Source organism: Emydura macquarii, unplaced genomic scaffold (assembly GCF_026122565.2).
Source record: "Emydura macquarii macquarii isolate MOO-44397 ecotype Brisbane River unplaced genomic scaffold, CSIRO-AGI_Emac_v2 contig_3220, whole genome shotgun sequence".
NCBI classification, from domain to species: domain Eukaryota; kingdom Metazoa; phylum Chordata; order Testudines; family Chelidae; genus Emydura; species Emydura macquarii.
Genome location: NW_027133357.1, coordinates 1,844,639 through 1,987,612, shown reverse-complemented (window position 1 = coordinate 1,987,612; position 142,974 = coordinate 1,844,639). Strand labels below are relative to the sequence as shown.

At 50.8% G+C, this 142,974-nt stretch overlaps 2 protein-coding genes across 2 annotated transcripts; one reads left to right on the top strand and one right to left on the bottom strand.

Moving 5' to 3' along the window:
* The first annotated feature begins 25,046 nt into the window (after positions 1-25,046).
* MYOG (myogenin) lies at positions 25,047-34,977 on the top strand. Its single transcript, XM_067531600.1, has 3 exons — positions 25,047-25,526; positions 30,701-30,782; positions 34,103-34,977. The coding sequence occupies exons 1-3, from the start codon at positions 25,047-25,049 to the stop codon at positions 34,228-34,230; spliced, it is 690 nt and encodes a 229-aa protein (XP_067387701.1). The 3' UTR covers positions 34,231-34,977.
* Positions 34,978-37,291: 2,314 nt separating this feature from the next.
* On the bottom strand, positions 37,292-125,116 carry PPFIA4 (PTPRF interacting protein alpha 4). The gene is made up of 30 exons (XM_067531530.1): positions 124,762-125,116; positions 96,377-96,478; positions 92,681-92,845; positions 90,408-90,482; positions 87,930-88,031; positions 87,031-87,252; positions 86,267-86,413; positions 85,865-85,999; positions 85,430-85,513; positions 81,711-81,842; positions 80,734-80,796; positions 79,045-79,136; positions 73,086-73,227; positions 71,803-72,008; positions 70,619-70,859; positions 69,730-69,765; positions 64,873-65,006; positions 63,653-63,819; positions 62,630-62,723; positions 62,101-62,182; positions 60,168-60,368; positions 57,997-58,059; positions 56,838-56,864; positions 53,736-53,911; positions 52,891-52,988; positions 50,615-50,790; positions 50,088-50,156; positions 44,839-45,016; positions 42,167-42,261; positions 37,292-38,844 (listed from the first exon to the last, which is right to left on the bottom strand). The coding sequence occupies exons 1-29, from the start codon at positions 124,996-124,998 to the stop codon at positions 42,203-42,205; spliced, it is 3,705 nt and encodes a 1,234-aa protein (XP_067387631.1). The 5' UTR covers positions 124,999-125,116; the 3' UTR covers positions 37,292-38,844; positions 42,167-42,202.
* Between the last annotated feature and the right edge of the window lie 17,858 nt (positions 125,117-142,974).

Genomic DNA, 142,974 nt, shown 5'->3' with positions numbered 1-142,974 from the left:
AAAGGGTGAGGGAGTGGGGGGTGGGAGCAGCCAACTTCAAGGGAGCAGGTGAGGAGCCGGGAGTGACGGGGACTCCCCAGCGCTGCGCCCTGACAGAAATGCCAGGGGGCTGCCAAGAGGGCAGGACTCCGCCCTGCAAAACACAGGCCACGCCACTGTCGCTTGGCCAGGATTACGGGTCAGACACAGGTTTGCCGCCACTTGACCGGGCCTGACACCACATGCAGAAACACACAACAGCTGAGCATTTGAACATGACTCAGTGTGTTTGTAATGCTCGGTGCCATGAGATACAGAGCCTGGCTCCCATCCCGGAGCTCTGTTATCCCCCCATAGACCCAGGGCTTGGAGCAAGGAAGGAACGAATTTAAACGTCTAGGGAAGAGGCAAGGCTCCGGGCGAAGGAGAGGGCGTGGTTGCCCGCACCCTGTGGGATGAAGAGAGGGGGTGGGTGGAGGACGGGGCACGGCTGGTTGTTGCCATTGGAGCTGGTCAGGGCAAATCTCTGGTCACTAAAGTCAGATCTCAGCAGGTTCTCCTGGCTTCTTTCTGCTGGCGCCTCCCCTCACCCCCAGTGCCAAGGGCTCTGCTCATTTGTCTATTGTGGGTGTATCTTGGGGGGGGGAACTTTGCTCCCCCCAACTTTGAGGCTTGATTTCATCCCCAGAAAGCTCCCCCTTTTGATCACCCGACCTCTCAACTCCCAAATGCTGTTACTGTCACCGACTTCTCTGTCTCCCCTTCCCCGCCCCCAGCTGACAAACCACTGCTTAACCCTTGTGTACCCAGCATGAGATATCCCCAGCGGCCAAACCCTCTGCCTTCCAACGGGCATGTGCCCAACAAAAAGCCAATACCTCCCTGGCCCAGCGCCCATCTCCACGCTGCTACCCACCCCATCCCCCCCCAGCCAGCTGCTGGACTCTCGACAAGCCCCCGCCTCTTCTCATTCGCTCAGGGCTTGGCACGTTGAGGTCTGGGCTCAGCGAGGGCCTGTCCGAGCTCTTGTTGACGTCAGGGGATGTTGGAGTGGCCTGCACGCATGGCACTTGTCCAGGACTTAGCATGGGGACGACTCTGCCTTGGAAGCTTTGCAGGGTCTTGCACTCAAGTTGTCCTGTTCCCCGGTTCCTTCACCAACTCCCTGTGCCGGGTTAGCACTTCCGCCTTACACGCTTGCAGGCCAGCCTCTCGCCCAGTCCCACGATAATAGTCTCCAGCGCTTCTTCCTTTAACTGTAGGTCCTTGGATCCCCTCTCTCACACCCATCTCCTAACGTCCGTCAGAGGGGCACACAATGCCGAGCCCTGCTGGACTCCCATCTCCCATCGCCGGCCCTTATATTGCCTTGCTGTCCAAACAGCTGTCTCCCCGAGGAATCTAACAGCCGCCATGTGCCTGTGGTTCATGAATCCCTCGCATTCAGGGCTCTTCCTCCCAATACCCACCTGCTGCCCAGTTCTGACAGCCAGACTCTCCTCCGATGCTAGAAAATGACCCATTGTTGACAATCGGTATCACCACTGGGCCCCTCTTCAACTGTTGTTGACAACAGCTTGGCTGCTAGCTCAACACCTGCTCAGAAAGCTTGCTAGAGATGGGCTCCAGCGTGCTGTCTGGAACGGGGGCTCGGCCCAGCCTGCACTGTTCTGCAGGGAACATATGCTCAGTTCTAATGGGTCTTTGATGGCTCCTGCTAGGTTTGGGGTTGTCTGCTGACACAGGTGCATGTGCTTAGGATCATAGAATCATAGGTTGGAAGGGACTGCAAAGATCATCTAGTCTAACCCCACGCCAAGGTGCAGGACTTGTGTCTAAACCATCCAAGACAGATGGCTATCTATCTCGAAAACCTCCAGTGAAGGAGCTTCCAGAACCTCCCTAGGCAGTGGTCCATTGTCCTACTGTTCTTACAGCTAGGAAGTTTTTCCTGAGATTTAATCTAAATCTGCTGTGCTGTAGTTTGAACCCATTGCCTCTTGTCCTGCCCTCTGTGGCAAGAGAGAGAAACTTGTCTCCATCTTTTTTTATGGCAGCCCTTCAAGTATTTGAAGACCACTATCATGTCCCCCCTTATCTCCTCTTTTCCAAACTAAACATATCCAGTTCCTTCTGCCTTTGCTCATATGACTCGCATTCCATCCTTTCGATCATCTTTATTACTCGCCTCTGGATCCTTTCCTGTTTCTCTACGTACTTCCTATACAGCTGTGATGAAAACTGGACACAGTATCCAGCTGAGGCCTAACCAGTGCCAAGGAGAGCAGTACTATCACCTCCTGTGACTTGCCTCTGTTAATGCGATTTAAAATTGCATTTGCTTTTTTTGCAACAGCATCACACTGATGAGTCACATTGAGGTTGTGATCCGCCACAACGCCCACATCCTTCTCAACAAGTGCTGCTGCCAAGCCAGTTATCCTTCATTCTGCATTTGGTTTTTCTTCCCTGCGTGTAGCATCTTACATTTGTCTCCATTTAATTTCATGTTGTTGTCTATAGCCCGTTCTCCAATTTATCAAGTTCCCTCTGAGTCTTAGCTCTAGCTTCCAAAGTGTTGGCAAACCCCCTGAAATAAATGAATCTCACAGTCATGTCAGGCCATTTTTTCTGATAGGCAGCCTACATCTTCCTTCATTGCTTTCCATCCCAATCAGGCCATCAGCATCTCTACGGAAATCGCTCTGGATTGGCTCTGGTGGAAATGTTGTCTGAATGTGGCCACGGGTGTCATTTGGCTTCTTGCACCAACGTACAGAGGCACAATGAAACTTTGTACCACAAATGGCAGAGGCTTTCCAATTTGCAAAGTCTCTTGCTCCACCATGAGGTGTCATTGCAGAAAGCAAAGCTGAGTGATGTGTCTTATCGGAGAATTGTCTTTGTTGGTGTCATGCACTTTGCTGAATATTTGGAGCTTGCATAGGCCCCTCTTCTCTCGCTTGGCCAGATCACACTTTCAATTCTTTCCCATAGTGCAGGAGTCCAAAAAGAGCCATGTCTGCCCTTAAAGCTTGCATAATAGTGTTCTCTTTGCATAGTAGTGCATGATTGTTGCTTCACCATTGAGACTCATAGACTCTAAGGTCAGAAGGGAGCAATATGCTCATCTAGTCTGACCTCCTGCACAACGCACGCCACAGAACCTCACCCATCCACTCCGGTAATAGATCCCTGACCCATGACTGAGTTATTAAAATCCTCAAATCATGGTTTAAAGACTTTAAGGTACAGAGAATCCACCAGCAAATGAGCTGTGCCCCATGCTACAGAGATAGGCAAAAAAACCCCAGAGCCTTTGCCAATCTGCCCTGAGTGAAAATTCCTTCCCGACCCCAAATATGGTGATCAGCTAAACCCTGAGCGTGTGGGCAAGACTCACCAGCCAGACACTCAAGAAAAAATTCTCTTTAATAACTCAGAACCTCCCCATCTAACATCCCTTCACAGGCCATTGGCATATTTACCACCAGTAGTCAAAGATCAGTCAATTGCCAAACTAGGCTGTCTCATCATACCATGGATGTCTCACGCTTTGTCTAACGATCTCAAGTGGTTTATGTCCTGGTGGAGCAGCCATGGGTCTGGGCAAAAGTAGACCTCAGTTCTAGTTCTGGTACCACCACTCACCTGTTGTGTGACCCTGGGCATGTCATTCTGCCTCCTTGATTAAAAACAAAGCTAATATTGTATACCATTGTCCAGGACTTTGAGAGCCTTGGATGCTAATTACTACTGACATCCCAATGTCTTTGTTACTCCTGGGGGAGTGGATGTTAAAGGTCCCCTTCTGTGCTACCATATAGAAGACAGGTGCTGTTAGACCCCTCAGCTGTAGCCACTCATGCTTTATAGCTCTGAAGGTCACCGGTTCAATCCCCAGTGTTAACCAAAATGGCAGCCATCACATCTTGACTCACTAGCAGGCAGTTTACACCCCTGTATTTTGTGGCAAACTATTAGAAGGGTTCTTTTTGACATTGTGTGTATGTCATCTTTTGGCATACACTCTCAGGCCCTGCTGTGTGATTAATAGCAATAATCTCTTTTTGCTGCCTTTGGAGGAGAAATTGTTTGTTTAATGAATTGATTTCCCAAGCCACCATAACTCAGGTGCAATTCATGCATGGAGGTTTAACAACAACATGTCTCTCATTTTGGCCGGATATGCTAATATGCTTCCGCTGACTCATATGAAATAGAAATAGAGGCTAACACAAATACAACAAACTCTCCTTGAACCAACAAGTTCCATGAGGAATTTGGAAGGCCCTGACACGAAATGCTTTCGCACATGCATGACATTATGCACATGAGTGGGTCCCTTGACTCCAACAGGGCGTCTTGGCTGCCTGAAGTTACTGACACGCTTAAGGGTTTGACGGATCAGGGACTCAGCCTGAAGCATTGTTGTGCTGCTCGTGTGCCTTAGAGCAGTGACCAGCAGATGGCAACAAGGCAGCTTCTTCTTTGCTGTGTGAGCCACTTGTGCTACACCACAGCTGTGTAGTAACTAGCACAGCCTCAGTGCTTGGCCTGGATGTGTCCTTATGTTAGCCTAAGTTAACTGGTTCTGTATAGGGGATCATCTGGGTTTTTTCTGGCCCCATGTAGGCCAATGGGAAAGCAGCTTCCTTGAAGGGGAGGGGGTGTTTCGTTCCAGGTATTCTGATATTAGACATGGGATTCTCCAACCAGGTTTTTTTGTGTGCAGATGACTTCGCCAGAGACAGATACTGTCATGGACACACTTTCCCACCCAGCATCTCGCTCTGCCTACCACTGGGCTCTCACCATGCATTCTGTGTCACCCGAGGGTGTGGGGGGTCTGTGAGCCACAGTTTGAGAATCCCTGAGCTAGGGAATAAGAATCCCTGACACTTATTTAGTGCTTTGTATCAGGAGACCACAAAGTGCTGGAGGTCGGTATCGTTATGCCCATTTTACAGATGGGGAAACCGAGGCACAGAGCGAGAAAGTGATTTGCCCAAAGTCACCCAGCAGGCCAGTGGCAGAGCTTGAAATGGATCTATCTCCCAGGACAGTTCTCTATCCACTAGGTCAGTGCTTCCAAGCAAGTAGGTTGTAACCCCCCCAGGTCAGAAGGCATTGACAATTTTATTCCCACCGAAAGCAAAGAAAAATCTCATTCTCCCACCTCTTCACCCTTCAAGTTCCAGTGGTCTCTGCCAGCCGCTGCCATACAAATAGAATCACAGAAGATGAGGATTGGAAGGGACCTCAGGAGGTCATCTAGACCAACCCCCCCCCAAAGCAGGACCAACCCCAATTAAATCATCCCATATGAGATATCGGCTTAGCATTGTTATCAGTGATACACTATTTACCCAAGGCTCTTCTGCTCCCCAGCTCCACAGCCACCTGCCTGACACGGCGTTTGGCAGTGGGGGCTCCCCATGTTTCCCAGCAGCCTCTCTGGTGGGAATCTTGAGAGCCAGAACATCTCAGGTTCCTTGTTACCCGGGCTACCCAGCAGTCCACCTGGACATCTCCCAGGTAGTCTGTCACCTGCCAGGCAGGCAGCCAGCAAGCCAAAACACTTTATTCCCACTCCCTAGAAAGGAAATTTTCTGGAAATCCCTTCTGGGGGAAGTTGGGGGAGGAATCGTGTTTTTGAATTTTTGTCACAATTCAGACCAAAAACATTTCAAAGCCATGTACCATTTTGCAGGAAGAGATTTCAATTTCCCAGCCGGCAATACCCCTGACAGATGAGTAGGTTACTCTGCCTCATCTGCCATCTGCTATTGAACAGCAGCCTCTGAATCTCACTGGCTTTTCTGACCCTGCAGATGCTTTTTGTTATAAAACAGTTTCTTTTGCAGTAGGCCTGGTCAGGGAGTGGGGGACAATGCACCACCTGGAGCTCTTTTGCTGCCGGGGTGTTTCTGGACGTCATTATGTTCTCTCTCTCTCAGCACACAAACATCAGCAGCAGCATCCTGGACATCCTCCAGACTCAGAGATCTGGCATGCTGCGGGGTTTTTTTTGGTATCTCTCCACCTTACGCGTGGTTATGACGCAAGACCCTGGTGCAAATATCAGATTGGTCGGTTGCTGGGCACGTTCTCTTTGCATTCTAACATTCTCTCCCATTTGCAGTGGGGGTCGCTGTTTGACATCTTCAGGTCCCATGGGCATGGTGATTTAAATGGGCCTGTGTGGATGGGAGGATAGACAGATATCCGCCTCTCCTCCGCACACCCCTCTTCCCCTGAGGCTCCCGCCGCTTGCGCTCTGTGCCCCTCCCCAGAGCCCAGCTTATTTATTATGCACCATGCAGGTTCCCAGGCTGCTGAGGAGCTGGTATCTGCTATTCAGCTTCCCAGGTTCAATAAATTAGCAAAAACTTCTGGCGGAAGCCCACGTAGACCTCAACCATCTCTTTCCGGGGAGGCCATTGACTGTTTTGCCCTGGGGCCCAGAATTGCTGTTGGAGGGTCTGGACGTCCCTTGCCTTCATTTCTTCTATTCTCGTTTCCTGGTGTATAGCTCTCATGTCAGCCAGCATTTGTGTGAACCCATTTGGGAAGTTTGTGAGACATCCGCTGGAATACCTGACAACAGTGCATGGGTGCCACCCACCTCTGTATTTTCCAAATAGCCCCATGGCCAAGATCAGCCCCTGACAAAGCTCAGCACAGGCCATGCTGCGGTGATGGGGAAGTGCTCTGAAGAACTTGCCCTTGATGATTAAAGTCAATGTTTTTCCAGCCCATGGGCTGATACGGTTAAGGCATGTCAGTATCATAGACAATGGTACGACACAGCCAGCATCACATTGAGCCACCTTCGACTGCTCTAACACAAGGAAACAGGTACCCATTTTACAGCTGGTTGAACTGTAGGCAGTGTTTAGCGTGAGAGTGAGCAAGACACAAATCCACAACCTTCAGGACTGTGGTCAAGAGCCTTAACCACTCAGCCACTGCATCTTGAGCCCTGGCAGGGGGACACAGGCATCAGAGAAGAGGCATCAGCCCTCAGGTTAGCTCCCCACCACACAGGCGCTGACAGTAAATAAATCAACTTCCATCTGAGGATCACACCCTGTCCCCATCACAAACCTGGCCAAGGCAGGAACCTGGGTGTTCCTGACCTCCAGACCTGAGTATTGTAACACACTATACCTGGGAACGCTCCAGCTGGTACAAAACAGAGCAACCCACCTGCCCAGCAACACAAGCTACAGTGAACTCATCACCCCAGTGCTCCACTTCGCACCAACGCCCTGCCCAATGCAGAGTTCAGTGCAAGGTCTCTGCCCTGGTATTCAAATTCCTCCAGAGGACAGGCCCTCGCTTCATGAGAGACACCTCTCTCATTGCAGTCATCAGCTCACATCAGCTACTACCCCTGGGAGCCATGACACAGCCAACAAACAGGAAGTGATGTGAGTGCAAGACACGGAATTTCTATGAGACCCAGACCCAGATTGTGCAGCTGACCTCCCAGAACGACCATGGGCCCTGCTGCTTTGAGAACTATGGGGAACACACTATTTGGGCTTGGCTTTCACTCACTAACGCCAACAAACCCATGAACGAACACACAGATACACACGCACACACGACCATAATTCACACCCAGAATACACAGATCACGTGTCCTAGTTACTCGCAGTTCCTAACTGCAGGGAAGGAACTGCATGACAGCATTCCTGGTTCTGCTCTTTAATCATTAGCAGGTACCCAGCGGCCACCGCACAAGAACCTGGAGGGAAAGACAGACAACCCTCGCTGATCTGCCGGTGGGATTTTAACCAGTGGCTCCCAGAGGCCCCCTCCCGGACCTCACTGTCCTAGGGAAAGGAAAGAGCTTCCCACCAAAGCATTGCCAAGACACAGGCAGGGTGCAAGCCTGGCGGGAGGGGTTACATGGCAGTTGCCCCAGATCCCAGCTTCCCAATTCCACGCACGCTTGGGACATTGCCTCTTGGGGGGTGAAGTGGTCTCTGAAGGAGAGGCAGGCGCTGCTGCGGCGGCCCCAGTCTCTGCTGAACACCTGTTCCCATCACTACAGGCCGAATCTCTACTGAGCAGGCATGTCGGAAATCCTGTGTTTCGGAGCATAGGGAGAGGGGCTGCGCCACATTCCAGGGCATGGGTGCGGGGGTGGGGGGGGGGCAGGCATCTCGGCACAACAGCTGCTCCCAAATATGTTACAACTTGTCATTGTCAGAGCAGCAGGAATAGATGTCGGGCTGCCTGGAAAGCAGAGAGGACCGGGGGGTCTGGAGCAGGCAGAGGGGTGTGGCCTCTGAGGGGAGAGGACCTGAGTCCCTGAGGGAAGCTGGAGGGGCCTGGGTCACTAGAGGGGGCTGGGTATCTGGGCAAGGGGGCCCCTGAGTCCCTGAGGGGAGCAGAAGGAAGCTGGGTATCTGGGGAGGGAGCATGGGTCCTTGAGGAGCAGGGGCTCCCTGAATTGTTCCCTAGAGCACCTTTTCTAGTGCTTTGCCGAGGGTTATCTTAATTGTCCCAAACTCAGAGGCTTCCACGGGGCTGCTGTTTCCTCCATTCGATTCATCCCATGTCCAGAAATTCATCAGTTTGACATTCAGTTTAACTGCCTCTTTCCTGAATCCTATACTACTGCTCGTGGTTACAGCCCCACTGCCACCCTCCCCAATCCCTCTCCATTCGTGGGGCTCGCCCCCCTTGGGCTGTGATCCCCCTTAGCCAATGACCTTCTCACCCTGCTGCACGACAGTGTAGACAAGAGTCCATTGTCTACACGGGAAAGGTGCACCAGTTTAACAGGAGCGAAGCCTACACCAGAAATGCTACCGCAGCCCAGCTGTGGTGCTGCAGTGTAGAAACTTACTACAGCGACGGAAGCGGTTCTTCCATCACTGTAGAAAATCCACCCCTGCGAGAGGCAGTAATGGTGTCCACACTGGGGCTTAGCTCAACTTATCTACATCGCACAGGGTATGACATTTGTCACAGCCCTGAGCAGTGTCGTTAAGCTGACCTAATTGTTGCATGTATGGTGACATAGAGCTATAGAGAGAGGAGCTGCTACCTGTCTGCGCCCACTGCCCCATAAAAATCACACCACTGGTCTCTATCATTGTATTAATTCATTGCCGATATAACACATGGCAAACTCATATCTAATTTGTTGTGTGCCAAGACAAAGAGCTCTCTGCCATTGTGCAGAGGCAGTGTTGTCTAGTGGACAGAGCATTAGACTGGGACTCAGTAGAGCTGGATTCTATTCCCATCTCTGCTGCTGGGTGACCTTGGGCAAATCGCTTCCCCTTGTTTGTGCCTCAGTTTACCCATGTGTAAAATGGGGATGATACTGACCTCCTTTGTAAAGCACTTTGAGATCTAATGATGAACAGTGCTGTTTAAGAGCTAGGTATTAATTATTACTATGGTGGGATTTAACTTACTGGATGTCCCACTGCCAGGCCAAGCTCCACATGACTAAACTTTATCTTCTCTCAATAAAACAGAAACGTGGGTTTCTGCCCATGAAAACTTATGCCCAAATCAATTTGTTAGTCTTTGAGGTGCCACAGAACTCTCGTTGTTTTGCTGGAACCAGACTAACACGGCTACCCCTCTGGGACGTCTCTCAGTGCCTTTCCTTCTCCCTCACTGTGACTGATGCCAGCATCCTCCCCATGACTCATGCTCTGGGTCTCCATTTCCTCTTCAGCGCCTCTCCTCCTTCTCCCCCAACAGCCACATTTCCCCCAAATCCTGATGCTTCCTTGTCTACATCTCCCAAATCTGCCTATTCCTCACTCCTCTGCAGCTCAGAGCCAGGTCCGCACCTTGGCCAGCTCTCCCCTAGCTGTGTGCAAAGTTTTTCTGCCAGTCTTCCTGTACTCCTCGCTTCCAAGAAGAGTGTGAAATAGAACCAGCCCTAGCCCTCCACCTCTGCAGCTCCCCGCAACTCAATACCATGCCGTTCTCTTGTCATTCCCCTTTGGGTGTGATCTTCTAGCCAGTGTTCAGTCCATCCAGACCAAAATGAACCTGAAAGTCCCTTCCCAATCTGAACCACTATGAGTTCTTATGAGAAAACCAAACCAAGGGCAGGTCTACACTTAAAACGCTGCAGCTGGGCTTCATTGAAGACGCAACCAATGCCAATGGGAGAGCTCCTCTTGTCGGCGTAGGTAATCCACCTCCCCAAGAGGCAGTAGCTAGGTCAACGGGCAAATTCTCTCATTGACTTAGAGCTGTGTACACCAGGGTTTAGGTCGACTGAACTGCATCGCTTGGGATGTGGATTTTTCATTTCGGTGAGTGACGTAGTGAATCAGCCTAATTCCCTGCTGTCGGCCTGCCCCGAGTGTTTGGAAGAATCAGGAAAGTTGCATCTTTCTCTCTTGGAAGGGTGCCCTGTATTTTGGAGAGGATAACGTTGATGGTTATTGTATTGGCCGCCAGAACCCCTGCCCTGGAGAGCTCGTAAGCCAAGAAGCTCCAGCATAGGAAGAATAGAAGGAGTTTTTTTCCCCATGTCCACTGAGACCTTAGAACAGACAACACTAGCCATTCTGGCTAAGAGACGGGGTGTGGTCCAGATACTGTCTTGTAGCTGAAGGAAGGAGAGCTCTGGCAATGGAATGAGGAAGATGATACAACCCTCCTCCTTAGGGAAAGATCTGTCTGAAGGGGAACTCTATCTGAGCCCTGAGTCTCCACTATTTATCTCCTAATTCAATTTATAAACCATATTTCAAGCGGATCCCATCAGTGGCAGAGCCAGGTTTTGCAACGAGGGGGAGGGATGATGTCTAAAGCACCATTGAAGTCAAAACTCCTATTGAGCTCAATGGGGCCTATGGATTTCACACATTGTGCTTTGCAAATCATGCCCTCTGGTGGCCAGGGGTGAGTCCAGACAGCAAACATCTTCTGGGAAGAGTTTGAAATTACCTACCTAAAAGACTCCAAACTTGTCCCACTGAGGTATATTCCGGAGCCAAATACAAGCTAATCCAGCAGGGACTATCAAGCAGCATCCAAAGAAGAGGGTGAACTGCCCCAAAGGTAGAAGAATTCCCTGCAACTCAACCCCCTGCAGCTCAGACACAGGTAAATAGGTTAGGCTGAATACCTCTCTGTATTCTCTTCCCAACACATTGGTAGCTTTGCTGGCAGGAATCTGTGCTAGGAGCCTCTGGACTCACTCCCTGGCTCTTAGACCCATTGGTAGGTTATGCTCTTTCTTTTTGCACTGCAGCATTGTGTATTTGTTACTCCACATATTACCTTTTGCTGCAGTTCGATCTGTCTCGTTACCCACAAGGGGATCACAGATGAAAGAAGCCACAGCCCCTCGGTCTAAAAGCAAAGCGGCTCAGCTGGTTCTCCGATAGGTCTGTTTTAAACGTTTGAGGTTTTCAGACAGTACAAAAGGAAGGATCCAAAACGAAGTGACATCTCTGAAGGAGTCAATCCCTTTGGGATCCCTTCTCAGCCCTGTATCAGAGCCATGGCAATCGGAATCATGCCCATGTTAGGAGAAGCTGCTTGCAGGCTGCTCCTTGGCTGGGAGAAGCGAGATTTCCTATTATAACATAGAGCACTTTGGAGAATCTCTGCAGCCCACTTTGTCTTTCTCAGTCGAAACACAAAAGTGACTTTGAATCCTGTTCTTGGACGCAGCCTCAAAGGCTTATGTCTCAGGAACAGACCCAGGGGACCAAGGGCAAATGTCTGATCTCTGCGGTTTTTCTCAATGGACTGGTATTTTTAGACTGGGCTCAGCCCTGATTTGCGTCTAATTTTCCTCCCTGGCTGTGAATGTGTGAGCAGCCCCTGCCAGGGCCTTTCAGCTTCACTCCTCCTTTTAACACAGTAAGGTCACCCTGTGACGGATCGGAACACGTTCGCCTCTTACCCAAACACACAGTGTCTCCTTTGTGTTGTTACCAGCAGTGACCATCCATCACAGTCTAACCGGACAGCAGGCAGCAGAGCCTTAATCCCCCAGCCAGCTCAGAGCTGCCAGGCTCCACAGGAATGAGCCTCGGCCCTCACTTTGGTCTCAAGGTGCAAAAAGAGGCTACGGGGGGGGGAGCTGTGTGCTCCCCCCTGCCCTCGCCCTGCTCAGATCTTGGCTTATCAGACACCAGAGTATCCCCATGACCAAGAGTGAAAGCTAGCTAAGGCTAGATGGCCCCACCCAGAGGTGCAGGTGCTCCACAGTCTTACACTCCTAGGTTATTTCTACTCCTAGCTATACATGTAGCTACATGCCACGGCAAAAAGCTCTGGCAACAGAGAAAGGCTCCAGTTGCAGGGAGACAGGCAGGATACTACACTGCAAAAATAGCAGTGCAGACATGGGAGGCACTGCTTGGGCATGTAGAGAGCTGTGCAGGGTACCTACCGGGGTGTCCAGGCTTGTAGGACACTCTGCTTTGCTCACCTAAGCTGTACCTCACTGTCTACACTGCTGTTTATCCCCTGTGCTAGCCGGGCGTGCAGTGTTTGTACTCTACATGCTCCCACAAGGGTAGACGTGCCCCTGATGTGTTACAGCCACAGCAGAGCAACTATTAGAGATTTCCGTTCAGAGATCAAACCAAAAAAATAGAAAACAAAACCAAAATTCAGTTTGGTTAGAACTCATCAACAGGAAAACGGGAGTTTTGGATCACGCAAAACATTTTGTTCAAACCAAAATGAATATTTTTGTTGCTGGGGTTTTTCGTTTTGTTTCTAGTTCTTTTTAGGTGTTTTTGCACTCTCTCTCTCCCTCTCTCTCTGTGTGAGAGAGAAGCTAGATTTCTAAACGAAACACAGTTTCAAAACAAAAAGTCAAAGCTTTGTTTCAAAATGGCAAAAAAACAAACAAACCATTTTGACTTAAAAAAAACAAACGTTTCCATTTCTTTTTTTTTTTCCTGCCAAAACTACTTGTCAAATCCAACCTGGATTTGTGACTAGTTTGGTGCCCCCCACAAATGCATTTTTTTCAGCAAATTTACTATTTACCAAAAAGATTTGGCCCAGCTCTAGTTACAGGTCCCATTCCCCCTCCGTATCCCCCGGCGTTGATCCCCAGAGGATACAAGTCTGTTATGGCACCAGCTAACTAGCTTGGCTCCTTAGCTGTACCCACTCACGCTTTTGCTCTGGAAGTCCCTGGTTCAGTCTCTGGTGCTGACTAAGCTGGCGGCTGACACAAAAGGCCTGCTGGGGTTTAGTGCTGACAGCACCACTGTGTACGGCAGAGCCGTGGTCACCACTCCTACCCTAGCATGTGTTCTCTCTCCACTCGTGGCTGAATGAGCTGGGCACCTCAGGGAGAGCCCCTAAGCCCTGCCTGCCCCACTTCATCAGCTCTAATGGCCAGCTCAGAGCCCTGAACTGTCCTTGCCAGAGAGGCACGGAGCAGGGGGGTCAGTCTCGCTGCACAGCTCTAGGATACTGGACTGGAATCATCAGTGGTGTGAGTGCAATGGAGTCTGTAGAGCTCCTCCAGCAAATACCGGCTTGCTGCCCTCAGAGCTGGCAGCCCTCATTGCACCGAAGGGAGGCGTTCAGAGAAAAGCAACAGAAACAATCGGAGAAACCCAGAAATGAGAGCTGGCAAAGGCATCTGCTGAATGAGCTAAGGCAGCCAGGGGAGCTCTCCTTCCCAAAAGGGCTTGGCCAGGGCAGTCGCTGTACGGGGTGGAGAGGGGCGCACAGTTCTTTAAAGGTTGTAATAGCAGTTGTTCTGGAGCACACTCTCCTGCCCCTGGCCCCATCCTACCTATCTTAGCACTCAAAGGCAGAATGCCACTAGTGACTACCACTGCATCCCCATGCCCCTCCAGCCCGCCAATGGAAGTGTTGCTGCACATGTAGCCTCTAAAATGAGGCTCTGAATCTGTGCACGACTGGACTACCCTGGCCAGCAGCCCCCACTCTTTGGGCAGCATTGATCTCCTGCAGGCTCCCTGCAGAGGGGAGCGAGTGACCGTTTTGCACCACCTCAGTTTCCCCATCCCCAGAATATCCAGCCTGTATTTGAGGGCTGAGTCTGCCCTGAGACCTCTGCTATTCACTCTGCAAAGGTGTAAATCCCCCCACCTCCCGTTGTTCTAAACAGAGTCATACCCTACATGTTTGGTACAAAGGAGTCTTTGGTCTCACAGGAGTTGAAGAATCGTTTCACTGCTGCATTGCTCCCTCTGCGGCTTGGTTGATGCAAATAGAGCCAAGATTAACACTAATCTCTTCGCTGACGTGGGGAGTCCTCAGCAGACATAGCAATGCCATAGCTGGCTCCCGCTTTTCTCTCCCCTCTCAGGAGGGGCTGGGGCCAAAGCACAAGCCGGCACATAGTACCAGGGGGGCAATAGCCATTTGGCTCCAGTGGCCAGGCAAAAGCCAGAGATTTCGCTCAGTGATCCTGCCTCCAGCCCATAATTTCAGGTAGAGCTAGAGCAGAGCTTCTAGAAAGACACATCCAATCTTGATTGAAAAGCTCCAAGTGATGGAGAATCCCTCACATCCCTTTCTAAGTTGTTCCTGTTCATGATGTGTTAATGACCCTGTTAAAACTGTGTGTGTCAATTATCTTCAGTCTGAAAATAGCCATCAGATCTTGTTTTATAATGTTTACGGCCAGAAGACACCATTGATCATTTAGTCTGACCTCTTGTATAGCACAAGCCATTGGATTTCTCTGAATTAATTCCTGTGTGAACTAGTGCAGATCTTTAGAAAAACATCCTGTCTTGATTGTAAAATTGCCAGGGATGGAGAAACCACCACAATCCATGGTAAATTGTTCCAATAGTTAATTGCTTCAACTGTTAAAAATGTATCCCTTATTTCCAGTCTGAATTTGGCTAGCTTCAATTCCAGCCATTAGATCCTGTTATATTTTTGTCTGCTAGACTGAAAAGCTATTTCTTATCAAATATTTATTCCATGTAGGTATTTATAGGCTGTGAGCAAGACACCCCTTCATCTTCGCTTTGTGAAAACTTAACAGATCAAGCTCCTGGAGTCAGTCACTATAAGGCATTATCATAGACTCACCATCCCAGAGCACCTCCTCATGGCGAGACCTGGTGTTGCAGCCCCTTTGGCCTTTCCTCCTCTGGACTTTGGTGGTCTGTGTGGTGACTTGGACCTCTGGCCCAGTCACACTGAGACCCCCAACCCTTCCAGGGTAACAATGTCCAAACTCAAAGGAATGAAAGCTCTTTCACTTTTCCCAGGCTCAATCCCCACAGATGCTTTGCCCCTCTCCTAGGTGCTGCAGAGTCCTTCCTCACTTTACCACAGAGCGTTAGGTCCAAGAGCTTTCTCTCAGGAAGCCCAGCTCCTCCTACACCACTGACCCTCCAGGTTCTTCCCTGGAGTCTCTCTTCTCCCAGGTCTGCTTTAGGGGTCTCCTTTTCCCCAGCTGCCCTCTCCCTTCTGGGACAGTCCCAGGATACAAGCCCCTTCCTTCAGGCCCTTCTATGATTCCTTTCCCAGAGAAAGGAAACTCTTAACTACCGCTCTCTTGGGTCTCCTCTCCCTGTGGACCTGCAGTCCTTCCTTAGAGCAACCACCCCATCTGGTTCTCTCCTGCTGGATCTAATCCTTAATGATCTGTCTCCCCAGGTGCCACAGAATGTGCTAACTGGGTTCTGCAGTGTCCTTAGCCCTATCACTGCCAGTGTGGGGTTTATGTACCCCATCAAAGGCATGTTTTCCAGTCCTTTAATCATTTTCATGGCTCTTCTCAGAACCCTCTCCAATTTATCAACATCCTTCTTGAATCAAAAGTGGACACTGTATCCCAACAGCAGTCACACCAGTGCCAAATACAGAGGTAATACTACCTCCCTACTCCTGCCCAAGATTTCCTTGTTTATGAATTCAGGAATCGTATTAGTCCTTTTGGCCACAGCATCACACTGGGAGTCACGTTCAGCTGATTATCCACCATGACCCACCGTTCTTTTTCTGAATCACTTACTTCCCAGGATAGAATCTATCACAGTGTAATTATGGCCTGCATACCATGTTCCTGCATGTACGACTTTACATTTGGCTGTATTGAAATACATACTGCTTGCTTGCACCCAACTTACCAAGCAATCAAGATGTCTTTGAATCAGTGACCAGTTCTGTTCATTTTACCACTCCCCCAATCGTTCTGTCATCTGCAAACTTTATCAGGGATGATTTTGTTTTCTGCCAGGTAACTGATAAAAGTGTTCAGTAGCGTAAGATCAAGAACTAATCATTGTGGGACCCCATTAGAAACACACCTACTGAATGATGATTCACCATTTACAATTATGTTTTGAGCTCTATCAGTTAACCAGTTTTTAATCCATGTAATGTGTGCCGTGGTAATTTTGTCTCATTCTAGTTTCTTAATCAAAATATTGTACCAAGTAAGATGCCTTACAGACATCTAAGTATATCACCTTTACCTACCAAATATGTAATCTCATTAAAAAAATCAGATTAGTTTGGCAGGACCTATTTTCCATAAACTCATGTTGATAGGCATTAATTATATTACCCTGCTTTAATTCTATGCTGAGTCCTGTATCAGCAATTCTATTGGCTGAGAGGCCTCCAATTACCTGGTTCGTCCCATTTCAACAGCAGGTTCACATGGCTGTAATGTAGCCATGGAGGGAAAATTCTATGCGCATAGAATGGACTTCCATCTTGAACGGTCCCTTGAAAATCTTCCTTCATCAAGAGTCAGTGTGGGAGGATTTACGCTTTTTAAATCTATCAGAATTGCATCTTACAACCTCTTTCACGGCTGACCTCATGCTCTATTTCATTCAAGCTCAGCTCTATACACCTTCTGTAGAAGTGTACTTTCTTCTGCACATTGGACACGACTCCACCACTACAGTCATCTTGTTCTCAGCTGGCACGAGATTGCAACTTGCCAGGATTGTCCAGGTATCTCCTCATTTGTGACAAAATCAAACCAACAGATGTTAAGAGTATGCCATAACTTTTGACATTGAAAACTGTTTAGTCTTCTCTCCTCAGCTGTTTTTAAACAGCCATGATTCTGCTGCATATTATAAGGTTGTCATCACTACTGCATTGAACACTCATATCTCTGTTGTCACACAGACATACCACTGCCCAAACAAAAACCTCTGAAGATGCTGAAATGCCACTGACGCAAGACCAATCTGACGTGTGACTTCTTCGGATATGGGACTTCCCACTGTCAGCCAACAACGCAGAGAGATAAAACTTTTCACCCAGTCGATGTCATTACCACTCCCTGAAGCATGAGCAGGTCCTTTGTTTCCATTTCACTGGAGACATCCATCACTTTAGTTTTATCACCATCGATCTTAGGTCTGATAGATTCTGCAGATTTTTGTAGGTCATCCTGCATTAGCTGTAGTTGGCAGTAATCTCTCCAAGTAAGGCAATATCATCCACATACTTGAGATTTGCTAAAGAAGAATCTTTAAAATTTCACACCTCCTACTTTGGCCTTCATCAACTTTGTCATCAGATAGCCTATTAGAACATTAAATAATGTAGATGAAAGAACATATCCCTGGCATACTCCAGATTCTACTGAAAACCAGTCTTGTAATACAACTGTTGACTCTCACACAACTACATTTACCACAGTAAAGTTCCTCCACTCGTCATACTAAATTCTTAGGCATCCCTGTGATGAAGTGGGAAAATCCAGTTGTGAGGGCATTGACACCTAGCAATCAATGACCCAGGGGGACAGGGACTTCCCCGCCTCTCCTTAGGGAAGCTGAACAACAATTCCCCAGCTTGAGAACAAAGGACTGGGAGGTGTGAGGTGGGGGATAAAAATTGGCTGCTGGAAGGAGTTGGGGCTCTCACCTGGTCCTGGTGTCCAAGGAGGTCAGATGCAGAGACAGACAGAGCTTGAACCAAGGGATTCATTACAACTTGGCTGGGCTATGGGCTAACCAGAATGGATGATGCTTTAACCTTCATTTCTCTATACTATCCTAAGGACTTCCTATGCTGTGTTCCAGTTAATGAATAAACTTGACTGTTTTGACAATGCTGTATGGGCGTCACTGCAAATGCTTGGCGTTCATTAATCCCTGAAGAGTGAATAAGTCTCCATCAGGGGTCTGTCTCAGTTGGATTTGCTGAACGGAGCTCACAGTGTAAAGCGGAAGTGCTGCAGGCCTAGAGGTCCAGTCTAAGGAGGTGGGGATGGCTCCTGGTTTATCCTGGAGGAACAATGAGACCCTTACGGGGTGTGGCAAACTGAAAGGGTTCCTCCTAGACACCATTCCAAAGCTGGGGCCATAGCACCGATCCTGTGGGTCCATGACAACCCCATACTGGCATAGCAGTATCCACAGTGCTGATAGATGGGCTGAGTCAAAAGCAGCTGCATAGTCTATAAACAGAATGTTAACTTCCTATCGTCGCTCTAGTCATTTTCAAATACTATTCGGCAAGGCATATATAGCATGGATTGTAGATCAATCTGTATGGGAACCACATTGGTTGTCTCCCATTTTAGGGTCGAGATGATGTTTCAACTGGTTCAGTAAAAATGATCGTAAACACATTCTCTGGGACTGACGCTGCTTCCCTTATCAGTTTTCTATAATTCCTAGTTCTGATTTATGATAATTGCTACCAACTTCCACTTTTTTCTATTTGTTATGTATCTATCTATATTGATATCAATATAAATATTGTACCTGTTTTCATTTTTTCTTTAAGCCAGGTTGATTTTTTTTCTTCTCCAGTATAGCCTTCTTTCTCAATTGTGGGCATCAATTTTGGGCATCTAGTAAAATGTTCTTAAACAGTTCCCAGTTATCATTCACATTGTTCTGATTACATTCCTTCTTCTAGCTGATTTGGCTCATAATTGTGTTCAGCTGTGTGAAACTGGCCCTTTTAAAACACCGTATATATAGATATCTATAACTGGTTTGGACTTTATTCTCTTTGCACATAGCAATTCTGAGCAAATCAAAATCACTTGTACCTAAGCTACCATACATTTTTAGTTCTTTGTTCAATTTGTCATTATCTGTCAAGATGAGGTCTAATATAGAATTCCCCTCTGTCGGATGCAACATTTTGCGAGTTAGAAAATGGTCATCTATAATTTTTAGAAATCTGAGGATGTTTTAGTTCCCGCAGTATTATATCTCTAGCATATGTCACTTAGCAAGTCCCCATGATCACACTGCTCTTTCCCCCTACACATTATAGATAGGAGCTTAAAGTGTCTGTTATCCTGTTCTCTGGCATGATTAGTGGTTTGTGGCAGACACCAACTAGTTCCCTATCTTGTGCTTTTATTCGTTAGAACATTGATCCATAAATATAAAAATTATTTGCTTCAGTGACTTAGAAACAGGTAATGCCATTTTTCACAGAATTTTTGCCACTTTTGCCCACTTGACCCTTCCTAAAGGGGTTATAACCATTGATTTTAACATTCCAGTCATGTGAATCATCCCACTGAGTTTCAGTAATACCAGCTAGAATGAATTTATGTTCATAAATGAGCAAGTCCAATTGCTCTTGTTTATTATCTAGGCTCCTAGCATTGGTGTATAGGCAATTAAAGAATTTCTTTTCTTCATGTCCTTTTATTCTTCAATTAATATTATTCCCAACATCTCAACTTTGTGCTGAGTGCTCATTTGCTTGATTTTCTTACCAGTCAGGCTGAACAGCCATCTACAGGTGTGTCCCATGCACTTCTCCATTTCATTCGACCAGCTGGATCCTCAGAGATATCATCCACAATTTCCATTCTGATGACCTGGTACCAACTGGAAACCTCTCGCTGTATGGAAAGTCCACTGGTCCTCTTCTCTCTGGTGGTCACAGCTTGCCCATATTCATCTGTCTCCAGCTGTGTAGAATGCCACCTTATCCTCTTGTCTTTGGTAGATATGAACTACCAAGCCTCCTCTCTTATTTCTTCTCTCTCAGATTCCTTGGTGGCCAGTTCCTTTCTGACTTGAATCTGGGATAGTGACACTTCCCAAATCTGGTTGTCCAAGAAGTCTTCAGCTTCTTTGTTTTGTCTTTGTCGGCTCAGTTAAAGAGCCTTCTAGAAATCTTCTCCCCATGTAGGATCTTAAGTCACCTTTTAATTTTCCCTTTGATAAAGCAAATAAATTGAGCTTCTTTAATCTCTTGCTACAAGGCAGGTTTTCCAGACCTTGAATCATTCTTATAAATCTTTTCTGAAGGCTCTCCAATTTTTCAATACCCTTTTTTAAAGTGTGGACACCAAAATTGGACACAGTATTCTAGTAATGGTCTCCACAATACAGCATATAGTTAATACCATTTTCTTACTCCTACTTGATAGTCATCTGCTTATACATCCAGGGATCATATTAGCTCTCTTAACCACAGCATTGCACTGGGAGCTTACATTCAGCTGGTTTCCACCATGATCCCTTAAGTTCTCAGAATCACTGCGTTCCAGATGACAGTTCCCCATCCTATAAGTGTGATCTACAGGATCTGTTCCTAGATGCATGACCTTGCATGTGGCAATATTAGGAGGCATATTGTTCAGATGAGCCCAGTTTACCAAAGAATCCAGGTTGTTCTGTATTACTGACCTGTCCTTGTCATTATTTACCACTCCATAAATTTACCAATATTTTTATATTTTCTTCCAGACCGTTGGTAGAGAATAGCATTGGGCCAAGAACAAATCCTTGTGGTACCCCACTAGAATACCCCCATTGGATGATGATTCTCTCTTTACAGTTACTTTTTGAGATCTATCGGTTAGCCAGGTTTTAGTCAATTTAATATGTACTGCATTGATTTTTATAGTGATCATTTTTAAAATCAGAATGTTAGTAGAATGTTTTGTGGAACACAGACATATGCCTTACAGAAGTCTAAATATATTATGGCAACACAATTTTTTTTCAACCAAACTTGTAATCGCATAAAAAAGAAACCAATATCAAACTAGTTTGACAAGACCTATTTTCTATAAAACCATGTAGATTAACATTAATTATGCTGCCATCCATTAATTATTTTAGTGATTGCAACTCATATCAACCATTCCATGATTTTTCCTGGGATCAATCTCAGGCTAACGTGGATCCTGATCCTCTGGAACTTCCCCAGTATTCCACGATTTATTAAAAATCCACATCAGTGGTCCAAAGAACTCCTTGGCCGATTCTTATCAATATCAATGGCTCAGAGAGCTCCAATTCTTCTATTACATTTGAGTGCAAGTTATCTGGCCTTGCAGATTAAAATTGTTTAACTTCAGTAGATACTGATAAGCATCCTCCCTAGTTACTGTTGGAATGGAGAGTATTTCATTATCCCTGCAAGCTGTGAATATATCATCAGTTCCTTTCCAAACAAAGAACAGAAATACTTACAGAACACATCTGCCTTTTCTTGTTTATTTCTGTCCATTATATCACTTCTATGGACCTACACCATTGCTAGGATTTCTTTTGTTCCTGATATATTTAAAGAGTTCCTGTCCTTAACCTTACCACGCCATAGATATTTTTCACTGATGCCAGAGTAAATGGAGTATGAAGTCCATGCTTTGTGTCACTATTGTTCTTCCAACAGTTTTATTGTTTGTATCACTATTTGCCATGAAACCTCAGATGATAGGATACTTCACACTTCCTTAGCAGACTGAGGTTTAGCCCTCACAGCAAGGGGGATTGGATTACGAATCTCCCAGACACAGGGCCTGCAGTTTTCAGCCCCTTATCCAAAGGCCTTTGTGTTTCTGCCAGTTCTCCATACCATTGTGAGCAAAGTTTTAAAGGCTCCCGCCCAGAGCAATTGTCATCAGGGAGTCATGCCGGCAGGGGACTTGGTTTGGGTCAGACAGGACACAAATGGACTGCGGCCACTGGGGCAGTGAGCCTGGAGAGGGATCAAACAAAATTGTTCTGAATGTTGTAGGATGCTCCAGTATTTTGGAAGGGAAGGCACAGAGGATAACGGACTTGGTGGTAGGGCTGGGGATGGGGTTAGCACACTTCAGAGGTCAGAAGAACACACTCATGGAGTTGGACCTGGGCAGAAAGTTGCACTTTCAGGCCAATGGAATTCTTTGGTGGCTTTTGTGCCTATCTGGTCATGGGAAATCTCATCTGCTGATGGGGAGTATCTGGACTGGGAAGAGTTACAATCCCATGGGTAACGTCCTCCAGCTCTTGACTCTGCCTTCTTTTAGAAGTTGAATGGGTGCCAGTGCTCCAGCGATGATTGCAGATCAATGGGGGACATTGGAAAGGGGCCAGTCCTTAAAGACAAACTGTTGGCAGGTTTGATTTCTGACTGAACCAGCCACAGATTCTAAATATGCTAGAGGTCTGCCTGAAGTCAATGAGGGTTTAAGCATGCGGGTGAAGAAACTGCAAGTTCCTCCCACTGGGAGGGGGATTTTGGGAAGGAAAATATTATCACATTTTGCCCTTCCCTTTGCTGACATTCTTTCCACTGACCAATCCCTCCACTGGTATTTGGCCTGGAGCACGAGAATGGCTCTCCCTCAATGGGAGGAGATGGTTGGAAGTTTCTTGTGCTCCTAATGCAAAAAAAAAGAACTCTGAACTAAAGACAAAGATGGATGGATGTGGTCTTGTGGTCAGAGCAGGGGGCTAGGAGTTAGCATGAGGTTTAAATCCTGGCACTGCCATTTGCACACGGTGTAACCCTGGGCAAGGCAGTTTCCCAGTGACTCAGTTTCCCAATTTGCAAATTCGGAACACACGGGGGGAGTAGGAAAGCTCCATTAGTTAATATCTGCCAAGTTGTTTGAGATGGCAGAGGAGGGGGAATTGTTAGCATCAATAAGCTGCTCATCTCTGGTGAAGCGGATGGCTTACCGTTGTAAACATCCAGCGCAAAATCTCTACCCTCCTTGGAACAATCATCAGCTTTGCCTTTCATCCTTCCTACGGGATACACTGAGCACCATGCCCTGGGTGTGGGACTAGATTCCCAAAAGAGCTCTGAACCCAGCATGCTGAGCTCTTTGGAAAATCTATCCTTAATGCTGGATTCCTGGCTGCTCTGCATGGTCACTGACTGGGGTGTTATATTATGTTTGTACAGCTCCTAGCACAGTGAGGCCCAACTTTGTTGTGGCCTTTAGGTGCTACCACAATACAAATGTTCAATAATAAACCTTCGGACACTAGTGAATCTCTATCACCTTGGGGACTAGCCAGTTTTCTAGGGTTTCTGCTAGGAGCAATATAATGGAGAGTTTGGGGACCACTGGAGGAAGGGCCGGATGAGTATGGGGATGGCTAGATGTGGATGGATGTGTATGGAGATGGATGGATGGGTGTGTATGGGCAGGGATGGATGGATGGATGGATGGGTAGCAGTGACAGAGAGGGAAGGAGAAGAGGAAGAGCAGCAGAGAGGGTAATAGCCTAGGACCATGAAAGGTGATGATCTGAGAGGGAGTTGGGCCACTGAGCGATCAGAGAGTGCAGTGTTGGGTACAAACCAAAAGCTTGGTTGCACACCTACATTCCTGCCACACCTTCTGGCTGCACTGGGATTTCTGGGTGTGTGAGGCATGCAGGACCCAGGCCCAAAGTCAAGAGACCAACCCAACTGGTGAGTGGGTGAGCTGGCGTGAATAGCTGGAGTGTCAGACACCCAGTGAGTCAGAGAAAGAGCAGGCAAAACACCGTGGGAGGGACTGAGGGTGGGGACAGGATGAGGGGGAAAGTGACAGGCAGAGACTGGTGGGCTGAGGGGCGTAGTGAGCAATGCCTCAGAGTGGGCAATATGATAGGCAAGTGGGTGAGAGGACGGGCAGCGTGGGGAAGGGCAGGAGCAGAGCAGGTGTGGGAGAGATATAGTGGGGAAGGGCAGAGCACAGAGGGGGGCAGAGCAGGGTGGGCGGGAGGAGCAGAGTGTGTGAGGCTCAAGGCAGAGTGGGGCCTGATGGGAGGGGCAGGGTGGGGTGGGATGTGAGCGGAGGGGCAAAGCAGGGCATGAGGGAAGGGACAGAGTGTGGGAGGGGGAGCAGAGTGGGGTGGGAATGATGGGATAGAGTGGGGCGGGAGGGGAGGAGCATGGTGAGGTGTGAGGGGAGGGGCAGAGTGTGTGAGGTGTCAAGGCAGAGTGTGTGAGTATTAGGGGGTAGGGTGGGGTAGGATGGGAATGGAGGGGCAAGGCAGGGCATGTGGGAGGGGACAGAGTGTGGGGGAGGGGCATAGCAGGGTGTGAGGGGTGGGGCATAGCAGGGTGGGGCATGGTGGGGCAGGGTGTGAGGGGAGGGGCACGATGGGGTGTGAGGGGAGGGGCAGAGCAGGGCATGAGGCTCAAGGCAGAGGGGGACAGGGTGTGAGGGGAGGGGTAGAGCAGGACAGGGTGTGAGGGGAAGGGCAGAGCAGGACAGGGTGTGAGGGGAAGGGCAGAGCAGGACAAGGTGTGAGAGGAGAGGCAGCCCAACCCTGCGGTGCAGGGCAGAGTGGGCAGAGCTCGATGTGAGAGGGACACGTGGAGGGCCTGCGCCTCTGTCAGGGCTGGGAGCCGAGCCGGCCTTTCTCCCCAGTGAAGGCTGGGCCTCACGCTGCTCCTTCGTAGCCCTCGGCCAGGCTGTGAGGTGCTGGCTCTGGCCCTGGCTGGGAGCAGTAACTGAAGGCAGCAGATGATGCAGGAATGCAGTGTGGAGCTGCCAGCCCCGGGAGCAGCCTGACCATCAATAGCGCTGTAAAGAGCAGAAACGAGAAGGACTCAAACGAGGCCGTTGTTTGCGAGGTGGCCGAGCCGCTGTCCAACACATGCCAGCTCCCCCGGCCCCCCCCCAGCCGCAGTGCAGGCCCGGGCAGCCTAATCCCCGCAGGGAGAGCACATGAAATCAGATGGACAAGTTTTGATGTGAGGCAGCAGCTTAGAGCAGGCTCAGGTTTCCTTTAGGTTTTTCTATATTTATCTCTGTGATTTAATGCCAGCGCCAGGGTTTAAATGCCACCAAACAGTTGGTGTTGGGAGACAGAGCAGCCGCTGCTCAGCCGCACGCTCCGAGGAGGCTGCTCCCTGCCAGCCGCTTGCCCATGGAGCTCTTTGAGACCAACCCTTACTTCTTTCCCGACCAGAGATTTTACGATGGCGAAAACTATTTGAGCTCTCGCTTGCAGGGCTACGAGCAGGGGGTGTACCAGGAACGGCCCGGCCTGGGGCTGTGCGCTGAGGGCAGGACGGGGCTGGAGGAGAAGGGCTCGCCTCTGCCTGAGCATTGCCCCGGCCAGTGTCTGCCCTGGGCGTGCAAGATCTGCAAGAGGAAAACGGTCTCCATCGACCGGCGCCGCGCCGCCACCCTGCGGGAGAAGCGGAGGTTAAAAAAGGTGAACGAGGCCTTCGAGGCCCTGAAACGGAGCACGTTACTGAACCCCAACCAGAGGCTGCCCAAGGTGGAGATCCTGCGCAGCGCCATTCAGTACATCGAGCGCCTGCAGAGCCTGCTTAGCACCCTCAACCAGCAGGAGCGGGAGCAGAGAGACCTGCGTTACCGCAGCACCGCCTCCCAGCCAGGGGTAAGTGCCCATTGCCCCACCTAGCGAGCCATAGCTATCCCCCGCCCCTAGGGAGACCACAGCTTCCATCGCCAGCTCCCAGTCCTAGGGAGATCATGGGTTCCATACCCAGCCTTCACCTGTAGGGAGAGGGAGCAGAACAACCAGGACTTCCCCGCCATAGAGAGTGCATTTACACACACATACACCTGCCTCCCCGTCCAGGGGAAGGTAGACTAGCGGAGCTGACAATGGAGGCTGTGACATCTGAAAATGGGCCAGCAAAAGTAGCTGATTAAGGGGCATACGAAGCCCAGTCAAGAAAGTGGGTGACAATCCCCTGGTCAGTGGGAGCAGCCACGTGGGCACAGGGGTGCAAAGCTCTTCAACGTGAAATGTCTGCCCTCTTTGCCATGCCTTGTAATCCCTTCCACGCTAACACACCAGGCTCTTCCTTAGGCCAAGCTTAGTTATAACTCGTGGCTTCTGATGATGCCAACAAGCAAACCAAGAGGAATCTTGAAATGACCCTCGCTGCTCGGGCAAGCGCCTAACTTTCTCCTTTCACAAAGACTTAGTGTGTAACAAGACACAACTCCTGCAAGAAAGCATTGCCCAGGAAAGACTCAATATACTGGAAAAGGATTGGGATATTCCTGCAGGTGGACGTATCAGGGCAGATTCACCAATATGCTCTTGCTGCTTTGCTCTAATGTGGTGAAACAGCCTTGCACCCAAATTAAGTGTTCGGGAGAATCAGGTACATGCTGTATATATTGGATCATAATATTTGGGCAATAAATGCTCTAGGCAATACAAAAAGTTAACTCCCTGTGCTAGTCTCATAGAAAGGGCATGCTCAGAGCAAATGTCTGCAGATCCTTAGGGCACATGGGATTGGCACATGTAACTATCTTCACAGTGGATGGCACTTGAGAGGCAAGCCTCCATGCGTGTGCAAAGGAGAAAGCAAAAGGATGTGGGTGTGTCTGGAAATGAGGCCACCTGTTTAGCACGTTTGTTTTATTCCGTGTGCCCATCCAGGTACCGCTCCAGGGCATCTGAGCCCAACCCTGAGTCTCAGAACCAGAACTGCCAACTGTACGTGTTCAAAACTTGTGAGGCAGGTCTAGAGCTGGGTGAAATATATTTTTCAAGTTTAATTTTTTTTTTTACACTTTTCAATTCTCCTTAAAAAATTGGTGAAAATTTATTTTCAATTTGACCCAAACCCGTTTTTAAAAAATGTTTTGGAATTGCCAGGGAGCTGAAAAACCCATTATTTGCCCAGCTCAAGTCAGTACCCACCAAAATAATGAGATTGTCTTTAAAATGATAGGATTTTAAAAAGATAATACATGCTGGGTTCTTTTTATTTGCCCTCTGGTTTCTCATCTGTTAGAGTTACACTCCTGAGAAGCTCTTCTCTGTAACCCCCTGGGGCTAAAAACTTACTTTTTTAAATAAAAGGACAGCTGAGATTCCCAGGTATTCACTTGACCTCAGGAGCTGGAGATTTAAGAAAAATACTTTGAGTATCATGGGTTTCATGATAAACATGTCAGAGCTGTCAATACGGCAAAATTTCAGTGACGTTTTTAGCACATTTTAGGAATCATGAAGGACTGCAATGCATTCTGGGCTCAATCCTGTGAGATGCTCAGCACCCTTCATTCCTACTGCAGTCAACAGGAGCTGAGGGTGTTCAGGACCTCATTGGAGGAGCCCTTTACTTGCACTATTTTGCTGCCTATGATCTATGGATCACTGTTCCCAAGGCGCAGATCTGAATGTGAAATGTTTTTTCTCTCATTTCACTACATTTCTTTCACTTTAATGACCAGAATTAAGAAAAAGCTCCACAAGCAAACAGCCAGATGAGGCTATAGGAATGAAGTCTTGAAAACTGGAAAGTATGCTGAATTGGGATTGATTTATATGAATTTCTCCTACCCTGTTGGTACCTATGGAAATGAATCAATGCAAACTGGTTACCAAAACAACCCGGGCCAGTCAATTGCTATGTTAAAGCACCAGAACTACTACCTCTTCTTTAACCCATTTTATCCTCTTTATCTCTTCTCCGCCTCTCACCTCCTCAGTAGGACTGATCAAAAATGTTTACTTTAAATGTTTAATGTAAAATCTAACATTTTTGTGAAAAATTCATTTCCATAAATTTTTCTATTTTTGGACAAGAGTCAAAATGAAAAATTCACATTGTTTTGTTATGAACTGACAGTTTGCATTTTGTTTTGTTTTTTCCCTCCATATTTTTCTTTTCTCTCCCTTTTTCATGGGGGAAAAAAAAATAACAAAAACAAGGAAATGAAAAGCTAAACAAAATGGACATATTCATTAAACATGAAACAGACCTGAAGAAGAGTTCTGTGTAGCTTGAAAGCTTGCCTCTTTCCACCAACAGAAGTTGGTCCAATAAAAGCTATTACTTCACATATCTTTTCTCTCTGAAACAAAACAAACATTTTAATTTCAATTCATTTAGCTGAAAAATATTTTTTTTTAAATCCATAGAAAAGTTTGAATTTTTTTCCTGGAAAATACTTACCATTTTTCAACCACATCATGCTTGGGGGTTACCGTACTGGAAAATTGGAACAATGTAAATCACCTCAGAAAAACAAAATGCAAGGGAAAGTGAATTCTGATTCACTAATCCCCTTGATTCTGTTGAACAATAACTTCTTTCCAAATGCAATAATGGTGATATCTTCATTGATGTAAATACATTGCGAGACAAGAACAAAAGTAGCTTTTACCTCCAGATAGCTAGATGAGAGCAACCCTATACCCCCTCTTCCATTCCTGGGTTTTACTGCAACTTGCTTCATCGAAGTGAAAACTACAGTGTCCTATCTACACCAGGATTTTACATTGAGATCGCTCTCTTAAGTTAGTTATCTCAACAGAAAAACACACCTCTTTTTTGCAGTGAAGACATAGCATCTCACAACCTGAGGTGCTAGATCAGTCTGTATAAATCCCAGTGATTTTGCGCACTAAGAGATGTCATTTCCATTCCTTCCTTTAATGTGTGAGAAGAGACCAGAGGTATGTCTTCACTAGAGTCTTTTTACCTGGAGTTAAATAATTGCCAGTTAACTCAAGGTACGTAACATATAAAGGCTGATGTGGATACTCCCCATACATTGGTGCCAGGCAACATTTGATCTTCACCCTAGGCCAGTGTTTCTCAACCTTTTCAGATAGGTAACCCCTTATTTAAAGTAAAATATGTGCGACCTCCTTACCTTTACAGTGCAAGTAAGAGTAAATCATGTGGCAATGCTGTGCCTATATAATGTATTTACATGGGACCCTCCAGTGGGTGTCAGACAATACTTGACCTTGAAGCATCAGCAGGTGCTGGCAGGCAGGGAGCAAGATTTTCTTTGCTTAGAGATTTTAATAACATTTTCTATGCCTCCCCCCCAGCTAAGTGCCTTTCGTTACCCCCCGCCCCGGGGGTCATGACCCACCGGCAGAGAAGCAACCGTAGGCTAATCCCTGTAGTGTTTGTCACCTTAATCAAACATGTAGTCAGTCCATACCAGCCTTTACAACTGTGTTAAGTACCATAAGTCAGTTAGAACTCAGTTAACTCCAGGTAAAAAACTCGAGTGAAGACAAGCCCAAAGGGGGCTAAGGAGTGGGGGTTGTTGTTTTACTACCAATGATTGCAGGGTAGACCTACCCAATGCATCTTCTGTGTCCCCCCCTTCCTCCTTCCCATAGCATCTAGGAGTCTAGGTGATAGGACGGCTTGTGTGCAACAAGTGTTTGCCAGGAGGAGGAGTAACAATTCCAACCTGGAATTCTGATCTGTGAGCAATGACAGAGGATGTGGAGGGGACAGTTGTGACTGTCCAACTTCAACTGGCTCGTTACCTGGTACCCCAAGCTGTGGTCCTGATTTGAGCAAGGGCTTGGACTAGATGAACTCCTTGGGGACCCTTCCAACCCTAATATTCTATGACTCAGAGAGGAGGTGAGAGGAGCCATTACCAACTGAGAGGCCACATGGCAGAGTTCAGGTGTGACCGAGGCAAGGTTAGAGCACAGACACAGCTGCAAGAGTTTGCTAGGTATCCAAGGCAAGGCTGCGAGGCAGCTGAATTGAGCAGCACCATGCAAGCAGGACAGGAGAAGCCACGGCACTGGGCACTAAACTCAATCATGCCCCAGTGAGAGTGCTCAGTCCCTCACCTTTCCCGTCATTTGCTCTTGCTTCCTTCTCAGTTTCTGCCATATTTAACATCTCATTTCACGCATCTGCCGCCCCACCCAGCCAAGTTGCTTTTCCCATCTCACATGTCTTCTCAGGAGCTTTCCCCCAGCTGTTTTTCCCACCAGTGCCCCTGTTTCTTCTCACACTGTATTCACGCTTGTTAAACTTTCCCTTTGCTCCCTTCTCTTTGGTGCATCTGCTGGGAGCGGGAGTGGGGGGTGTCTCTGCCTCCTCGCTAGGAGAGAAATTCCCCACTCCAATCTTGTTATCATTTGATCCTATACAGATGTGTAAAAAGACTCACCGGAGTTAAAGGCTCCATTGTCCCTCTCAGTGGCTGATCCTGCTGGGGTCCAACTTATGGTCCCTTTCTTTCTTGAATGTCAGGAATGTAGATTCTGCCATGATGAGCTCTGGGGGAGAAAATATTCCCAAGAATCGAGCTAGGCCATCATGGGATCTGTTAAGGTAAAACAATACCCTCATCCTGCTCAGACACTCTCAGCTCCCATAAGCACAAAACAGCCATTTAGTATCTGATGATCTAAGCGGCCCACACATGAGATCTTGACACCCTCTCCAGGGTCCAGCCCCTGCCAGTGGGTCTCACAGAATCCACCTGGGGAGCGTTGCTTGGATCCTTAATTAATATTTAAAACTTCGGACGCCTCACTCTGAGCAGGTCGGAGACAGAGGGGAATGGTAGTGTGTTTCCACATGGACTGAGTGCGCCTTTTAAAACAGGTTTGCTTTTCTCACTGGGATTGAGGGAGACAGAGATCTTGAGGGAGCTTAGATAGACCCATCTGGGCCAACTGAGTGGTGCATTTCAGAGCACAACTGGGAGATGACCCCGGGTGCTGGCCCAGTCAGATTCTGACCCAGTGTGAGGGTAGAGCCCTTGGCATGAGTAACCCTAACAGTCATTGTTTCCTCCTAATTACAGGTGGCCAGTGAGTGTGGGTCCAACAGCGCCTCCTGCAGCCCAGAGTGGAGCACCCAGCTGGAGTTCAGCAGTAACCCCGGGGGTAAGCAGAGCACATACCCCAGACTGGCTTCTTTGCCCCAATGCTTCTGGGCTGAAGGACAAAAAGCTGCAGAGTTCAGCTCAGAGAAGCATCCACAGAACTGGGTGTTTATCCAAATAATCTGCGCTTTGGGCACACAGATCCCTCAAGAAGGCTTTATGTCCTCCCTATTCCCCCCACCTCTGCACATAGCCTCCCCTCTTCTCAACAGGCCCAGTCTCCCCTCTACCTTGTCTTTTGGGTGGGCCCAGAGCTTTCATCCCCGTGTTATTGTTTTTAAGGGGTGTCCAGATGGTCCTTCCAGATATCCAGGAGGCTGGTGGCTGCCCAGCTAACCCTCAGATCCCTATGGCAGTATCTTCTGAGTCAGGGGCAGCTGCTAACCTCCCCCCCTTTTGGTGCAGCAGTGGGACCCAGAGACCGTCCCTTTCACGGCCAATAGGTTGCATACCCAATGGCTCTTTTCCCTACAGCCTCTTAAAGGGTTCTACAAGCTATGCCCCCCTGAACAGAATGGCCCAGATGGCAGCATTTCAAGTGCTGCTGGGGCAAAGCAGGAAGATTGGCTGCCACCTCCCAGTATGTGTTGCTGTGGGGATTTAGAGAGGGCGTGGGCATGGTGGGGACACTGGAGGGCATAGCAGCCTACTGGACTATCTCCTCTGGAAGCCACCACAGATAGGGTGGGAGGAACAGAGAAGTGTTGGGGGACTGGGGGGAACATCCTCAAGTGGAAGGAGGGAACTCAGGGGTCACGGTGGTTCTTAGTCAAATTTTCCCAGACACCAGAGGAATTTCCCTCTAGAGTTGATTTCAGGGAAGGGAACAGAGTTGCTTGGTTCCTATTTTCTCATCCTTCAGGCTTTTGTTATTCTGAGAGATGAGACGCCCAATGCTCCTAAATTGATGAGCTCCTTTCTCCCTCAGTGTTCAGGAGACTCCAGGATTTACTTCTGTTCTGGAGGGATATTGCCTGCCAGAGCTAGCCGGTTCTTCTGCTGCCTCTTCCGTGATTTGAGAATCAGGATCAGAAGCTGCTGCACACACTGCCTAGAATAATACTGGCCTTTCTTCTGCACCGCAGAAGGATTTAGACATTGCAAACTCATGGCAGCCCTCATGTTCCCTTGCCCCACTAAGGGTACATCTACACAGCAAAACAAAACAAAAAAACCCCAAGACAAAAAACCCAACAACAACAACCCCGCAGCAGTGAGACTCAGAGCTCTGGTCCACTAACTGGAGCCTGGGCTCTGAGACCTTCCCCCTGAGCCTGAATGTCTACACTGCTATTTTTAATCCTGCAGCACGAACCCATCTTAGTTGACCCGAGCTCTGAGACTCGCTGCTGCAGCTTTTTTTTTTTTTTTTTTTTTTTACTGTGAGACGTACCCTAAGCCTCTTTCAACATCACTGCTTTGCAGGTTTCCCCTTCCTGGGCACATCAGGCTATTTTCACCCCAGATGTAACAGCGGCATTTGCCTGAGCTGAATCTCATCCTTTCCTAGAGGGTTTTATAGTGTTTAAGACCAGATCTAGTCCGAACTCGTGCATAACGCAAGCCATCACATTTCACCTGGATAGTCCTATACTGAGACTCAATTTAGACTAAAGCATTTCAGTCCTCAGGAGACTAAACTGTGTGCTATAGGCAGGGAACAGGAGAGATGGGAGTGCTACCAACCCACGAGGCCTCAATCATGGCACGGAACTGATTAGATGAGAGAGGCTCAGATGATCCCTGTTATTTTCTATCCATGTTTCCTGTTTCACCATCACGCCGGGTTATTCTGACTTCACTGATTCACTGATTCAGGCTAGGAGCAACACAGGTTTAAGATGCAGGCTGTACGGTGGAGGGTCTTACTTGCAGTTGGCAATGGAGAGAGCAACTGCTCAGCTGGGTCTGGTTTCTCCTTGGGTCCAGCTGCTAAATCATATCATCTAGAAATACATTCAGTGCTGGGGCGGGCTGGAAAATGCTTGCTTTGTTCCTTGGGAAATGTTAACTTTTTGTTGAAAACAAACAAAAAAAGTTCTGAAAACTGAAGAATTTTCAACAAAAAAAACCATTTTCTGCTGAAAATTTTCAGTTTGTTTTTTTTTTTGTTTTTTCCAACAAAATATTGTAAATTTTCCCCAAGAACATTTTCATTTAATCAAAAACCCAATTTACTGTTGGAAAGAAGTTCTGATGGAAAATTTTCAACCAGCCCTATGCTGTGCTTCCCAGAGGCATTTTCCCATGTCAGCAAGTGCTGATATTTCCCCAGCTTTGTAGTGCGATGGAGCGTGGGAAGAGAGATGAGGGGAAGTAATTGCTAACAAGAGGGGAGACAATAGGAATTTAGAAACTGCCAAACTGATCAGACCAAGGGTCCAGCTACTCCAGTATCCTGTTTCCAACACTGGCCACTGCCAGTGCTGAATCTTTAGAGGGAGAAACCTGCACTAGCAGTTACAGGATAATCTGCCCTCATGGACAGCTTCCTCCTGACCCCATAGTTAGAGGTCAGCTTATGCTAACCTTATTAGCGGTATAAATGTCTTTCTTTTCTGAATCCTACTGCTCTCTTGGAATCAGTGAGATCATGTGGCAGTGAGTTCTGCAGGGCACCCGTGCAATGTGAGGAGTTCCTTTTAGCAGTTTGTAATTTGTTGCTTTTCAGTTTCACTGAGCATCCCCTTGTTCTTGTGTAACTTCTTGTGAATAGAAGTTCTTATTTTGTACTTTCCTCGTGTCCCCTCTTATTCATCTCCTCTCAGAGGTAAACTGTCCTAGTCTTTTCAGTGTTTTCCAGGTCTCTAATCATGCCCATGACCCAACTCTATTAAGATGTGGCGCACATGTCCTGATGAGTGTGTTTTCCCATCTCTGACATTTCACCACTTACCCTAGAAGGGCCCTTGCATGTGGGAACAGAAAGTGCTTATGGTGTCAGCTACAGCTGGGTATTTCTCTTTCCCCTCTGGATTGGTCAGGGCTCAGGAGAGGAATCCCAGAGGCAACAATTATCACCTCTCCTGGCAGGTCAGTGAAGCTGGGCGAGTTTCACTCACTGAACACCCCCCTATCTGAGTGAATGACATGAGCGCCACACCCTAAGCGCTGGTCTTCCATGACCTACTAGAAACACTTTGGCGACCAAGGTAAAGGCTTTGTGGACAGCACACTGGTCCTGAACAGATTAGGTCCTTCTCTTGCAGCTGCAACAGCTACTGGGATCCTGGTCGTTCCACGGGGTCCCCCTCAGTCATCTTGATTGGCAGTCTGGTCCCTAAGTCACCTTCCTATGGTTTCTTCTCTTGCTCTCTGTAGATCACTTGTTAAATGAGTTAAATGAATCCTCTGAAGACCGCAATCTTCACTCCCTGTCCTCGATTGTCGAAAGCATCGCGGTGGAGGATGTGGCCGTCACGTTCCAAAATGAGCGGGTCCAAAACTGAGGCTGGCAGAAGCCTGTGGGGCTTTTCAGAGTCTTCCCCAGCTGGTAATAAGGTGGAAATATGACACCAGAACTCTTCAAACACTGGAAAATGTATTTACCAGTCCAAAGTCATAGACGGTAACCAGCAAAGCCACTCATCCAATTCCCTAATCATTGCAGAGTGTTTCCACTTGGTCGGCTAAGAGACGAAGGATAAACCAGCTGTTTAAACTGAACCCTAAATTAATACACAAGTTAGTGACCTGATTTTCAAGGGTGCTGATTCCCCACTTCAATAGGAGTTATGGGTTCTCGGCCTCTGGAAAAAAAAAAAAAAAAAAGGCTAGAATCGACTGATCAAAGCATTTTGACGATTTATTGTAACTGCTACTTAAAGGCGGGGGCAGACGCGACACAACTTCCGTGTAATAAGGAAGGATTCCAGCGTGCGGTTTGTGTTTCGTTCCCTGTTTGTGGAAGTTTGTTTCTTTGGGGGCCAATGTTTGTGTGTGGTTTGTTTTTTTTAACAAGATGCTGTTTGACCAACTTCATTTGCCAGCTGGCGTTTTGTAGGTGCGGGAGCTGTCATAGGGGGTCTTTTCTACTGAGCGCTGTGTGGAGTTGCTGGGGTGGTTTTTTTTTTATTGTTATTTTTGCTAACTTATTTGGATTTTTTAAAAAATAAATAATTAAAGGCATTCTCGTTTGAAATGGTTTCTGGGCCTCTATGTTGCCTGCGGGCTGCTCTCGCTCTTTTAGGCATGGTTCTCTGTGAGAGACTGGCTGCTTCTTGCCAGACTTGTGGATCTGCTTCAATTAGGAGACCTGGAAGCAAACACAGCCCTTTACTAAACACAGAGGAGATGAGGCTGCAAGAGCTCCAGTGCTAATTTCAATAGGAGCTGGACGAGGCACTAATTTAGATCAATGCTACACAGGAGAAATTCCCCTTCTAGTCTCTCATGGAACGCCCAGCAGTTTGGTACCATAAGCTTCCCTTACAACTGATAGTCACAACACATCTTCAACATGCTTTCCAAGTATAAGCTGTTTGGGGCAAGGACTGACCTGTCGTCCTGTGTTTGTACAGCACCTAGCACAAAATGGGGGCATGGGCCATGACTGGGACTCATAGGTGCTACCGCAACACAAAAAGTAATAATAAATCAACACTCCTGTGAACTAAGTAAGGCACAGAGTGGTAAAGTAACTGGGTCACAGAGAAACAGTCAGAACTCAGTTCTGGGGTTAGTATTCAGGCAGTCCATGGATGCTAATCCCATGCTCAGACAACTGGACCACGGTCCCTCCTTTAATCTGCCTGGTTCCCATCCCACTTAGCTCCAAGACCTCAAATGCCAGAGTCCCTGTGGTGGAAGGGGATGAATAATCCTTCCACCTGCCATATGAAGCTCATTGCAGAGGAAAAGTAGGGGATTTTCCTGCCTCCAGAGCAGTGCAAGTCCCTGCTGCCCCTTAGAACGTGGATCTCCCCTGTGCAGCACCTTGTGCTAGACACTGGCTGGAGCAGAAAGCTCCAGATAGGTCATCTGCTTCAATTCCAAAATTCATAGGTTTTTAAGGCCAGAACAGGTCATTGTGATCATCTCATCTGACCTCCTGCATAACACAGGCCAGGGCATTTCACCCTGTGATTCCTGCATTGAAACCGAGTGTTTGAACAAGATCAAATCATTTACAAGATGGGAAAAGCACCACACCTCCTGGAAAGTTGTTCCACCAATTAATTACTCTCACTGCTAAAAAACTGCACCTTATTTCTAGTCTGAATTTATCTAGCTTCAACTTCCAACCATGGAATCATGGCATAATCAAGCTTTGTCTGCTATTATAAAGTGTTTTCTAGTGCCAGAAATCTTCTCCCCACATAGGTACTTTTCAAACATGATCAAATTGCCTCTTAACCTTCTCTCGAATAAATGTGTTCCAAGCTGAATCATTCTGCAGCTCTCTTCTGAACCCTCTCATTTGTTTCCTTTTTGGAGCACGGTCAACAGCACTAAAACGTGACAACTTGACAATGAAAAGTTACGATACTGCTTCACACACAACACAACCTCAGTGTTGCTCCTGGAGAGAGACAATAGGAACTGGGAACTTCACAGTGCATGACCCACCCCTAACAACAATTGCCTTTTTCTCTACAATACCAAATCAAGACTCCTGTTCATACAGTCCTTCGTTATGGCCTCCGAGCTACATTAATAAGAGTAATTGCCGCTGGCTGACATCACACTGTGCCGCCTTTCTGGTTCGTTTCCAGTTGTACAATCGCAATTAAAGAAGCTAACAGTGCATACAGGGGGTTCCTACAATTAGGTCCCTGCAGTTCAGACAAATATTGCCCACTCCCAAAAGAGCTATACAATGAGGTGCTGGCATCCTAAAGAGGGCACAGCTGAGGAAGCATTGTGTGTGAGACTGTACCAGCCATAGCCCTGCAAAATGTCCAGATTTGCAGGTTGTTTGCTCTTGTCACCCCAATATTCTTTGCAAGGGTTGGTGAGGAGGCTCAACTCAGCATTGCCTGGTTTGTTCATGTTCGAGTCTGGGGCTTTGAAGTTCCATGTCCCAGAAGGATACGGGGGAGCAGAGGGCCCTGTTACGCAGCACTGACCTTAACTCCCCCTTAAAGAAGATTTTTGGAAGCAAACACGAGGAAGCATCAATAGTCAGAATAATCGTTCTGGGGAGTAGATTCCGGAGAGCGGTACCATCACGGCAGAGATCCAAGAGCAGGGCAGAGAAGACGTTGGTGGGGATGAGGTATGGAATCATCCTGCAAAACTAGCGGCAGTGATGCAAGGGAGCTCTTCTTGTGCCTGCAAGGCAGATTTCCTCAGCCTAACCTGCCCATGATCCCAGCCCGGATGGTTTCATTCCAGGACACGCTCGTCAGCCTCCTGTTGGCAGAAGACAGTTACTGACGACATTAGAACTACCACCTTTATTGAATGGCTCTTCTCAATGACCCCCAGGGAAGTTGAGGCTGAACGGCGGTGGTCTTGTAATGGCTCCCAATGGGCATGGTTACAGATGAGAACAAAGCACAAGGCAGCGTTGCTTTAAAACCCTGTTTATTGGAACACACATACATCCTTTCTTGACCCACTTTCAGGGTTTGGAATCCATGCAGTACCAATAATATGACAAAGGAAATAGGGTATTGATATAAAGGGGTCACTTACTCTTCAAATTAAAAAAATATTTAATACTGTATTAGGCAAGTAATACACCAAAGGACATCGCAACTGTACAGTCTCTCTGATATTGCACTTCCAAACAGCACATGAGTAGTATAGGTCATTCCAGCCATCTATAAATACCACACCGGAAACAGGGGCCACACAACGCAAAAGGGGCATGAGGCGACAAACAGATCCTACCCTACAAGGAAGAAATGGAAAGAGTTAAGAGCCTCCTGGATCAGTTGCTACCTAACTTCAAGGGGGGGGGGACAGTGGGAGCTCCCTGTGCACCCACAGCTGGGGCAGGTGTGGTCATTTTCTGGGCATCCAAGGGAGAAGGGGGATCATCAGCTGTTTGCACTTCTAACCTGTCACATGCAGTTCAAGCGCGTATGTGGCTGGAGAGGCGGACATGGGGGACAACTCCCGGCCTCCCCCTCGCAGACCATTGCAGATCCGCTTGGGTGCCTCGAATTCTCAGAGTGCTCTCAGCCTCAGCTCAGTTGACGTGCACACAGATAGGCACACGGCTCCAGAAAATGCTGCCTAACCCGACCTAGTCATTAAGCTCACCTCTCTGTGACGGGCATCCCCATCCTTGCACTGACAGACCCCCTCACACCCATCCACCAAGGGGCAGCCCTACCCTCTGCACCAGCACAGACCCCTCAGCCCTCCGAGGGACATCCCCCTTTCTGTACCAACACAAACCCCTCAGCCCCCCTCTGCACCAGCAGAGGCCCCTCAGCCCCCTGAGATGCAGCCCCCGTCTGCACCAGCATAGATCCCCCACCCTACAGGTAGCACAGTGGCTTGGCGCTGAAGCTCCATGTCCTCCCCAGCCCACGGCCCGTCCTGGCAGAAGTTCCTTGCCATGAGGCCCTGCACCGTGGCTCAGAGAACAGGGGGATAGAGCAGTCGACCCGCTGAACTCTTGCTCTCTCGTCCTCCTGCCGGAGGGCTCCCTGGCTCCCTGCGGTGAGGGGACGCAGGCGCGGCTGCCCTCCGCTACATCAGCGAAACAAAATGTACAGAGACACAAAGTGGACAAATATTGCAGATCGACTTCAAGGCATCTCCGCCCCTCACGCTCGGCCGGGACCTGCTGACAGGAACACGGCGCAGCCAGCTGACCACGCCTGCAGCAGAGAGGTGCCCCGTACCTCTCTTGGAGGAGTCTATGTCCGTGAGTCAGGTCAGGGGGAAGGATGGCTGCAAAGCCACAGATGTTACCAGGACCTAGGGGCACCTAAGAGGGGACCGGGAGGGGCAGGGTTGTGTACAAACAGAAGGGGGAGAGCATCCTTTTCGGTCCACGTGGCCGGGAGCGTCTGTTCTTTGGCGCGGAGGAGCAGGTGTGGTCTGAATTCTGGCCTAGTCCCGGAAGGCAGCCAGCCTGTAGCCGTACAGGTAGTGGGAATGTGCTGCAAGACAAAGCACGAGAGACCCCGTGAGCGCTATGGGACGTGACACGGAGCTGCAGCAGCTTAAACTTGCCTGTGAGCAGCTGGGGCTTGCCTTGTAGCAGGCATGAGCCAGGGCAGGGAGTTAGCCACCCCACTGGCTTATCTTTCAGGCACTTCTATAGCCTCCCTTACCACTAGGTCTGAGCACACCTCACAATCTTTACCATATTTACCCTCACATTCTACTGGGAGGCGGGGCAGGGCTATTACCCCATTGGACATGGTGACTGAGACACAGAGAGGCTAAGTAATTTGCCCAAGGTCACACAGGGAGTCCGTGGCAGAGGCAGGAATTGAACCTGGGTGTCTGGCTAGCATCATAACCACTGGGCTGCTCTTCCTCCATTCCAGTGGGGCCCTCCACCAATAGGAGGTAGAGGCAGCTCCAGGACAGAGACCAGGCCAGCTGTTTGTGCAATGCCAGAAGGTTGGGCTTGTCAGGGACAATCCCCTGGGGGATCTTGGGGACAGGGACCGGATCTGCCTAGGTCTCTGGACAGTCCCTAGCACAGAAGGACCCTGATCTGTAGGCACCACTGCAGAACAGATAATAACAATTAATAATAACCAGCTGGGAGGGCAACAGAAGCATCCACTAGGGGGTGCAGTGTTTCCATCAGCCAGAGCTGCCCCTGTTGTATAATGCATCCTAGAGCAGAATCCGGGGGGTCTGGGGTCCTCACAGGCTCTCTCCAGGAGAATACGGCCCCAAAGCCCTGTGAGCCACCCCCGTTCGCTGACTGGTAGCACACCTCCATGATCCCAAACGAGAGAGTTCTGAGTCCGCCAGAGAGGGAGGGAGTACCTGAGCCAGCTTCCCTCGCCCCTGCTCTGCCCCTCCCCACTCACCAGCTCTCAGTAAAGATGCCCTGGAATAACTCAGCAAGTGAGTGAGCAGAGGGGAGCGGGGCACGGTAGACATGGTGCATGGTAGACATGCAGGTTAGAGTTATTGCCCTGGGGGCAGACCGGTCACCAAAGCCTATGTACCCGATGCAGGTTCAGTGCTGGCTCAGTCCTGGGCCCTGCACCATCCTCAATGGCCCTCCACGTCATGGCACCACCCTGCCCTCCAGGACCTCATGCTGAACCTCGTCCCCCCCAGGCTGAAGGAGCCATGGGCAGCCATCTGTCTGCATGGCCTCACGTCAGGTATCGGCCCCTCTGTCCTCTTCACCCCCAGGTAGGCTCCCCCAGGCCCTTGTGCTCCGGTTCCATGTACAGTGCCCACTCTAGCCCCTTTCAGCCAGCCCTGCAAAGCATGGTCACCTGCTCATTAATGAAGTCACATGCAGCCGGTTAGTGTCTTGCCAAGGTTAAAGTGCTGTGGAGGGGGAAGTGCTGATGAACAGAACTGCTGCATGGTGGATCGATGCCAGCACTCCGTGCATGAAGGCACAGGAAGACAAAGTCACATAGTAAGGACATTGCCAGGAACAGAGCCCGAGAGCCCTGACTTTAAGCTCTGGGATGAACCCTGAACGTCTGCTTCCAGTTACTGTCAAATCCCCCTGGCGCCTAGGATGGAATGCGGCCTCCTTTGACATGCAGGCCAGACCCTGGGCTGGGGTAGAACAGCCCAGCCCATTGCTTGCAGTGGAGCTGATTTACATCAGCAGATGCCGTGCGGTAGAGGATTATTAAACACCTTTCCCGCTAGTACTGTGGCCCGCCTCTGCACGCACCGTGGGGCTGTATCTGATGTCGTCTCTGTGTCCATCCACAGCAGAGCAGAAGAGGATCTTCAGTTAGAATTAAATGTTCAGAAAGGAGCATCCCATTAAAACTGACTGCAGAGATACTGGTCTCTCCTGTCAGCCAAGAGCCCTCCCCAGTCATAGAATCATAGAATCACAGAAGATTAGAGTTGGAAGGGACCTCAGGAGGTCATCTGGTCCAACCCCTGCTCAAAACAAGACTAGCCTCAGCTAAATCATCCCAGCCAGGGCTTTGTTTCAAGCCAGGCCCTAAAAACCTCTAAGGATGGAGGTTCCATCATCTCCCTAGGTAACCCATTCCAGTGCTTCACCACCCTCCTAGGGAAAAACTTTTCCTAATATCCAACCTAGACCTCCCCCCTGCAACTTGAGACCATTGCTCCTTGTTCTGTCATCTACTACCACCGAGAACAGCCTAGCTCCATCCTCCCTGGAACCCCCTTGCAGGTAGTTAACGGCTGCTATCAAATCCCTCCTCATTCTTCTCCTTTGCAGACTAAACAAGCCCAGTTCCCTCAGCCTCTCCTCATAAGTCCTGTGTTCCAGCCCCCTAATAATTTTTGTTGCCCTCTCCTGGACTCTCTCCAACTCGTTCACATCCTTTTTTAGTAGGGGCCCAAAACTGGACACAATACTCCAAATGCGGTCTCACCAGCACCAGATACAGGGGAATAATCACTTCCCTCGATCTGCTGGCAATGCTCCTACTAATACAGCCCAATATGCCATTAGCCTTCTTGGCAACCAGAGCACCCTGCTGACTGTAACGCCCAGTCATCTCTTTATTCCCTAGCGCAGTCTAAACACAAGACTGAGACCAGATGGGTGAGGGAATATCTTCTGTTGGACCTGCGTCTGTGGGTGGAAAGTACAAGCATCACTGAGCTCTCCCTCGGGTCTGCAATCGCCCACGGAGGAGTGTCAAAGGGAGGCCAGGTCTGGACACTAACCTGCCCCATGCAAACTCACTAACGAGCAGGAGCCAGCGCTTCGTGGCGCTCTCTGAAAGGCGCTAGCAATAGAAGCAACAGACCCCTCCAGGCCTGAAGACGAGCTCTGTGAAGCCTGGAAGCGTGTCTCTCTCACCAGCAGAAGTTGGGCCAATACAAGGTATTTCCTCGCCCACCTCGTCTCTCTGGAAACAATACGGCCGCAACGCCACCACAAATACTGGGCTGTGAGCTCACTGGGCCAGGGGCTGCCTTCGCAGTATTTGTTTCTACAGGGCCTAGTGCCCTGAGGGATCCCTGACTGGGGTCCTTTCGCACTGCAGTAATAAGGAGAGGCTGTTTACTTCTGAAGCTCCAAAGGAAAGTCCTTGGGAAAGGAGGACACCTGCTGACGTGCTAATGATCTCATCCCCTCTGGAACCGGCTGTAAACTGGGAGATCTTTCCCAGGGAGAGAGGCAGAGCGGAGGACAGGAGCAGTGGTGCCAGGGAGAGGAGTCCAGCAGTAGAAAGCTGCACTGGGTCTCTCCTTGGGCTCGTCCATTCGACCTCCCAGCAGCTGTTCGGATTATTGCCATTTCAGCTACTATACCTTGGTCTTCCTTAAACTTACCCACGGTCTGGGCTGATTCCCATTGGAGACTGACCCTCAGCAGGAATACGTTCGAACTGTGGAGGTCTCCAATCTTTGTGGCCCAGATGCACCAACTGCAAGCCGTTCAGAGTAAAACACAAAGCATGCGATTAGGGACCTCGTGGTGGCCTCACCTAGCTTGGAATTAACCCTCAACTGCCCGCTGATGTGGCTCTGGCTGGGCTGTTATTCAGAAGGGACAGGAGTTAGTTGTTTGGACTTGGAAGAGCTGCATTACTTCGGTTAATAAGCCTAAATTAGTGGCTGGTGCTGTAAAGCAGGGTCCGTGCGTTGCTGTCACGCAATGAGAATGAGAGTTACCCAGCGATGAGGCCAGATGCAGGCTAATTTGGTTCAACCTGTATTTGGAAGGGGGCTAGAGGAAGGAATAGGTTACACCAGCTCAGATTCCCTTTAGGCTTCCCTAGGCTTGTTTAGACTCTTCTCTGAATCTGACTCAGGATGTTTGAGGTATTCCCCTTCCTGGGACATCATCAGGTTTTCACCTTTGCGAAGTCTGCCCCTGCAGAATGCTTCTCTTGGACTTTCTGCCTCCTGCAGTGTGCATCCCAGGGCCACCAACTCTCCTGATCTTAGCCTGAGTCTCCCACTATTTGGTGTTTTTCTTAAAGCCCCAGCTCCTGGAGTCCTGTGATTAGGTAAGAGTCTCTGCAACTCTTAAGTAAGATTCTGGCCCACGTGGTTGGAGGAGAAAAGCTTGGATGTGCGAGCTGAGCACAGCCCAAAGGTTTAGAAACCACAAGTCAAAGACAAGGAGCCTAACATCCATTTTTTTTTATTTCAAACTTGTGACTTTTAAGCCAAACTCACAATTTTTGGGGCCTGACTCACAATTTTTGAACAGCTGGGAATGGCAACATGGGAACCCTGCTCAGAAGACGGGACTCAGGGTCTGTCTAGATGTCAGTCACAGGCTATGACTGCAGCGCGAGTGGGTGTACCTACGCGAACTTTGACCAAGCTAGCTCAGATCCTTGGAGCCATGGCGCCGCGGCTGTGAGAGCTGCAGCATGGGCCAGCCCCATAATTACCCAGGGTTCCAGCCAGGTTTGTACAGCGCACACTGAAGCACGCACTGCCATGGCTTCTCTGCCGTTGGTACTGGAGCTAGCTACGTCAAAACTAGCTTCGTACGTCTGTGGGAGCTGCAGTGGCATCTTGTGACTGCAGTCTAGCCATGCCCTAAGAGTAACCACTGGAGAATGGATCTTTGCTCGCCTGCACTAAGCTTCTGGTTGAGCACAGCTTCGAAATTCAGAGGAGAGAATGGAGTTAGGATGGGCACCAGGCCTCTGGTACCATCCCTCTCAGTTCTGTCACCCGAAATTTATGGGCTGGATGCCGGAATCCATGGCCTGTGTGCTGCGGGAGGTCAGCCTAGGTGATCAGAATGGCTCTTTCTGGCCTGGCTGTCTAGGAATCGATGAAACACTGCTGATGCAGGCTGGGGAAACGGCTACTGCCCTAGAGCAAATGGTCCTTCGTGCTATCCAGGGCCTGAGCATCCACAGCAGGAATGCTGATGCTGAACTGAAAACGGGTAAATCATAGCAAAGTAGAATGAACAGAAAATGAGTTCAGGAGAAGTACCACACTGTACTCCCGGGATAGCAGCTAGGCTAAATAATACATTAGAGCTTTGATCACAGCTCAGATACTTTGCTCTCTAGCTCAGCCAGGCATCCAGGAGACTGGTGACTTATGTTCTGATATGATGGCGATGAGCATTGCAGAGAGACCTGTAATAGACAGACGGATAGGGAACTTCGTGTTTCCCCTCCTAGTTACCCTTTCATTAAGAAGCTCAGAGAGGCAATTGAAAGGCCCCCAATTCACTGCCCACCCCCCTCCGGCACCCTCCATAATGGATGCTGATGTGCAGTCGTCATTTGGCTTTGCTGCAATCTCCTCATCCTCCTTGATTGCCCCCTTTTCTCCTGTATGTGGCCCCGGGGCCTCCTAGTTCTCATGCATCTGAAGGATTTATTCTTTCTGTATCTCAGGCTAGTCTCCAAATTTAGCCCAACTATTACTAGTTCCCCTCTCAGACTCACTTGGGCTGGATTTCCATGTGATGGAGGACAGCTTTCACCCTGGATAATCACTGGGGCAATCGCTGCTGGCTCACACCCTCACACCATGTATCTCTCTTGCCGATCTTCAGCTTGCGACCCTCTGAGCATCTAGTAAGCACTGCTGAGACACCTCCATGCTGGTGGATTCTAACAGCCTCATTTCCACCCTGCCAGTCGCAATCAGCTTCTGTCTTTGCCTTTTAAGAATCTGCCCCCCGTCCCCCGGGACAAAGCAACAGTGTCTGATCTCAGGGCTTCCACTGCAGGCTGCCCAAAAACCAAGTGACTAAAGGGAACTTGTCCTGCTTTGTCTGCCCATGAGGGCGTCAAGGAGAGATTGAAAGACAGGACCGTAGGATGCAAGGCAGACATCCCCATCCCTAGCTGAGGCCATCCCTTCCTCTCACAAAGAGCCAGGGGGGCTAGGCACTGCACCAGCCCCGAGCACAGCATGCAAATGCTAGCTGCTCCAGGGGACAGCAGATGCCAGTCTGAGAGGTGTCTGCTGTGCAGAGGAGCCTCTGGAGAGCAGGGGTTGGAGGGGCCGTGTCCTACCTTCTGGTGGCATTTTCTTCAGCGGGGCTGAGGGGGGCGGCAAGGGCACCAAGGCGGTCGCTCGGAATCCAGCAGGAAGCGTCTCGGCTGAGCTGCTGAGCATGTTGATGCTGTGAACGTCTCGAGGGCGAAACCGCTTTCTCCAGGACGGGGTTCGCCGGAAGGCCTTGTCCTCACCCTGCAAGGGAATGGCCGGTTATGCCTTTCACAGCCAGACGCGCAGCGCTGTGCACTGCCTGCTGAGTGGCCTCCGACACCAGGTGGAGGGGGACAGACTGACATATTGCATTGAGGGACAGGGGGCTCAGACACATCTGCAGCACAGGGTGGCAGGGAGGAGGCTCAGACATGCCCTGCAGCACCAGAGGGGATTAATATCCCTACAGCTCAGGGCGTGGGGAGAGAAGGCAGCTCAGACATGCCTGCAGCACCAGAGATGGTTGGGTGGGGAAGGTTACTCAGATACACCTGCAGAATGGGGGTGTAATAGGGAAGGTTCAGATATGCGACTTAGGTACCAACTCCACCATCCCATCAGTGTCACTATCTTCCTCTCCCTCCTTCATTTACAACCCCCTGGGAGGTTCTCCAGCCGGCTAGCGCTCCAGACCGTTCCCTGTCGCTATCACACACTGAATGGCACCCTCGCGTGGCAGCTGAAGCGCCATCCCCGTGGGCTCAGCCACACTTAACAAAAGGGCCACAAACACACACATGGCAGGGTAGGACACCAACACAGCCCATTCATGACTCCTGTATAGCAAAGAGCTTGTCTGTAAAGGAAATTATTCCAGATTAATTAAAAATGTGAATTTAAACATGATCAAGCCTGTGTGGAGATTCTCATGTAGAAAAAAAGTGGCTTTAGGACTTGTCTACACCAACAGGGACACTCAGGAAAGTTAATTCAAATTAAAAGTTCATTTGGTGTATGGACATGTTCACTCAGAATTAAAGTGGCCTTGGAACTGAAATAAAGTAAACAGAATTACGGTCACTTCAATTCTGAATGATAGCATCCACGGGGGGGTTAATGTGATTTAATTAATCCACTTTAAAAATAATTCAGATTCATTTTCCACAAGTCCTTAATTCAGTTTAATTGAATGCACTTCCATAGTGGAGTAATTATTCTGAAATCAAATCCCTTTTATTTCAAAACAGAGCGTCCGCGCATGGAGCTATTCCAGTATACCTCTTCCAGTCAATTTCCCCATGTAGACACACCCTAACTCTATAGCACACTAGCGTTTGACTTCTGAGGCAGCTACCACCATGGACAAGAGAGAAACAGTTGAACCAGGTCTGGAAGTCGGTGGTTTATCTCTCAGTGATCATTCCCTCACAGCCTTTCCCAAGTATCCCCCTCCATCAGGGAGTACAGCTGTGCTTGCACCATGATGGGGTGTCACAGCTTTCAAACACTCTCACGTGGCACTGGCACAATGAATGGGCAGGGGCAAAGGTCTATGCAGCTGGCATCCAAGCCAATAAGGCCCTTTCTGTCTAAAGAAACTCCCAAGATACCAGGGCTTCTTGATGAAAAACTGGGTGGTTGTTTTTTTTGTGACAAGTGTCTCTGTGGAAAAATTTGATTTTTAGTCAAAAACTGAATGCCCCAAAATTGAAACAATTCATCCGAAAACTGAAATATTTTTATTTGGCTCTGGTGCTGCAGTGCCTCATGGGAGTTGTAGTTAAGTTGCCTCATGTCTCCATTCTGCTCTATGGGCCAGGCTCCCCAGCAGACTACATCTCCTGTGATGTACCACAGCCAGGGACTCCCATGATGCACCACTTCTCGCTATGAGACGAGACAGTGGTGCACCATGAGAGCTGTAGTCCAACGAGGGAGCCAAGCCTTTAGAAGAGAATGGATGCATGAGGCACCCAAACTACAACTCCCATGGGGCACAACAGGATTTCCAAATCCACACATTTTGGTATTCAAATTTTCACGGGAAAAATGTTTTCCATCGGGGGAGGGAGTTGGGAGGGAAAAGTCATTTTCTGACTGGCTCTAATTTAATTATCCTAACCACCTCTTGACTTGTTTAATGTCACATTAGTCCCTTTCATGTTGTGGTTCACTCTCCCATTAGCAGTCAGCTGGCGTAATAAAGGCTTGTCCAAAGCAGAGCCATTACTTCATAACGGAGCTACTTTGTAAAGAGACCAGGGTTGGTAGTGAGAGACCTGCATTTATCATTTGTCTTTGTACAGAGGATTCAGGGATATGGAAGCAAAGGGCTCTGGGATATGGGATGGTGTGAGAAAAAAGTAAGTGGCTTTAGGATGCTGTGTGGGAAAAACTGGGGAACCCTCCTCTAGAGGGGCTGCTCCAGGTTCCTGACTGTGCGACATACGTCCCGGTCAGGCAATCATCATAACCAGCAATTAAAATGGGTTGAGGATCCCAAGTTAAAGTGAGATGCTAAGGAGGGGCGCTGAGCAGCATGGAGGAGTTGGACAACGAAGGGCATGGTGAGGCAGGGAGGGCTCCCATCTCAGCCTGGGTGCATCGGTGCTAACTGTAATCTCGGCTTCAGGAATTGAACGTGCCAGGCCTAAGCTTGTACCTTTTCCTGAGCATCTGAACAGGAGGGGCCTGTGAGGGTGGTGAGTTGTTGGAGAGGGAGGCTGGTTCCAGCTCTTAACGTGCCTGGTGCTGGTTGGAATTGCTGCTGTTTATTTATAATGGAGTGGACTTTTCACATTTGTATTTTAAGTTACATCAAGGTCATCTAGGGGTTGATTTTCAAAAGCACAAATTGCATTTAGGCACCTAACTCCCCTTGACTTGAAGAGTTAAGCACCTAAATGCCATCTGTGCCTCTGAAAATCTTCCCCAGGTGGACAGATGGTTGCTAATATAAATCTACCTAAATACATAGAATAATGGCCCATTGCCCCTGGGCTGCCTCTAAATCTGGTCACCTTGGAAATCATCTGTCAAACAGGTAGAGTGAAAAACCATTTTGACTTACTTAGATTGGGGCAGAGGCTGTCTCTTTGTTCGGTGTCTGTACAGCACCTAGCACAGTGGGTTCCTGGGCCATGACTGGGGCTCCTAGGTGCTGCCCCATCAAGAACCTGAGAAATATCTGGTGATTGGTATGTACCAAGACATCAGCATTTTCAGGCTGTTCCGGAGAGGGAGATCACCTCCTAGAGGAGTCTCATGTCTCGTTGTCTCATGGACACCTCCCTCCCTGTTCCCATCTCCATTGCCATTCGAGATTCCGTAACATCTCTGTAGCAAATGCTGGCCTCAACAAGCCGTGTTGGCAAAGGACGCCTGTGTTTTCAATCGTCTTCATTGCAATGAAGGACACAGACCCTTTAGGAAGCAGCAAGAAACAAGGATGAGCCAACCCCACAGGACCAGCCAGTCTTGCAGACTGTAAGAAACCTCCTCAAATAGACCCTGCATCCAGCCATGTCCTACTCTGCCCTGAAGCAGCAGAGATGCTGATCAAATCAGTCCATGCTGGATGTCTTCTGGTTGCACCTGAGCCGCTGCTGGGAGCTGCTGCGTTGCTTTTTCATTGATGATTACAGCAGAGGGCAAACCGGACAGAAAATAAAAAACGGAGGCCAGAATTTTCAGGCCAGTCTGTCTCCCACTGAGGCACCTAAATAAGTAGCCAGATTTTCAGAAGGGCTCAGCAAAGTGGGTGCATGCTGGGTGCTGAAATCTTTGGATCTTCTGGCCCTCTGTGCCGAGAACAGAAAGAGAAGCTGCAACAGAGACCCAGGGGCTGCATAACTGCGATAACAACAGGGACCCGCTTGCCTCTCTCAAATGTTATGAGCCGTAATTAATGTCCATTCTGTGCCCTGAAAATCTAAAGTGCTGGGGACGGGCGAAGCGTTATTATGCGTCATCCTTACCCACTGGCAGGTAGAAAAGAACAGAGTGCAGGTGGTCGATGGCTGACCTGCTTTGTGGGATTTAGTCAGGTGCCACGTGGCTTGATGGCTCAAAATTCTTAGCTCTAAATAGTGCCCTGCCCCATCACCATCTTGAGGCCCCGCCCCCAGCTTGCGGCCCCGCCCCAAGCATGGAGGATCCAGTAGCGCATTGACTCGCTGTGCCTGTGCACAACGCTCATCTTGTATAGCGGCTGCTGCTGCATGACGCTGGGCACGGGATGGAAACAAAATTCCCAGCACTGTGCTGCTGACGTCCAAATAGTTCTTTGTGCTTCTCCCCCACCCCATCCCCGGCGCCCAGTAGAAATGTGTGTCAGTTTTTATCTTGTGCATTAGAGAGATCTTCAGAGTGGCTGCCGCTCACCCGAAATGTCACCAGATCTGCAGCATTTAAAGAGACCCTGCACATTCTTTTAACACAGATTTGTATTTATTGATAGAATCATACACATATCATGGTACATGAACCGAACTGTGACAGTGACTCACAATATGTACAGAGTTACACATCAAGGGGGCAAACGGGCAGACTCAGCATGGGAACCTGTTCAAATTACAGCCACAGGAGAACATCAAAAACACACTCTCAGCTGAGCTGGCCCGAGACCCTTTCTAGCCAGCCTCTGCAGGCCACCTGGCTCTTCTCAGCCTTAGATGACCAGTAAAAGAGAACATTAAAGTTAATTCTGCTCTAAAATCAGAGGAGAACCAGCCTAGTCAATAGGAGCTGCCTGACACCTCATAGGATTTGGCCCACAGAAAATGAAGGTAGAAAAGACCCGTTAGATTCCATCTAGTCTATTTCCGAATGCAGATCTGTTCTCAACAGCACATTTCTCAGGACTGTGATACTGCTCCCACCACTTCCCTAGAGAGCTGACACCACAGCCTGTAAACTGGCTAGTGGGCGAGCCCCTTCCTTTTAACAAACAGAAAAAGGGAGAGCCAAGGTGCGGCTAGCACCGACACCTGCTCCCACAAAATAACGCGAGGGCCTTGGCACGTTAGAAAACATGCCGGTTTTCCTGCTGCAGAAACGGATCAGCTATCAATGCCCAGGGCTCAGTATATCCAGCTCCACTACCAGCATAACAGCACGGTGTGTAACCAAGATACTTCAGGCTGTGTGGGGATTTCTGAGTATTGTAGTCCTCTCCCGCAGGGGGTGACAAAATCAATTATTACAAGGCCAATCTAGCTGTTGTAGCCCTCCAGCCCTCTGCTGCTTTGTCTATTTCTCATCCTACAGAGGGGACCCACATCTTTTCAAAAGCCCAGCATGCCTGAGTCACAAGATAGTACATTGTACTCACATCGTCCAGCCTTCTATCCGTGCCCAAGGCAAGCAGATTGTTGAATTCTCTCTCCATCACCTGCCGGGCCTGAAAATAACATCAAATGAGCAACTGTAACACACTGTCAATGGGGAACGACTGAGACGAATACAGAATCACCATGTGCTAGAGCAGAGCAACGTGTCCAACTACCCAGCTGTGAGGAAAGGACAGGTCCCTCCAAAAGCTGCCCTGCTACCGTGCGACAACACAGTTGAAGCTGGCTGGATGTATCTTGCTACTCTAACTGTGTGAACAGTATCAAACCCTGTAGCATCAGTGGAAAAGACAGAGTCCAGTGAGTAGGACCCACTGCATTTTCAAGGCAGAGTCGTTCGGATGGCTCTTTCTTTACATTCTCCAAAACCCCAATGATTACACAACAGCACCTAGATACCAAAGGTGCCTTAGAAATGCTTCAGCAGCTGAGAAGATGGAGACAGACAGACAGACCAATAATATGCAATAATCTCTTTGCAAGCTCTCAGTGGAAATGTTCTCCTTACCTGGGTGTTCTGGGTGGGTATTTGTAATACAAGTGCCAGGCTATTATGGTCAAAATTTTCATCCAAAGCTAGGAGTGCTCCATGGACTCCACTCTCAATGAGGTTATTTGCATACTCCCTAAGCCCAATGGACTGGATCCAGTGAATGACCTGATCGTTGGTCCAGACCAAAACATCTGGAAGACAGTGAGGTCAGACATTCAGCACACACGAAACCTTGATTTAGATCAGTTTTCAAGTACCTACTGATCCCTACTAAGCCGTGAGCGCTGACTGGCCCTGTGGCAGGGTGACAATATGACAGAACACCGTGTGTTGCGCATATTATATATATATATATCCCTCCTGCCCTTTGACCAGCAGCAACAGTAAATGCTCAGGTGCTGTGATCGTATTTTCACTGAGGTTTACAAAAAAACACCCCCAAACCAGGAAGGAACTTAAGATGTGGATTACTCCTACGACACTTACTGCTGTTATCACTATAAGGGCTGATCAATAATCTAAGCAATACAGACCCATACGAACGGGTTGCACACCATGTAGGTTCTGCCAGCCAAGCTTACTGAATGCACCAGGGGTTCCTTGTATCCCTCCATCTTCCCCACAAGCTCCTGGCCTCTGGAGAAGCTGACCTGACACCGTCTCTCTGGGATATGAGCTGCATCTTGTGCATTTATTTACCCTTCTCTACCCTCTGTCCACCTCTGCTAGAGACACGATCAGGCATGTTGTGTGCATCTTTAGGTCTCGCATCACAAGTCAATGAGGAGACTGTCTCCTGTCACCCAGAGGCTGCAGAATGATGAGTCAGAGCTCTCTCCTCTGCCATGTGACAATCTCTGCACATGATATACGGTGACCTCCCTGTACAGTTCAAGGCCCCGAGTCTCCAGCAGTGAAAGCAGACAGGTGCAGATGCCTGGGGAGGAGTTGGAAACCCCACTCAACTTAGAAACAATTCTGCTCAGAGAACCAAGTTCTTTGGTTGAAGTCCTGGTACAACTCCCACTGATTTCAATAAGGTTTATTGGTTTAAATCAGTGGTTTTCAACCAGGGGCACGCGTAGCCCTGAGGGTACGCAGAGTCTTCCCGAGGGTACATCAACTCATCTAGATATTTGCCTAGTTTCACAACAGGCTACATAAAAAGCACTAGCGAAGTCTGTACAAACTAAAATTTCATACAATGACTTATTTATACTGCTCTGTGTGCTATGCACTGAAATGTAAGTACAATATTTATATTCAAATAGATTTATTTTACAATTATATGGTAAAAATGAGAAAGTAAGCTATGTTTCATTAATAGTGTGCTGTGACACCTTCGTAGTCTTATATCTGATTTTGGAAGCAAGTAAATTTTAAGTGAGGTGAAACTTGGGGGTACTCAAGACAAATCAGACTCCTGAAAGGGGTACAGTAGTTGGAAAGGTTGAGAGCCACCGGTTTAAATGATTTAACTTGCCATGCGAAGATAACTATTTATACGCATAGATATACTGGTTTATGCAAGGAGCAACATGGCTTCCATAGACAGTCATTTTATATTATCTACTTGAGATCTCACAATGTTGATCACAGTAGTTTAATTTTCCCAGTTCTGGTCAAGAGAGTTGAAAATACCAACCCATTTGACACAGAAACCTGCAATTCCCTGTGGGAAATGATAATTTACTGTAGGGGCAGAAAGTCTTTAAGTCAAATGCCACCATCAAGTGGGCTTTTCACTTAAGTTTAACCAATTCTTCATTCAAGTCCAACTGTAATGGAGCTGCTAGTGAGGGCTCTTTATGTCTTCGGGGCTCCTCCACTCTTGCCGATTTTCTCCCACCTGAAGTCAGAATTCTGTGTTTGTTTAAATGAACGTGATCTGACAAACAGGATCAGTAGAGCCCTGTAAATCTGCGGATATCCGCGGACCATGCTTGCAGATCACGGATCGGATTCAGATACAAATTTTGTATCTTTGCACGGCTCTAAGGATCAGGACTTCAAAGGGGATTAAGAAGGAGCTGGTAAAAATGACTCTGCTTCTGTAGCGAGCAGAACCTATTAAAAAGTCACAATTTGTCAACAGCTATATCATGAATATGTGAGAAGCCACTTCCTCTACGTTTAAAATGGCTACGGACTGTCTGATATCGGTTGGGAAGTGCTGCCTTTTGCACCGCAGCCATTGTATTAAAAAATGAAGGACAGGAAATAGAAAAAGGCGGAGTCGCTTGTTGTCATTTTCCACGAGACACGAGCAGATCTTTTAAATGGTTACTGACCTTTGATTTCATGCTGGCTTTCCTCTCGCCTCCTCTGAAGCTCCTTGCGGTCATAGTTTAACCTCTTCAGGCACATGATGCCATACTGTAGGCTGGTGCTAAGAAAACAGGACACATCACTTAACCCTCGGAACAAGGTACAGTGAGACAAGAAGGGGAGGCGTTTACTTCTCACACACCAGCTGAGGGATGCTCTGAGAAAAGGCTGAACCTTATTATCGACACCGCCCCAAGAGGAAACTCTCAACCCAAAACCAGTGAGGAGGAGAAGGTCAAAAACATCAGCACTGAGAGAAAGCCTTCCAGCTAGGTCACGTGAAAGAGTCTCTCGTACTCTAGAGGGCCAGCACTAGGACCCAGATCCTCAAAGGTATTTATTCACCTAACACCCATTGATTTTGATGGAAGTTAGGAATCTTTGAGGGTCTGGGCCTAGGGGTTTGCTGGTTCTAGGCTGGGATGTGTCGGTCTCATTCAGTCCTGTATTCATGTGCACTATCAGCTGTACTGAGGCATTCAGCCACCTCCTATTCTACCTGTATGGGAGAACATGGATCCAAACAAACCAACCAACCAAGGGAATTTCATGCAGGAGAACACCAGCCTTTCCAAATGGTTCCAGACCATCTAGTGTGAACCAGAAAAACCTTTCCTCCAAAGCTGGTGTCTGAGGATGCTCAGCCACACCAGCTGTGTCTGGTGAAAATCTGTGGAGAATCTTAGTTAGGAACCTTTGAAATCACAAGATCTACAGCGCCCACGTGCTATCTTGTGGTTGCAACAGGCCTCTACTGCTCAGGAAGGGTCTTCATACTCTTGACGCCTTCCAAGGAAGGCCGGCTCACCGATGGAAGCTGTCGACCATCTTTAGGTGCACTCTGAGATCTTTCTTAGTCAGATGGTCCAGCATGCGAGCATCAACGAGACACTCCATGAAGTAGCTGCGGTACTGCGGGAGCCCCAGACAAGGCAGCCATTCATTCCCAATCCATTCATGGTTCATGTCCCCATAGGCCAGTGTCTGTGAAAGTAAAGGGAAAAGCATGGATACATGCCGGCTCTCAGCAGAGCTGCAGACCCAATGTTCCAGGGGACCCAGTGATGGCACTTCAGCACATTTTGGTGCAAGATGTTTTTTCAGATCTCTTGCATTTAGAAGAAGTTGGCTGATTTTCAGCTGAAGTGGTTTTATTTGGGAATTTTGCTTTTGAAAATGTCCGGCCAATTACTAATAAATTATTTTTTGATAAGTTAAAACTCGTGTCAATGCTGCTCTGTCTGAGTAGACATGTCACAGATTAGAGAACTACAGATGAAAAGCATATATAAAAGCTACATGTTATTTTTATAAAGCCCCAACCCTGGATGGATGGATTGATGGAAGAGGGGACCCTTGGATGCTAAAGCATGACCCTTTCCTGTCTGAGCTAAGGGACCTAGCTCTGTTAGCCAAGGCTGCAGCTAGAGATGGGCAGGAAATGGTTTTCCCATGAGACTCTGAAAATTTTCTCTCTCTCAAACTGGGACAAAAAAATGTAAAGTCTTGAAAATTTTCACAAATTGAAAAATCCAAAAAAATGTCATGAAGGAGTCTATAGAAACATTTTGTTCTGATCATCTCAATTTTGACCAGTTTAATTTTTTTAAAAAATTTTAACGTTAAATTAACTTAAATTTCAGAACAAAAAGACATTTCCAATCAAAAAATGGTACCTGTTCATCTAAGATGATGTTCCAACAATTTCAAAACCTTTTCCCCAAAAAATGTTTTCAAAATGGAAAATTTGTTGACACACCCCCTTTTCTGCAAACAGCGTAGGTTTCAATAAAATGGCATTTTCTGATGAAAAAACATTTTGTCGACAAATTCCTGACTAATTCTAGCTGCAGCAAACTCTTCAACCTCCATGTGTGTCCCAGCCCCCACTAGAGGGCCATGGTGAGTGGGTGTGGTCTATATTATTATTACTGAATGCAACAAGTTTAAGACTGGCCTACAGTGTCTTACAGGGATGTTGCGAGGCTTAATTAATGTTTGAAAGGCATTTTGAAATGCTTGGGTGAATGGTATCATATACATCAAAATTAAAACCAGGGGTCAAAAATATTCCCCTCCCAGTATTTTGTTACTTAAATTTCATAACATAAATATTATACTGGTAACAGGGCAACTTGTTGAGCATTTACTGAGAAAAGCTCGGTGGCTTAGCATTCATAGCGCTCACTAACGTCCAAACAGCTGGAGGTGCTCAGCACTTTTCCAGATCAAGCCCCACATCTGGAAGTAAGGCAGAAATTTAGACAGCTAAGTGTAAATCAGGAAGGAGAGAAAGGGCTCAAGCTCCACTGCCCTGCCCCTTGTGCAGTTACTGACACCAGTGTTAAGTGGGTTTAAAATGCCACCCCATCCAAATGGTAGTTCAGCACCCACTTTGCACTGGGGCGCAGGGCAATTCAGGATCAGGCCCCAAAATACTATCATTAACTCCAATTGCATCAACAAGTGAGCAGGACTTACATGAGAGGGTAGGCTTTGGAAGACTACATATGATAAATCAACCCGTTTTTTATCCTTAGCAGGAAACACTGTCCCACCTGTACATATTCCTAAAATAGACCCTGTTTTAATACTGGGAGAGGAGGCAGTGTGGTCATCCTACCAGGAAAGGCAATTTGCTGTATGTCACTTCAATGGTCTGTTTCTTCATTTCCCCCCTCTATAAATGGATACTTGCTTTCCTCCTGGGGTAATGAGGCAGTTAGCCAATGCTTCCAGATGTGCCATGCTACAGCTGTGCTAAGGATCTTGCTTACTGTTGCTAAGGGAGGGTTTTACCCTTTTCTCATGGAAAGGACAGTGTGAGGTGCTGAACAGAGACGTCTTGTCTTTGGCTACAAAGCCAGTGAAGTATGTGACAGGCCTGGCTGATCAAACAGAACAGGGGAGGGGCTACGGTTACTAACGGGTTATGGGAGAATCGTATCACTGCCGGAACACTGCTACATGGCCTGCCCTGTGGTTTTATAAAGTACATGGAAGGAAAGTCTTGGCTAACATGCTCTATAGGTGACCAAACGATCAGAATCGGAATACAGACCCGGACTTAAACCAGAGCTCCCCCAAAGCTGGGGGAGAGGAAATGGTTTGGGCCCAAGCAGCTTATTCTATCACCCCTCAATGCCAGTGACCCCAGGACATGCCATGTATGGGGAGATGAGATTGCAAGCATTTTTACTAGAAAGGGGTCCCTGGTTTTAGGAAGTCATTTCCAGGCAGCAGGGAACCCAGGGCTGAGAGTTACCAAAGCCACGCAGGGCTTTTAGCCATGTATATTCCATGCCTTGTAAATGGCTAAGCCCCCTGCTCAGACTTGCCAAACCTCAGCCCAGGCTGCTACCTGCAGTACGCAAACTCAGAAATCCTGTGCTTTGTTAGTTCATAGGACATCTAAATCCAGAAATCAAAAGAAACATCGAATTCTACCCCATCCAGCAATGAACGGAAATGTTCCTGGTGCAGGAGTGTACGGGCTAATACATGCTATTGGTTGGTGATAGGTAAGAGGTTGGTGAAGCTCCAGCACAGCGAACATTATCCTGGCTATAAAATCAGACAAAGGAGGATTCAACAAATCACAAGAGAAAATAAGAAGGGTTTTCCTTGCCTTTGAGAGTTCACTACTGCGGCCTTCACCCACCTTCCAGTCAGGACCCTTTGGGGGCAGGGCTTAAGGGAATCCCTGTTTGAAAGGGCGGGGCTAAATGCTGAATAATTGTCCAAGGGAGTGGCCTGCATGGAAATGGAGTGATGTGACTGGACACATACAGTGTCAGTAGGGTGTTCCGTTTGCAAGAGTGTCGTGTGAGATTCTCTGGGCAGGGGCCCTGCTCCTGACCATGGCTCGCTTATCTAACAAACAAGGAAAGAGATGACATGGAGGTCTCACCTGTGCCCAACTGCCCTCCTCTGTGTCCTAATTGTAACAAATGTAGCATGTCAACAAAAACAACAGGTATAGTCAGTATCTCTGCCTGTCAAACACAAATAGAACAGAACACACATATTTGAAAGGCGATAAATTACAGTCAGATGAAAGGCACTAGAGAGACTCAGAATCCCTTGCAAGAGGCATGGTCTGAGTAAGTCAGACAGGAAATGGGAATGCCCACTGCATATGCAACTCAGGAGTACGGGTCTCTCTGATATACAGTGAGCGAGCACTGGTGCAATCCTGATCCCGCTTGAGTCAAAGGGAGTTTTGCCACTGACTTCAATGGGGCCAGGTTTTACCCCCAGGTATCATACACAATGCTACTACGCTACCAGACAGCCCCATCGGGGGTCCTGTTCTCCCCAGCATAGTTACTTCAGGCTTGCAGACTGGCATAGACACACTTGTTGTTGTGACAAGCAGATGCAGCACTGGGGAGAGAGGCCAGGCGGAGAGCCCCCGTTTCCCAAAGAACATGCACAAGTCAGGCAGTGGCAGTGCAAGCTTGCCCCACATTGCCCTGCCAGCTTGCTCCACCCCTGACCTGGTCGCCATGTCAATGACCCACCCTCAACATCTGCAGGGCCAACGCAGGCCCATTAACATCCTTTGTGAAGATAGGTTCTGTGTCATGGACACGGGGTTACTAAGAAAGAGACTGAGACCACTAAAATCCGGGCCCCACTGAAATACATCAAAGTTTCGCCAGCAACTTCAGGAGGGTGTCAGGATTTCACAATCTGGGCTGGTTTCTCTGCACCTTCTTGATACCAATGGGTTATTTTATTTATTTTTTTTTACTACAGGGTGGACAGACACACTGTTGTCATGGTCTGAACAAAAGTCACAGGATCTTGAAAATTTCTTATTTGGGGTGGGGGCGGGGGGGAGCAGCTGTAGAAAGTGCCAAGTTATTAAAGACTGAAAAGCAGCTTCTAAGCATGCGCACATTATTTTCCAAAAGGCATCTTACTATGAGTGCATGAGATACAGATCCCTTTCCATTCAATGGACCCTGATTTACCAGATTTCAGCACTAACAGTCCTTCAGTGTTACTCTTGGTAACTGACATGCCATTCAGATAGGAGACGGTATTAGACACACGAGACTAACCGTTTTGGTGGAAGACGCCATGGTCTCCATCTCCTCGTGTGTGACCCAGACATTTCCAGAGGACTAGGGGGAAAAGGTCAGAAAGGTCAATCAGAAAAAGATCGACAGCAAGTTACCGCCGGAGCACAACCATCTGGTCAAAATTCTTAGTGGAAGCAAGTTCAACTAGAGATGATATTTTATGTTTGACAGTGGTTTACAATGAGACATATACAGATTTTATGGCTGGATTCGTCTCTCCACACTAGGAATTACTGCTCATTTACACCAGAGCGAGATCAGAATCTGGTCCCATTTATCTAAACCTAAAGGATACTGGTGGATTCTTCACATTCTTGTAGAGGAACAAACTTTTTTTAGCTTTTTCACTTTTTCAGCTTCCATGAAACTGACCTAGGGCTCCTTACGTTGGTAAAAGAAATAAGACAGTGTAACAGTAGAATGATGAGCAGTGGTGAGAAGGCTGAGAGAAATGCTTGTAGCCACCTCACTTCAAGAACAAAGAGCACATTTAAAATGGATAAAATGCCATAGAATTTTACGCACTGTATATTTACTTAGTAGGATTCGTTGCTCTGGAATACCAGTGAGAGGAAAAAACGGGCACCTACCTGTAACTGTTGTTCTTCGAGATGTGATGCCGACGTGTATTCTACTTAGGTGTGTGCGTGCCCAGAAGATCGGAGCTGGAGAACTTTGCCTAGCAGTACCCATGGGGCGGCGCTCAGCCCCTCCCCTGGCCATAGAAGGGCAGCACCACACTGATCCTCTCAGTTCCTTTGCACCAAATGTCAGAAGCACAGACACCGCTACAGAGGGGATGGAGGGTGGGTGGTGGAATACATGTCTGCATCACATCTCAAAGAACAACAGTTACAGACAGGTCCTTGGCTTTGCTTCTTTGAGTAGGTGACATTTCTAAGTGACATTCCTATATTTGCAGGGCTGCCGCTTGGTCCTCTGGGCATGCTTCTACAAACCACTGGGCCATCATTGCTGTGGCCAAACCAGAGGCAAACTTTGGAACGACAATCCTGCAGTCCCTGTTTAAATAGACTCCGAACTCCACCTCCTGGGCGTATTGCTTGCGAGTCACCTCAGTAGTTAATTTATGGGACCTTTCCATTGCCACATCAGAGGAGGGAGAACGACCCCCCTTCCTCTTGTGGGAAACACCAGAGCCTGAGCACGGGGCCCGGGGCGGCATCACAGCCGAAGGCAGCCACTGATCAGGTGAGGGCCTTGGTGCCATCCGGCAGGCGCTGCTTCGGCCGCAAGTCTCTCCCCACCTGAGTCCTCTTCGTGAGCAACTTGCAGATGGAGAACCGCTCTTTAATGTGTCCTTCATCCGGACACAACACGCACCTCGCGGGGGGATCACTGCTGGGGATAGTCCCCCCATATGACAGACAATGCTTGAACCCTGGCGAGGGCATCTACCAGCTACTCTAAGTAAACGAACACTGAGCTTAACCTGAGGTACTACTAACTTCTCTATGTGAGAAAAAAATTCTCAGAAACAGACCAAAGAGCCCGGGGGTGACACACATCATGGAGCTGACTGTAGCCACAGCCAGTGAGAAGAAACTGAGGATCTCGGAATGGCTGGGAGGGGCTGGGGCTATAGGGCAGGAGTGCTGCCCCTATGGGTACTGCTAGGCAAAGGTCTCTGCCAGGCCTGCACACACCTAAGTAGAACACATGGCTGCATCTACTCAATGGAAAATAATGGGATGAGATTCAAAAAAACAGAGTCAACAGTCAGATGACCAAGAATATCACCGCAGTGACACTAACTAGGACGAAGCATATTTCGCTCCTCATACTTCAGAGGTCAGGAGATTTGGATCAGGCAGGAATTTCACCCCCCACGAAGAGTATCGTGCAATTGGCCAGGTACATCAGAAGGGTTTTATGTCTTCCTCTGAAGCATCTGGCATTGACCATTGATGGAGACAGGATACTGGATGGACAGGAAGGGTTGGTTGCAGCACGGCAAGTCATATGTTCCTTACAAAGCAATAATGTATTTGGGAGGCCCACGGTACTTTGCCTCCGTATCATCTTTCTCTGAGAGGGGCACGGATGACACCCCACAAACAGGTTCAGGGTCTCCGCCGCATGAGATGCAAGAATCTCTGCAACGCAGCACATGGCTGTGAAGCACTTACCGTCCTTGAGGTGGGCGGAGCTGATGGGCTTGTTAGTGACACCATCTCCTGAATGGCCAGGCGCAATTTCAGCCGGTGAAGGGGGTTGCTGATGCCAATCTCTCTCTGGATCTCTGTATCGGACAAGGCAGACATGATGGCGCCGCTCTTCACATTGGCTCTGCAGGCTGCAACGTACCAGGCTGGCATCCCCACCCACAGCTGGCAACACAGGAGAAAGCAGATGGTTTCGTGTGCCCATCTCCAGCCGGACACATACGGGCTAACAAGAGACACAACCACCCTCCCTGAGATTGAAAGTCCAGAAAAACAGAACTTGGGGGTTGATCTTTCTGAACCATTTTGTTAAAGCTTAGTCCACAAATCCCCAGACAATTCTTGCTAAAATAGCAGGCCAGAGGGTCTGGCTCCATCAGCACAGAGCTGGAGTCATTCTATGTGCCAGATACTCTAGGGACCCCAGCCAGGGGTAGGAGTGAGGGGGGTGACACATGGGGACAGCCCCCTGGGCATTACAGTTTCATCACACTTTCAAGCAGAGGGCAATGTTTTCCAGGGCAGCTCACCAGACTATGCTAAATGTGTGGCACTTCAGTTCCTAAGTCACTTAGGCACTTCTGAAAACTTTACCCCGTATGTAAAATAAGTTAACTATTTCATTTTCCCATTAGCATAGATTCATAGCTTCCAAGGCCAGAAGGAGCCATTGTGATCATCCAGTCTGACCTCCTGTATAACACAGACCAGAGAACTTCCACTATATAATCCCTAGAGCAGATCTTTTAGAAGAAACACCCCACATTGATTTAAAAATGATCAGTGATGGAGCATCCACCACGACCCTTGGCAAATTGTTCCAACAGTTAATTATCCTCACGGTTAAAAATGTACACCTTATTTCCAGTCTGAATTTGTTTAGTTTCAACTTCCAGCCCTTGGATTGGGTTAGACCTTTCTCTGGTAGATTGAAGAGCCCATTATTAAATTTCTTTTTCCCCATGTAGATACTTAAAGACTGTAATCAAGTCACCCCTTAAATCTTCTCTAAATAGATATCCGCTGTATCATTTCTACCTACTGCATCTGAGGAAGTGAGCTGAGGCTCACGAAAGCTTATGCCTGCTGAAATTAAAACTGTTAGTTTTTAAAGTGCTACAGAACGCTCGTTGTTTTTTCTAAATAGATAGAACTCCTTGAGTCTACCACTTTAAAGCATGTTTTCTCATCCTTCACTCCTTTTCATGGCTCTTCTCTGAACCTTCTCCACCCATTTTTAAACTACACCAGACACCAAAAAGCTTGCACACGGCATTCCAACGGCTAGGATCCACATGTTTTCTCCATATACACCTTAATAAAAATGTGATTAAACAAAGTAACTAACTGACGTGTCAGGGAACAGAGGAGAGATACAGCATAAATATAAGGTCTCTCATGAATTTCACACTGGATATATTCCTGTTTCGAGCTGAATGAATGAATGATTTTTTGATTTGGTGGATGAACTAAAAAAAAAATTCCATTTCAGGTTGAAATGAAATGAAAAACAAAACAAAAAATTCATGTTGGGTCAAACAAAACATCTTGTTCAACCTGAAACGAATTTTTTGCAGGGAGGGGTGTTTCAAGGTTGGGGTTTGGTTTTTTACCCTTTTATGCTTATTTTAACAAATTTAGCTACATTTCTAAACAAAATGTTGTTTATAGACAAAAAAAATTGAAGCTGTTCATTCAGACAATGTCAAAACGAAATGTTTCAACTTTTTCCATATTTTTTCCTGCCAAAACTATTCGCTGAATTCAACCCGAATTTGCAAATAGTTTCAGTTGACCAAACACTGCACTTTTCAGCAAATAAACTATACGTCCGAATGTTTTCGTCCAGCTCCCTTCACGTCAGCGTTAATCTCTGCACTAAAATGCCCAGCCTCACCTCCAACCAAGAGACCACAGTTGGCCCATCCCACTGAGCAAAGGGCATGCCTTTCCTTCGAGCATCTTCCAAAAGCTCGTGTCTGGAAGAAAAAGGTACAGAAGAGTTAGTCACTGAAAGCCAGGCCAGCAATTATACAGGAAGCGCCCCTGCTCTCCACACACACACACTGCATCTACAAAGTCCTACAACCTCCCACACCTGCGGTCAACAGGGGGGCTGCTAAGAAGAGGATGCTGATGACTGTTATCTGCAAGACACAGGTGGACAAGCCCACCAAGAGTAAAATGGGCACAGAAGCAATCACTACAGGCAGTAGGAAACTGTACATAGCAAAGTAATAATAGAGGCAAGGGCTCAAGAAAGGGAGTGGTAACCAGACGTCTCAGCTCAAAAAGAACTGGGCAGAGAGAGAGACACACAGGATTCAGGGGCCATGAAGGATTCCCAGATAGCCCGGGTTTAGCTGCCGTCTTGCAGGACTCTTCTTCCCTAACACGGACAGGAACAGAGAAACAGGCACGCGTACTTCTTTCTCAGCCGCCGATCCTTCTCTGCTTGGGCTCCCAGCTTGCCAAGCCCTAGCGAATCTTGTATGCTGATCTCGGAATCAGCCATCAGAACTGGGAAAGGAGTAAAAATGTTTTGAAGGTTAGACTAGGCCGGCTCCTACCCCAAAGCAGTCACAGCCACCTCGGCACGCATGACTACAGAAGACAAGGTAAAACATTACAGAGATGGCAACCCCCCGACCCATTTACAGGGCTGACAGATGCTAACACCCAATGGTCTCGGGTTTCTTCTATGAGGCCAACAAAGGACTTTTTCCATCCAGTTTGTCCAGATGTCACATTCCCTTTGATTTCAAGAGCTTTATAATTAAAATAATACAGAATTTTGCACATAAAACACACGCTGCATTTCAGAGGGCTCTGCAGAACGTAACTAGCCCGGCAACAGTTAAAGATTTCAGGAAAGCAACATTGAGGGAATTAAGGGATTGAATGAGTGAGGAGCAATAGGAGGCAGCATTAAGCTCTTATCTACATACAGCTGTTGTGCCCCTTTAATTAGACCGGTGAGGTTATAGCAGTACAACCCCACTAGTGTGGATGCAGTAATACTGGTACCAATCATGCCAGCATGGCTCTGTCTACACTACAGCATGGAAAGGGCAATACGCTGTAGAGGCAAAAGGCATCTTTTTATCAGTATTAACAGTGTTATTAACAGTATTAACTGTGTCCACACTGGTTATGGCAGTCCAGCTAGAACGGTAAAAAAAATCACCCACCCTAACAGACATAGCTACACCTGTGTCCAGCCCAAAACCTACATCAGCAGCTGCAGCGCATGACTCTGCACACACAGGGCCCGTGAGCAAGGACACGGTCCTTCTTCAGAGCAGGGCTAAACTTTTAATAGAGACCGAACACTACTCAGAATAAGGCTCGGTTTCCCCCTTCTTCACACACGTGCGGAAAGCAGCACCTCCCCTATCAGCCTACGTCACACCCAGCCCTTCTTTACAGGGGAAGGAAGGGACCCAGACCATGGCCGGTGGCTCCATCTCTGCTCAGCTGAATCAGCCGGCCTTTCTCTTTCTTGCCGAACAAGCGCCCGATGGAAGATTTGATTCCTTTTCTCTTGGAGCCTTTGTGCAGGGAGTCCTGGCTGCTGGTACTGCTGCTCAGGTTGATCGTCTGCTCCTCCAAAGAGCTAGGAAAGGGGTGGTGAAGAGAGAAGGAGCAAAAGCTTCAGATGGTGCTGCTCCAGATAGAGAACAACATAGCAGCACCTGGAGCAATGAGCAGGGAAACCCAGATGCCTCCCGGAGCCCGCTACCACCTGCGGGAGCAGTAAACCGCCTTTGTGTTTCCACACCATACACTCCATGCTGCACACACAGATGCTGTGTAGTCACCTCTGGGCTGGTCGAGCAGCAGCCAGGCAGACGGCTAGCACCTGGCACTGCAGAGCGGGGGGAGAGAGGAGATGCTGGCCAAGGACACACATAGCAAACCGCACGGTACCTACGAGTACGCACCGTGGGAGAACAAAGGGCCTTCAGTTTCAGAGGGGGTAGGTCCATCACACCTAGCACTTGTTCACCTTTACCGTCTCCCCCTGGCTAGAAGAGCCCGATTCCTCGCTGTTCACCTCTGTGCCGGGCTAACCCAACGAAGGTGCTCAAGCAAGCCTCATCTGACACGGCTTATCGGGCGATCTGGGCTCAGCTGGAGGGATACCAGTTGGGAGCCATTGTCCGTCTTCTCATTCCCAACCCCCCTTGGCTCGAAATGCCAGCCGCTAATGCGAGGTGTGGCCAACCCAGGATTCCAAGCAGAGTGGAGAGGTGGAGTCACTGCATCCCGCTACCTGGGAATTACCATAGGGCATGTGCCATTCTCAGCATCTCTGGGTTGGGCGCGAGAGTCCTGTTACCAGTATGGATCCCTCTATCTACCCCAGGCATCCAGAGATCACCAGCCAGACTTAGCCCTGGCAGAACTCTCTTCACCTGTGGCACCAGGTCTGGTGTTTAAAGCATCTTTATTATTCCCATCCTGAGAGCTTTCCACATGTACTCTAGGGGAGGCTCAGTTGCCTTCCATTGATCTGTACAGGGCATAGTGAACTCTCCCCAGCCATCCCCTAGAGGGCCTGGCCCTCTCCCATTCCCGTGGCTTGCGGGAGGGCTTCCCTATTCTAACACACACCACGTGTCTAGACAGTGGCACCAGCAGAGTCCATCCAGCCCCACCCCCATACCTTTTGCCGTCCTCCTGAATGAGAGCGGAACGCCCCAGCTTCTCCAGCCGCAGCGTCCTGGGTGAGGAAGGAGGGGAAGTCTCACATTTGATGGTGGTTTTATCTTCTCGGTTGTCATCCCGAGCGCCTGGTGACTAAACAAACAGTGAAGCAGTGAGGTTAAACGGCAAAGATTCCTGCCTCCAGAGCTAAGCCACCTCTAACACACATGTCCAGCCCCAGCCCCGGGGGCCAGGGGAGCAGCAAACCAGCCAGAGCCTTCACAAGTGAAGTGAGAACAAGGACTCCGTGGTTTTCATGCACCACGGCAGCATCTTCTCACTGCATGCCCTGAACGAAAGAGCCCAGCTGATGGCCTGTTCCCAGGCGAGCATGGGGTGATGTGGCCATAAAGGGCAGAGGTGGAACCTGATAAGAGTGGGGGGAGGCAGAGAAAGGAGGTGCCCTTTTGGTTCCCATCATGCTGTGCGGGAATCAGCCATCTGCCTAAACTCCAAAGGAAACAAGCCCATGCTCTGGCTTTGGATTCAGCTTGCATCCAGCACAGACCAATTAGGTGAGTCGGCCCAATGCCTTCGCAGCTCCCCACCGGGCGCCGGCAATAAACTTGCACTGGCTTGGATGCCTTCCCACCCTTAGGGCCCGAATCCACTAAGGGTGCCTCGCTTCCACTGAAATCAATGAAAATTCAGAGCCTAAGTAGCTTTGTGGAGCTGGGCCAAACTGCCCCGGTTTCAGTTTGGTGCCTGTCCTCCATGGGGAGGTTGAGTGGTGGGGGAGGCTGTTTCCTCCTTGACTAATGCAGTGATGGCTTTTTCTGGCTTTGACCCACGCTGGCCCTGGGCTCCCATGCTCTGGAAGGTGGGGCTGCTAGCGGGATTGTGCGAGTGGGCGCCAAACGGGAAAGAAGCTAAAAGTGGGAGCTGTGTGTGTAGGGAAATGTGGTACCGGGATATAGGTTGGAGCCACGGTTGAGGCTGAGCTGCAAAATCTGCAGCTGGCACTTGCAAAAACCTCCTGTTGCTGCTTCCCCGAGGCGTTAGCAGGGACTCCACCCCACTCGCACTGAACTCTCGGTACAAATCAAGAGGAAAATATGGTGTCCTTAGTCCCCCCCCTATGTTCACGCCGGGTGGAATGCTCTCCCCTTGACACAGTTTCCTGATGTGATTGAGCCTGACACTGCAAGGTCGCCTGAAGTACCAGAGCAGAGATGGCAAACGTGCTTCCCCGCAGAGCAGAGCGGGGAGACGGCCATGGACGTTGGCAGCTTTGTAACTGAGCTCACGTTGCAAAGTCCAGGCAGGCAGCACAAAGGAACACAGGGGCACCGGTGGCTGCAGCCTCAGGGCCAATGCATGCAGGTTTGGCGGGCACGTGTGCAGACAACATGCTGACTGCGCAAACAGCAGCAGGCCCGGGAATGCAGCCTGGAGCACGGTGCTGCCACAGCAGGCCAGGGCACGCAGGCAGGCCTGGCAGCTGCATGAATGAATGCAGGAGCAGCAGCAGGACTGTAGATGCCAGGGTTGGGAAGGGGCTCCTGTGTCCTCTGCCCATTCCCTGCCCCAGTGCAGGGCTCTTCTCTAACACTAACACCAGAAAGGGCATTTTCCTGCCTCCTCTCAGGCAACACTAGCCTTGACTTTCCCCAGCAAGACAATGCAGTGTCCAGGCGCCCTGGCAACTAGAAGTGTCCATCAGAGACACAGGCTGCTCTCCTGTAATCTCTGTAACTAATGGTGCTTCCTGTCTCATGAGATAGCCTCTGGCTCTCCTGTATCATTCCCTCCGCGTAGTTCCCATTGCTCTGTGCCATACATGGCATGCTCCGCTTGTCTCTCTCCACAGGTCAGGCCCACTTATCACTGTTGCTGCCTTTCCTTGGATTCTCTCCAACTTGGTAATGTCTTTTATGCAAGGGGGGGGGAACTCTAACCGAAACCCCCCCTCCCCAGTGCTCTAGATCCAGGATCTGTCACCACCAGCAGCACTTGCAAAAACAGCTGATCAGCTCCTTTCTCCTCTGCACTTTGTCTCTAGCTGATGCCTCTGGGGGAACCCCAGATCTCTCAGATCACTCCGTTAATTCTGCCAGAGCCTGGAGCCAGATTGAGAGAGAAAAATGCTTTTCAGTCAGTGGAGTGTGAGGGACATCAGACACAAACTAAGCTTTTTCTGAACCGGTTACCCTAGCCTTTGGGTAGGGGCAGGATTTCAGAGTGTCCCCAGAGAGCCTCACTAGCTAAAGGGGAAGTCAGGCACTGCATAACCACTGGACCAGCCTTCCTATTGGAGTTAAGATATTCGCCAAGGGCTGGGGAGATCTGGATTCAAATTCTTCCTCTGTCACAGCCTCCCTCTGTGACTGTGGGCTAAACACTTAGATTCTCTGCATGTCAGCTCCCCATGTGCGACTGTGGGGTCCCACAACTCCAAAAAAAGAAGGGAATCAGACGCGAGACCTACATGTGGAGTGAGTGAGCCAAGAACAGCGACCTGGCTCTACCAGAGTCAGGGGAGGCTTCTCAGCACGTATGGTCCAGCAGTTGTGCCTGTTCACAACATCGGGGTGTCTGTCCAGAGAGCAGGACAGGGACTAGGTTGTGACTTGGGGCAAATATGGGCTAGCAGAAGTGTCAGGGCAGGAAAGCAAGCCAGGGTGATTCTGGCCTGCAAGGGAAGAATAGCCCTTCTCTGTCCAGGAGCCTAAGCGCTGCCTCACTGTCTGTCCTGTACAGGAGTGGGCTACTGTTATATCGCCACATCCAGGCCCCACCACTGCCATCCATGCTCCTGAGTTGTACGGGGCCCGTCTACACTAAGCTTCTTGGGGCAGGGGAAGTTGTCTCTGTGGCTATGTCTACACTGCACTCACAGGGTGTCACTGCAGCTCGCATAGACATACCTGTGCTAGCTTTGATTTAGCTAACTCTGCTACTGGAGCAGCAGCACGGGCTAGCCCTGTGAGTGATTATCCAGGGCTCCAGGCAGGCTCGTACGGCCCTCGCTGCCACGGCTTCACTGCTCTAGGACCTGGGCTCGGGTTACGTGCACACCAGCTGCAATCACAGCCCTGGCTGCAGCATAGAGATACCTGGGTCTGTCCATCAAGTGCCTGAGACGCTGTTATTCAAATCCACGGGCAGTAATAACGGCTAATGCAATAGCCAGGCGGTGCTCGCGCTGCAGCTGGAACCTTGACTCGTGACCTTCCTGGCTGTGATCAGAGCATCGCCGACATTGCTTCCTTCCTCACCCCACATCCATATTTCCTTCTGTGTCCGGCTGCCTCTCGCCCTCAATCTCCCAATGTTTTCCCTTCAAAACCCGTCCCGGTCTCTATCTGTTTCCATCCAAGCGCTTGGAGGGCTCCCAAACTGTCAGCCTCTAGAGTGGGGATAAAGTGCCAGCCTCCTCCACGCTGCCCTCTGGGGAACCCAGCTCTCCAGCTGCTGCAGTGAAGTCAGCGGGAACTGCGCGTCTGCAACAGCTGGCAGGACGAGGCCCACCGGCAAAGCAAACGACGAAGGAAGAAGGGCAGGCACCCCCATCCACGTACGAGGGAGGGAGGCATGAACACAGGCACCAGAGTGGGCTGCACGGATGTTTTCTCCACAGCAACAAAGTTCTTTCAGCTTATTAAACAAACTGCTGTGCTCTGTCCCGCCGGTCCTACCTTACGGAAGAGCTGGGAAGGGAGGCTAATTTCTACGCTAATGTCCTTGACCACCTCCTTTTCAGCTGGCATTAAAACGACACTGCCCAGCCATGGTCCCACAGACACCAGCCGTCTCCTGAAGTGATTCCCCGTGACTGAATGCTCTGACATGCTGTGTTCATCTAGAGCTTCTGCTCGTTATCCCAGTTCCGACCATCACTGACTTGTCAAGCAGCAGTCAAAGCGTGCAGAGACCCCCACGGGCCCAGCCATCTGCCCTGGGAGTCCCGCGGTTACCAGCACAACCCCGGTCGTGGCTCCAAGAGAGCAGGGAGACAGCCCGCTCCTCGGTGTGGCATGAGAGCGGTGTATGTGAGATGAAGATCGGCATGCACACGGATCGGAGCCCATTAACTGCTGCCAACGCAGGGAGGGAGCAAGACAACAATCCAGAACCCCGTCCCCCAGGGATTTCCCCCAGGCAAGCAGTACTGCACCAGTGGAACAGGCTGGGACCCATGCACCTTCCCTTTCTTCATGCAGAGGGGAAGGCAAGTGCCCTGTCTGCGTACGTTATGTTTGCTCACATCTCAGGCAGCACCTGGCCCCATTTCTCCCCACACACCTGAGCTGCCCACAGGACACTAATTTCTGTGCCACAGCGAAGTGTGGCGTGAGAGGAGAGCTTTACAGCAGGTGTGACCGGAGCTGCAGGTGAGCCACTCTGCGGTCTCCCGGGGCCGTGTCTGATAATGGGCAAATATCACTTGTATGTTCCAGGGACAGACCCTGGCCCCAGCCTGACGTGGACTTTGGGGCTTTCTGTTAGGAGCTCCATGCTGCTAAACACGGTGTGGTAGACAGAGGGCTCTGACCACTTTCAGCTCACACCTGTCTATGTCTATGTACATACATTGCAGCAGCAACCAGAGATCCCAGTCAGGACCAGAGCCCGGGGCTCTAGGTGCTGTATGGACACATGCCACGGCACAGTCCCAGCCCCATGTTGCTCACAAACCATGCATCCTTCAGCCTGACAAACGTCCGTTCCGCGGGATACAAATGCTCTCCAGCGCACGAGCGGCTCCCGCATGCCGTACTAGAGCCGTTCAACAAGTCTACAAGCAGGGCAGCGGGTCCGAGGACAGGAACAAGAGAACAAGTCAAAGAGCCAGAGGAATTAGAGAGTGACTCACCAGCAGTTTCCTCCGGTGCTTCCTTAAGTCACTGGGCTGGTTGCAAGAGGAAAATAGAAAGAGACACAAAAAGTTAGCTGAGAATTCCCCTGTGGGGAGAGCAAAGCGACAGAGAGGTGCTGACTGCGTAATGCCCACAGTCAGGTGTGAGAATGTCCCCTATGCCCAGCTTTCCCGAAGGCAGGGCAAATCAACGCAGGGAAACGGCAACAAACATATTGTGCTTCCAGCGCCCCCACCCAAACACCCACCCCCACCCTCATACCACATATACCCTCCTGTACACCACGCTCATACACACACAGCTCACAACCCCCCCGCCTTCATACACACAGCCCTTGCCCTGTTATCCACACAACTCCATCCACACGCCCGCATATACCTGCCCGTCCACCTGCCCACCCAATGCCCTCATACACTACACCTCCATCCACACCCCTCACACACCCGCCTCAGTACACCACCCTCACCACATACACTGCCATGCGTGGTACACCCACCTTTCCATCCACCCCCCCGCCTCACCTTCATTCACAGGCCACTCTCCTGCCCTCATACCCACCCCTGCGTTCACCCACCATCAACCCCCACCACCCCCAGGCCTCACAGGTACCCTCATGCCCCCCTTTCCACAGGGTAACAGGACAGCAGCGTTGCACTGGGCAGGGAGCAGGTGTGCAAATGAACATACAACATGCCATGAAATTCCAGTGAGCAGCATCTGGGGGTGTCATCTCAGCACAGTCCCTCCCCCCGGCTCTGAGGTCAGAGACACTCTGCTGTGACACCCCTGCCAGGCAGGCACCACATGGGGATCCCAGAGCGGCGTCCATGGGCCCTTGTCATTTCAGCGCCCTTGGCTCGCCCCGACGCACCCTGCCCAGCTCACCAGCGTCATGATCCCCATCCGGTCCAGGTCCTGAGCGGCACTGCGAGAGGACAGCTTGGGGGTGGAGCGCCCGCTGACGGGGGGCGAGGAACTTGCCAGGGACAGGGCGGTCAGGGAGGTGGGGATGGAAGCCCGTTTGCGCAGCTGCATCAGATTCAAGCCCTCCATGCTGCCACTCGTGACGCGGGTCTCCAGCTCCTCGGCGCGCAGCTCCGTGGATTCCTTCTCCTCTTGAATCATCCTGCGGAGTTGCAGACAGGGTTAGGCTGGGCAGCATTCCCGCTTCCCCGCTGACGGCCCAGCCGCCATTCCCGGAGGTCTCCCAGCCCAACTCGCACCTCCGCTGCTGCCAGGGCCGGATTCCAGCAGCCAAGGGCCCTGGTGCCAGAACGCCCCCTAGATCCAGCTTTCCCTTGAGCTGGGCAAATCAACGCAGGGAAACGGCAACAAACATATTGTGCTTCCAACCCCCTCCTCAAAACACTCACACCAGTCCTCAGACCCACACACCCGGCTCATATACCCTTCTGTACACAACCCATCCTCACACACACACAGCTCACATACCCCCCCACCACCTGCGTGTTTCTGTACCTCGGCACGGCTGGAATTCGCTTACATTTAACCCTAGCTATGAGTCATCTGGGTGCGTGCTGCTGGGAGCGGGGAGAGGTACAGCCCCTGCACTGCAGTTTGGTATGAACCCTCCCCCGTAACTCCAGCGCAGCGCGGCTTCATCTGGGGGGCTCCCGGGGGTTTGCTTAGTTAAAAATTTCACATGTGAACACTGCCCGGGGAGCCCTGAGAGGACGCTGCCCTGCGATGCTTCAGATCTCTCCAGCTCTGAACTGTCCATCTTTCCTCCCAGTCGCACGCCCACGGCCACTTTCTTGAGGATGCTCCAGCTGCTTTCCTCCACTCTGGGCAGTGCAAGCATCCTGGGCAAGGTGATCCGGTACGCTGGGTTAACAGCGGCTCTCTGTCATCAGAGCAGGGCAAAGTAGCTACATTCCCCCTGCCCTTCCTCACATTTCCCCCTGCCCCTCCCTGCATTCCCTGCACACCCCCAAATTTCCCCTCCCCCCATTCCCCTGCACCCACATCTCCCCCACCCCACCCTCCTGCCCCTCACGGCAGTACACAGATCCAGACACTCCGCAGACTGAAACAGGCGTCTCCTTTACCGGATCTCCTGGTTGATGGCATCCAGCTGCTCCTGCAGCATGATGGCCAGGGTCTGGGCATCAGAGTGCCCGCTGGGGGACAGCATGTCCATGGAGCTGAAGAGCGTCTCGTGATCATCCTCGTCCACGTCCGAGATTTCCGGGTCGCTGTCGAAGGCGTGAGTCACGGTGGCCAGGACACTGCCCGGCTGGGCCGGCTCCCAGTCCTAGAGACGGCAAATCCCACACAGCCGTCACACAGAGCAAAACTTCCACACCAACCAGCAGAGGCCAGGGCCCAGCCCATGGGAGTTAGGCTCCTAAATGCCTTTGAGGAGCTGGGACCAACCCATCGACAAACAGAGGTGAAGCAGCCAGCGGCAGCTCCCCATTGAGCAAGGGCAGAGCTGCTCCCTGGTGTGTCACTGCCGAGTGCCCCTTCATTCCTGTGCAAACCTCCCTCTCACTGCTGTGCCAGGAGACTTTAGTACACGAGGGCACCAGCTCGGATCAAGCACACTACCCTGCAGCAATCCGTGAGCTGGCCCCGGGGACAGCCTCCAACTTTTGAGCTGGGCTGCAGGGAGAGGGGGCCCCAAATGCCCTGGAGAGAGGGCCCTCCCCCGTACAACCCTCCAGAGCCAGGCCTTGGGGACAGCCTTCCCTCTTGAGCTAGGTGGAGCCTGGGGAGAGGACCCCCCCCATGCTCCCCAGAGCTGGGTCCCAGGGAGAGGGGTCCTCACATGCTCCCAGAGCCTGATCCTGGTGACAGAGGCCCTCAGACACCCTGAAGATCTAGCTCCCCCCTCCATTCCCCAGGGAAATGCAGCAACAGAGATGCTCCACTCCAGGCAGTGTTCTCTATTCACCAAAGGCCGTAAGTGCACATGGGCTGGCTCCGCTGCCCCTCAATCGACCGCATCAGGCACTGCGCCATGTGCCTGCGGCGTGGTCTAACTCCACGGGGAACCCACTTCACCCACCGCTTTAACCCAGCCAGTAAGCGCTGGCCTGGCCTCCGTCCAGTCGCCTCCCCACACAACGAGGGACCTCTTGGCTATGAAGGGGATTTAGGGCAGGAGCCCTGCAGCTGTCCCTGCCTACTGACCCCATAAAGCCCCCCCCCCCCCTGGAAAGTACACAGGCAGCTGCCGCAGCTGTTTCAGTTACAGGAGATCTGTAACACGCTCCAAGCCGCAGACATAACCAGAGCCCGCACGCAGGTCTGCCGCTGCCCACGGAGCCGCTGGCCGGAGATTAGCGAGGAGCTGCTTTCGGGGCAGGGCCGACACTGGGGTTTTTACCTTGGGGGATTCTTCCCGCAGAGCTGCAAACCGACCCTTCTGTGGCCGGTGCAATCCAGGCGGTGTCCCAAAGGGCTCGGCAGGGGCATGTACCACAGCGCTCAGGGGGTACCTCAGGTCCGCGGCGCTGCCCACGTGGGATCTACACGCACGAGGGAGAAGAGCCATGAGGTGAAACATTGCAGTTCTGACAGCATGAGCGCATCCCCTCCCGCCCGGCTCACGCGACAGGCTGCTAAACCCGTCTCCAACCCCACCGGCTGAGCCTGCACACTCCGTGTTCAGTCTGGGTTTGCACTGAAGAGAAAGAAATAGAGACCGGGACATCTGAGCTCCCGGGGCTGTGAGCACCTGAGGTGAACCGACAGTGCCTGCTCGGGGCTCTGGAGGCAAGAGAAACCCCTAACTCACTGCCTGTAGATACCGGGGAAATAGCTCTCCACCGTGGACTCTGGAGATGCAGTTCCACCTTGTGGGTGTGAGCAAGAACCATTGCGGGTAACCAGCCAATCGCATCCATACCTGTGACACAACGGGTGTTCAAGGCCCAGCTCCTCCAAGATATTTAGGGATCTAGTTCGCACTCAGATCAGGATTTGGGCCCAAATAACAGTCCATGTTTTCTTGCACCCTAGTCTGCTAGTCAGGACCGGTACCTGCCTCCTGGCTAAGGGCTCCAAACAGAACTGACCCACTAAGAAAAAGCCCTGCTGTGTATTTACTCATTTCCCATGTGATCCCTTGTCCCTGAGTTCTTACAGTTCTCGTCCAAGCTTTTGTGATCCTCCTGACAGTACACCAGCACCCCAAGATTCCCAGCAGCCTTCTCTGCACCATATTTCACTTCAGCCTATTGCCATGGTGAAGATCTGCCAGGAAAGCTGGTCAGGAAAAAGCCCCCCATAGTCCCCTGCCACCAAAAACTTCAACAAAACCAAAACTTGCCCTTTTGTCAAAAAAATTGTCTTCAGTGTTTTTGGGGCTTTCAAGCGAAAACCTGAAAAATTCCGGTTTAAAGCCAACATTCGGGGCAGGGGGGGTTCCCGACAAACAGGCAGCTTTTTATTACTTTCAGTTGAAAAATCTTTTTCGATGGCAAATGCTTGAGCCTCTCTCCCTGCCATACCTCTGTGCACTGCAGGAGGTCAGCCCTGCATATCCCTGTGAGCGCAGTTTGAGATGTGGCCTCACCCCACCTTTGTTCAATGCTATAATGGTTTCCCTGGTCTTTATAACAGCACTTTCTGGGCTGCAACCAGCCACCAGAGGCCAACATGCTGGCAGATATGTATCTCCTAATCCTGCTCCCTCTGAAAACAAGGGCAAAATATTTGATTGTTGTGTACAGCAGCCAGCACAATGGGGCCTCTAGCTGCTGCTATAATAATACTACTTAGCTTTCTGCAGCACTTTTCAATCAGTAGACCCCAAAACATTTTACAAAGGAGAGCACAATCATTATGTCCATTTTACAGATGGGGAAACTGAGGCATAATGTGGTGACGTGACCAGAGCCAGGAATAGAACCTATATCTCCTGAGTTCTAGTGCAGTGCACTATCCTAATAAGTAATACTAAGAAAATGGGATCAGAATTGGGCCCATAACTGATAACAAGCTGTATAAGGACAGGGCTCAAAAGTAAATAATAACTTTGCTTTGTTACAGCCTATTTTTTTTTCCAAACAGAGCCAAAGCACAAGTTTTCCAGGAGATTTAACCCTAAGAAAAGTTTACCAGGGTCAATAACGAGATATTTCTGAAACAAACACTGGACAAAATTCAACGTTTCACACCAGGGTAATATCTTTAACTTCCATAACTCAAAAAATCTTTGCTCAATTTTCTTCAAATGTTGCAGAAACATCCTCTTGTATGTTGAGAATAAGCATGTTAATTTTCAGAACAAGCGCATTTTCCAGGATAACGGAAACTGGATGAAACTTTAACACTAGAAACCCCCGCACCCCTATGAATTTGAGTTTTGTATTTAATGCTTGTAGCACTAGACAGGCACTCAGCATAAACTACAAAGAATAAATATAATAAAATGACTTTACAACAGGAAGTAAATAGCCCTAAAAGACACTAATTTAGGGGAGACATTTTATGAGGTGACCTTCCTCACTCCCTACTGGTCAAAACATAGCAGCAGAGCAACAGGCACAGGTCCAAAGCAAAAGCCCATATCTCAACACCCCAGACTTTAGGAAGCTGGAATCCGAGCCAGGATCCAGATTAGAGTGCGAGGACTGTCTGCAGTTCTGCCCTTGGAAAGAGCCAAAATCCCGGACCCAATCAGCCCTAGGCTTTGGGCTGGGCCTCAGGCCATGGGCCTGACTGCGTTTTGCAGCTCGGGCCCATCCCTGTACAAAAGAACGCAGCAGAGAAGCAGGAGAGGCATTCCAGATGTGGCAGATGCTGGAAGAAGCTTGAGAGCAGAACACTGCCTGCTTGACCAGCCCAGACTGACGGGGCAAGAGCAGATTCGATATATCCTCCTCTCCTTCTTCTTGTTTTCTAAGGGATATAACCCTTGTGCTCGAGGTGGGTCTAAGACTAAGACAACCTCTAATTGATGGGATTAGGGCCAAATTTCTCCCTTGGGCAAGGTATTCCACAGTTGTCCACTAGTGTCACCTTCCTCTTAAGCAGCTGGTGCTGGCTACTGTTGGAGACAGAATCCTGCCCTAGGTGGATGTCTGGTCTAGTCTGGCAATTCCTACGAACAGCAGCCCCTTAACCTAGAGGAAAAGGAGGGTTTCAAATGAGATTTCCAGGCCTAAGGTACCAAGAGCAGGTGCACGCCTTAGGTCACAGCAGGTAGTGAATGGATGAAGAGATAAGTCAATGGATACTTAACTACTAGGACTGATTGCCAAGGGGTATGGTGGATTCTCCATTGCTTGGAGTCTTTCAGACAAGAGGGGAGGGGGGTCTCTAAAAGCGCCGTGCTAGCTCAGCTGGAAGCTCTGGCTGGGTGCAGGAATTGCTGGTTGAGGTTCTCGGGCCTGCCTGATGCAGGAGGTCAGAACGGTCCCTTCTATAATCAGACTGGCTGCACAGCAGCCATCTTCTCCCGAGACCTCTCCTCTCCCTAGAGGCTTTAAGAAGAGGCCATTGCCCATGTGGAAATAATTACCCTCCTGTCCTGCCAGATATCCCCCCATCAGTAAAGGGTTTGGTGCGTCTGCTGTGGAGGCCTGGACACCTCTCTCAGTCCCAGCGTAGCAAATGCAAGAGGGTTTGAAGACTTGAACTTGATTCTCCTCTGGATGTAACCAAGGAGCCTGTCAGATCCCCATGGAACACCACAGCTTCTCCTCTTTGGGGGATAAGATGGGGAGAAAGGTTTCCTTGCTCCAATGGCATCAGCAGCAAGGAAGTCAGCAATGACCTCCTCGGGAAAGCCACTATCTGCCCTTTAAGGGGCCATTGCACCTGTGACTCGTCAGTTATCTAACTGGGTTTTAAAGCAAGGACCTGGGCCATATAAATAGGGCAGAGAGTGAGACAGAGGAAAGGTCAGTCAGGACGAGAAAAGGTGAGAGCTGCCAGAGACATCGAGAAAGTCCCTGAAAGAAGCTGTAAGAGGGTCCTGGGAGAAGGCTGAAGAGCAGCAAGAGAGGTTTGCCGGCTGGCGTCCCCAAGCCAGGGCTAGAGGAATGAGGAGGACTGAAGGCAGGAGAGCAGCAGAGGGAGTTGCCTGCTGATTTCTAAGCCAGAAAGCCAAAGATGAGGGCTGAAGGCAGGGAAGCAGTGGGGGGCTTACCCCAGGCATCTCCATGGTGGGAGAGGTCAATGGAATGGGGCAAGGGTGATGGCTGCTCCTCTGGTGAGGATGATCTCCCAGCAGAGAGGCTTTGGGAGTCCTGTTGGGAAGAGTGGGGGTACACTCAAGCTGGAAAAGCAGTGATGGTTGTCCTGGAAGAATGACAGGAGAGGACCGACGACAAGCCCAGGTATGTGGCTCAAGGGACTGTATGTCCTGGAATTTTAAGGCCTATATGCACTCGGGGTGATAAATAGACTATGTGTTGAGACTTGTTTTGGACTATTTACACTATGATCTGGTAATAAACCAGCCCCAGGGAGGGGTATTTCTGGTGTAGAGTTACCGGGGAATCAGAAGAAGGGAAACTGAGGTAGGCATGCTTGTCATGCAGCAGCCTGTTGTTGGAGGGAGCTCCCAGCGGGCTGCCCTATGACACTCCATCATTCAGTAAGTCAAGCTGCTGGGTGCTGATGGCATTCTAAGAAACGGAGGCGTGCTCGTCAGATATCTCCACTACTTCTGGCAGCAACATCATAGCATCTTGTAGATGCAAGGCAAGGTAAGCCCCAGGCTATTTGCCCCTACCAGAGATCTGGCCAGCTCCATCTCAGATCTATTCTTGAACGCAAACCGGTTCCTCCACTTTAGGTGCAAAATGGGGGATGTCAAGCCCTGGCCATTGGGGAATAACAGGATCAATGGCAATTCTAAACCCTTTTTTCCACAGGACCGGCTGGCTGTGGTCTCTGACCAGACACTTTAAACCCATCCAAAGCAGCCCTCTTTCAAATGGCATGGAGACAGGATTCTTTCCCAAGTCCCTGCTGTCCGCTGCCTGTCATAGATGGGACATAAGGACCAGATCGTCTGAGGAGAGAGTCTGAAAAGATGTGGCAGCTGAGCAGGCAGCATGTGCCTTTGCTTGTCAGCAGAACTGATCGAAAAAATGGGTGCTTTTGCCATGGAAAGTGTCAGCAAAAATATTTTGATTTTTGTCGAAATTTGACATGGAAAATTTTGACTTTTTGATGGAAACTTTGAAAAGTAAAAAATTTCAGCCAAACTTGGTAAAACGTCGGTTCTGAACTGCTGCCGTGGTGCCTCTTGTGGTGTGTGTGGCATGATACTGCCCTCTGCTGCACAGATGCTTTACTGGAACATAAAGCTGCAGTATTCTTCTTGAGGACTTTAGCCAGTGCAACCACGTGGGCAGAGTGGCCAGGTGGTCTGGCCGTGATCTGGACTTGCCTTCTCCCTACAGATGGGAAGTTGCATGACAGGCTTTAAAAAAAACCCAACCATTATTTTGCTGGTGTTTGCCATGATGGTTACATTTGTATAAAAATCAGCATGGCCAGAAAAGGCCACTAGATTCAGTGAAATGGGGAAAAAAGTCACTGCAGAGAACCTCAATGATTCCATCATTCCAAACACAGCAAAGAACCTCCTACCACTGCAAAGCACCCATCAAATCAAGGAAATGAACGAAGCAGCTGGAGCAATCTATATATTGTTTTTTCTCCTTAATCTTCATAGCCAAGTGTGCAGCAAATATTATAGCACCTTCCTGCACCAGTGAAGTTGGGATCAGGCTCTGTCCTGCCTTCATCTGCTGACTCTACAAGCCCTTCATCAACAAAAGTGCAATCCGTATTTCCCTAACCGTGGAATACAATCCCAGCGTGGCAGCTCTGCAACGCCCCTAAGGGACCAGGCATGGTACTGCAGGTGTTCCCTGCCTTAGTAAGTTGTGGCTGCCTGCTTGGAGCAGGGTGACCTGTGCCCTAAGCTCTGCGTTGGTCTCTCCACAGTTAAATGACCAAATAAACTCAGGATTTGGCTGTCTGTGTTTTTAAGTACAGAGAAAAAATCCCTCAAATGCAAGCACTTAATTGTAGCACTTGGGGGCAAGGCCTGCCCTGGCCTTAGAGTTCTGGATTATCAGCGAGGAACTCCTCTTCTTTTTAGGCTCCCCCAGCTCTGCCACTGAGAAGAAGCAGGCAAGCCTGGCTGGCTGGTCTGCTGGCCATCTTGTTGGCAGCCTGATCTGAGCAGATTTTCCTTGAGCAAGGAGGGCACCTATGCCTCCTGCAGGGGGCAGAGAAGGCCTGATAGACCATATGACACCCAGTAAACTTGCCCGCAAAGCACAAAGAGAGCAAGACAGTCTGTGGCCAAGCCTCACCTTGAATGTACGCCGTCCGCAAACGACCCGCTTCTTGTCTTTAGCTGGTCAATCTCCAATCTCAGATTGTCAACTTCATCTGACAATCTTCTCTGTTCAGAAAGAAACAAGAGAAGTGGGGGAGGGGAGGTTAGTGTGTGCTGAGCCGCCCAGCTTTTGCTTTTTAGTTGCTCTCTAGTTATACCTATTTTAAAAAATCACCTGTCCCAGGCTCTGGGCATCTTTAAGATGTCTGTAAAGGCATGGAGCATGCAGGCAATGGTAAACTATGATGCTAGGGGAAGTGCAAGGGGAGCTAGGTGTGTTATAGTGAGGACAGAGAGACACACACACAGGGAAGTGATGGAGTCTATTGTTAGTTTGTTACATGAAGGAGAATTGATCCCACTTGGATACCCAGTTTTTGCTCCATGCATTGCCATGTGAATGTTTCCCAGAGAAAGGGCTGACAGCAACGAATCCGCACTGGCAGCTAAATCCGCCTCTAGCCCACCTCCTCCCACTGCCAGTCAGCAGCTCTCTCCTACTCGGAAACTTGCATCTGCACAAAGTGGCTATGTTATAATGTAATAGCTGCCAAGTGAGAGGCCAGAGCTCAGCAAGGAGGCAGGACAGACTGGATTGGAGCCAGGCAACCATCATCACCGCACGGCAAACTCCTGCCTTCCCAGCAGGTTGCAGCCACATCCCATCAAATCATTGCTAATGAGGCCAGATGAATCAACAATGACTAGCCAGGGTCCTAGTATAAATGGAGGGGGACCAAGCGACATGGCCACACCAGGCTTCAGTCCCGTGTGCAAACAGAACAAAACTTGAGTTTCCTCTGAATGCTCCTGCCTCCAAGCATGCAGCATCACATCAGTTCCCAAACAGCCGGTTCCCTGCTCTGCCCTGAGCAGCCACAGCCGGTCGAGGAGACAGCACTGCTAGCGGGAGAAGACGACAGCTAAGGCCATGCTCATACATCCCGAAGGGCAAGGGAGCAGCAGACAGCATAAAAGAGGACGGGCTAGTCTGAGAGCAGCCCATTGGCCACCTCCTGGCCCATGGATAGCCATGAGCTAGGCCAAGGGATTACAGCAGGGGTGTTTAGACCCTACACTGGCTTCTCCTCAAGGAGCAGGGGAGAGGCAAACTCCGGCTCCTGATATTCATGACCTTCAGCAGGCCAGGCCGAGATCAGTTCTCACTCCGAGATGGAGTGAGTTCCTAGGAGCTAGGAGAGCTGCCTGGGAACAGGATGTGGCTTCCTTGGTAGCCACCCCTGGGCTATGCAACCCCCTTCAGCAAGCGCAAGATAGCCCAGGGGAACCGCACCTGCTTAGCTGGGCTTTCCCCAGAGCCCGCGAGTCGTTCTGTAAACCCCCCTAATATAAACTAGGGGAAAGGGACAGAGAGCAAGGATCAGCTGGCCACCTTTATGCTCCCTTTGGAAGGAGCTCGGGTACCACTGAGACAAGTGCAATATAAATCTTTAGACAGCTTAGACTGGAGAGAAGGTGCCTGTTAAACAATACCAGGAGCGGGTGGGATTCCAGCTAATCGGAGATTTCATCCAACCCATGGCATGGCTTTATTAGTTGGACTCGTGCTGCTGGGCGTTTTGGGATGCCAGCTCTTGCCCCCGTAACGAGGGTGTTTTCAGTAGGTGCGGCTGACACAGCTCCCCCGCGGAGCGGCATTTACCTTGTCGTGCTGCTGCTCCTCAATCTGCTTTTGGGTGCTTTCCAGCTCTTGTAACAATGTATTCTTAAAAACAAAAAAATTAGGAGGAGAGAGAGAGAGAGAGAGAGAGAGAGAGAGCGACGTTTAGGTCAGTCAATGGAAATGTGCCCACATGGGCCATGTTGAGTCTGGGAGGGGGCCAGGCTGATGGACACACGTCAGAAGGGAAGGTGACATTTCCCAAACTCTCAGCTGGCAGTGACTGACAGGGGGAGCGATCGCACGGACAGATCCAGCCTGGGAATAACTAGCCGTGGCATCAACAATTAGCTTTAAAATACTTCCTTAGGTACCTGTGACTGCCTAAAACCGGAGTCCAAATGAATAATATCTGCACCCCTGACCCAGGCCTGCATTGTGCCTGTCCCAAGCCCTGAGAAGAACATACGATGGGAAGGGAGCTCCTGGGCCATCGAGTCCAGTCCCTGCTATTGCAGGCACCCCTGTCGTATCATCCCCTTCATAAACTAATCAAGCTCCATCTTCACACCAGTGAGGTTCCTCACCCCCTCTGCTCCTCTAGGAGAAATATCCCCCAGCCCTGAAAAGAAAGGCGTGCAATCCGGCACATGCTGCAGACAAATTCTCCCCCTGACCGTCTCATCCCCACTCCCCCGCAGTGTGGGAGTCTTGTCTAGCTAAACTGTAAGGTTTCTGCTCCCTGGCAGCGTACAGCACCGTGGCCTGTAGGTGCTAGTGCAGTACAGATAATAGAGAATAACACTGAATCGGGACTGGCCTGGGACGCGCCGGGTGAGATTTGCAGAGCTGCCCCGTTCCCATTAGAAAGGGATGATCAACCCCATGGCGGGGGAGGGTTGGAAAGCCCAGTCCTGGTTTTTCCAGCCCCCCATCTCTCCCCTGTATAGAGGCTGCAAGGCAGGCCCTCTGCAGAGAGGTCTCCCCCTGCCTCCTGCCCCTCACGCGGCAGTTGGTACCTTTTCCTCCAAGGCTGCCATCCGCTCTTTCAAATGAAGCTGCAGCCGCTCGTTGGACTCGCTCAGCAGCCTATCCACCGTGTCCGACAAACGCTTGTTATGCTCCTCGTTCATCTTCTCTCGCTGCCGGGCCTGTAACGGCAAATGGCAAATCAGCCGCCCGAATCCCTGGAGCTGGGAGGATGCTTTTCAAATTGTTCTAATCCAAGTCGGGAAAGGCCTAGCCCATCTCCTGGCCAACACAGCACTGGGACCACTTCCATGCCATAATCTAGTACCTGTGGGATTTAGTGAAGAGAATCTACTGAAGGTCACCCTGGCTGCAACTGTCTCCCTGAGTCTGCAGAAAGCCTGACCAAATAGATCCTGGATGTTACCTGTACCACTGATTTCAATGGAGGTTGACTCTGAAGCCTAATGATGACACCTTACACAACATGTCAACTTTGTTAGCTATTTCATTGCTGGCAGCTCTAGCACAAGCGCCCGGCTTCCCCATTGGCGTTGGATGCAGTGGTGGACATTGGGGCAGCTGGTTGCTCTGAAGGGTTGCTGGGATGTGGAGTGAGGAGTTAAAGACATCCCCAAAATTTCTAGTGACATCCAGCCTTACCCACCAGGGGGAATGAAGACGATGCACCCTACACTCACCTGAAAGCCTCTTAGCTCCTGGCTGCCAAAATGCCCCAGGTGCCTTCTCCCCAAACTGCCAGCCTCCCCTGGGTAGCAGTGAAACCAGGCCAAAAAAAGAGGGGCGTTTTCACCCAGTTACCCTCCCGGACAGTCCCCTAGGCAGACTGGATCACGGGTCAGCGAGGGGGCATGTTCACAGGTTCATGCCACGCCCCTATTTTCAGACTCTCACGAAGCTTCTGAAATAAATGAAGATTTAGGATGAAATTCTTCCAGGCCTAAGAGCTGGTTTCACACGGGACTCTGCTGGGCTGGACTGAGCCGATTTTGAGTTACTGGAGCAGAGAATTTATTGATTTATTTGTATGCTTTAAGGAGGCTATTTAGCTCTGGCACTCCGGGCACTCAGAAATGCCTGCATTTTCAGGCTTCACGTTTGTGAGAGCTAATTGGATTGTTCAAAAATAATGAGGATTAGAGCCAAGATGCACAGGGAGATTATCATTAACATCAAAGGATCATAGAGCAGCTAACCTCAGGCTCTCCACATGCTTTAGAAAGGAGCAGTGGGAGGACGGGTCATGATCCCCACCCGTGGCCCAGAGGAACAGACTCATTGGGCCTCAGCCCATAAACAAATTGCTTAGGTCTTTCACTCGTGGAGAAACTGACTTCTTGTAAGTCCGTGTCTGAATCACCTAGTCAGGGGCAGATGGAGCTGGTAAGCTCCCATCCAAGAGTTGTCCCTGCCATCCTCTCCAGCGTGCCCTCCTGGCTTCTCCACACGCCTCCCCTATCCTCCTGCAGCTCCCCACATGCCTGTCGGTCCTGCCAAGGTCTCAGCACTGTGGAGCTCTCTCATGACCCCGGTCCCTCCGTGTCTTTCCATGCAGTTCACCCAACCTGCTGCGGTCGCTGGGCCATGGGCTGGACTGGCTGGTTTGACAGCGGCTGGAGGCTCTAACCACACAACCCGTGTCTGGCAGGAAATCGAGAAGGTGGTTTCCCAGCGCTTCTTGTTCCAGGTTTGCTCATGACCCAGAGCCAATCACAGGTGGGGAAAAACAGCCGTTTCTCCTCCACACTCATTGCTTCTGCCAGGTGAGGGAGCCCCTCCACTTATACCAGCCACACACTGCTGCGCTGGGTTAATGCTGTCTGGGAGTGACCCCGCCAGCCAGCCCGAGATTGTTGTGTGTCCAGCGCACGTTTCGGCTGGACCCCGGTAAGGTGAGCACAAGATACAAGCTTAGTGCCTGACCCTGTACAGTCAATACAAGCTCCCTGCGGGGATTAATGGGGGTGGGGGAGAAGGGAGTTAGGCTCCTCTGATGCAGAGAAGGTCTCTGCAATTTGAACAGTGTTTTGTGCATGCTAATAGCCTCCCCACACCACAGTCGAGGGGCCATTCTCCTCTCACCTGCCCTGTTCCACACCAGTGTCACTGCACTGACTCCAAGAGCGTTACACCCATGAGAGAAGCGAAGCAGGCCCAGGACTCTAAAGGTGGTACGTGGCTGGATCAAATGGATGGAGCGAGATTATCATGCAACCAGCATTAGAGGGGCAAAGCCCTAAAGACTAGATGGCAAGCAGCCCAGCAGCAGGAGAACAGTCCTCTGTTTACTCCACACGGCTTCAGAGACAGAGACCATCAGGGCTTTCCCCAGCATTCCCTGGGTGTTCAAGCACAGGACTGGTAGTCAGGAGATCTAGGTCCTATTCCCAGCCGGGGTACTGGCTCAGTGCTGGGCCTTGGGCACGCCATTTCCTCTTGCTGGGCCACAGTTTTGTCATCTGTAAACTGGGGTATGATGGGGTGCTCACTCCACACAGGAATGGAAGGTGTGAATGGAGGCCTTGTGGGCCTGTCACTACCCCATCCCAGAAAGGAGCAGTGGAGGTGAGCCCTCCAAGCAGCCTAGAGAGGCTGTGCAGGAAGCACCCAATCAGGGCCCAGTGGACAAGTACAAAAGGAGCTGAAGGGCAGAGCAGAGTCAGTGGCTGCTGGGAGCCAAGGAGTGAGGACTGTGTTCCTAGCAGGCTGCAGCAAAGATAGCACCTTGGACAGAGCAGTTAATGGCTGCTGGGGCTTGCTGGCTGAATGCCCTGAGAAGAGGGTGAAGAAGGTGCTGGGCCATGAAGAAGTGGCCCAGGGAATTGAAGCAGCATTGAAGGAATTTAAGGAGAAACAGCAGGCGGCTGGTATCACAGGGTCCCTGGATTGGGACTTGGAGTAGTGGGCGGGCCTGAGTCTGCCCCCATTCGCCACTGGGGAAGTGGTTTGACTGGTGGACAGTGATTCCTACCCCCAGAAGGGGGAAACTCGGATGGTGACACGGCTGGAGGGCCAAGTCATGGTATTTGGACTGAGGTGTGTCTGCAGGCAGAGAAGACGATGGGAAAGGCACCATCAGGAAAGGGCGCGCCGGCTGGCAGAGCTAATTCCCGTGATGGTCAGCAGGAGGCGCTGCTGTGGTGGGTGGACACCGTCACGTGGGGATCATTCCTTCTGATCTCACAGGGCTGCAGTGAGGAGAACATGCCCATATGGGAAGGATTCTGAGAACCTCAGATGGAAGGTGCTAGCTAGAGTTGTGCAAAGGGTGTGGAAAATGTGGCAGCATCCATCCTCATTCAGTCCTCCCAGAAAGAGGCCTTGTTTAGACTGGGGGGGGTGGGGGGGAAGGATGGAGGGGCTTAAAATGAAGGGAGCTAAGAACCTTTGAAATCCTTCTGAGCACCAGGGGTAGGTGCAGTTTAACACCTGTACATTCAAATAACTCTAGTGGAGAGCCTAGAAAAAGCCACAGAGATAAAGCAAACATGGCATGGGAGACCTTCCCCGTCCCCTCACCACGACCTCTTCCCAGAATGCCACCTGTGCCTCTCCAGAGCTCCAGCCCCACATACAGCCACCTGTGCCCTCTCCAGAGCTCCAGCCCCACATACAGCCACCTGTGCCCTCTCCAGAGCTCCCTGCTGCTTTGCCTTTCCATGCTGAGATGCCACAAAAGGTAGTGGAGAAGCAGCAGCCCAGCCTGTGTCCACGGCAGGAGGGTGACTCCTGCATCGGTAGAACTTACCCTCGCCAGCTCCTGGTTCTTCTCCTCCAGCTGACTCTCCAGCTGCCGCAGATGCTCCTCGATGCTCCCGTGCCTCTCCTCTGCCTAAGAAAATCCAAGGAAGCTTCTAGGAGAAGCCAGCACATAAGAGAACTGTCATCCTGCCTAGGAACCGCACTGACCCACCAGAGACGGCAATGGGTCTTCAGTGCAGACCAGCACTGGGACCGATGGGACCCCCGTCGTGTTGTCAGGCACATCAGCTGAACCTGCTCACGGGGCAGGCAGTGACAATTCAGACAGGAATTAATTCCGGGCAGTTCCAGGGTGGGTGTTACGCAGGATGTCAGACTAGGTGATTAATGGGTCTTTCTGGTCCAAGTATCTATGAATAACAGGGACGGGGTGTTCTTCAGCGAACATGCCAGCAGGGCCTGGCTTCTGCTGCCCACTTACCTTGGTAAGGGCTGCTATCCTCTGGGCAAGCTCTGCTTCCACCTCCGGCAGCGTCTCTGCCTTCCTCATCGTCTGCTGCAGTTTCTGCTCTGCCAGCTCCAGCAGTTCCTGGAGGTGCCGAGCCTTCTCCTCACACTGCCGGACAATGCAGAGGAGACTTATAGCAGATTAGGGCTGGAAGGGATCCCAGGAGGTCATCTAGTCCAACCCTCTGCTCAAAGCAGGACCAACCCCAACTAAATCATCCCAGCCGGGGCTTTGTCAAGCCACACCTTAAAAACCTCTAAGGATGGAGATCCCACCACCTCCCTAGGTAACCCATTCCAGGGCTTCACCACCCTCCATGACCACCGGCTCCTCCCCAGCACTACACGCAAGCAGCGTACGAGAAGGGCCAAGTACCTGGCGATGCAGAGACTCTTTGTTGGCCAGCTCATTCTCCAGTTTGTCATTGAGGTCATGGATGGAGGTGGCTTCTCTCTGGGCTGCCAGGTAGCGCTTCTCCAGCGTGGTGATCCTCTCCTCCATGTCATCTTTCTGAGCCAGAGCCTGCGGGGACAGGGGCACGAACAGGGTCACAGCCCCACATGGCCATCAGCTGGCAGCTGCACAATCCACAAGCACACAGACACAGGACACCACTCCCAGCCTGACAACTTAAGGGGGAGCCCTGGCACGTGCCAGAGAGGGGCTTAGAACATTAGGAGCTAACAGTACAGGGCTTGACAGCAACCAGGGGCTACTGTCATGGCAATAGACACTCATATACACAGGAACCTGAACAGCCCCAGAGACAACTCAACCCATAACCCCTGGCAGCAATGCCTCTCAGCGTGTTTGGGACTGAGCATGCAAAGGGGCTGAGCACAAAATCAGCGGGAGCAGCAGGCAGCAGGTGCTCGGTGCCTCTGAAAAGGAGGCGTCTCACGCTGTTCTCCCCAAAACACAGGCATCCAAAAGCGGTGGCCTCTTTTGAAAAAACAAAGTGGCCCTTTAATGACTTCTATGCCTCGGTTTCCCCAGGTGTAAAACCAGGGGCGACGATCCTGCCTGCAGCAGAGCGCCCGGAGGCTGAAACGGTTAATATCCGCACAGAGCTTTGGAAGCTGCAACATGCTGTTCAGAGCGCAGGGATTATTAGCGCTGCTGGAGCACAAGCGTCTGACCTCTCGGAGATCCCTCTGGTACTTGCTGCTTATCTCTTCTGATTTGATAAGATCCTTCCTGGCAGTGCCTAGATCCTCTTCCAGCTCAGCCACGCTGGCAACCAGGGCCGCCAGCCGTTCTTTGGCCTGCGCCAGCTCGAAGTTCTGCTTCTCCATAATCTCTTGCAGCTCCACCACCCGACTCGCCTCATCGTTGGGGTGCATGGAACCATTTGGAAGTCTCTGTAAACCCAAAGGACAGAAAGCTTTAGCACGGAAACGTAGCAGCAGCTCAGCAAGGTTGGTAGCTGTCCCAGACCTGCCGGCTGGCATCGTACAGAGGTCCCAGAGAACATCTGCCTGCATGGCAGTCAGTCAAGCCGGACAGCGGAGGGCTGACAGAGGGTGCAGAGAGAAGGGCTATGGAGCCTTCTGTACGGGGTGGGGACTGTTTCAAGTAGATGGTCTGCACTTCATCAGGAGGATTGGGGATCACATTACATTTGATCTGCTCCCTGTTTAATTGGGGGCCCAGCGAGGTGCTCAATGCCCATGTCAGGAGTGCAGCACAGGTGCCTCTCTTGGAAAGCATGGCCCACAACATCCTGCGCCATTCAAGGGGGACCAGGCAGGAGCAAAAAAACCGCAGGGCCCAGTCTTCTGCTCTCACCACGGCATCACACCGCTTCCCCCTCCCAGAAGGAGGGAAACCAATTTCACTGGCATGTCCCGTGATCACGAGGCAAAGGAAGAGATAATGAAATGTCAGGGAATCGGCTCTGTGCTGGGACACTCGGAGAAAGAGGATAACAAAGGCAGGGCTTTCCAGGGTGAAGTCACCTGGATTTACGCACAGCCACCAATCAGTCGGCAGGCGTGGAATAGTTCTGTCCATCTCTGTCCTCTGAAGGGGTTCTCACCTTCCACAGACTCTTTTGCCCTGGTTCCTTGCCCTCCACCCTTTTCTCATCTTCTCCGACTGGGCCTTCCCTCTGCGCGGGGCCCTGCTGCAGAACAGTTACCTGCAAAATGCAGCCACATTTATTCAGAAGATCCCAGCCCTATTTCTAATGCCCCACACCCTCCGCTCCCCGCCAGGGCTGTGGGCCCTACACAACAACAACAGAGCGCGTTGTTCATAGAGTCACAGATTCCAGGGACCATTGTGATCATCTGGCCTGCATGGCATAGGCCAGAGACCCTTCCTAGGGATTCCTGCATCCAGCCCATCTTCTGGCTGAGCTGGAGCAAATCTGTGCATTTGAAGCTGTTAACACAAAGGAGGAACTGGAAAGTCCAGCTGATTGGCAGCCTTAGACCACGTACAAGGCAGGCACGGGAGAAGGTAGGAGTGGAACAGGAAGAAGACCATTTTGAGACTGTGTAGGTAAGTATCCAAGGGTCGATCCTCAGCTAGTGTAAGCTGTCCTTGCCCCGTTGAGCTATGGGTCTCATGACATCACAATGGAGCTACGACAATTCACACCAGCCGAGGATCTGCCCTGTTATACCTACCTACAAACACGCCAAAGTGTGGACACCCAAGAGGGGGAGGAATTAGGCTGGCACATGGGGGTATGGCTCGGAGAAACGGGATAGAACCGAGACAGGGAAAATCAGGCTGAAGACGAGGAAAACTCCTGAAGAGCGAGATCCATTTGGGTGCAGAACCGGGGAGAACGCCACGCCCACCCCAGCTCTCTCCCCTGTTGTTGACACGCACCCCTAGCCCCTCATGCACTGGCATGGGGCTCCCACCTCAACCCCCCGACAGTGCCAGGGTGCTACATATACATGGCTGGGCCCCTGGATCATTTCTGAAGGCAGGGAGGGCACTTGGCTGAAATGAGTTGAAAGGCCAGAGCGAGGAAGATCATAATCAACACACCCAACCCAATCCACCCAACTGCCCAGCCCCCCCAGTGCCCCCTGCTCTCACCCATCTCCCCACACTCCACCTGTCAGCAAGCAGGGCCTGCAGCAGAGCCAGGCTCCAGGCAACCTAATGAGCGCAGCTGGCTTGCAGAAGGCTGCCCGATTGGTGGGAAGTGTCAGCAGACCAGCTGTTCAGCCCGGCAGCAGTTCAGCGGCTGCTCACAGCATTCACCCACAGCTACGATCGCTCCTGCTCCTGCCTTGTTCCAGCCCTGCTCCTTCATTGGCCCCTGCCTGGCCTCCCTCCAGTAATCCAGATCTGACCTTCAGCTCCGATTGCTGACTCCGGCTCTGACCACTGGGCACAACCACCCACGTCCCGGTCACATCCCCTGGGCATGGGGCGTTTAGGAGGAGGGCCCTGACACTCTCCTCCTTTGTGCCGGCCCCTTCCTTGCGCCAGCCTCGGGAACCCGGACAGACGCTGCCCATGCACCCCCACCCGCCGTGGGTGACACACAAGAAGGCTGGCTCAGAGGCACATGGGGTTCTAGCGCCAGCCCTTCCCTGATGAGGCACTCCCAAATCAACCCTGCCAGGCGCAACATCTCAGGGCAGCCCAAGGGCAGCAGAGGAAAAGACTCCATTTCAGGAGAAGCAGCTGCCTCGCCCAGGCTTTTCGAAGGGAACGGGAAAGCCAGCACCACACCGCACAAACCCACGCTCCTGAGCCAGCGAGTCACACACAGCAGACGCCTCATCCTGCTCTCGCTAGGGCGTGACGGCCGCACGCCAGGGTGGCCAAGTCTCGGGAATGGTTCTCTCCCCGCAGGAAGGCCAGGGGCTTGTGGGGGACAGAGGGCCAAAGGCAGGTGGCTCTCCATAGGGTCAAACGAGTGGAAAGTACAGCAAGGCCGGAGAAGGAGAGAAGGCCCCGTTCTCTGCTCTCGGATGTCAGCTAAGCTCTCTTCTGTCTCTAGCCTGCCATTGCCCAGGGAACGCCCACCCTGCAATCAGTGACTAAAGCGCACGTAGACGTATCCAGTAAGAATAGCAGTGATGCCACGGCAGCAGGGACTAGCCGCTCGAGTACGTACCCGAGGTCCTGGGCGAGCCCGTGCTGCTGGGGCTTTGCTGCCGCTGGGTCCCGAGCTAGCTAGGTCACAGCTAGTTTGGGCAGGTGCTGCAGGCGCACCTCTGAGTGCAGTGTAGACAGGCCCATAGACACACACAGGCCAAAGGACCAGGAGCTTCCTTCAAGGGGATCATGACAGGTCCCTCTTGTGGAGTTCAAAGATCAAATGGGGCTAAGGCAGGCGTCGCACCTGCTGCTACCGAGAGGACGGATTCAGCGTCCGATCAGGTGCCTGCTGTTCCGTGCCATGCCAAGGGGACCTGGAGGAGCGTCTCTGTTTCTTTCGGCTGCAGCCAGGGGTACCAGGGCCCCAGGAAAAACTCAGCTGCCCAGCACAATGTGGGTAGCAGATGAGGCCCTGCGGTAGGATCCCGACGCCTCCTCTTACCTGCTGATGGGCACTCGCCAGCTGCTCTTCCAGGGATGTCACTCGCTCTAACGCTGCTCGCAAGCGCTCTCTCACCTGCAGGCATTCGAGACAATGGGAAAGGCCGTTGCTGGACGGCCGGAAGGGCACCCGGCCGCCAGGCGCGCTCTGAACTCCCATCGCACGACTGACTCCTCCTCTGGGCCCGGCTCCCTCCCTAGCCCCAGCACGCACTGGGGCCCAGGATCAGGCTAGCAGCATGACACCCCTAGCAGCTAGTATCCCCCCATCATCAGCGATGGGACAGAGCTGGGAGGGGCTGCAAGGGCAACGCCTGGGAAGCAGGGTCACTCAGAGACTCGAGTCTGCGCTACGTCTGAGGTGCCTTTCAACCGAGGACCGAGCACAGGCATCCAATCCGATCCCCTGCCCCATGCGCCGCATGAGCCGCATACAAGGGGTCTCATCTCCCGGTTCAGGCAGGCTGGAGGGAGCTGCCTGGAGCCGCAACTGCTTAGACAAGGCCCAGGAGTTTGCTCCCCTTTTCCATAAGTGGGCTGCTCCCGTCCCATTTGGATCCAGCCTTCTCCCCCTGCTAATTCTCCTCCTCTCCCCACCTCCAGGCTCCCCAGCGCTGTTTCCTGAAGAGAGCCCCCCCGCCTGCCAGCACCCCCAGCTGTCCCTCTGCAGCGTGCAGCACAGTCCAGGGTCAAGGCAGAGAGGCACCCGAGGCCAGGCTATCACTGGGGGTGGAATCAGCACCCCAACGCCTGTGACAGGTACCCCAGCCTGATCAATCTGCCTCCCAGCAGCCAAACGCTCTGCCAGGGCGCCCAGCGCCATGGTTTTTTACACGTGAGTCCGTCCTGAGAACATGCCCTGAAAAATCTGAACCAAGCCTGTGATTTCGGAGTAATAGAGTCACTGCCTCCCTGCCAACTCCCCCGGGGCTCTGGGGTGAGCCGGGGGGCTGCCCCTTCCCGGCTGCATCATTGCAGGAGAGAGGAGACAGCAGGTCAGACAGCTCTTTTGCCTGCTTCCCTACTGGGCCGAGGGAGCCCCAGGGAGAGCAGGAGGGTGCTGGCTCTGCCCAAAGCTGGAGGAGCCCCTAGGAGGCCAGGAGAGGAGAAGCCAAGCACCAGCCAGCAACTATGTCTCGGAGTCTCTGTCCCAGGCCAGGTTAGAGCAGGCTGGGGGCTGTTCTGCTTTCTCCCCAAGGGATGGCACAAAGGGAGGGGCAGAGGATCTGCCCCCAAGCACTGTCTGTGGCCCCCTGACCTTCAGGCTGCAAGGACTTGGACGCCAGGGCTCTCAGACGAGCCATCTCCTTCCAGATGACTGACCCAAACATGATCTCCTCCTGCTGAGCCCTGCCATGACCTTTGAGCCACCCTCAGCTATCTGAACCCTCCCCACGCCCAGGGGCCAAACTGCTTCTCTGCTTCCCCCTAGCCAGTGACAATACTGGGACAGGTGGCCCAGGTTTCCATGATAAAAGTCTGCACCCCTCACCCAGCAGAGAGCAGGAGGCCCGACACCCCCTCTGTGCAGGGCTAGCACCAGTCCTGGGCTCCCAGCTAGGCACCGTGTTGCCAGAAAGAAGGCGACAACTTGGGGAAGGGCAGAGGACAGCACAATCAGGACAGAGCAAAGAGCTAAACCAGCCTAGTCTGGACAAGAGAGAATCTGGGGGGCAGCGTGTCTCTCTGTAGGTAGAGAAGAAGGTGGGGGATCATTTAGGATAATACAAGGGGCACAGTTAGGAGAAACGGGGTGATATTGAGAAACAGACGCTTACGAGTGCATATGAGAAAACGGCTCCGGCTGTGGATGGGCCTCCCAAGGGACAGGGTGGAAACCCCAGGGCCCAGAACACTTAAAACTGGACACAAGCAAAGTGGCTCTGAAGCACTGTGTTAAACAAGCCAAGGCCTGCAGCTCTCTGGATGACCCACTTCTTCCAAGAGTGCTCAAGAGAAAAATCCAGGGGGAGGGCGAGCTCGCTGCCATAACGCCCCAGAGAACTGCAGACAGCTCTGAGATCCCGCTCAGGGAAAGGCGTCCCGCTGCTTAGAGACAAGAAGGTTCTGCTTTGCACAGGGAAAAAAGGAGAGGGGAACGGGAATGGCTTGAGGGTTATTTGCGGGAGCTGCCTTCCCACAGGCAAGTCCAGCCTTCTCCATCCACGCACACAGAGAGGGAGGGGGCTGTACGCTAGCCAGTCATACAGACAGAGTGTCCCAGGAGTGGGCCAGCTGGCTATGGTAAGGGGGCCCCTCTGCAGCGCAGCTCACCTTTTCATCCAGAGCTTTGTGATGTTCAAATAATGACTTCAGCGCTTTGAGAACTTCCACTTCGCTGGAGACGCCGGACGGGGACTGAGCCTGCCGCTTCACCACAGTCATCCTCAGCGAGCGCTCGTGTCTTGAGACCAGGCACTCCAGGTGCTCCAGCAAGAGCTGCAAGAGAGGGCGGGAAAGGCCTTCACCCCCTCCTGTGACGCTGTTCTCCCACCTCAGCCCAGGGGGCTGGATGGGCCATTTCTTTCCTTCACCGTTCCAGAGCACGGGCCAAAGTGGCCCCAGCTCATGGCAGCCCACCCGTCTGGGCGACCAACTCAGCTCCACAACACAGAGCTGGGCACAAATGTGAACCCACTTATTTGGAGGGGGGGAGAGATCTGGAGACCCCTCCTCACCCAGCTTCAAAGCCCACACCCTGCCTTCTGCTGAGACATGGGGAGAACATAGGATAAACGGCCAGCAGACACAGCCACAAAATCTAAAGTCTCCATTGCTCGCTCACCTCACCCTGGCCGTTGAAAATAAACACCCTGCGGTCAAAGCTACACAGATCCCTCCTGCACTGCATCTTAGCTCGCCCAAACTCAGTCCCTGGAAGACTGCAATGGGATCCAAAGGGACCAGCCACTGCAGATCTCATTAGCAGCAGGCGCACACACGCCCCTCTCAGTAAAGGCAGCAAAAACATCACCTTCCCCACTACTAGATGGTTCCCTCTGGCCACAGGAGTCATTTCTATTTTGGCTGGGTTGAGTTTCAGGCTCATCTAGTGAGGGGCTGAAAAAGCAAAGATCCTGACCCGTGGGATTTGATGAAACGTGATGCAGAGTTGAATGTCAACGGCTTCATGGAAGATCCCGCCTCCCCCCGCCACCACCACCTTCCACTGCTGCATCACATTCACGTTGAAAAAAGAAGTCACAGCACAAAACTGCCTGGTGGAACCTGCCAAGTCCTGGCCTCACCGCTCTCCAATGGGCAACCCTCAGAACAGAACCAACACCACGGCTAAGCCATCACACAGGCACTCCAGGGAGTGGTGACTGCTGAGTGAGACCTCAGGGTGAGAGGGGGCAGCACACTACACAGGTGTTTGCAAATCCATGCGTAGGCGCTGCAGAATTCCATTTTTACTTTTTATAATCTTGACGGCTAATTCGTTTTAAAACATATTTGTAGATTTTTTTTTTTCCAATTTAAAATTTTCACCGTTGTGGAAAATTATGGGTGAAGGGTCAGGCAAGGGGGAAGTCAGGCAATACTTATTTAATGACAGTCGACACGAAGTTCCAAGAAGTTAAAGCTTTACAGCTGTGAAAACACAAATTGCCAACATCACACGTCAAGACATCCAAAGTGAATAGCCTTGAATCCAATTCTAATATGTTCTCAAGCCGCGTTTTTCATACTTTGCCCAGCTGTAAATTTTGATGACTAGCAATGGAAATATTTTTAGTTGGTTCAGGTGCGTGGTGAAATTGACATTTATCGGTGTTTATCGATAAAAATGAGTCCTTCCACGCCTAGCTCCGTGGCTGCATATCGCAAGACAGCCTCTCCCAGAGCACAGAAGCTATAGGCAGCCTCTGTAGGGCGTCAGGTGTAACCGTGCTCGGAAAACAGGCTTTACTCCTGGACGTTTTCAAAGCCAAAAGGGAGATAGTGACCAGCTGGATGGGAGTTCATAGCAGAGTGACCAAACAGGGCAGGGGACGAATCTGCCCTGAGGAAAGTCTGAGGCTGATATGGGAACAGCACAGCAAAGGGGGTCGGGTCTGTTCAACTGGAGGAACTAAGGATCATTCATTTGGGTGACATGAGCATGGCTGGAGGGAAAGGGCCAGCATTTAGAAAAGGGAACGTGAGGCTCTGTAGAAGGAGAGAGCCCCTAGCAGTGAGAGGTGGCGAGAGCCCCATCGCTTGGCCATTTGAAACTAGATTGGGGAAAAAACGAACAAACCACTAGAAAACGTCTCTCTCAGATACCCGTTACCACAGCATCCGAGCACCTCAAATCTTTACCGTATTGATCCTCACACACCCAAGTGAGGGAGGGTCGTCCCATCTGTATGACAGGGGTGTCAGGATTGATCACCTTCGTTGAGCCTGAGTTCTAGCCAGCCCAGCCTCCAGGCAGACAAATGAGCTCAGTGGGGCTGCAGACGGACTGGCGCATTGGCTGAGCAGAGCCAGTGGGCCTGCTTCTCAGCTCGACAGCAAGTTGCTGGCTGCGCAATGCTTACGCCTGCAGCTGTGATCACCCGGGGTCTACCTTGCTCCCACCTTGTTCCCAGCCTTGCTCCAGACCTGTTCCTGTCTGGCTCCAGTCAGCTATAGCCCTGCACCCTTGTCCGGTTCCTGAGTCTGGCTCTGACTCCGGGTTCCTGTTCCCGGCTCCAACTATTAGGCAGTGCGCTGGGCTCTGCCCACTAGGCCAGGCCCCAGCTCTAATCATTGGGCCAGCCTCTGGCTCTAACCACTAGGTAAGATCACCCACATCCCAGTCCCTGACAGAGGTTAAGTGACTTGCCCACTCACAAACAAGAAGTCTGTGGCAAAACAGGGCACTGAATCCAGGATTCCCACTTCCTGGGCTAGCATCCTGTCCAGTGGGCCATCCTTTCTCACTCCCTGCAGGGAACGCTCCTGTCCTGGCCCCAGGAAGAGGGGCGAGATGAGCTCATAAGTCGTTCCCATCTCTAGCTTCTCTGGCTCTACTGAATCTGTCCACAGGGTAGCGAACCTCCTGCACCAGACATCAGACAGTTCCGATTATCTACCGTCAAACGCCCGTTGAACAGCAGGAGCTGCAAGTCAAGAGTCTCAGCCGTACACATCGGGAGTGGGGCCCGAGGAACAGAAGGCAAGCACCCAACTCCTGGCTCAGATGTGGATACTGGCCGCCTTCTGATGGTCAAGGCAGGAATTGTGAAAATAAGAGGGGGCGAGTGCTGCACTCAGCCCTCAGAGAGTGCCTAAGGAGCTGCCTGGGGATTGTAACAAGCCTCTTCCGGAGTAATCCCCCAGGCAAGCCAGCCTCCAGGTCTGCTAAGCTCTGCAGGTCAGATCTAGGAGGGGGCCAGGACTGGAATGGCAGGGGTGCTGCAGGTCAGGGCTGTGATGGATGGCAGTGTTGAGTGAATGGAAGGGCCTAGGGGCTGCTGCAGATTGTGGTTCCTTAGCCAAGCTTGAGGCCGGGGGCAGGACTGAACCAGCAGGGATTTCTAAAGAAGGACCTCAGTCCTACTCTATAGCGCTGTGTGGGGATCCAGGACAGGCATAACGGCCCGTATGGCAAAGTCCTAGAGACTGTAGTGTAACAAGGATGAAATCAACAGGGTTCTATAGAAATGATACTTGGTTCTGTCAAAACGATTCCCAAACCGTACAGAACGCAGCACAGAACAAGATCCTGCCTATGGAATTCCATAGGGGGACAAATTCCAGAGGTTCTCTTTCTCCACCACCATCTATCAACTTGTCCATGAAGGAAGGAGAACTACAATCTAGAACGTAAGTGCAGGGGAAATTGGCATTGCAATTGCTCACATAATGCCTGGCTCCAAGGGGTGCTGTTAGTCCCAGAGTAGGGAATCAGTGGGGTTCTTAATAAGCACCTATGCTCATATAGTCCTAGAAGCAGCCTGGGCGCAGGGCTAGGAACGGACATTATTCCCCGTGACTTACCCTTGTGTTATTCCTCTCAGCTTTCAGCTCAGAAATCTCCTCTTCCCTCTCCAGCAGCTGCTCTCGACACGCATTGAGTTCTCTCGTCAGCGTCGCAAACTCCTGCAAAAGGTCACACTGCTACCGTGAGCTGAGATCGCTGACAGCCTGCTGCACCCCTTCTCCCCTGGTCACTGCCCTGAGTGCTGGATTTGCCCCACCCTGCAGCTTCCCTCCCTACCCACCACACTTAACAGAACCAGCATGGCAGCTCGGAACCTACCAGGGAGGGGAGCTACCCTCAGACTCCTCAGCAAAGCGGAGACACTGAAGGGGAGAGAGGACGCGGACGCTGCATGAGGTCACTCACCATGCTGACATTTCTTATGCTGGGGCAAGTCGAGGATGTGAACAAAGAGCCGTGCTTGTTTCCCATGGATTAGCAAATAAATTCCCTGTTTGCCACATGGGCCTGAAGGCAGGCTGGGCGGCATTTTATCCCTAAGAGACCTTTACAAGCATCAGAGAGGAAATGCACTGTCCTGGTGCATATCTATTCAGATTGCTGTATATGACACAGGCAAGGACCCGATCGGCTACTCTGGGTCCCCCTGACGCTATTTAAAACAACGATGCAGCCAGAATGAAGCCGACAGCCAACTCCCAGCCAAACGCCATTCTCAGCTCAACTCGAGAGACAGCCCCTTCCCGAGCAAATCTTCACCCTCCTCCAGAAACAACTGCCTCCATTGGGCTCCACTGTCTTTAGACACCCAGGGGGAAAAATGGGTCTTGTCGGGTACCCTGGATGTTAACAAGCCTGGTAGTTTCAGACCAGAGGCAGAAGCTTGTTCCAGAGCTGAGGGCTGTTTGTGGAGAATGCCCTACGATCACCCCCCGCTCCGTTAAACCAAGGGGGCTCCCAGATCTTCGACCCGCTCATCATGGCTGCAGCAGTATAGCTCAGGGAGACAGACCAGCTATCAACAGGCAGGTCCCCCACTATGTACAGCTTTTCAGGCTAAAACCACCACTTAAAATTTGACCCACTAACCAACCAGTAGCTAGTACAGACCCAGAGCGCCAGCTTCGCGTGTTCCCTGTAAAGCAAGCTGCTTATCTGGCAAGCCCCTGCCTTTTGCATCAGCCCCAGTTGTAAGGTTCATTGTACGTGCCCCGTCCATAATTTACAACCAATTCAGCCTGCGAGATCAGGTTATCCAGACAGGAGATAACGGGGGATTCTCCCTACCCTGTCCTACCCCCATCTCCTATCATGGTGGAGGGCAAGTCTCTGGAGATAACAGAACCACCACAAGCTCCTCTTCGTTCCAGGCCTGACAGAGTCCAACATCTCCAGTTTCGTTGCCCGCCTCCCTTTTGAGCTAGGGTGACCATACATCCCGTTTTGGCCGAGACAGTCCCCTTTTTAAGCCCTGTCCCAGACATCCCAACTTTTGGCAAAACTGGGCCAAAAGAAGTGGGGTGCGGAGGGGGCAAGCAGCGACGCCAGCCCTGCATGGCAGGGCTCAGGAGAGCAATGACGGCAGGCTGCTCCAGTCAGCCTCATGAGCGGGTGGCTTGGGCGGGGTACTTGGGCCAGCTCCATGTGGGAGAATGGGGGGGCAGGCCCATGGCTTGGGCCAACTCTGCATGGGGGGGGCAGGCGAGTGGGGGGCAGGCGGCGGCTCGGGCGAGCCCTGCACGACGTCCCGTTTTTCCTTTGGAGAGAGACATGCAAGCAGCCCCATTTGCCGTCTAGACAGGAAGCCGCTCCTGGGCTCACAGGGCAAGTAGTGCTGGAGCACGTTGCTCACAGCAGCTCCATTCAACCAGGCCCACCAGCCTCTGACACCCCTCTGTGCCATGCAGGATGTTCAGTCAAAGCCACTTCCATGGCCCCCATCACCATAGTACCCAAACATCTTGCAACCTTTACCGTATTTATCCTCATGCACACCTGTGTGGCAGGGCAGGGCTATTATCCCCATTGTACAGTTAAGGAACTGAGGCACAGAGAGAGTAAGTGACTCACCCAAGGTCACTCAGGAAGTCCGTGGCAGAACAGAGAACTGAACCCAGGTTAACGCTCTAACCACTGAGCAATCCTTCCTTTCTATGTTGCATTTGACAACCTGGGTGTCTGCCTGCCTCTGCAGCAGCAGAATTTGGAGAGACCAGGGAGAAATTACCACTTCAAGCGTGAAGGCCGAAAGAGCAGCTCAAAAGAGCAAGGAAGTCTGAGCTGCGCTGAGCACCCATCAATACACCACAGTAAATCAGGCGTTCTCAGGCAGGGCAGAATCTATGGGTCTCAACACAAGCTGAGTATTTGGAAATGGCTTGGGGGGCACTGAGCAGGGTCTGTCTCCACTGTTTCTTAGCTGTAGCATGTACCCAGGAGAACAGCATTTGCCCAGTCAGCTCTCATTATGCCTGCTCGGTAGCTCTGTGCAAGAACTGAACCAGTGCAAACTGGAGAGAAAAACTAAACTGAGAAGCATGCCCAGTCATGAGCACATTGCCCCTGTGCTCCAGGGCCTGCACTGGCTGCCGATGGCTCTCTGGCTGCAGTCTGAGGTGGGGAATTAGAGCGATAGAGACCTCAATGACCACCTCTTTCCCCACTCCCCCTCCTTCAGTCAGCACAGGCCCAGATGTGTTGACCTGTAGAATATCCTGCAAAGACCGCGCACTTATCCAGGCTTCTGGGGTGGGGAAGGAAGAGGGGGTCTGTCTCTTGGTTACTGGAGGGAGGGGAGTGGATTATTGACATGGAGTGTTTGTCACAGAGCTGCCAAAAGTACCTGGAATAGGCACTTTTTCGCCTCCGTATAATACAAAATCAGTCAGTGTGTGTGACGGCGTCCCCAGGAGCGGTGCTCTGGAACCACTCGGGACGCAGCCCGTCACGGCTCTAGTGCTTCGGAGTCTGCCCCCTCGGGTCTCCACGCACCAGTGCAGCCTGCTCTGCCCAAGCTCCCCCTGTGGGCCCCCTGGATGGGACCCTGGGGAGCTCTTCCACACCTCGCCTTGCAGGCAGCAGCGATTCACAGCCCGCGTGGGAGTCAGAAGGTTTATTAGTTCTCAGGATCACAGCGCAGAAAGACTTTGTTAGCAGCTTACTTAGACGTTACAGCAGCGACCAACCGAGGAGCCCCAGAACCCCATCCTTGGGCTCTGCTCCCGTGCCAACCCCCACAGGGGAACGGCCCGCTTCCAACCAGCCACCCCCGAGACCCAGCCCCTTGCCCCTCCCCAGGCCTTTGTCTCCTTCCCGGGCAAGCTGGCCACTCCTCCTGGTCTCCACCTGCCACAACCTGTTGCAGCTGGTTGAGGAAGGGCAGGGGGGTCCTGGCCAAGTCTGCGAACATGTGGCTGGGAAAGGCCCATCCGCCCTCTAGTGGCCTCTGCAATGATCACACACCCGGGTCCATTCACCGAAATACATGAGTAATATATGGGGGAAACTGAGGCACAACCACAGCACTTAGAGAAAAGCCCAAGAATATTTCCACTTCATCCCAGTGTGTTCCTATGGAACACAGCAGCTTCCTTGGAAACAACGAAACCGTACATATGTTCTTGCTGAACAAGAAGGGAAATGCTACAGAGATGCGCCCGTTTTTAACCTCACAGGGGCTGGGGTGAGATGATTTTCTCCTTGGAAATTAAGATCAGCTATCCACATCTTAGCCCAGATGAATTCTGCCCATTGCTCCTCTCTCTGGAGTCTCTGGCCTCTGTTTCATTTTATACAGAATTTATAGCACTCCGGGTGTCCTGACCTCTCTGATCACATGCCCAGAGAGAATACTATCACTCCACCAACTCCTCTTTGGGCATTGCACATGGCGACAGGCTAAAGGAGCCATGTGGAACTGGGAGTGCTTCAGAACAGGGACCATGGCTTTGCACAGCACCTAGAACATGGTACTCTGGTCTTGACTGGGGCCCTGGGCACTATTGCAATAATAATGCTTAATACTAAAATCGGACAGACACCCCTCAGCAGATATGCAGGGGAGCACAGGCTGGAGGCAGCCTGCAGAAGAAAGCCCCCTACAGGTGAGCATCTTGAGATGGGGCAGTACACAGACATGGGATAACGCAGAAGGGACGCAATAGCACAGGTGATCATTCGAGATGGCACAGCCAGAGGGTTCCCTTCCAACAAGGTCTGAATCCTTCCAGCTAGCAGGCAAATTGTCAAAACAGGAAGCGTGCGGGCCTCTCTGATGTGCAGAGCATGACTAGATGGGATTATGTTTTTTCTCTCTAACTGCTGATGTCCGAACACCTGGTCCTGAAGAAACCAACTTTCCCTACACGGATACTATTCCTGGAGGGACTTTTTAATCTCATTTTTTTCCTCAGTTCAGAATCTGATTAAGGTTAGAGCCCCTTTTAAACTAGGAATGGTTGACTAGGTGGAATGTAAATCAGGCGCTTGGATTCCTCCTTCTGCGTCTTGTTTAACGTTTCAGTTGCTTTTCAGTGTTGCTCAAGTGGGGGAGGGAAATCTGTAGGCTGAGCACACATAATGAATCCGTCTTGTGCGCGCCTGTTGACATGGCTGCTTGGTGCATGTCAAGTCCTATCTAAATCCTTATTTTGCATCTCCACAAGGCCCTCCCGGTGGTTATTGGGAATTCCTCAGCACGCTACCTTCAGTAGAAAACTGTACCATTTATGCAATAGATTTTCCTACCTCTTCTTCCTGTCAAGGACTCTGCTAATTGGGTATTTTACTGCAACAGTTTCTAATCCACTCTCAGTTGCTTCCTGGGGTATCCCAGATGGCTTTTCTGTAACCACTAATGCTATTGGTTTGTTTAAATGAAATGCCCTGGGGATGGTGACCCCTGATCCCCTGGTTTTGTACATGCCATCTGGGACATTGTTTTGGAGAAAGGGGTCCAATAAGCAAGAACTCAAATACTTGCTGGATCTGCTGCTTTTCAAGGTGAAGCCAAACTGGAGGAATTCATCCACGCTCCCCATTTACTAGCAGACTCAAAAAGATTAGCCAGAGTCTCTTCTGGAGCTGACTGCCCCACTTCCAGCCAGCCCCGCATCCTTCCTTGCAGATAGTGCTTCCCCAGTGTCTTACTCTGTATATCTCCTATGGATTAAATGAGATAGTGCAAAGGCTGACAGCGAGGGGAGGGGGGGGAGGAAGAGAGAGAGAGTGTGTGTCACTCTCTCTATTATGCAAGGGCTCTGAGATCCAGCAGCACATGTGTTTCTCCCTATGGATTATGTAGGGCCTCTGTGAAAGCCAACAAGCAGAAAGCACATTCTGAGGCATGCCAAGCACGTTCCAAGGCTCCCAAGCATCTAGATTAGGTTGTCATAGGTTGATGGCAGTTTCATATTTAGGGATACATTGTTTACAAAGTCCCTTAATATGCTGGAACACACTCGAGAGAGACGTTTAGATGCAAATCACTAGCATCACTCTAGACAGCCAGCCCTCAGGACCTGGGAAGCCTACAGAGCCCCAGATTTTGGGAGCCCTATCAAAAAATATCAGCAGATACTCATCGTGCTGGATACAGGCCATAACCATGCAGAAAGTGTTGCTAACTGCAGCTGAATGGGGCACCTGGGTGAGCCACAAGCAGAGCATAAGGCATGCTGGGCAATAGAACAGAAGTTATCACATGCTGTCTACTGAGTGATCCGCACAGAGGAGGGTCCGTTATCCCTGTCTGCGCTGTTGCAAGCAGGGGAAAGGAGGACGCAGCTTACAGCGCAGTCCCAGGCAAGGAGACACTGACGGGCGGAAGAGACCATACTGCTTGCTCCAGCAACCCAATCCTTCATCCCGAACGGCATGGAGGTTTAAAAAAAAAAAAAATCTGTACAACATCCAGACAGCTCCCACCCCCAGAAAAATTAACCTGCACCGGTCACAGCAGGACCCATGAGGAGTGTGCCAAGAACAGGGCTCACACTCGATCTCCCAGGAAGAAAGCAAGTCTTCTATCTGCCGCACAGCTGAGGCTTCAGGAGCTATCGTCCAATTCTTAGTCCTCATTTCCGCCAGCAACATGCTCCCCGTCACAGCAGGGCTGCAAATGCAAGCGTGGCCATTGCACTCTGCAGAAGGGGAGCTTGGCCCGATGCTTTGTGGCTATCTAGAAGCAGCACCTCTCTCCCAGAACGACCCCCCCCCCACAGGGCCCAGCAAGAGATGAGCACCCCTTTCAGACTGCGACGTATAATCTGCGGCTGCACTCGCCAGCTCCAAACCTGGGGCTCTGCTTCTCCCCAGAGCCGGCCTAGGTCACAGCCTGCGCATGCAAGAGGTTAGGCTGGAGCCGGGTTGGCTGGAAAAAGTCTGTTCTGTTCCCAGCATCTCCCCTACCATCTGCATCCCACCTCCAGGGAAGAAGCCGTCAATCCCTATCCCACCCTGGCCAGCATGCGTGCTCTCACCATCACCCCACAATAGCTAGAGTGGCCTCTCCCCCAGAAAGAGGCTGACCCAAGCCTGCGGTATCTGATCTTTCCCACTGTCACTCCTATAGCACCCCTCTCCAGTGTGGAGCCTGGATGCTGCTAGAAAGGAACTAGGCAATGCAGCAGCGCATCACTCCAAGGATAGGTGCATCTATTGAAGGCCCTGGGCCAAACTCAATGGTGAGTCTAAGCCGCTATAACTCAAAGCTTCTTCTAGCTCCCCCAAGGGGTAAATGACACCAGTTAGACGCCTATCAACTCTAGGGCAGGGACTGCCTCTTGCTGTCTAGCTGCACACATAGGAGCCCCTTGCTAACGTGTCTCGTACTCACATACAGATCACCTCCTAGTCTGACCCACTGAGGTTGTGAGAAGGTGGAAATCGTAATAGGCCGGGGGCTACTTTCCCATGTACCTACTTACACCTTCAGTCCGCCGCTTTTCTTGCCATACTCCTCTTCCAACCCCTTGGCAGGCAAGTTACACCCACTGAGACTCCCTGGGGCTGAGATTCAGGGGGCCCAATTCAGCGGGGACAGGCAAGGTGACCGTAAGGGGATACAAGGCTAGGGGCATCGCTGTGTGCGTAATGTATGTGACTTCCTTGGAGCCAGACTCAGCTGTGAACTTGACCCTTTGCGCCCAGCCCACGACTGACCCTTGGCAATAGTGACAAAGTGGCCAACTGGCAGCACCAGTTTTCCTGTGGGCCTCATATAAAAAGGTCTACTGAATCCTTCCTTTCTCTTCCCCTTTCCTTGAGGGTAGTTAAGAGTAAGGGCCTCCTTGCCTCTGTCACTGACCAAGAGGCCTTTCAGATTAAAGAACCGCGTGCCAGACCTCGTTCTGACTGTCGATCTCAGCCCATGCATAGAAGGCTGGACTGTCAACAGCTTTCCAGTCTAAGCAGGGATACCTATAAGTGGATTAGAAAGTGAAAGAGGGATGCCTAATCATGGCTCAAATTACGAATGATTATAAACATCGCTTGGAAACTAACCAAAAGGACCCTAAGAGACCTGCCTGGGACCCAAGAGAAAGGCAGCTTGGGATATTCCAAAGCTTCATGGCTTGTATTAAAACCCAAAGCTCAGGTAAGTATCATTAGTCAGACAGAAAACAGAATCACGAGCCCTGAGGACCCGGTGAATGGTTTCCCCCTCGTACAATGAGAATAATGATGGGACCCTCCTTAGTAAAGTGCTTTGAGCTCTTCTTATAGAAAAGCTAGGAATTATTACTGCACCTCACAGAACTAGTCTATCCTGGAGGGTAACTCAACTGTGCTTCAAACTCCCATCTCCTTCTACAACTTCACTTTTCCAGGATGGGGGGTTGTATCCTGGAAAGGACTTGGGGGCCAGGGAGGAAGCCAGCTGAACACAAATTTTGCTCACAGTGTTAGGCTGTGGCTAACAGGCTAATGCAATCTTGGGATGAAGAAAGAAGGGAGTATTGAGTAGGAATGGGATGGTGGTGGTATATCTGTATATGGCTTTGGCGAGACCCATACTGGGATACTGTGCCCAGTTCTGGTGCCCACGTTTCAAAAAGAATGTTGAAAAAATGGAAAGCGTTCAAGAAATAGAGCAACAAGAACGATTCGAGGTTTGGAAAACCGTGAGAGACTCATGGCGCTCAATCTTTTAGACGATCTAAAGAGAAGGTTAAGAGGCAACCTGGGCCCAAGATTGTGGAAGATCAAGCTGAACAAAGTAAGACTGGAAATAAAGGGCAAATTTTTACCAGTGAGGATAACTAACCCTTGGAAAAACCTTACAAGAGAAGTGGGGGATTCTTCATCAATTGAAGTTTTTAAATCAAGTTTGGACGTCTCTTTTCTACGGCTCTAGTTCAACCACAAGCTCTGGGCTGGATGCAGGAATCACTGGTGAAATTCTCTGGCCAGTGCTATGCAAGAGGGAGGCATTTTACAGGCAAAATCATCCCTTCTGCCCTTCAAGTCTATGAAATTATGAAACCGGTGCAACTTGTGCTGCTACACCTAATTTGATTTAAACCTGGTTCACGGCACTGTAGTTTAACTTGATTCCTTATTGAGTTAAACAGTATCACTATAAGCCACGTTTGAATCTAATTAACAGCATCCAGAAAGGGATTTCGCACTGGTTTACACTGCTTTTTAAACCAATCTAAAGTTCAACTGGTGCATCTCAAATTGGAGCAGGTACAGAGAAGGGCTGCTAGGAATGGAGAGCCTATTTTATGAGAGGAGACTACAAGAGCCTGCCTTGTTTAGATTAGCAAAAGGAAGGCTGAGAGAGGACCTCATTGGTCTCTATAAATACGTCAGGGGGGCAAACTCCAGCAAGGCAGAAGTGCTACTGTAGCTAAAGGACAGCGTTGGAACCACAACACACAGGGATAAACTGGCCACAAATACATTTAAGCTGGAAATTAGAAGAGGATTTCTAACCGTCAGAGGAGGGAGGTTCTGGAACTGCCTCCCACTCTGAGTACTGGGTGCAAACACATAACTGGTTTTAAGATGGAGCTTGATACATTTATGAACAGGATGATATGATGGGATTGGCTGAAATGACCCTTCCAGCCCTGTGTTCTTAACTTTTAATCTAGATACGGCTGGATGTATCGTGTGCATCTTGAACAGGACAGAGTTCTACTGCTGCCTGGAATATACTTGAATTTCTTTGTTTTACTTAAACACACACAACCTAGAGAATTCCATTTAAAAGAACCCTGCTTTCTTAATCTTCTTTTAATACAAAGTGTATGTACTCCAAGTCAGGGAGTGCCAAAGTTAAGGCTGCCCACACAACCCTAACTCCGCCCTTTTGGGCATGCACTTGCTGATGTAGCTAGCTCTTGAGATGATGTAAATCAGTGTAGCTCCACTGAAGTGAATAGAGCTGTACTGATTTACATGAGCTGAAGGCTCTGGCTGCCAGTCAGTTACACAACCCTGCTCCATCTTTCCCACAGGACCCCTGCCTCATTCAGTAGTTTGCTGTGGCAGCGGTAGGAACACGTAGCGAATTAGCCAGAGCTCTCACAGATATGGGCCTTGTTTTAGGCTCAGCTCTGTCTCGGTTTGAGTCTGCAGTAAATCCAGGTTTACACCAATGTAACTAAGAGAGAATCTGGGCCCTCCACGGACAGGCTGGGTGGTACGTAATGAGCGAAACAGGAGTCCACCGAACACATGCTTACTCTTGGTTATGGTGTATCAACTTACCTGCTTTTCTATACTACATTTCCCATCCACATGCCCAATTAACCCGAGACCCAGGGGAGAGAGAACTACTCCTCAGCTCCAACTGGGCAGCGATGGATCTTCTCACCCCAACCCATTTCTCTGTATTACCAATAAGAACAGTCCAGGGCATGCCACACCTACCGTAGTGACTCACGGTGATGCAAAGGCCCTGAGTCCAACTCTCCCGCACCTTGTCTGTCACTGACACCCGTGCAAAGCGCACCCAGTTGGATTCCCACCCACACTGAACAGGTGTCAGTAAGAGGTGCAGGGCAGGGTGAGAATCAAGCTCACAGGCTCCAGTTCTCAGGCCAGCACCTCAAACATTCCAGCATGGGCCCCATCTTAACAGAGAGATCGACTCATGGATGCTTCCCACCCGTGATCCCATTCCCCAGAAGACCACACCCTTCCAGCAGTCGATGGCGGAGGGAAAGGATATTAGGGACGCTCCGGGGCATTTGTTCAGTACCTCCAAAGTAATACATGTGTTTTCCTGTTTGAATAAAGTTAATTTCATTCCCCTCCTATCTGTGCTGCTCCCCTGGCTCCTGTGCATAAGCTTCCCAGGTCCATGGTTTCCTTCCCCCTGCATATGTTGCCCTCCTGCATGGTCCTTCTCGCCCCTTGCGCCGTCTGTCCTTGACATTCCTCTCACTGGGGAGCCCAGCCCACTGTAACTATCTCCAGTCACTGAGGGCAGCTCGCCTTCTTCTCTCTCTCAAAGAGAGCAGCAGCCTCTAGTGGAGGCACCTGGGTGGGCAGGCTCCGTCTTATTCCAGCTGCTTTTACAGACGGCCCAAGATCTTTCTCGGCAAGGAGCAGCAGCCAGAACCATGAGAGCTGGCAGCAATCCATGGGCCACCATTAAGGGTCACAGGCGGTCACAGCTTTTTGAGAACCTCTGCTGTACCTTATTCCATCCCTCTTTGATGGAGTCTAACTTAGCCGATGCTCTTCGGTGTGGAAAGATGGGACTGCCGCTCAGTCGGGAAAGCTTGGTACCGTTGGTCTGAGGACCCTCATAAATGTCCTCAGAACACAGAAGAGGCCCTTGGGAAAGGACAACTTTCAATTTTAAGACAAAATATTTAGGAAGGCAACAATTAGACAGGAGCCGTCTTCTATGTCTCCACGTGCCGTTTGCAGCACAAACAAGAATGTGGCAGGAGGTTTCTGAAGCAAGCTAAAAATCCATCATCAATTCATGGCAGGATTGCTTTGACTTTACTAATGCAATAGAACTCAAGGAATAAATTGGATCCATCTGCGTGATTAATCTCATTTCAGGCCCCTAATTGGAATGATTGTTTCTGATGGGTCTGCTTTGTGAAGAGGAGGAGAGGCAGGAAGGTTGTTTACTCTTTGAAATCAGCGCTATTGACTTGGCATTATATAGGAGAATCAGCCCAACGTGCACAAATGGAACGTTTAGAAAAGGAATCTGTCTAAAGCAATCTGTAGCGTGACTTCAAAATTTCCATTCAGTTCTAAGCCGCAGACAGCCTCCAAGGCACCCTCATTCTTCCACTGTAGCCCCGCAGATCTGGGGCAGTATATTCTCCCTTCCCCTCATGAGGTTCAACAAGGAGCAGGAGGGTTACAATAGAGCCAATCTCTAACAAAGGAACAGTCTGGCTTTGGTGCTTTTTATCACTTAATTCTAACATCTATTCACAGTAACACAAGCAGAACAAATGTTAAGAGAAAACTAAACATCTAGGGGATAACATAAACCTGAGCAGTACGTGGCATGGGATTATGAAGAGTAAACCTTGCCAGACAAACCCAGGAGACCTGAATTCTATTCCTGGCTCTGCCACTGACCAGCTGGGTGACCGTGGGCAGGTCACGTCCCTCTGTTGTGCCTCAGTTCCCTTCCCACCCACTGTGTCTCTTGTGTAGACACACAGCTACATGAGGCAGGGACTAGCACAGTGGGGCCCTGATCTCAACTGGTGCTGCTGTAGTACAACAGCAGTGGATGAAGGGAATGTGGTAGACACAGCAGAGGATATAGTGCCAAAAGGGCAGCAACTCAGGCTCCATTTGTGCCCAGGAAGTCTCGCCTATGAACCGGCTCTCTGTGGAGATACAGGATTTATTCCCTGACTCCAAGGTGCTGCCACCTGTTCAGAAAACATGACAGTGTAACGCCAGCATTTGACTGAATTAAACCACAGCCATTGTGTGTGTATTCAGCCGCCACCAATTAAAAAAGCAGGATACCACATAGCTAGGAATAACTGTTAGGACGCAAAGGCAAGACCCAATAGCTGCATGATTGCAGTTTTGCTAATCAGAATGGGAGGCTGGGTGTGACAGGTTCCTCCGGGGTACCTCTTGGAACCGGGGTACCGCTGCACCCCCTTACCTCTCCAGCCTGAGTGGTCTCCCATATTACTTGGCTAGTGACAAGCCGCAAACCACTCCAGGTGCTGTTATCACAGCCCAACAGTAGGAGGAGCCCTACATGCAGCTAGATTGCAGGAATGCTCTCAGAGCCATTCATGAATCTCACAGAGCAAGGCCCCAGCCAGTCTGCTCCAGTTTCCTGCCCTGAACCCTGAAGTTGCCCTATCCTGACCCATAAGTTTATCACCCTGTTTTCCCCTCCTTCAGCATTGAGAAGACAGACCAGCTTTTGTTAACCTCGTGGTGGGGTTTTCAAACTCTTCACTGAAACACACTGTTTTAGTTAAGAATATTAAACACGCTTATTAACTACAGAAAGGTGGACCTGAAGTGAGTATAAGTGGCAGGCATAAGAAATTAGAGATAGGTACCAAAGAAAATAAAGATACACACGCAATCTGAATCTTAAACCTCTAACATTAGGCAGCATCTAGATTAGGCAGTTTTCTCACTGCACTTGAAAGTTCCTGTTCTCAGTATACAGGCTTCTCCCAAGCCTGGGTCCAGTCTCTTAGGCTTGGTCTACACTGGATTTCATAGAGTAGCTTGGTAACTCACGTCAACTTCCTAACTTCTACTGACTGCCAGTGGCGTACCAAGGGGAGGAGGTGGGGGGAGCCAAGCCCCCGGGCACCAACCTGTGAGGGGGCACCAGGCCAGCCCTTCACGATATGCAGGGGGTGCAAGAGGCTCTGAGTGGTGCAGAGCCTCCTGCGCCCCCTGCCCATCATGAAGGGCTAGCCCGGAGCGCACTTATCCGCCACTCCAGCCCTGCAGCCCAGCGCCGGCTCAGATGGGGTGGTCTCACCCTTCGGGCTGGGGCTGGGCAAGCCCTTCACAATGTGCAGGGAGGGGCGCAGGAGCAGAAGCGGAAGCAGCCACCCCTCAGCCTCCTGTGCCCCCCGCCCTCCACGAAGGGCTGACCCAATGCTGCCCCCCCCAGGCTGAGGGAGTGAGGCTGCCCCATCCAGGGTGGATAAGGGCAGGGGGGCACCACACTAGGCTGGCCCTTTGCAACAGGTGAAGGGCACAGGAGGCTGAGGGGTGGCTGCTTCCGCTTCTGCGCCCCCCCCACACCACGTGTTGTGAAGGGCTGGCATGCCCGCTGCCGCCCCACACACACACACACAGGCCAAGGCCGCCCACCATCCGAGCTGGTGCTGGGCTGCGAGGCTGCAGCAGGAGAGGAGGGCACCGCGCACCAGGTAAGTGCGGGAAGGGGGGATGGTGGAGCCAAGCCTGCATTTTCCCCCCCGTGCCTCATGCACCCAACCCTGCAGGGGCAGCGCCAGGACCTGCGTGGGGGGGGCATGAGGCCTGGGGGAAGTGCAAATGTAGGCTTGGCCTCCGGGCCCCGGAGACCCTCTGTACGCCACTGCTTACCACAGCATCCCCATTGCACAGCACTGACAAGAAATGCCCTCTGGTCAACGCAGCATTACTCTTCTTGCGGGGGTGTCTACACTGCCGACAATGCCACTGGCAGTGTAGACATAACCTCAGTCTTCCTATGCTCCTGTTGCTTTCAGCATAGATGGGGGAAGAGCAAGGGCAAGGATGCAGCTTCTGTTTCTTCTTTTATATCTTCTGACCATATGGCCACTAGACATTAGTCCAGGTGGGCTCTGCTGAGCCATAAGGTTGCCCAAACCCTGCCATGCAAGTGGGTCATGGAATTGAGCCATCTCTATTGTAGAGTCTTGTGCAACTGTCATTGTATTGTAAATCCTTTGTTTACAACTCCTTTATTGGCTGATAGCTGTTGAGCCCCTCCTCGGCCCCTCCTCTGCTGTTACTAGTAAGTCTATAACATTTTCCAATAACAGCAAAATCTCCTAACTTGTTATATATTAGCAATACACATATTTTGACCGAACAATGGGTTTTAGCAAATTATGATTTGTCATGAGGTATCCTACATTGCATGCTTAAATATGAACTATTACAACCGTACAGAAATGATGAATAAAAGGTTTACAGTGTGCTGCTTTCGGGTACAGTGTGTCACACTTGGACAGAGAGTTAACAGACCATGAGAATGACAGAGAGTAAGTGGATACAGACCTTGGTTCTGAGTGCCCTGACATATCATTTTAGTGTTATGACTTGAAATACTAAAAATTTACTGAAGCTAGGAGATTTGAGGACCCAATAGGGGTTACCTTGAGTTGTGTGTTTTGTGAGAGTTATCTATAAAAGGTTAAGTAAAAGTAAATACCTTGTAGCAGTCCAAGGGAGCTTTTCTTCAGGCAAGGAGAGCTGACACCTAAACTCCCCATAAACTGGACGGAAAGAGGGCCCCCAGAAGCCCGGCTGGTGATCACCTAAAACCAACTCAGACTCTGAATAACTATTTGGGGTGCTCTGAAACTATTGCTATAGCGCGCGCGTGTGTGTGTGTGTGTCTGAGACCTCATAAAAAAGTAGTTTTAGAGAAAAGCACTCTGGTTTGTATCAATCATTAATCAGACAGAGGAGCTGTGTCCCCATTGATTTATTCTTGACACCACCTGGAGAGAAACAGTTAAGTTACCACTGCTTTGGGTTCAGAAAACCCCAGGTAACAACAGGTGAGGGTTGGAATGCTCAACTGACCAGGAGAGGATGTGTGCCTATCCATTTCCTGGACTGGAAGGGGCATAGAGTCTGTGCCATTCCATAGGGCTGGATTTGCACCACTGGCTCCTGCTGCTACTGTGATCAGAAAAGAGAACCTCTTGTACAAGGTGCAGTCTCTCTTCCCTTCTCCCAGAGCCCCAGGTGGCTCCTCCCTGGGAGTGGATGGCGCTGTGCTCTGCAGGAGCCCCTTTTACTGCTGTGCAGGACCCTGGGTCCTGGCATCTGGGGAGCTGCTGCTGAGTGGCTGTGCTCCTGGGTGGCTCGCCAGCCGTGGGGCATGAACCCAGCACCAACCTGTGGTTCTTAAAGCACAAGCCTGTCCTGCCTGAGCTGAGACCCAGCTCTGTCAGCCAAGGCTGCAGCAGGCGCCTCAACTGCTGTACGTGGCTCAGCCACTGCTGGAGGAGGATTGAGGGGGGTGGATTACACTAACGCGGCTGAGCTGGCAGTACGGGGCACTGGGTAATGCCTTTCCCAAGCTGGTCTGCATGGATGCTCTTCCTCAGGCCATTCGCTGCCCCAGAGGGGTGGGGCTGCCTGTCTGATGACAGAGGCATAGGGTATGGAAGCTGACCCTGGGAGCAGGGCTGCCCCCTGTCTAGGTTTTCCCAGAATCAAACCTTTGTTGAGGTAGCCGTCCTGGGACATCTGTCAGGGTGCTCAGCTGGCCAGTGTTATGGGTTCAAGAGCATCCTGGATGTCCCAGTTACTTGTACCTTAGAGGTGGCAGTCCCACCTGGGAGCAAGGAAGGCCCAATGGGGGGGGGTGCTGCTCTTTGAAAGCCATCAGGTCACTGGGGTCCCAGATAGCTGAGCCCCCCACCAGCAGGGATCCCCGGAGTTTGAGCTTCCCCACAATACAAGGCCAGCCATGGCTCAGGCCTGCTATGGATTGTTCACTGAATATGGGCACAAGGGAGCACTGGAGGCTCAGGTGCCTAAATCCCTTTGCGGATCTGGGCCTCAGGTACTTTGCTTACTTCCTCCTAGTTCTAAGAGACCTAAACCAATGGGAGGTGCTGGAGACAGAACCTCCTGCAGTCTGAGAGCCAGTTTCAATGCTTTAGTATAGGGTTGTATCACCACCAGGAGACCATCCGCTGGCTGGTAGGAGCTGAAAACTGGAGATCTAGACTGAGAGAGGAGGTTAAAATGTGACCTGAGCACATCCTAAAGGCTCACAAGCCAAAAGGCAAAGAAAAAGATCTCAACGGTGATTTTTTAAAGATCTCATGCTTTTTAAGCCAGACTCATGATTTTTGAGTGCTTGGGGTTGGCAATGCTGCTACTGAGCACCTACATGAAAACTAGAGAGGGGATGAGGAGGCAAGAGGCGTTTGGATTCACGGCCTATAGGAATAGGGAGTATTTTGAACATTCCAAAGTTCCCCTGCTCAGGTACGACTCGCATACTGAAATAATGCATGCCTGTACCCCTTGCTAGAACTTTCTCCTTGTTTCTAGGACTACAGAGGGAATCAACATTTCTGCTGAGTCTCTCACGCGATGGGAGAGGCACAGCCAATCGCAGAACCAGAAGACATACCATGCAACTTCAACCACGTAATGAAACGACCACGAGCAGCATCCCGGAAATTCACAACCAACGCCAGAAAAAATTTCATACCCAACCTCAAAACTTTTCCCGATGGCATTTAAGGAGGGGGAGGGGGAAAGGAAACGCTGCATTTCCACACAAACTCCCACACCTTAAAAGAGAAGATTTCAAGCAACTTTAAACACTTTTATAGAAATGTAGTGTAAGCAAGGTCTGAGTGGCCCTCCCCTTGCTCAGTCAGCTGAAGCTGACAGGGAGCTAGCAGCAGGGACTCGGTGAGGCCCAGAGGTGGCAGGAGACAGCAATGGAGGGGCCTGGTCAAGCCCACATCCAGCAAGAGCCTGCAGAAGGGGACTGGCTAAGCCCCAACCGAGAGGTGGACACTGCAACTACGACAGTCAGTACAGGGGAAAGCGAGAAGGGAGAGGCGAAGGACACACCCACATACTCTGGGATGGGTTCGGCTCATTGAGTTCATGAATTCTGTTTGCACTGGTTCCCAAACCAGGGCTGTGTTATTTCCTTCCTTATATTAAAAAAGTTTACTTTCTACACTCAGACTCTGTGTTTGTAAGAGGATAGTGTGTGATTTCCCAGATGAGTGGGTGAGGGTTCTAGCCGGTTTGGTGTTGTATCATTGACAGGAACTCCTAGATATAGAACCCGACCCTTTCCAGCTGCCGGTTCTGCCTGGCAGAAGGGTTACAGCAGGGCTGGAAGAGATCTCGAGAAGTCATCAAGTCCAGCACCCTGCATTGAGGCAGTAAACCTAGACCATCCCTGACAGGTGTTTGTCTGACCTGTTTTCAAAACCTCCAATGGCGGGGATTCCGCAACCTCCCTCGGAAGCCTGTTCCAGGACTTAACTACCAATAGAGTCAGAAAGTTTTTCTTAATATCTAAACTAAATCTCCCTTGCTGCAGATTAAGCCCATTACTTCTTGTCCTACCTTCAGCGGACATGGAGAACAATCGATCCCCGTCCTCTTTATAACAGCCTTTAACATATTTGAAGACTGTCATCAGGTCCCCCGCTCAGTCTTATTTTTCTCAACACTGAGCTGGCCCAGTATTTTTTAAACTTTTGCTCGTGGGTCGGGTTTTCCAAACCTTGTCATTTTTGTTGCTTTCCTTTGGACTCTCACCAGTGCCGAGTAGAGCAGGACAATTACCTCCTGTGTCTTACATATGATAGAGTTTGCAACCAAGTTTTCACCCAGCCTTAACGAAACGTTTTCATGGTGGACTAGCGGCCTCTTCCGGTACTGGAAATCTACTGTAAAATAGCTGCAGATTGGGACTTCTTACTGATCATGATGATTTATTATTTGTATTGCAGTAGCACCTAGGAGCCCAGTCATGGACCAGGGCCCTGGTATGCTAGGCGCTGACAAGCTCAGAACAAAAGGACAGTCCCTGTTCCAAAGAGCTGACAGTTGATGCAATTTTTTCACCTTGCCTTTTAATTATCACATCAAGGCCTGACTCTGGGCTGTACGTGGGCTGCCTGTGAGAGCGGCCGTAGTTCAATTCCAGACTGCAGTCTCCCTGCAGATCTGTTCCTGGGAATGAACTCTAGACCCAGCAAAGAAGCATAATCAGGGCCCAGGTGCAGGCAGGTGCAGCACTAAAGATAGCTGGGGAGCAGGCTCAGCTCGGGCAAGACCTACAAGCACATGCTGGGCCCAGATGTCACTGCCTGTGGGCAGAGGGCTCCAGCCGGAAGCTGAAAGCCCCACTGCAGGTATATGCAGGAAAGAGGCTCAACCAGGAGCCTGAGAGCACAGGATGGACCCTGCTGCGGTCACATGCACAAGGCAGTTTTCCGATAGCAGGCAAGTGCCTGCAGACATATGAAAGGGGAAGCCTAAGGCAGAAACCCAACGGGTTTTGGAGCAGACTGCTGCAGGGAGAGGGTTGACAACGCGTAATGAGCCTCACTGCAAAGGCACGCAGAGAGTGGAGCTTGCCGGGCAGCTAGCGGTGCAGGCTGCAGGTGCAGAGAGAGGCTGCCGGTGAAAGCCATTGGACAGAACTATCAGCGCCCAGTCGTTAACCCACAGAAGGCACCCAACGGCAGGCCCGGGCAGAGATTGGAAACTAGTGTTTTCGGCCAGATTAAGTCACATTTTGCCCTCCCACATGAATAAATCAATCATGTAAGAAGCATTAAGGCAGCTTAGTCTCCCCGGGAAATCGCACAGAAATTCTGCCTTTTGGGAGCCATGGGATGCCAGCAAGGATTAGGAGAACGACTCCAAACGCTCAGGCGGCCCTTTGGCAGAGATCGCTGCCTGGGTTTCGCCGCGTGGCGTCTGGGAGCTTCACGCCGGCGCCGAAGCACAACAGGGCGGCCGCTCAATTAGCGACAGTCACAAACGCCTCGCTGCTCGCGGGCAGCGTCACAGGGAGCCAAGACGTGAAGAGTTTGCGTCCCAGCCCCTGGGAGGGGCCAGGAGACACAGGGGCCCCGCCCGCCCCCTTATGCAGCCCCCTCACTCCCCCATCCCGACCCTGTGCGCACAGGATGCATCCTTCTCTCATCAATCCCAGCCCTGCCCCCTATGCACAGAGCTCGGCTCCCCCTAACATGCGGAGAACACATCCTGACCCTATACACAAAGATCTCCCCAAAGAGGCCACGCCTCAGCCCCAAACAAGCAATCCAGCCGCAGGGACGGATGCCCAGAGCGGTGAACCCCTGGCAGGGAAGGCTGGCTGTTCTCTCCTCACAGAGTGCACCTAGGAGCGGGCAGAAATCACAGCTGCTGTGGCCTGGTTCATGGGAGCAGCCTCTCTCCTGCCAGCCCCACACCCCCTTGCTATTATAAGAGCAGGCAGGGGGCACAAAGACATCTCTGACTCTCCTTTTGAAGCCGGGGGCGGGGGCGGGGGAAGGAGGAAGGAAAGCAGTCTCCTGACAGACTTGTTAGCTGCCTGCCTTGGCCCTGCTGCTGGGGGGCAGCGTGTCCCAGGAACAGGGTCCCAGATCAGTATTTCCTGTTGGGAAGCTGCAGCCCAGAGGGAGGATTCCACTTATTTCCTACCACTAGCACACTCCTGCTGTCTGGAATGCAGGCAGCCTAGGCACCGTGCCCCGCACGACCCCTGCAGCGAGCACCCGCTGGCAGAGCCGAGCGGCGCAGCAACGGGCCCAGGAGAGAGTCGGCTGGCTAGGAAGGGCACATAGAGGCCTGGGGGTTTGCTCTGTCTGGGAACCCTCAGCCTCGCGGCCTGGCCACAGCCTTCAACAAGCGCCCACAGGCAGAGACTCCCTCGGCTCTGTGGGTTTAGTCATACAGCCAGCCTGCCCTCCAGCACCACAAAGCGCCCCCCCCCCCCGCACCTGAGCGCAGAGCCTCCCCCGCCACCTGACCGCACCGCGAGCCACAGGTGCCCCCCCACCTGAATGCAGCAAGAGCCACTTGAACATGACGCCAGCCAAGGGCTGCCTTAAACCTGCCAAGAGCCAAGGTCTTCTCTGAAAACATCACAGGCCAACGGCCCCTCCAAATGTATCTGAAATGGCCGGGGAGGGGGAGGGGGGTGCTCCCTGGCCAGCAGCAGCACAGCAGGTGTGGCAAACACAGCCAGAGACCTTGGGGAGGGGGCTCCAGCCCTATCTGCTAGCATTCGGGGAGGTGCCATCTGTGCCCAACACCGTCCAAGAGGGGGGTTCTCTCGGGATGTCCAGCAGCTTGTCTCCCCGCCAGGCATGGAGCCTGGCAAAGGGAACCACAAGCACATTCAAAGCCAAAGCCTGGAAGGGAGAAATCAGCCACCCAGAGAAGGGTTTGCCCAGTAGACGTGATGCCCGTCGACACGGCACAGACAGGGCATCAACCTCAAGAGCCCAGAATCTCCCCCATCCCAGCGGGGGAAGAAGCGCGGCTATTGTGGAAACTTCCCTGGGCAGGGAACCCTGCTTACCTGGTACATGTACATGCTGAAATTAGTCCCATTGGGCAGATGAATCGGTACGGATTTGTTCCCTGCATTCATGCTGGGGACTCATCTCCAGCTGGAGCTGTAAATCCCTGGCTCTGCCAGCCTGGGGGCAGAGCAGGTGCTAACCCCTCAAGGCGAAGGTGAGAGAGACCCGGTGCGCTGTACGCCCTGCAGCGAGGAACTGCTCCAAACTGAAGGCAGCCGGGGAGCTGCTTTGCGTCAAGCCTGCCCGTCTGCACAGGGGATGGAGCGCTGGATCGCTGGGAAGGGATCAGCAATGCACTCGGCAGGAGGCATTTGGAGCTCACAGACATTCCCCATCTGCTGCCTGCGCTAATCGTGTCCCTTCCCGGGATCCGAGGGAGCCAGGCCCATGGCTGGGATGGGGAGCCGGGAGCGGGAGCCCGCAGCAGGGGGACCCAGCGGACTAACCCGGAGGAGCGCACAGATGCACAGAGGCCCTTTGCGGTGACCTAGTTTGCTCTGCTTCGCTTGCATGTTCCCTGTGCAGAGACACGGAGGAATCAGAATTGGAGCAAGAACGGCGAGTAAATCCGCACAGCCCCTTAATCCAGGAGGGGCTGCAGCAGCCTATGGGGCGGGCAGCCCTTGCAATCAGGGTGATCTGGGATGCTCTCGCTCTAGCTGCCCACCACGGAGGGGCACGGTGGCCCCTAGCCCAGCTGGGGTGAGAGGGCATGGAGACCAGGAGCTCTGTTGTGGGCAGGAGTGCGCAAAGGGGATGGGGCATCACCCCACTTGTGTTCTGGGGGAGCATTTCGTTCAGCGGAGGAGGGGGATGCAGCCCGGTGGGCATCTGTCTAGGCGGTTTGCCCGGGTGGGGGCACAAAGAGCCATGAGGTGCTGAGCTCAGGCAGCCTGCTGGAGGCAATCAGGCTTGCAGGGACTGTGGTTAGCTAGTCCAGCCCTCGCTCCCCAGCCTGGCTCCTGCTGGACCAGCATCGGTCCAATGCCATGGAGCAAGAAACGGGGCCCTGACCCAGAGGCCTTTCCCTCTCCTGGGTGTGCGGTGCCCAGGGACGGGTAAGAGCCCTCCAGCCTCGGCCAACGTTCTGCACCGCTCACCGTGCTGCCCAGGGCAGGTTCCAATCCCACCTGCTTGCTGTGCCTTCCGGACCAGGCTCATTACGCCCCACCATGCCCCCCGAACTCTACTGACAACCCAACATCATCCTCACTCCATGCCACATGCCACCCTTGGCAAAGTCTGCCTGTCACAACACTGGAGATGCCCTCCGCAGGGCCGCCACGCTGTCGTGTCCCAGCTATACCCCTGCGACCAACAACCCTTGGTGCTGCCTTTTGCCCGGGCAACTCCAGGTCAGGCCAGCCTGCCACGCTGCCCAGGGTGCCATTAATCCGGTGCGCTGCTCTAAGCACGTGTGGATCACCCACCGTGCTGCCAAGGGCTCTTGGTCGGAGTTTCTCTCCATTGATTTAAATGAAATAACAACAGGCAACAGCAGCACAGCTGGAACCTGGGCAGTGGGTGAGGTGAGCCTGGCTCAGAGAGGGTTAAGCAGCCCCCCCCAGCAGACAGCAAAGGAATCAGACAAACATGACTGAGCAGCTGAGATTCCAGTTGAGCACAGGCCAGGGCCCTTTAAAAGGGGAGCAATGCTTCACCCGGATGCCCCTTTCCACAGCTCCTGCCAGCCTCCTCTGGGATCTTCACTAGACTGGAGCACCACCTACTGGCATTAACTGCCCTCCGCAATAGCCCAGGCTGCAATTACCACCTCCAGCGGGCCGCATCCAGAATGCAGAGGCGCAGCTTTTCCAGGCATTTCAGGAGCAGCATCACCCCAGTGCTACGGCAGCTGCCAGCCACATCCGAGGGCGAAGAACAGCCTCAAGAATGGCATATGGGCAGCTGCCAATCTGGGCAGCACTCTGCATCCAAAGGAAGGGTTGAGTCCTCCTGAGATCACGAGTGAGGGCTGGATGTGTTTGAGGGGTGGAATGATCCCTGCTGTGGGTGGGGGTGTCGGGTGCAGCTTTCCATGGACCTTGCTGCTTCAGGACCACCTCTGTTTAAGCAGGGAAAGAGGTTTCAGGCAGTTAAAATAGCGTTGGCCTGAGAATCAGCAACGCCTTCCTTCCCTTCCAGGTTTACAAGGCGAGAGGAGGCTGTGAAGAGAGATTAATGCTGCGTCCCTGGCAGACAAGGCACCAGCTCATGCCAGGGGCCCCCGTGTCTCCACTGAACACTGAAAGGACACGCGGCGGTGATAGACACACAGTGATAGACACACCCGGCCCCCTTGGGTGTCAGTATTGTTCAAACAGGTGTCAGAATGGTAAGACTGTGTTCAGACTTTGAGTACTTGCCAGCATTCATCTCACATAGAACATCTGGGCATCCCATATGGCAAGGTAACATTTGAGCAGTTGTATTGTGAGCCTCTGTGCCGGTGTGCATCACCGAGAGAGACGTTAGCTAGTGGGAAGCAGCAGGTGTTATGCCCTGCACAAAAGGAAATGTCCGTGGATACCAGACGAACCATTGCGGGATGTTGCGACGGGAACATCCCTACGTATCATCAACGAGGGGACAAAAGACATTTGTTGTTCTGCCTCCTCCCCCTGAAGAGGAGTCAGGCAAGTGGATTCTACCCATCAGCTGAGTTTTCAGCTCAGAGCACATGGCAGGCAGGGTTTCAAAACCCCACACAAGGAACTTGGTACCTCTGTGCTGCCTGGACTCGGAGGCAAGTGTTTCTAGGCATAAGCCAGAGATCCCCAGCTGCTTAGCCTGGGTTTGCCTAAAAGTCATATATAGCTGACTGGTCAGAGATGCTTCTGTTGCAGCAATTCCCAAACATTTTCTCTGCATGACCTCATTTTCAGATGTGTTGTTTCCCACTACCCCTGACAGCAAGCAGTTTAAAAATGGTGTCCTCTCTGCAGTGTGGCCTCACGTGCACTGCACACGCAAGGTCACGTCGCAAGGAGGATGCCATTTTGCTTTACAAAATGGTGTCCTCTGGACTGCATAATGTCACACACAGCGAGGTGCACGAGGTCACGCTGCATGAAGGGTGCCATTCTGTAGAGCAAAATAGCATCCTCTGTGCGACACGACCTCGTGCAGACAGTGTGTGTGAGGTGCACACAGTCACACTGTGTGGAGGAGGCCATTTTGTAAAATGGCGTCCTCTGGACGCTCGGGATTGCCATGACCCCATCTGCTTGAAGTGACCACACTTGGGGTCACGACCCAGTTTGGGAACTGCCGTTCTACTGCATTTTGAAACGCAAAGATTTTAACTCATTTGTGTATCCATGTTTAACTGCTTCAGCCTTGCCAATATCTCTCGTTTCCTTTTCCCATTTAATACATCTGTGTCTAGTTTATTACTGATTGGCTACAAGGGTTGTCTCTGGTGTGAGATCTAAGGTGCAACTGACCTGGGACAAGTGACTGGTCCTTTGGGACTGGAAGTAACCTGAATATTGCTGTGATCTGTGATGTAAGTGACTAGCTATCACAACGGTACGCTCACCTGGGTGACAAGCCAGACTGGAGTATCCAAGGGGGCCGTCTGTGACTCCATGTTCAGGCTGTTTAGTGCCTGAGGCGTTCACACTTGATAATTGGCTGGTGAAATCAAAGTGCAGAACTCACAGCCAGTTTGGGGTTTGTGCCTTGCTCCTAACAGCCTGCCCTGAGGCTGGGACGCATGCTCCCGAGTCACTGCAGGCCAGGATCTCCGAGTAGCTCCCAAGAGGCCTGACTGAGCAGGCACTGGCTCATGTGCAGGACAGGAGGCTCTGCCAGCTCCCAGGCAGGGTTTGGGGTTTTACCCTGGGATCCCAGAGAGGACACCTCCCACTCTCCCACCTATGATCCCGTTGCAGACGCTGAGGGTGGGGAATCAGCAAGCTGGCCACCACCCCTCAGCTGCGTTTCATGGCTGTGTCCTGCCGGAGAGAGGAACAGCTCTTGGTGGCTGGAGAAGGCCAAGCCCAGGCCTCCTGCTCTGTTCTCCAGCTGACACTAGGGTGGCAGAGGAAGCTACTCTCAGAGTGTTCAGGCAGAGCCTAAGCAACCCACGCAGGGTGCCAAGCACGGCAGTAGCTCCTGCCTCTCCCTTCCCCTGCAGCAGTGCCCTGGCAGTGGCTGGCCAAGGGGGACAGGCTCTGCCTGCCCACTGGAGATCAGTGGAGGGTGAGGAGCAGCCGTGGAAGGGCAGAGGCTCCCAGCGACAGGCTGGACAGAGCGAGCCATGTGGAAAAACCCCATTGCAGGCAGGGAACAGCCCCTGAGACCAGACCGGGAGCAGAGAGGCCACAGGCCAGGAACCCCAGCATCCTGGAGCTGCAGCTCCCACAGGAGACAAGGGTTAACACCCCACACCCGTTATAACAGTGCCTCCTACTGCTGCCGAGTGACTCACCCCAGCAGCCACTTTGAGCCCTGCCTACGTGTCCCACAGGGAATCCCAGTTCCTTCCCCCTCCCTCAGCCTCCCCCGGCCAGCAGCAAGTGCTGCCCAGGTCCGTGGTGCTGCCGGGAGCACGGTGAGGCCCCACCGGGCTGGGTGGACAGGAGTGGGAACTAGGCTGGGCTCAGACGGTGCAAGTTGGCTCAGGGAGGGGTCAGCTGCTGCTCTAGGCCCAGTTCCTAGTGCCACACACATGCATGGCAGCGTGGGACGCGGCGTTCACACTGCACGGCTGCACTGAGTGGAAAGCGTCTCCCTAACTCGGCCATGCCGGGCTTTCCAGCGTTTGAAATTCAACTCTCCCGCTCTGGGAGGGCGCGAGGGGCACAGGGCAGAGCTCAGCACCAATGACCCGAATGCCATGGCAACTGAGAGAACACACGGGGGAGTCTTCTCCCACCCAACGGGACAGTCGTAGATCCACGGACATCGCGCTGCATCTGGTGCAAAGCTCCACTAGGGCCGCCTGAGAGCAGGACCCTGTGGCATCCCCCCTCCTTGCGTACACAGTCGCCCGCTTACAACAAGCAAGGCCTAGCAGGAGACACTGCAACACAGCTGCAGGTGCCAGCAGCTTCATGGTCCATGTTTCTCAGCTGCACCAAGGCTCTGATCTTGAGGGGCTGCTCATCACCCACGGCTCCCACTGAGGTCACATCTCAGGATCAGGCTCAAAATAAAGAAAAATAAATCACGTGTGTTCAGGAGGTGGAGAGGTTGCCGGGTCAGCATTGGGGGAACAAGGTTTGATAGTCATTCACCCCCCTTTCGGTTTACCAACAGCCATAGAAGGAAGGAGGCTGCGTGACCTCACTTAAGTCATTGCCCCTCTGTGCCTCAGTTTCCCCCATCTGTACAACAGGGACAATAACACGCTGGCCTCCTTTTGGAAAGCGCTTTGAGATCTATGGGTGAAAAGGACCATAAGAAGAACCAGGTGTTGCCATGTCCCCATTTCTTCTTCCAGAGACTGGAGAGCTGGGGGCCTGTCATGGATGATAGCCATGATCCGGGAGTCAGGTACTGGCTCTCACACACGTGGAACCCAGCAGACCCAGGACAGCTGGGGGCAGGAATCTCCTAGTATTTCTGAAACAGCATCCAGGACCTGAGCCCTAGTTGTGCCCTTGGGCGGAAGGCACCCCAGCAGCGTTTCCCCAGGCAGGAGAGGCCTTTCCAGCTGACAGAGCCTGTGATGTTCTAACATGTCTACTCAAGGATTCAATGCCCCACTTTCCAGAGGCACTGAGCACCTAGAGCTGCCACTGAATCCAGGGGGAATGAGCGACAAGTTCCTCCATCCAGCCCCAAATCTCTCTGTCCAGCCACCCCCAGAGATCTGCCAAACGCACCATCAGACATCAGGGTCATCAAACAACATCCAGAAGACCAGCCGTCTGCGTGAGTGTCCAGCAAAGGAGCAAGCTTAATTTTCTTCCTCCTCAGACCTCACATATTAACAACCCCCATTCTCCCCTTCTTGCTTGATCTCATTTCTATAAGCCAGGATCTGTAGCCAGGACTCACTGCATCACACACATACCTCACTATGCCCTGAGATTTAAGTAATCTGGTGGCAGATGGCCCGTTTCTTTTACCTAGAAAAGCAGCCTCCCTATGCACTGTATGTGGGGTTTGTGTCCAACAGAACAGCTGTTATATGGTCATAAGGAGAGTGCACTGGACTGGGAATCAGGAGACCTGGGTTGTATTCCCAACTCCGTCACTGGCCTGCTGAGTGGCCTTGGGCAAGTCACTTCACTGCTCTGTGCCTCAGTGTCCTCACTTGCAAAATGGGGATAATGATACCAACCTCCTTTGTAAAGCACTTTGATAACTATGGATGGAAAAGGTATGAAAGAGCTGGGTGTTAGTATTAAATATATATTTGGTGACTACAAAAATATCCACCAACCATATTTCATTCACTGCTGCACCCGCTTTTTAGTGAGACTCTTGCCTTTTAACCAGCCCTGTTAATGAACGGAGTGAAGCACTAGGCAGGACATCTGATCTGCCCAAGGATCAGGGGAAATTTGGTTAGAACCCTCTGCATTAGGTGCTCAGAACCCACCACAATGGAGGCAGCATGGCCTAGTGGATAGAGCACTGGGCTGGGACTCAGCAGACATGGATTCTATTCCTGGTCGGCCCAGTGGCCGGCTGGGTGATCATGGGCAAGTCACTTCCCCACAGTGTGCCTCAGTTTCCTCATCTGTACAAAGGGCATAATGAACCTGACCTGCTTTGTAAAGCCCTTTGAGATCTATGGCTGGAAAGGGTCAGGTACCAGTAGGAGCAGCTCCCAGCAATGTACTGTGGGCACAACTTCGCAGACTGGCGAGGACAAGGTGTAGCAAGAAAGTCCTGCAAAGCCAGATACCTTCTGGCCGTGCTCAGTTCCTTCCAACCCATAGGCTTCATGCTGTTTTACATCTGTTTGGGGCAATTGATTAAAACACAGAAACCTGCCAAGTGGCTTAACCCTCAGCTGGTGGCTAACCAATCCCGATGGTGAGGGCAACTCCCAGGGTCACAGAAGCCAAGTCTCCAGGCTTGGGAGCACAGCTCACCCATCATGCCCCTCGTGGGCGATCGCCGGGTGACATGCCTCTGATGCTCAGCCCCAACGGCCCGCATCAACCACTTCAGCAGAGGAGCGATCAATGGTACTTATCCATTGCCTGTTACTGTAGGTTCTGAGCACTTCACAATCTTTACCGTATTTACCTGTGTGGCACATAGTGCGATTATCCCCATTATACAGATGGGAACTAAGGCCAGAGAGACTAAGGACAGAGGAACTCACCCACAGTCACACCCAAGGGAGTTGTGGCACAGCAGGGATTTGAACCACTGGGTACCCTTCCTTGAGATGGGAAAGGCTGTGAGCAGCCGCCGTAAGAACACTAATGTTTGCTCTCCAGTGAGCCCTGCAGATCCCATAGCTCAGTAGCTCTGGCTCATGGGTCCATGACCCCAGAGCTGGGACCCTGCTGTTGCTAGTATGGGAGAGTCCGTCCTCCCCACCTGCAAAGTCTCCAAGAGATACCGGTGCCTGTCAGTGGAGAGAGACCTGCACTGGAATTGCGGCACTTACAGACCGGGAAGCGAGCAGGCAGCTAACTTTTGCACTTCCAACACCTCTACAGACATCAACTCAACAGAACTTGTTGCCCTTCTGGGCAGCACAGTAGAGACATCTCATTACCCCCCATTAAAGCCCCTGTTTCCAAAAGGGGCCTCGATTCCTGGGTGCCCCACCATACAGCTTGATTTGCAAGGGTGCTCAGCTGCCATAACTGCAACTGGCATCAGTAGGAGCTGCAGGTGTCAGCCCCTCTGAAGGAGCAGGCCCAAGGTGTCAAAAGTTGGGCACCCAAAAATGAGGAGCCGCTTCTGGGAACGTTGCCCTATGGGACTTGCCCCCCGTTTCCCAAAGCACCATTGGCAGAGCTGAATTTAGGAGTTCCCGGATCCAGCCTGGCTTTAAACACCAGGCTGTCAGGTTTGGAGCACCCCAAACTGAACTAGGTTGGACGTTGGCTGGAAAGCAGTGCTAGCAAGGAGCCTAGAGAAATCCCAGGGACATCTACCCCATCCCACAGCCCCGCCAAGGTCCCCACCCCTCTCCCATCCCTCCACTCGCTGACATGCTCGACCTGGCAGCGCTCCGGAGCCGCTCCCCTTACCTGCGGGAGGGCAGAGTTAAGTTGCCTCTGCAGCTGGTCTCGCTCGTGCAGGGTCTCTTGTAACCTACTCTGGGTCAAGGTCAGAGTTTCCCGGGTCTCCCGTAGCGTTTCCAGCAGTTTGTCTCGCTCGTCCAGCATGTTCACCATTAGCTGCTCAAAGTTGGCCTCTGAGTCGGAGCCCTGCTGGGACCCCAGGGGATCTCCCTCGTTGATGGTGGGCATCACCTCACACATCATGGTGGTGGCGGCTCACTTCAGCCACACGCCAGTCTCCAGAAAGGCCAGTGCACCGTGCCTAGAGGTTTGCCTTGACGGCCTCCTCTTGGGGCTGCAGATCTGTCGGACACTAGATTACATTGCTACAGCCACCCGCAGCCCATTGTGGCGTGCATCAGAGGCAGGCAGCTTGGGACAGACTGCGGGGTCCCCCATGCCTGCTCTCACGCAGCCGTCATTTACCTCGCAGCCCCAAGAGTCATCGTTTAAGCTGAAGCCTGCGTTGCTGAGATCAGTGTTCCCCGCTCCATGGGCTACACAGTGTCCTTTAAACCAAGAAGGCCCCCAAAGAGACGATCACCGCTGACTCTCTGCAATTCTTTCCAATCGGCCACCCAGGCATCTTCGGAGCCCGTGGGTGAGTGGATCCCATCTGATGCAGCACGTGGGTACCAGAGCACAGCAAAGCCATGGGCTCAGAGAGGAACGCGGCGCCCTTCCAGCATGCACCCCTTCAGGGACCCGGCACAGCCAGCGGCAGCAGGAGGGGCTGGGGGACGCTTCACCTGCCTGGACATTGTGAACGAGAATCAGTCAGTTGGAATAAACGAGCCACTTTCCCAGGAGGCCAAGCGATGCACTTCATAGGGAGTGAGTCACTCCCGGCATGGGCCTCTGCCCAAGGGAGCTGCTCTTGGAATCCAAATCTGCGACCTACGGGAAGGAGAAGGAGACACAGTGAAACACTTCCCGCTTGCGTGCTGCTGCTTCCCAAGCTCCTGCCCGCCCCATGGGCTGGCATCTGCCAGCATGCCCCTTCACAAACATCCAGCCAGCACCAAGGTGTGGCACCAGCCCCTCCAGACAGCAGGGGAGCCAAATTAGATTCCCACTTATTATTTGTACTATGGTCACACCTGGGAGCTCCAGTCACAGACCAGGGCTCCACTGCGCTAGGCGCTGTACAAACACAGAACACAGAGATGGTCCCTCCCCACAGAGCTTCCAATCTAAGTTTCTCCACCTCCACAAGTGGGTGCTAGTGACCCAGCCCCAGTCTCCCTCCAAGGTCTGTAGCCTGCTTCCTTATCATCTGCAACGGGATCTCAGCGTGTGCCTTGTGGGGTAGATCAGCACTCGGGAACCTGCTGACCCAGGCAATGCCTGTGGAACTGCAGCAGACCAGCAGCCTGGAAGGATCACCTGCCGGCTGCTCCTCCTCCCTGCTGCAGCCGTACTCACAAACATCAGGGCAAGAGGAGGGTATAAATATCCCGCTAAACCAAATCTACGCACAGAGGCATCCTGGGACCATCCAGCATGCTACCCCGCCCCTCCTGCATATGACTCCCCAAAGTCACAAGCTATGGGGGATGGGGTGTTGGATTTCCCCAGGGTAGCAGGCCACAAAGGAGACAAAATCTTCCCAGAAAACAGGCCATATTGCCCCATTTCTCACCCTGATGAAGCACAGAGGAGAAAAATGGATCCCAGATAATACCCACAAAAGCCCCCATCAAAGCAGGGGTGAGCAAGGCCACGGTTGTGGCTACAAGGTGTACCCTCGGCCTTCACGGGGGAGCGGGCACACTGCTGACGGGAGGGAGGGTCCAAGCGATAGCGAGGTGGAAGGAGAAAAAAAGAGGAAGAGACGCATGGTGGGGAGGCAGCAGGAGAAGCTGGCCAGAGAGGAGCTGGAAGGCAGGGTGCTGCAGACCCCACCTTCAGGATGCAGCACGTACCTTGCCTGCGTCTGCCTGCTTGCTTGCCGGCCGAGCTATCCCAGGTCAGCGGGATCTCTGTCAGCAGGGCCTGCTCGCTCCCAAGGCCAGGGGCTGCAGACTTGGCGCTGCTCCAATTCACTTGTCTCTAGCTCCAACGGCAGGCTGTGCTCATGCTCGGTGCCATTGGGAAGCCGGGGCTCCCAGCCCAGCGATCAGCCGGATAATTTCCTCTGATTGTCAGGACTCTCTCCCTGTCGCCTGCCTGCCTCACTCCGCCTCTCCCAGCAGCTGTCAGAAGTGCACTGGCAGGGGCGCGCAGCCATGTGGCTGCCAGTCCAAATATAGCAATGATTCACAAAGGGCGATCTGGCAAGCAGCCTCTCCAGCCCTGCTCGGGGCGGATGCCTCCCCCCCGGCCACACACCAGCCCTGACAGCTCCAGGGTAGCTACTGGAAGCAGCCTGCCTGCTGTCAGGCTCCGGGGAGAGCTGGAGGAGGACACCCACCTGGGAATCCTGGAATCGCAACCTGTATTTGCGTATCTGAGACCCAATCCCACCCTTCCCTGAAAACCCAGGTGCAGCGGGACCCTGTGACCATCCTCTCTGAAGCATGCCCTGTGCACTGCTCTGAAACCGCAGGGTTGGTTCCTGGCTCGCAGAGCGCAATGAAGCCAGAGCATTGCCAGTGACTTCAGCAGAACTGCCAGGAGAGGGAGATCAGAGTCTGGCCCTGAGCAAACAAAGGGCTGAGAGAGAAGGTGAAGCCTGACATCCACGCCATCCACTCCTTCCTGAGCAACGCTTTAAGCCAATGCCGGGAAATTGGCAGAGGAGAGAGCGGCACCTGCCAGCTAGTGGCGGCAACACATTTGTCACCCCGGCTCAGACCAACGGCCCATCCAGCCCAGGACCCTGCCGATGGACTGCAGTGGTTTGCCGGTGGGGAAGGCAAACACTCCTGTGCCCAAGGTTTGTGCATTTGCTCAACGTCCCACAGGCCATGGAGTCAGGGGGCCGCGGACTGGCCGCTGTTAAGCAGCGGTTCTGTACTAAATCTGTATAGCTGCCGCCGGAGCAGTCCGGAGCGTTGCTCTGGCTGAGTGTTCATAATGCCACAGATATTTGACCCGGCTGCCCCTCCGTCCAGAGGAAAGAGTGGCCGGGCTAAATGTCAGTGAGAGTGACATTGCGACCTCGCACATGGGGTCACAACACCCCTGAGATCTGGCCCAACCGCACCTCCAGCCAGCCAGAGGGGCAGCCGGGCAGAAAGGTGCTGCGACCTACACTCCTACACTCACTGCTCCCGTGCCATCGCCAATGTTCTGTCCTTCCTCCTGATGCTGCTCTTGGTCTCCGCCGCCTACGGTAAATTACCTACAGCCTCCCACCCCATTCTTCCCCGCTGGCCTCTACACAGAACCTCCAGCTACATCACCCCGCCCTCTGCCAGCAGCACAGTGCAAGGTCATGAGGGGCATCAGGAGGAAAGACCAATTAAGGGCAGCTGGTCAGGCTTTTAGGTTAACCGATAGTGTCCACCCAGACCAGCCTGGCTTCTGGAAAGACGTGTGACTGTCTTTTTACACTTCTTAGTAAAACACTTCAAAATAAAACCCACTGCACCAAAACTAAGCTATTAATAATAACGTTAAACTAAACCACCAATAAGCAATACAGCCATCCAATCGAGGTCAGATCAACAAGTCAGTCTCAATACTGGATCGGCGTTAAATCAAATGCAATATTAAAAATAGCCAACCCTTCAAAATTCTAAAGAGGATTCTAAGGGCTCGTCTACACTGTATCGGTACAGCTGTGCCACTGTAAGCGCGCTTGTGTAGCCATGTTATGTCGACAGGAGAGAGCTCTCCCGCCGACATCGTAAAACCATCTAAATGAGCGCTGGTAGCTATGTCAGCGGGACAGCGTCTCCCACTGACATAACACTGTCCTCGCTAACGCTTATGCTGACAAACCTTATGTCACTCGGGGGGTGAGGGGGGGAGGGAGGTTTCACACCCCTGAGTGACAAAAGTTTTGCCAGCATAAGTGCTAGTGTAGACAAGGCCTGAGAAGGTGGCTTTCCATTTGGTTATAATTCCAAAGAAGGAATTCAAATCACATCTATAGTTTGAATCTAGTTAAGTAGCTTAATATTAAAACCAAATTTTTACCGAATATCTGGAACATAACCTCAGAGCCAATTATAAAGCTTCTTTCATAGGATTCAACTCACATGGCAGCTAACCCTTTTGTCCCCCAACAGAGAGATTATAATGCAGACTTGAACGGAATACCCATTATAAGCAGACATTTGACAACTTTTCTTTAGCAGAAATGACAGGTGACAATTTCAAATCTCTCAGAACTTGAAAACACAGAACACAGTGATATGTTCATGGCACCACAGAGAAGATAGATTTAAAAAAAAAACAAAAAACTCTTGCTGAAAGACCACAACGTAACACTACTTTTATGTCTTAGGCTCCAGAACTCCAATACGCAAGAACTCTGAAACAGAGAGCGACAAAGCAGGCTGCTCCCTTAATCAGTCAGGCACAGTTCACTTACTCTAGGCTGGCTGGCTGCTGAGCTCAGATTGCACATTTCCCTACAGAGCCCCTTAGCCTGCAGGCAGGACCAGGAAAGAAAACCCTGACATTTAAAGCAACAACCTACAATTTTAACAGTTTTCAATACACCACACACTCTAATGAATAATTTTATGAGACAATATAGGACTATTTAAACTCAGAGAACTTTTCAGACACCTTTGCCTGTGGGCTTTCTTGGTTTTCCAAACCCATGCACACTTCCACTTCTACCTTCTAAAAATAAAACGGGGAAATAGGTTGGGATGTTTCGCTGCTCACAAAGACAAAAGCTGAAAAAAACCCACCAAGATCTGTGAGATAACCGGGGGCTGCCCTCATACCTTTCTGGACTTATGACGAGTAGAAGCGGGAACTGCCGGTAAGGAACCGGATAGTGATGTTTTGCTGGCTCAGCATTTCTCTCTAGAGGCCCTTCAGGTGCAAAGAGACTGAGTCAAAGCCTGGAATGGCCTGTATGCTGATTTTGTGACTTTTTCTCTCCAAGGTGATCAGTCTTGGGGATTCTAGAACATCTCTCTTCCCTCTGGTGTCTGGTTGGCCCAAAAGACACAGCTTCTCAGCCTTACCTTTAATTCTTACGGTTTGCAAACTTCTCTTATGTCACCTCACAGCACCTCCCTCTGAGGCCTTTGAGCAAATCCGGTGCAAGGCCTACCTGGGGGTTATGCAACTTTGTCTAAGCAGGCTCGAATCAGGGTCTCCTTAGTGCATGTCAATTTTGGGAAGAGTCCGGTTTAAATCAGCAATTTAAAAAACAAACATTCAGAGTTTTGCAACTATGGAGACTAAGGGCAAGTCTATACTACAAAATTATGTCAACCTAAGTTACGTCAATGTACAGTCAGCACAGTAATTACATCATTTTTGCATGTCCACACTAGGCTCCTTGTGTTGCTTGCACCCATTTAACTATCAGCATGGGGCATTGTAGGATGGCTTCTGAAAGCCAGCAACAGTCGATGTAAGCAATGCAGTGTCTACACTAACATTGCATTGACCTAACTACGTCGACTTAAGTGCTACGCCTCTCGCAGAGCTGGAGTTAAGTCGGTGTATTGGGCAAGTTACATTGCGGGAGCAACACTTTAGTGTAGACGCTTACAGAGTTAGGTCGGCGTAAGCTGCCTTGCATTGACTTAGGCCTGGCCTACACCAGTGTTTCCCAACTGGGGTTTCCCCAACTCAGCAGGCGCGCCACGGAACTTTTTGAAAAACTACTTGAAGAGCTCTGAATTGGCTCATGAATATTCATAAGCTCATTTGGCGACTACATGGTGGTGTGCCTCAAAATAATTAAAGGTACCAAGGTGTGCCACGGCCGAGAAAAGTTTGGGAACCGCTGGCCTACACTACGGAGCTAAGTCTGTGAGCCCACCTGCAAAAATATATATTTTTTAAAAATCCAGACATATGACATCACTTTTGCAGACGCTGGCATGGTCTTGTGCAGATTGAAAAGGTCTTGAGATGACACTGCGCTACCAGTTTATGGGAAGTTGTAAGGTGCATAAGCATTACAATATGCCTTGAAAATATGTGGACAACTACCGTTCTCTCTCTGCCCTTTTAACTCTCGGGTGGCAATCACCCCACTGCATATTCTAAACCTTAGCTTCCTCTCAAAGCTATAGACAATGAGAGTCATCAGACCCATCCCAACATCAGGGGTGCTGGAACAGTTTTTATGGGAGCGTAGGGAGAGCTGAGAGCCACGGAACCAAACTGTAAACTCTGTATATAACGGAATCCACTTCAAGCCAGGGGATATGGCAGCACCCCAGAGTTCCTAGTTCTAGCACCTATGCCCAACAGAGAGGACATCTTGTCTGGGGTGTCTTAATTAAGGCAAACTAAAGAGATAGGTGGAGAATCTGCAAGTTAAACCAATGAGAAATAAAGCTGCCTGTTACCCCAAGAATTCCACACCACCTCGCCTTTTCCCCAAACTATACGTTTGTTTGCTTTGTGGCTCTGACCTACATCTCTCTGTATGCGGAGAGTGCCCCTTGTTCCACTGTAAGCCCTAAATAACATGAAATGCTTATATAAAATCAAAGAATGAATGGAGTATGTCATTAGATATGGAGGATTATAAGGGATTTTGCTGGTTTTCATTGTAAATAACTGTTGCATCCTAGAAAGCATAGGAATGGTTATATAGCAGAAGGAAGGAGTTTTGAAAGTTATAAACCAGGGCATAACTTTGAATTACTAAAAGAAATTGCTTAAAAAGCAGGAAATTCCAATTAATAAAATGGGCTAATACTGAAATGCAATCCATGAAATGAATCAAGCATAAAAAACCTCTGATGCCTGGAGTAGCCATGTGGAAAAGACCAGAGTTACCAGGATAAGAAGTGAGGGGGTTTCTTTTAAAAGATTGTATTTCCCCTTTTGTTCTTTAACAAAAATACACTCTTTAGCGAGAACTCCAGTAACCACACTTCAGATTTTACCCAATGTTATAGGCATGCTCTCCTTTATAAGTCCAAGAAAATTGGCCTAAGAGAGATTTAAATCAATAACTTGAAGCAATAACTTTTTATATTCTAAACCAGGGGTGGCCAAAGTTACTGACCCCCCGAAATCCCCGTTCCCAGTGGGCAGAATTCTCTAGCCCAACCACCCTTCCGCAGGGCAGAAACTCTAATCTCCCCACCCCAGTGTGGTAGGTGAAGAATGGGGGGGAGGAAGGGGGGCATAGGGGCTCCGCAAGCAGCACTTTACCTATAAAAGAACCACATGCGGCTCACGACCCACAGTTTGGCCACTCCTGCTCTAAACGCATCCCTTCCATACCCAACTATTCAAACAGCAGGGACAACACTCTTAAAGGGCCCTTAAAAACAAGTGCATTGTTACTTCTTGAAGAAATACTGAAGTGTGATAAATGTGTTCAGTACTAAAGAACCTAGCTCATAGATTCCAAGGCCAGAAGGGCCCATTGTGACCATCTAGTCTGACCTTCTGGGGAAGTTCTCTGGCCTGTGTTATACAGAATCATTCCTAGAGCAGATCTTTTAGAAAAACATCCAGCCTTGATTTAAAAATGGTCAGTGATGGAAAGTCCAGTACAACCCTTTCTAAATTGTTCCAGTGATTAATTACCCTAACTATTAAAAAATTGTACACTTATTTCCAGTCTGAATTTGTCTAGTTTCAACTTCCAGCCATTGGATCGTGTTACACCTTTCTGCTAGACTGAAGAGCTCATTATTCAATATATGTTCCCCGTGTAGATACTTGGAGCCTGTAATCAACTCACCCCCTTAACCTTCTCTTTGTTAAAGTAAACAGACTCAAAGAGCTCAACCTATCACTAGAAGGCAGGTTTTCTAATCCTTTAAGCATTCTCGTGGCTCTTCTCTGAACCATCTCGCAATTTATCAGCCTCCTCCTTGAACTCTGAGCACCAGAACCAGATCCAGGATTCCAACAGAGATCGCACCAGTGCCAAATATAGCACCTCTCTACTCCCACTCAAGATTCCCCTCTTTCCACATCCCAGGATCACATAACTCTTTTGGCCACCACATCACACTGGGAGCTCATGTTCAGCTGATTATCCACCACAATCCCCAAATCTTTCTCAGAGTCTCTGCTTCCCAGGATAGAGTCCACCATCCTGTACGTATAGCCTATGTTCTTTGTTCCTAGATGGATATATATTTATATTTAGCCCGATTAAAACACACACTGTTTGCTTGCACTCAGTTTACCAAGCGATCCAGATCGCTCTGAATCAGTGACCTGTCCTCTTCATTATTTATCACTCCGTCAATTTTTGAGTCATCTGCAAAACTTTATCAGTGATGATTTTATGTTTTCTTCTAGGTCACTGATAAAAATATTTAATAGAGTAGGGCCAAGAACTGATCCCTGTGGAATCCTCATTGGAAACAGACTAATTTCCTCAATTACAATTCCCCGTTTACAATTACAGTTTGAGACCTATCAGTTAGCCAGTTTTTAATCCAGCGATGATTGATGTCATAAGTAAGTGTAACAAGATATCTTGGTGATTTGCACTGTTCCTTGGTGTAACTGCTGAGCGTCACCCATACTGTATGACAATTACTTGCAGGATTTTATTGGTAAGTTCAGCACATGACTAGAACTTTGGCTCTGTCTACACATGATTGATGAACTGTTGACTGAATACTGATGTCAATTAATAAATTGTTGATTGGTTAAGAATAACCAAGTATCCAAGATTTGAATAATACTGTCCAAGATAAGAGTAAAAGTTGACCTGAAATGAACCTAGCGTTAACTTAGTAAGCAAATGCTCCCGGGACTCAATAAAAAGGGGTTCTCCTATTCAATTCAATTCTAATATTGGCTATAACATGTATCCAATTGGCAAATTTAGTTTATTAGATTTCCACCTTTAACAGCTATCTTCCACCATTGAGAATTAATCAACTTGACCCCTCTTTCACACTTACAACGTTTTACACAAAAATTCTATAAAAATAGCTGACTGGAAAAATCAGTCACTCAACATCCATGAGCAAAATGAAAAATAAGTTAGGTTCAGTTCCAACGTGAGCATTTCTTTCTGAGAAATGAGGTATTTTACAGTAATGGGCCTATTTTGGAATGAGGCCATTGGTCAAATAGCTTATTTTCTGGAATTTTCATCTTCATAGAGAAAAAAGTGACTTTAAAGCCTATGCAGATTAAACCCACTTACGAAATACATTTTTTAAAGTTTCTATGATGTCTGTATTCCCACAGATGATGTCTCTCTCACAGCGGCATCCTCTGGTTTGCAGTACAAAGGTCTCCAGTGTATTTGGATGGTTATGGTGACATATCTGCAACAGCACTGCTTGTGAACAAGATGCCCACAGGGAGTGGGAACCAGCAAGCAAGGAACAGGCCAGTTATTTCCGTCCCAGTTAAATGAGGAATGCTCAAGCCATCTATTCACACATGGGAGAGGAGAACGTGGAGTCAGGCAGCTATCCCACATCTGGGCCAGAGCAAAAAGATAGCCCTCTTTCTTTAATGTTAACCGGTAAAAGGCCGCTCGATTCATCTGCTCTAATAAGCAGTTCTACAACTAAGCACAAAGAAAAGTGTGCAAGAAAAGTCACACCCACCAGCCCATCTGATACCAGTGACCTGTACCCTTGAGAATCTCAGGGCTTTTCATGAGAGCCACGAGTTATGGTCGCGAAGCAACTAAATAAGAAAGAGAAGCAGCCACTTGTCCCCTGTGGAATGAATCTAGGGAATCTGGGCTGATTGACCCCTTCTCAAGGCAGCTTCCAGTCAAGGGAAAAAACCAGGAGATTGTGCCCTGAAACGTGCCCAGCATAGCTGGAAGAATTTGCTATGAAATTGCTTAAAGTCATTTGAAATCACCGTAATATTTCTGGACTCGGTGCTAACAGCTCCCACATGTAATGCCACGTAAATGGTGCAATCCGGCAACTGGCTGGGCCTGCTACTCCCCCATATCCTTTCAAGAGCCCAGTGAATTAGTGACCAACCCCAGCGCATCAATCAAAGGCTATAGGGAATGGTCCTTCAAGGAGGCTATTCATGCTGGCCAAGGAAAAACCGCATGCTGCAAAAACAGACCCAACCATAAATCTGACGGGAGCTGCACTCAGGAGAAATTTATCACAACTGCAAAGCTAAGAATCACTTGGCTAAGTGGGAAAGTTACAGGATAAGCAGCAAGATAAGCACCAAGAGCATCAGGAATATCATTGTCCAGGCGGAGGACACCACAAGGAGATTCTATTGTCTCTGCACACGTGCACTAGCAGCCAAACAGGGTTTTACCATAGTCAGCAATCGACTAATCAGCCACATGGTTGCCCCTGAAGCCACAGTGGTGGGCCCATTGCAGCTGATACTGTCTTGAATACTAGAGTGGTGAGTCTAGCCAACACTCCTTCCCACCGACGTGGAGGAAACCCATTAGACTCAATAGCATACTCTGCATGCCTTCGGTTGGAGTTCTGCCAGGCCCTAGAGATGCAGGATCTTGGATCAGATGCCCAGTCTCTGTTCAGTACAGCCTCAAGCACAAGGAGAGATGGATTTCACTAGCTCAGGCTCCAGGTCAGGGCTGGCAGAATGCAACACTGGACACCCTGACTAAGGTGGAGAAACAAAAAGATGGTCATGATGCCCGTTGGCTTCCCCAGCAGCACGGATCAGACACATGGGCCAGGCGGCTCTGGCTGGGGAAACGGGCAACGCAGCAAGGGTCACAGACAGCTGGGTGGGACTCACACTGGTCCAGAACAGAGGCGTGCAGTGGACAGATCCAGAGTCCTGAAGCCAGTTGCCACCAGAAGAAGGAACTCTGCCTAGAGAGATACTGTGATCAGACAGGACATGGCCCGGCACAACCCCGAGGAACTACAAGATAAACTGTGCTCCCAGGCAAGTCTTCCAGGAGAGACGGGGAGCCATCAAAGGTCTTCAGTCAACAGGAGCTCCAAGCTCAGGAAATATTGGGGGGAGCTTAGACAACAGTTTGCTTTGCAGCGGGGGCTTCCAGGCAAGGGAATGGAGCACAAATAAACTACCCACCAGGGTTTGGGGAAAAACACCAAATCAGAGCGCGTGGACCGAGTTCTTCCGTCACCGCATGCAGCTCCACTGGGGTGCATGTGGTGGCATAACCCGTCCCTGCAGCAGCACAGAGATGCTGCAGTTATTACAGCTGGAGAAGCCCGAGATGGAGAGGCAGCTCCCCACAGTTCTTCCAACGCACCTCAGCCTGGACCTGCAGCACCCTGTCGCTCTAGTCCTGGGCCCCTCCTGGCTCCGCCTATGCACCTACAGCCCCTGCTGCTAACCTCAGGCTGGGCCTCTCCTGCCCCGTGCAGTGCTTAGCAGGAGATCGGGAGGCTGGCTCGCCATGGGAGCGGTACTAGAGGAGCCTTGTTACAATCCCAGTGCAGCTCCGCAGGTGCTGTCTGAGAGCTGAGCGCACCACTCCCCCATTATGCCTGTCTGTTTAGCCCTTCCTGGCTGAATCATCAGCCAAGAGCCTGGCCCGGGCAGCAGCAGGTTTCCGACAGAAGCACGAGAGGGATGTTTTGGTCAAGACAGGGTTCCTCAGACTGGGATCCACACAGGATCCTGTTTGGGCTAAAGAGGAGCTTGTTTGTACGAGTGGAAGGAGGCCAAGATAACAGGTGTGGTCCCTACAGGGGAAGGAAAGAGATGCAAGAATTCAATGCCACTTGCCCCGGGATCTGCCTGCCAGGCTTCCAAGCTTCAATCTCATAAGGAGACTGATGAATTATGCCCCACGTACAGCCCAGCTCTGCTTCCCTGTATGTGGCTCTTCTCCCTCAGTGCCCATCGGCCAATGTTGGCAGCTCTCTCTGCCAATTCCTTCTTCCAGGACACAAATCCAGGCCAGTGAGAGTTGGGCCAGCCCCAAGCGAGAGACAGCGAGGCTGAGAAAGGATGGCAAGGCCACTACAGACCGACAGCCAGCCTATGGCAAATCCCGGCCCGGCATGAATGGGTGCAACCTCAGTGAAGCTGCAGCTGCTGCATCTTGTCTGGGTGTGGCCTGAACTGGGCCGTGGGAGGGGTATGGAGGCCAAAAGGAGCCTTCTCCTCAAGCCTGGCATGGACTTCTTCAGTTGCAGCTTTGATGCATGGGGAAAGAATGGCACCCACCACAAATTCCATTCAACTGCTCCAAGAAAAGGGTTTTCCCGACACACACGGCACAGGAGGTCTTTGGAACTCCCTGCCACAAAATGTCACTATCAACCAACCCACCCACCCTAAGAATGCAGGACAGGAACTAAGTCCTCCTTCTTCAGGCCTTGTGCCCAACCTGTAACTAAGAAAGAACATCCTCCTGACTCCCTATGAGAAAGACAAGGTGGGTGAGGGAATATCTTTTAGTGGCTCCATTTCTATTGGTGGAAGAGACAAGCTTTTGAGCTGCACAGAACTCTTCTTCAGCTCTGGAGAGGTTCTCAGTGTCCCAGCTAAATACGAGATGGGACAGATTGCTTAGTATAAGTGGTGAACACGCTCCCAAACCTTTCCCAGACCTGAATAAGAGCTCTGTGCAAATTTGAAAGCTTGCCCCTTCCATCAACAGAAGTTGGGTGAATGAAGGATATTCCCCCACCCCACCCCACCCCCTCTCTCTCATATCCTGGGACCAGCACAGCTACACCACTGCTCTCTATGGGCATGTGATCCCATAACAGCAGGTTTCTTGTACTCTCCTTCGCTGCTGTGGGACACACAACCAGCTGGACCACTGGCATGGCAAATCCTCTGTTCCTATGCATTGGGCAGTTGGTGGCTAATGGTGTCGAAAGGGAGCTGATCGCCAGACAGAAACTGCCCTGCCCAGGCGGTATTTAATGGCTCTGCTGCTATGCTGCTGTACATGTTGAACTTCACAAGGGTGCTCAAGCTTTTCCAGCGTGGATTTACAGACTTCCATGGATTGTGTGTCAGTGAACATTGGGCAGCTCCCTGCTTTCCTCCTGGTTACACAACCAGAGCCCCATGGAGAGGATTTATCGGACTTAGCCAGCGAGCATTTCAGAGGCAGCTCTGGTCTTTGTGTGTGTTGGAAACTCCAAGGTACACCTCCGTTCGTCCACAGCTAATACCAGGCATTAAACAAATCATGTCATATTCTAAGGCCAGGTCTACACTGAAAAGGCCAGCTCTCTCTCTCAAGGGTGTGAAAAAATCCCCATCCCCTGATTGGCATAGTTAAACCGACCTCACCTCTGGTGTAGGCTGCGGTAGGTGATGGAAGAATTCTTCTGCCAACCCACCTACCACGACTCGGGGAGGTGGATTAACTACAGAGATGGGAGAACCACCCCCATCGGTGTAAGCAGAGTCTATATTGACACACTACAGCTGTGTTGTGGTAGCATTTCAAATGTAGATAAGCCTTAAATCAAACTAGCGTTGACAGAGAAATAAAGATAATCAAAGGGCTGGATTTCTGTCTGTTATTCAGACTGCTCTGGGCACATGCTGCCATGTTAGGACTGGCTTTAATCGTATTCTCAAACATTTGCAGTGCATTTTTATTCTGAAACGTGACCTTTACTCAATGGCAAAACACACCATTTACACAAAGTTAAGGTTGGCCGGGGATAGCTCATGCCCTTCCATCGAGTTCTGCAAACTCAAACTATGGAAATCAGCAAACCCAGAGGGAAGGTAAATGCCCCCAAAACCTTAGCTCTGTCCCCCTGGAGCTGACAATAGCCACAGGGAATTAGCTACAGTCCCCTCAGATGCATTCATTGGGTTAGGTTAACTGTAGCTGTGCTGAAGGGTGGAGGAATAAGTTAGAGCAGCTGTTGTGATTGCGATAAGAAGAGAGCCGGGGAAGTTGGAGCAGTGTCAAATCTGCGGGAGTGAACCTAGGTCTGATCAGAGGAAAGAGGGGCATGTGGACCCGGAGGTTCCAACCCGCCTCATTTCCTAACGCCTACGGAATTGCGTGGCTGGTGCCATCATGGGCATGGTCAGTAGTGAGGTAGGCAATGGCTGTGGATTTAATGATGGTGGGGGGGAAGGGAAACATGCTTCCAGGTTGCTCTCCAGTTTCTGTCCAGGGTGGGTTTCTGACTTCAAAGTTGCTAGAATCTAAAGTTAATGAAATTCTGTTTTTTTCATGGGAGCTGGATCTTTAAATCCCTTTGCTCCAGTGGCCCCATATTTGGATCACTAACCCTACCCTACACCCATGAGTGTTACAAAATGTCAGGACAATCCAGGTAAGCACACCGATTTTAGAACCCTTAGCAGAGTTCTCCTTTCAACAGGAAGAGCTTCCCTCCCAGCGTTAGCTAGAGCAGATAATGTTGTATGAAATGGGTGGGGGGGGGGGTGGTTTCTGCACATCAATCAGCCACACTGCAGACTCAGAGAAGGGTGAAGTGGTCCATTTATCTCCATGAGAATGACTACAGCCTGAAAAATAGCTCACCGGTGTGAACTGCTCCATTCAAGTCAGAGGCTGTTTCCTTCTCCAGTCCCCTCCCTACTGCTGGAGAGTTTCTGATATGTGTCAAGCATGTCTGTTCTCAGCTCCTCACCCCAATCTTAGCCCTGTGCTCTAAGCTCCCAACCCAGAGGCATGGCTTCCCCAGATACTCCCAAGAAAACCAAGCCCCTCCAGAACCTGGCTCACCTGAGGAGGGCAGGGATGGGGTGGTCACAGCCTCATAGATGGGCAGGGCCCTAGGACATCCAGAAGCCACCTCAAAGTGGGAATAGGGAAAAGGGCTCAGACACTTCCATCAGAAAACAAGCCCCCTGCCCAAGCAGAGGGGAGATGGGGGTGGAGGGAACAGACTGCCAGAGATGGGCAGGGGACCCAGAGCCTGGCGCACACAGGGGGACAAGAAGCACAGTTCACACATCCTGGGGAGCAGGGATCCCAGATCTCACATGGAGGGAGGGGAAGAAGATACGCAAGCCCCTCCAGAACCTGGTGTGCATAAGGAGGGCACAATAGGGAAATGTGGTGCTGATAGGCACCCCTGCTTCTATTCTCCCCCACTCTCCGTCATCTATCCTTGTTCCCCTTCCCATTCCTGTCCTCTTACTCCCCCAGTCCCCATCCTCTCAATTCCCTCCCAACCCCTCTTCCCACTTGCTCTACCAGCCCTAATCACCCTCCCTTTCCCAACAAGCATTTGCTTGTGTTGTTTATCTTCTTTTCCAAGAGATCGTTTCAGCCCCTTTTGAAGATCCTGCGGTCCTCAGACTACATTTCACCAACACAAAACTCCCCTTTGCTAGAGGCAGATGAAAGCAGGTGTATTGCTCCATTTACTTCAGATTTCTGCCCGAGGTTGGTTTCAAATCCCCAGAACCTAGGGGGAGTTCTTAGCTCTGACGACCATAACATATGCTCAGAGCCATCCAGACCCCTTGATATGAAGGTAGTTTTCCACATGGTTAGTCTGTCTCTCTCTCTGCACATGCTCAGTGTTATTCATTAGGCAAGCGAACCTTAGCGGGCCTAGCTGGAGAACCAAACACTTTAATTTTATTGCCCCCAAAACGCTGGGGAGTGCCAGGCACTCTGCTGAGCCTTTGAGATCATGGTGCTAGGATCTGAACTCTGGTTTGATCTGTATCTATGGGCAAGAAAATGTTACCAGACTGTGTCAAATCTTAAAACAAAAAACAAACAAAAACAAACAAACAAAAGCTCTCAGGCACCCCTTGGTCAAGTGGCCCCCACATCTGGCTCACTGACCATCCTCCACACAGTACACCAAATTTCAAGGTAACCTGATTAACCGTACAGATTTTAGAGCACTTAGAATATTTGAGCTTTAAACTGAAAGCCTGGTCTCCAATTAGAGCAGAACAACAGCGCTTCTGTAGTGAAGGTTGAGACATAGCACTTGAGATCTGGCTAATAACAGCAAATCACCGTCTATTAGACTCTGATCTTGGAAATACCGTTAAAAAAAAACAAATCATTTGATAAAGTGAGTGGGTGACTGTGCAATCGTCCATACAGCGAGGCGTGAGCTCTGATGATGGCAGACGTTCTAGCGAGCTGATGTAGGGCTGGGACAGGTCTCGAGGAGGAGAGGGAGAGAGAAAGGAGGAAAATACTGCTGTAGCTGTGAAAGGAAAGCAGGAGTTAGCTGCTAGCGGCTGGGGCTGAGAGGGTGACAATAACTGATTTTGAAGAAGAATCGCTAGGCATGGCTTCCAGCCCTAGCGAGCAGGCTCCTTCCACTAAAGGGGCATGTGCTAGATAAAAGACCAGTTTCCCACTCCCAGCTTTTTCTGAGGCTTTTCTATTAAGTCAGGTGTTGGTAAGGGGCCGGCAGGCCAGAGTACCAGTGCCCAGTGAGAAGAGTGCTGAAGTGTCTTGAGTGATCATGGATTGGGGGAAAGCAATATTATTTGGAACCTGGCAGACCTGCAGTGGCTAGAGAATCAAGCATCATATAGCAGTGAGGCTGTGAAAAATTCCAGTGGCTGAGGAACTAGGTGAGTCTTGTCTTCGGGAGAGCGTGAGCATCCTGTGCCGAGAAAAAAGAGTCTCAAAGAACAAGCACCATCCAGAACCTGCTGATGAAAATCCCTCTGTTGTTTGAGTGCCCGGATCCTCTGCAGAGAGGCTTTGAAAATTCCCCTGCCCAGATTTAGATTTTGACTGGATGGGGAGCAGACCCCGCAGAGCAGAATTCATTGCCTCGCCCACTATCCAGGCCTCACCTCTGTGGCCTTTCCCCTTGGGCAATCACCCTTCACAAAAACCTAACAAGCAGCTGGGCTTTCCAGTGCTCAGATTCCCAGCCTCAGGCTATGCCATTCCTCACTGTGGTCCTGGATGCTGAGGGTTTTTATGCAGCAGCCACTGAAGATCCTGACATAGCCCTCCACACCCCTGATGGCCTGTCCCAATGTATGAACAACCTTCTTAGCCTGGCTGTTCCACCAGCAATAGTGTGGGTGGCCTGGCTGGCATCAGCCCTGCAGTATTGGCTGCAGTTTTACAATCCAGTGGAACGGTATGTAAAAATAACATCTATAACCCTAAAGAACAACACGAGCTTCTAACTTAGCTCTTGTGCTCCTGATGATCCATAAGCCTCAGTACTGGAGACTTGTGTTTTAACAAGCTGTCAGCACTGGTGGCGCATTTCTGAAACATGAGATTGCCGCTATTATTTGTATTACGGTAGCACCTGGGGACTAGAGCTGGGATCAGAGCCCCACCATACTAGGTACGGTACATATACACAGTAAGAATATCTCTGCCCTCAAGAACGCGTCGTCTAAACCAACAAGACAGGCAAAGGCTGGGGAGGGGAAACGAGATCATGCAGGAGACTGGGAGCAGAACCCAGATCCGCAGAGTCTAAACCCAGTGCCCTAGTCAGTGCACCACATGGAACTGCAGCTCCACATTATTTACTACGTGCCATGAGAGTGCTGGGCCCTGTATATGGCAGGGAAAGACAAGCCTGTGACCGAAAGCATCCCTGTATTCACACCCAACACACTACTGTAATAATCTTTGTGCAAAACATGCCTTGTGAGGTATCATTTAAAAACTAACACCGCCCCGATCGATATTCTTGTGCAATGTATGTATGAAATGCGCATTGAGGCTTATAAACAAACTGAAATTATGACTACAATGTGTTTTACCAGACAAGTCTGGGGAAGGGGGTAAACTGGTTTCTCAAAGACAAAGGACTAGCTGGTGCCTCTAGCCAGGTGTCAAAGTTGATTGGCAATCACCTGTCAAGTGGCCATTTTTTGGCAATGAATGGAGGAAGGGACAAACTGATCCACATTTTAGCAAACAACAACAACATGGAATCTCTTTCACTACAAAACTTTGTCTCCGTCCTCGCAGCTGGAATGAACTTTATCTAGGGGTAACCCACAGGAAAATGCATTTCAAAGGGTGCCTGAACTATAAAAGTGAGGGGCAAAAAGCACCCCAGGTGATCTCTTTTACCTAAGACGACAAAGAAACCAGCCCTTTAATTTCAGGGAGAGATCTTGACCTGAGAATTTGGTCAGATACTTTGCTGGGAACATGTGCTAAGGATTTCACCTTGAACCAAGTCTAGCTTGTTAAGTTTTAGCTACTAGGAAGTATTTTATCTTTATTTCTCTTGTAAC

Bases quoted from the DNA above. Each gene is read 5' to 3' on its own strand.
- MYOG (XM_067531600.1), top strand. From the start codon at position 25,047: ATGGAGCTCTTTGAGACCAACCCTTACTTCTTTCCCGACCAGAGATTT. The intron at 25,527-30,700 runs GTAAGTGCCCAT...TCCTAATTACAG, and splicing joins GCACCGCCTCCCAGCCAGGG to GTGGCCAGTGAGTGTGGGTC. The intron at 30,783-34,102 runs GTAAGCAGAGCA...TGCTCTCTGTAG, and splicing joins GTTCAGCAGTAACCCCGGGG to ATCACTTGTTAAATGAGTTA.
- PPFIA4 (XM_067531530.1), bottom strand. From the start codon at position 124,998: ATGATGTGTGAGGTGATGCCCACCATCAACGAGGGAGATCCCCTGGGG. The intron at 72,009-73,085 runs GTAAAAACCCCA...TGCCGTCTCTAG, and splicing joins TGCGGGAAGAATCCCCCAAG to GACTGGGAGCCGGCCCAGCC. The intron at 65,007-69,729 runs GTGAGTCACTCT...CTGTTTGTTTAG, and splicing joins AGCACCGGAGGAAACTGCTG to TCACCAGGCGCTCGGGATGA.